The sequence below is a fragment of the Sinohyriopsis cumingii genome, chromosome 18 (genome assembly GCF_028554795.1).
Source record: "Sinohyriopsis cumingii isolate HCF-2022 chromosome 18, ASM2855479v2, whole genome shotgun sequence".
NCBI lineage: Eukaryota > Metazoa > Mollusca > Bivalvia > Unionida > Unionidae > Sinohyriopsis > Sinohyriopsis cumingii.
The window spans coordinates 67,475,349-67,612,042 of record NC_142978.1 but is presented as its reverse complement, the minus strand read 5'-3'; the positions used below and the strand labels follow the sequence as shown (position 1 = coordinate 67,612,042).

At 35.1% G+C, this 136,694-nt stretch overlaps 1 protein-coding gene across 2 annotated transcripts; it reads left to right on the top strand.

Moving 5' to 3' along the window:
* Positions 1–18,376: 18,376 nt before the first annotated feature.
* Positions 18,377–75,546, top strand: LOC149776849 (uncharacterized). Of its 2 annotated transcripts, none has more exons than XM_089942658.1 (10): positions 18,377–18,566; positions 22,204–22,320; positions 28,137–28,175; positions 32,418–32,521; positions 32,944–33,070; positions 34,878–35,024; positions 36,424–36,621; positions 40,304–40,486; positions 44,375–44,468; positions 74,022–75,546. In XM_089942658.1, the coding sequence occupies exons 2-10, from the start codon at positions 22,260–22,262 to the stop codon at positions 74,797–74,799; spliced, it is 1,731 nt and encodes a 576-aa protein (XP_089798784.1). In that variant the 5' UTR covers positions 18,377–18,566; positions 22,204–22,259; the 3' UTR covers positions 74,800–75,546. The 2 variants fall into 2 exon arrangements, with proteins under 2 accessions (XP_089798784.1, XP_089798785.1); XM_089942659.1 differs by lacking the exon at positions 18,377–18,566 and adding an exon at positions 18,805–18,924.
* The last annotated feature ends 61,148 nt before the right edge of the window (positions 75,547–136,694 follow it).

Below are 136,694 nucleotides of genomic sequence, written 5' to 3'. Positions count from 1 at the left end.
ACATGTCTGAGGCATGATGCCCCAATACTAGACATCACTATGAACTGCCACACTGCATGCGTCGTAGCTATATGACTGAAAAATTGTAAAAGCTATATTCAGAAAATCCAAATCACACAAAAGTCCCACATTATATTTGTCGTCATTACAATGTTCGTCAATAAAAGCAGGAATTGAAACGTTACAAGAGCATGTAGTTTACGTGCAATATTAATAAACTTGAGTAAAACGATCCTCAACTGTTCATTAATCGATTTCAAACTGATTCTTTTTAAACCCATGTCTGTCAAATTATTTTCAGTGTGAACCAATTTGAGCCTGATATACCTGTGTTGCGAATTTTTAACTACATTTTTAACCGTAGTGCATAAGCTTACACAACTTGCTGTACTATCATATCCCCAAAAGTGCACAGCTGTGTTAATAAACGTACACTACCTTGTTCAGTTCGTGCGTAAATTGTAGTGCACTTGTAATTTAGACTTAGAGCAAAACGTGCACTGCAGGTAAGGTTTTGGTTAGAAGTAATTGTATATACTCTATTTCTCAATGTGGAGATGATTATCGATAAATATTACTTATTAACAATCGATTAAAGTTAAGATTTTTTTTATTGTGACATTCCGCTGAATACATAATGAAGTTTTCCGCGACATGTATCGGTTGAAAATCACACTTTTTTGAATATTTCTTTTTAATAACGTGTCGATAAGACGATAATATATAAAATCTTCTGTTTTCTTACCATGGGCACATTATTCAGATTGAGCAAATATTTGGCAAATTCGTTAATATTGTTTTACTTGTATTTGCCACAAAAAATAGAAGATGTAGATTTACTTTTTTATGGATGAGGCATAGCGACATTATGCATGCAAGTAATAGTATCGAATCTGATGGGTGAAAAAGGTCTGAGTGTTGTCGCGAGCTTTCATTCAGTTTAAAAGATTGGCAGCAATGCTATGTTTGAAAGATAAATTATCAACATAGTTCAAAAGGATTAAAGCTACGTTTAGATTATATTTGCTCTGCTCTAAATCTTCCTGTAAAGTTTAATCATTTATCCTATCAAAACGAACATTTAATGTGCATTGTAATTGAAATAAACCAAATTTCAATTGCCTAAAATACATTTTACAGCCGTAAAGATGAGGAGAGACATATAGTCATCATATCTGTAAGGCAGCCAGGGACACTATACATATTAACATGCATTCAATGTTTTCTGCGGGCGTATTGTTATGCGTATTTAATTTTTATAGTTTGTTGGCTTTTATCCATATCGTATGTATTTATGTATTTTGTACATGACCTTTATCCAAAAGCAAGTTAATGATGTACCTGAGTAATGTTATTTATTTGTAAAAACATACTATATAAATAATATTTGTCTATCATTGTGGATTAAAAATTCAGATCATCATTACTTGTAAACATCTTTATTTCAGTTTGAAACTAAGCATCAGTCTTGACCCTGAGCTTAGAAACTTCCAGAAAGGAATTTTCACATCAAGTTGACAGAGTATTTCCAGAAAATGGTAATTGCGGTATAAGTCAAGCAGAGGAGTATATAAACATATAAACTTGTTTTTATTATAATTATTAGTTCTTGCCTTAATATCTAAAGCAGAGTCCGTCTTATTACTGTGTTCATGCTTTTACATCAAAATACTGTTGACATATCGCCACATTACATGACATTGGCTCAATGGCATGTTTCGAGGCACATCAACACATTCAATATGAGATTTTATTTGTAACATCACTGGAATTCCTTTAGAACTTCACATATTTGAACTTGCAAAATAACTTTTATGATTATTTTTTATCATTATTTGGGATTTCATTCACAATACAGTAAGTTCTGTTTAAATTTTCACTATGAATTATAGGAAAAAAAATATTTATTGAAGCTTACACAGCTTGTTGGTTTTTGCTCTTTTTTGTTACTTCGTTCAAGACCATATTTTCTTTACACTAAGCTGTAAAATGTAAAGACAGAATACAACTGATATTATTCTGATAATTACCTTTTATTTGTGCAGGAGATTCGATGGCTAAATTTACAAGTCTCAATCTTTTATAAATTTTTTAAATGTGCAAGAAACATTTTTCGACCGTTCTTCATTAACATCGTTTACAAAGAACTTGTTGAAAGTCAATGGACCTTACAGTGTTTATCTCTGATATATGTATATTATTATTAGAAATGCAACTTTGATTACTAGATCACCTCGAGTTCTCGGCATCTGAAAATCCAGATCATCACGAGACACGAAGGGTCTAGTCATGTGCCAGATTTTCTGATGGTGACAAAGGGACTCGATGTATCGAATTAATAAGATAATTAAATTTTTTTTTATATATACCGATAAATTAATAATGTCCCAACATGTAACTGGAAAAAAGAAATTGCTTATGATTTAAGGTTTTTCATTAGGAGCTTCTCTTAATTCAAAAACCGATTCTTATTGTTAATAGATGATATGTACATGCATGTCAGTTTTGTGAATGAAACCTGCATAACATCAGGTACTCAATTTCATTATCAATTTTAATTGCTCGAATTCGTCATCGCAGCAGACTCATGTATGTGATTTGCTGCTATTGTGCAGATGACAAATTTTGCACAACCGAATATATCGTAAGCTAAATAACCATGAAAGTTCATATCTGAGGACTGTTTAGATGGCGGGAGATTGTGAGTGGCTCCATAGCAATTTGGCATGGGAATTACAGAATCATTTACAACGGGACTGAACAAATTATTTGAGCTTGATAATACAGATTCGTTAAAGAAAATACTACTTATTTATATTTTGTATGTCAAGTGAGAATATTCATTGACACTTGTTCAGTTGTTACCAAGAAATAAAAGAAAATATTTAGTTCGTGTGAGAATATTATAAAACGGAATCAGGAAACTCCAGTATGGGTTTCCTACTTATATTTAGGACGACAAAAAATACTTTACTGAATATCGGGTAGAAAACAAATAATAATATAGTGAAATGTACAATCTCGCTTTCATGTGATGCCGGCTGTTTGGATCGTAGGTCACATTAACGTGGGATAATACAGTATGTTTTAAATCGGATTTTATTAAGAAGTGTGTATTTTCACATTTTGCATATACTGTTTCTCTTTCGTCTATGTAGAGTGTCAGTTTTGTTAGAGATGTATGTACAACATGTGTGGAATCAGCACAATATGTAGATTGAATCAACAACCATTTTTCCATAATATATAAAATTAAAATACGGTCAAATGCAAGGCAAGTGCAATTTCTGTTTAAGATGAAGAGATAGTGCTCCAAAAAGAGATATTATTATCATGAATAAGTGTTTTTTAAATGTCTCAAGAAATGAACATTGTATTGACTTTAAAGATCAGTTCATTTAACACAATTTAAGACCGATTTCGTATTGTGGCCCACATTTTTAAATGACATTTCAGAGCGCATGAGTATAATATAAATCGCTTTTTAAATAAATCCAAAACAATCGGTGCTACTCATCTTGCATATCGACCCATGTCTTATGAGAAAAAGCGCCAGGACTAACGAATGGCGCATACATGTTCTGACCTGCATGTGCCGAATCATCTATGTTTGAATACATGCGACTCGGCTCCTTTCATATTTGTCCGCTAAAAACCTATCACGCGTGGCGCAAAATAATATCGACCAGAAATTTCGACCATGTTTAAATTTCAAAATCGAAGTGCCACCAAATGATTAAAAGAAAAAAGTATACTTTAATATGTTATGTTTTATCTTAGTGTGTAGTTCAAAATATAAAGATCTTAAACATTTTGTCTAGAATTATCTTGTATAGTCCCGAGCCAAAATGTGATATGTCTTTCATCTAATAGCCCACATTCGGTCATCTTCTACCATTAAAAACAGTGACTGTAAAGTAAGTAGCATGTAGGCAGAAAGCATGACAAAAATATTTAAAAATGTTAATTCCGTGTATTTCAATTTCAATTTTCAATTCTGTCATATCAGCTTAATAATAATAATAATAATAATAATAATAATAATAATAATAATTTATTTGCATCCATAATGATATCCTTTATTTATATAGCATTAGATAACTAATTCACATGGATGACACATTCTTGTTATAAGATAGCGTTCAGCTTTATCTGTGTAGGTGCCTCATGTCATTAAAATAGTTATATACAGTGGCGTAATTGCAGTATGTCAATCTAGTTGAATTCCAAGTAGTAGTGATAATAGAAATATGTCATTTTAGTGGAATTCCAAGTAGTAGTGATGATAGTAGTATGTCATTTTAGTGGAATTCCAAGTAGTAGTGGTAATATCAGTAAGTCATTCTAGTGGATTTCTAAATACTAAAGAAAGTTTTTTGCACAGGTTTCAATTAAAAATGTATTTCAAGTTTCGATTCAAATGTTTTTAAATGTTGCGAATGTTTTGTGAGAAATGTTATAAAGAGGCACACGAATCATATTTTCAAAACATTTGGGACTTTATCCCTTCCTGTGAATATGGATTAATAGGTTTTCGTATATCTGCTTTCTTTCACATCTGGTGATCCTGTTGGAATGAAGTATAAAACCTAATTGTGTTTCCAGATTTAGAAGATTCAGGGGATTGCCATATATTATTTACTTAATTTCCAGCGACATACTCTCAGTGATGAAGGATAGCATATTTTGCATAATGCTTTTTTGTTTTGTAATTATATCATGTAGCGTATTTTTAAATTCTATTTACCCATCTCGTTAGCAGATATTACCAGTAGGTATCGTTGGAAGTAAAAATATACAACTGAAATGGACTTTGAATGTATCGAAATACTGTTTTGCATGCAATTATTTTCTTGTACAAATCATAGTCATTAAATAAATGTCCTGTCCAGAGGGCAGTCACATTCAGTTCAACTAAGTGTGCAATTGGTCAATGACAAGGAATCTGATATATTCTTTAATCCTGCGACTACATCCCTAAGGAACGAGGTATCGTCACAGTAGCCAGTATAGGTTTAACTCAAGAAAATTAAGTTGAAATGGCTTTGGATACAGTGATTATGCGCATAAATAAGTTAGACACATGGAAATATTAATTATATGTATCTTCCTTGATAGTATGTGAAACCCATCGAAGACTCCAGTATCTAAAACGTCTGCCTTTGAAGTTATATCAAAATTTCAATACTGACCACACACAGGTCTCTTTCTACTATCTGAAATTGAGGCTTGTGCTCCGTTTCCTTGTATCTATTACATTCTCTTTCACATACCTTGTATGTTAACAGCAGAATTATTTTGCTCCATTGTATATCTTTCCTTTCATTTTCAAATATTTTGCGTGCAACAGAGATAGTGTGATCCTTCACTTTAGAACATATTTATTGAAGTAAGTAATATGAAACCAATATTATGCTGATTAAATAGTTTCTCGTTAATCTTTTGTTTTCACTGATCACGTATGCACGAAATCTATATGCATTGTGTGCAAGGTCAGGTGCCTGGGTGGAAAGTCATTAAATATTGGTCTGTCGTTTCATTTGTATTTGAAGTATCTGGTTCAAATTCAATGAGTGGCATTAGACCTGACTTGGACCAAAATACGTACCCAGTATATATCCATGTTGTTATTTAAATCTAAATTATTCTGTGTGCTTCATCTTTGTCAATAGCTGAGGGTTTTGGACGGATGTTTTGCATACCTGACTTTTGTTATGATTTTGTAAGTCGTACACAAGATATATATTATTATTTTGAGTACAAGGCCTAACGTTGGTTAGGAGTAAGCGAAGTTTCCGCTTGAAATGACTAGTTCTCTGAAACATTATATTGTGTCTTATATCAAGTAAAAATATATGCATATGAGACTTGTAAAAAAATGATTCAGTCCTGTAGGGGTCAGTTTGTATGCATCAGAATAAAAAACTATGTTCATATATATTTTCAGAGGTTTTTGTTTAATTGAATTGTTTATTGGAATTACGAAGTACTCAATGACTTTGGATTAAGACATTATTTAAAATTATTGTGAATTCTTTCAGAGATATTCTGAATTGCATAGTTTAAGACCTCGAGTCGTAACAATGTAAACATAAGGTGTAAGGACACTTCAGTACAATCAGATTTTATAGTGTCATTTAAGTATCCTAAGAGAAGCATATTAAGCAAAGATAATACAAAAAAGCCACTGTGAAATGGTTCATAGAAACAAGCTATTTTAATATAACAAAGCCGTTTCCAACTGCGATATGATTACGAGACACATCACAGAAGAAACTGGTGTTCCCGTTAGTTGAGTCGTATGAGATGCAGAAGGGTTCATCGAGACTATTTTCTGTCCCCAAATCTTCCGTCGAATAGATGATCAGTTAACTGTTCGCAATTAATGTTTCACTGTTAACACATTATTTGCTTCATCATACCAAGGAGATGAGCTAGGTGCATAAGTTCGCCGTAGCAAGATATCCATATCAGCTGAGTCCTAATCCTTGATACAACTGCTTTACATCAAATAACACATGACAACTGATGATGTTAGAATACATGCTGGCAGGACCTATTGAAAATACCAATATGTAGCTGGTGCCTCGCAAGAAATCAGATAAAAACGGAAAATAGGAGTAAAAGAGAAACACTACAAAACATTTATTAAAAGTAAGTAAATACCTTAGCTTTGCTATTTGTAAAACTTAGACGGAAACCATTGTTTCAAATTTAGGAGCATTCACCAGCTATATATATATATATAGATCAGTACATAGCGGACAATATGTTACATTTTATAAATTAACAATCCTTTATAATAATACATGATTTTACATCTTAAGTAAACGAATCTTATCTCCAGTCATCAGTATATTTATTTAATCTATCTGCCCAGGCCAGCTGTTTCGATTGCATGTGTTTCACCTTGAGAAAGGCACCCATCTCCCATTTACTGGGAATAAATGGTTACTAATATGCGAATATGGCACAAAGTGCTGCTAAAATCAACAACCCCAAATCATATAAGTCTACACCCATCAGAATCGCTAAAAATTCGCCAGCGTTCTCATTATCTTTAATAGTAAATGTCATACAGGTCATGTAAACGCATTTACTGATATAAATTTAAAAACTAATTTTAGTTTTAAAATGTAATCGTAATATAGTTAGAACAAAATTTATTCAATCGTGATTTCTGAGTGATCTACACATCATTTATCATGACAAAATTTCCAGACAAATATTATCGATCGCTATGGACTTTTACCATGACAGTTCGACATTACCTTGGCTGAAAAAAGTTGATATTTGATAGAACTATTACAAGTGCAGGAGGAATCGAGGTGCGGTGGTGTGAACAAGAAGTCTCGCTCATTTCCATTCATATCCTGTATGAATTTTCGACTTTGAATAATAGAGGACACTAATGTACAATTAGTTTTATTCCTAACTTGTACATATGACATATTTTCAAAATGATAATTAAGCATGATGTAACATTTAACTAAAATAAATCGGAATTGACAGCTGTATTTATACTGTGTTTTACGAGTATGAAAGAACCTATTCTTATGGGAAAAATAGGTGTTATATAAATAAAAGGCATGACACACCATACATTAGTTACCTAATTGTCTCCAATTAATTGGTCTTGTGTACTGTTTTTTTTCCTACAGGTGTTTCCCAAGCTTTGTTTATAAATGAAGACATCAAGTCTCTGTTTATGTTTTTAGTACAACGTTTCCTAGCCACACGCGAGTTCTCTCTTACATTATAGCGCGCAAAAAATGCCTGTTTAACCGGGATCACCCTGGTTGCTCGACTGTGCCAAAACCTGTCGAAGTACGTTATCAGTGAATTTGTCTTCAAGCAATTTTAGAGGAATTTATACAATAATCTTTAACGGAATTTGATGGGCAAGTGAATAAACTTCATTCAAACGTATATGAATTAAAATGCTCCAAAGCAAAACGTCACTCGGAACGAGTATATGACCTATGTGAGTTGTACTATAAAGAAGATTTCTCAAATTCATAAGTATACAGTTGGATCAATGCAACAGTGTAACAAACAATGCGATAGTATTCATTCAAGGAGACAACACGCAGCTATTAGGTTTCATATAATGCAGAAACTCACCAGAACTGGACACCGGACGCTGTTGACATTGAAGTTTAATAGCCTTTAAAACAGATTTATTCGAACTATATTATTGGTCTACTACTTATGCCATCATGTATAAGGTTTAACGGCACATCAGCATATTCTAGGCTATATGTAGCCAAGTAAGTGTTGGCTTCTTAGAAAGGCATATACAACAAAGATAAAGACTACATTGCAACGTAAGAATGTTAATATAAATGCAGTATCATAAATTGGCACAAAATGTTAGAAATAAAAAATGAAAATGGCCATTGACTTTAGAGTAGAAGTTTTAAGAACCGTGATGCAATTTACATTATTCGACCACTTTATAACACAGTCTCTACGCTTATTTTCCATTTAATTGTTTGAAAAAGTTGCCCAAAGAAATCTATCATATTACACTCCGTTGTACTTAACAATTTATTGTATAATGTATGTTTTTTTTAAAATATCTTTTTCTTATCTAGGTTCCTGTTTTAAACTTCCGTGACTCATTGATTGTGTCAATAGGACTTAGTTGTTTGAACATTATAAACCTCTACGGCAGGGTCTCATAATACCACATTTCACTTAATGCTGTTTCAATAAAAATGTAGAACATCCTAGCCTCGTGTACCTAGTGGAACTCTAAAGTTTCACAAAGATATAACTCTCACCAATGAAAGGTGTTTCACTGGGAAGAGAGGCCAAGGTTTGGTTTAATCCGCTAACTCCGATCGAAGTATGATTTCGAGCAAATTTATCATTATGTGATCTTTGACCATCATTTCTCAGATATTTTTCGTTTTCTTTTCAACTAACAATGTGATATGGAATATATATTGGTAAATGTGCATTCTATATTGAAGATGACGAAAATTATTTTCAAAAAGTTTTACACCCAAGAGTTTCTTGATTTCCAAATTTAATAATTAAATCTAACATTATTTCCAGTGGCGTGCTTGTTTTCAGTGCCTAAATCTTTGTTAGAGTGGTGTCAAATAAAACCAATGTTACCACAGTAATGTTTGAAATTCCGCGCCATTTGACCATGTTTTAGTTCCATTACAAGGGGCTGGCAACAAAACCTATATGCTACAATGAGAATGGCTATAATGTATAGGCGATTATTCATAACGGACAATATTTAACTTTCCGTGTGATTAAATATCAATCGGGACAATATGGAACAAAGTTCTCCGGAGACAACAATTGGTTTATACTGGCTACTGAATAAATAGGATATCTCAAATTATCAATTGGCGGTATTGAAAACAATATTGTTCAAATTGATTAGGTCGCTTTAATGACCAATGATGACTATGGCTGGATGCACATTTAGCATATATATTTTTATTAATTGTTCAGACAAACAATTCACACATGTTGAGAATAAGTAGGATGCTATAAAGTCCAAGCATTATATAAGATCTCGTCTTCTTCAAAACGTATTCTTACAAGATTGAACATTAGGTGTTTAAGCAGTTAATACATCACCCTTAAACTAACATCACGTTTTATCGGACACAGCATTGGAATTATAAATGAAGGGTAGAGGGCATCATGAATCAACATACAAAATTGCAATATAAAAATAAAATTTTGCAGACACTGTGTAAGTTCTGCAGCGTTTCTACAAAGATGAATAGTTTTAATAAATCCAGTGTAAAAAAGTAATCGAAATCTGGCTTCCGAAACACCATTCGCAATATTTAACAAGATTCTATATTTGATTATTTAGTTAAATGTTCCAAAATTTAAATGTAATATAAAAATAGGGCGAAAGACTAAAATTGGATATATGTATATATATATATATATATATATATATATATATATATATATATATATATATATATGCCATATTTCGTCAAGATGTATTAAGAAAGGTGAATCAAACTGTTTTCAAAATCTCACCCATGTTTAGGCATAATAAGAAAACAAAAATAATTTTTCTTTCACCAATCAACATTGTTTATAGCTGAAAAGATCAGCTGTCGGCTATATTACATATTTATTTAATGAGAGCAACAGTTTGGTTGTCCAGTCCATTAAAACATGCATAAGACGTAATACATAAAAGGGAGAACAATGTCGTTAAAGGATCATTCCTAAACTAAAGCAGAACATATCAATAATTCATCAAACTTCTGAATTAACTTTCATAAGCTGTTTGCAAATTGTCACTACATTTATTTCTATAGAACCAAATTGGTTCCTGTTAGTACATACTTTCTAAAGAAACCCAGATTGCTGTAGTACCCGCATAATCTGTTGAACATATATGGATATGCATCAGATTATAACACAACATACATAATATGACAAAGTCAATACATGTGTGGAATCAGCACAATATGTAGATAGCATCAACAACCATTTTCCATTATAAAAGGAAGTAAAATACGGTCAAATGCAAGGCAAGTGCAATTTGTCTTTAAGAAGAAAAGAAAGTACTCCAAAAAGAGATATTATTATCATGAATAAGTGTTTTTTAAATGTCTCAAGAAATGAACATTGTTTTGACTTTAAAGATCAGATCATTTAACACAATTTAAGACCGATTTCGTATTGTGGCCCACATTTTTAAATGACATTTCAGAGCGCATGAGTATAATATAAATCGCTTTTTAAATAAATCCAAAACAGTCGGTGTTACTCATCTTGCGTATCGACCCATGTTTTATGAGAAAAAGCGCCAGGACTAACGAATGGCGCATACATGTTCTGACCTGCATGTGCCGAATCATCTATGTTTGAATACATGCGACTCGGCTACATTCATATTTGTCCGCTAAAAACCTATCACGCGTGGCGCAGAATAATATCGACCAGAAATTTCGACCATGTATAAATTTCAAAGTCGAAGTGCCACCAAAAAGTTAAAAGAAAAAAGTATACTTTAATATGTTATGTTTTATCTTTGTGTGTAGTTCAAAATATAAAGATCTTAAACATTTTGTCTAAAATTATCTTGTATAGTCCCGAGCCAAAATGTGATATGTCTTTCATCTAATAGCCCACATTCGGTCATCTTTTGCCACTAAAAACATTGACTGTAAGGTAAGTGGCATGTAGGCAGAAAGCATGACAAAAATGTTTAGAAATGGTAATTCCGTGTATTTCCATTTCAATTTTCAGTTCTGCCATATCAGGTTAATAATAATAATAATAGTAATAATAATAATAATAATTTTATTAACATCCATAATGATATCCTTTATTTACTTAGCATGAGATAAAAATTTCACGTGGATGACACATTCTTGTTATAAGATAGCGTTCAGCTTTACCTGTGTAGGTGTCTCGTGTCATTAAAATAGTTATATACAGTGGCGTAAAGCTTGGCAGCGTGAAGCACTAAGTCATTGAATATTACAAATTAATTCAATGTCTTAAATATAATCTTATATTTGTAGTGAAGCGTCTCGATAATATATTATTATTATTATTATTATTCAATTCATTATTAAAAAAATATCAAATAAATATTCATAGAAGAATTTTTTTTCTCCGTCATTTTCAGTTAATTCGTACTTACACACTGGAAATTAAATATTAACTGACATTTTGACACATGTTTTGCTCTTATACAATTGTTCTCAAAAAATGACTATTTTTGACTTAAATACCATTTTATGAAAATGATTTCCCAATCACAGGATGACAGGGTATTAATTTTCTCCGTAGAGAGTCGCTGGATGCATTTATCTTGTGTTATCAGTTTACCACTTGAAAGGTTTATCCTCTTGGTTACCTGTATCGCATATTGGACGAGCAATTGACACAAAGCGGGATTATCAAAAGGTAATGGTTTTCTTTTTATCTCGACATTGATGTAATGGGGGAGATGGAGTGCTCATATCCTCAACGCAGGTAGATCACGTGGTGTTGAGTTAAGTATAGTAATGTGTCTTACCCAGTCATATAGCAAGGTTGATCCGATAGAAATTGAATCTAAAAAACTTTCTGGACCCGAGTCCGACACCCTAACCAGTACATCATTGCTGATATTTTTCTAATAAAGTGACTCAAATAATTCATTGTGGCATACTTTGAAAACAAAGAATAATGAAATCATGGCTTAAACATTATATATATCTCTATATAATAGGTGAAAACATTTTTGTCTCCTTTCCTTTCCGCAAGATTGCGATGATATCCTCTTCCTATAGTACATTAGTATGATTTCATATGACGAGAAAAAGGCTAGGAATGATTGTTTGAATACTCAATCATTTTGTATACATTAAAGAAAATTAAGAAAACAAAGCAAAATTATTTTTAAAAAATAAACAGGTCAAACAGGACAAAACAAAATATATATATATATATATATATATATATATATATATATATATATATATATATATATATAATTTACAAAGCACGCTCATTTGGAAAGCCAGAGTTGTTTTAAGATGACAATTGTTATTATATGATGTGGAAATCTATTTATGCGATGTGCTTTTGTACTTATATGATGTGCAAACTTCTTTATATGCATCATATAAAGAGGTTTCCACATCATATATGTACAAAAGCAGAGCATATAAAGAAGTTTGCACATCATATAAGGACGAAAGCACCGCATATACAGAAGTTAGCACATCATACAAGTACAAAAGCATGTCATATAAAGAGGTTTCCACATAATATAATAACAATTGTCATCTTAAGACAGGTCTGGCGTTCCATAATGTGACTTAGTATTCAGTCCTTGTCTTTGTTTTGCAAGGCACTTTGGTATGACTATTCATACGTGTCTACACATAGGCAAAAATGTGCAGATGAGAACATCAGAAATACACGTATACATACTGGCCAAATTTTCTGCTTCAAACGAATTAGTCCTAACACTATCTGCCTTCTCGGTGCAGTCCTTAACTCAGTCAGAAATGTTGGTATGTCCTTAGAGGATAAATGTGTGGAGTATTTACGAGCTTAAGGAGCCTTCGGTTGACTTGAATATTGTCTTGAAGTCCTTGGAACTGTGGAACTGATCATACTATAACTGATTTCCAGAAATTGGGATTACATAAAGGGGAGTGGAGAGCGGGTCAAGCACATGCCGCAAAAAGATTATATTTACTTAAACAGTTTGCTCGTTAAGTATCATCTTTAAAGAGATTTGACAAGGACCAGTCACATGTCGTAAGATTATAACATAGACCCTTCTTTGACATTTTATCTGTAGGAGATAGAGGTCGTTCCACAAAAAATGTCCTGACGAATTTCGTCGAGACGAAACAGCGTAATAAAGGACGCCCTATGGGTACCTGGTATTACCTCATCCTTAGAGATCCAACAAAATCAACAACACGCAATGTTAATATACTGTATCGATAGTTTGTACAAATGGAACGCATGCTAAGAGGATTTTAATTTCAACCTTTCATGCATATCATCTAACTAGGTACACGTTCTAACAGTGATCTGTACTGTGCAACGTTCACTTACATAGATTAACTCATGTCAACCGCAAGTCATGACACTATTCCTCTTCCCACCAGATGCCTTCATGTCCTGTGGAACTTGGCTAGTTGCAAAGTAGTCGGCTTTGATACACTGGGAACTAACACACAAGCGGTTCAATGGATAGAGTCACCTTTCACTGGACCAAAGCAGCACCGAACGTCTGCAACCACCCGGTTGACTCGACAAACAGTTTTACTATCACACTGCATATCCTTAAAGAGGATTGCACAATGAAAGGTCCGATATCCTCAAAACTCATGGCTGAGCGATAACTCATATGAGATTAAAACCACGCTGCTCGCTGACAATATTTTCAACATAATGTACAGATCACTTCAGCAACATTGTAAATTAACAGTTATCTATCAGCGACGAGACCACTGACCGACTGCCTGAATTAGAAATCAACACATCACGTCCTGATCATTAAGAGCTGACTGAAACTTTGAGACCAATCCATCTGCTGTCAAATGACAAAACACCCATAGCACATTCTTTACCAGAAGTTTACAAAGCCAGAATCTCGCAGATGGCATAGAATCCATTCTCAAGGAGCGCATGGATGCACCCATCGTTCACGTGTACACGCATACAGGTAACATGCAAACATCGGGGCATCTCCTGGATATCAATAGATGGCTAAATCTTTGCCGGAATCCTGTTTATTCGTCTTTTTATGACATCGATAAATACCTCCTTCCAATGAGTGAATGTTGCTTGAGGAAAGGAAGAGGGGCCACATAAGTGGGTTTTTGAAGCTGGTTAGCTCCAAGAGTAAATGCAGTGAACCGAAATTCAACCTGTACAACCTTTGGAAGATCAAAACATAATTAGGTTGCCCTGGAAAATTCATTGTGATGTTTGGACAATTTCATGACGGCATACTTGCTTCTGTTTTGGATGGAGGTGATTCATATAAACGATTCCTAGTCCCCATTTGAATAAATCAGGACTGTGTTTAGCCCAAATCATCTTCAACAAACAAATGAGAGTTCATTGCAACAAGGTAACTCATATGGATTCTGTTCTTGAAATGATTTGGGGGGATAGTGCATCGTAAAACGTCATGTTAGATAATATTTCGTTATCGCTCTATATGAGGGAATAATAGACATATCAAAGCAAAATCTGAATTTTAAGCTTTTATTGTGCTTTTATAGTAATTATTTATAAAGATATAATTTAATGCACAATCATCCTGACGCATCCTTGCACAAAACACTGTGCTTATAATCCTTTCTGTGTATCACTGGAGTAAAATATTCCCATTCGTGAAAATTGTTTGGTTCGTTTACATGTACATGCCATGCTGGTGTGAAACCTTGAATGGAATAGGTACGAGAGTATCAGCAGTTTCTTGAATTTAGACTTGTATGCTTTTGTAGCCGACATAGCATATTGCAACTTTATTGAACTTTCTAACAATACGTATCAAGCGACACAATGAAAATCGGAATAATACAAATATTTTTCTTCAATATTGACACTTGAAGAAAACGCATACCATGGCCATGTATCATGATTGGTGCCTCTAGAATAATTCCCTAATTATATAAAATCAACTGTATTGGAAAGAAAGTCTCTATCTCATTATCGTTGTTTGTCCGGTTCTTTGCTAAGGGGTCATAACTATGGTAGATTTAGTGGTCATGCACGTGGGCGTACATATTATGTTGTGTTCTTAATACACGTTTGTAAAACGAGTTTTATTGTCATCTGGCTTTATTTTGTTTCAATGTTTTTTCATCCTTTATTTACCTGGGTAAATCAGGATGAAAAGTGCAGCTGTTTTTAAATAATCAGTTAGTCTGCAAATAAATATAGCCACAAAATGGAGCTGCCTAAATGCTTGGAGCAATTTGAAACATTTTGAGTTTGTCATCAGGACTTGGATTACAAATCGCGTCGTTCTTCCCTTGTATTTTTCAATAATAATTGAAAGAGACATATTAAATATCTAGAATATAATGCATATCTTAAATATGTAAATATGTTATTCACCTGTGCTTCATTTGTAGTAAAGATTTGATGTTAATTTTACAGAGTTATTATTAAACATAACGAGGGTAGATTAAATACTGATAAATATAACTTAATGTCAGTCTTACTTAATATTTATGTTTCGCCTAAAAGAAGGTTAAGAGTTGGAGGTCTAATTAATTGCTGCTGTCTGACTGAGCTATAGTACAAAAACTTTTGTTTTGAGGAACCTATATGATAATTAAAAATACTTACATACGCCGTTGATAAGGATTTATTAAAATAGAGAAAATTGTGAGATAAATGCATTATCATTAAAAAATACATTCAGTTGTTTTCGCTCTGACTAAACTGTGTTCAGCTAAACAAAGTTTTTACCTGGGGAAGAAGCAACCTACATGCACAAAACAAACACTAAGCACAAAATCCGCGAAAACGTCCCAATTTGTATGCATGAATGACAGGGAGGGTATGTAGAGAATACATAAATAAAATAAAAGAAGCGAAGAATAAATAACAGAGAAAACACAGTCGTGAAACGAGTAAACGACGGATCTCTTTGTACTTTGTGATTCCAACACTTGTTCATAAAAATCAGAGTAGGGTTTATCGTGTCTATCGCACAGCGGTCAAAGGCATTAGGACCTAAACCAATGCTGAAGACACACAGGAAATTTGCATCCTTTGCTTTCGTAGTTAAGTCTGTCCCTGTATTTGAAGTTCTGAAATCCTTTCTATCATCTTTTGTTATTATAACTTCGGTTAACTAACTGCTGCTATAAAGGTTTAATGTCGTCTTATTTTCTAACAATATGAATATCACGTGTAATCAAAATAAAGATTGTTAGTGATACTTCGCAAAAGAGATCTAAATATAATGCTTGAAATATGGTTCATATCGTTCTTTGTTTTGTAGTTTTAACCATTAATAACATATTTTTAATCGCATAGACGTGAGTTGTGTTTATCGTTTGATTTTTGATTTCGTACAAAAGCCTTTGGCTCTTTCCTGATCTGTATTGTATACTCGTATAATTTCCTTTCTCTCCCGATTTTATCTTTACTTTTCCGTTTATCAAAGGATACCTTTTTATTTCCAGAGTGCAAATACTTTTCGTCGGTCATATCATCCTTATTAAACGTTTGTTATAACTCGACAAGGGCAAATGGTTTTTGCACCGCTGATGAAATGCTTTGCTAACTCATGACTAGATTACAAAATGTAACAACTTAATTACAGCCATATTTTATTGCAATGGTAATACAAACAATACACATACCATGTAAAGCAAATATATGTCAGCGTGTATGATATATTTAAAATTCTGTCTTTAATTATTAGTAAAAGATATATAGTTTATATGATAATACGGGGAAGTCAAAATTAGAACTTAATGCGTCATAAAAAATGTTCATGGTCATTTGTTTAGCATAATCCATTATTTTATGGCTAGAGTTAACAGTCTTATTCTAATTCAATATCATGTGTGGAACTTTCATAACGCACGTGATAATGCAGTGGACAAACCTGGCAGATTATAAAGAACTGAAATATCGTACAAAAATGAACTCTGACTCAGAGGCACCATGATATATGGCATCGTGCATGTAATATTAGTAAAAACTGATAGCTTAAACATCATGCTATTAACATAGAAATTAATTCAAAGAATAACATTTAAAACTGACTGAACAAATTGTGTTATATATCATTTAAAAGAAACCCATGAAAATCCTTAATGTTACGTGAATGGTGTTTAAATCAAAGACACAATGGCCGTGGAACAGTAGCACCTTTTAAAGCGACTTAATCTAACGTTAGGTGTCAGAATTATAAAGCATATTTACAAGTCACTCACATTTTTGCGAGGCTTATCGCATTCGAATGTAACCCATACTTTATGTAAACGACTTTTTATGGTATCTCAACTTTCAGTGCATATATTTGTTAGTCAGAGAAAAACGATTTTCCAGAGCAATATCCATTCTGTCAAAACATATTCATTGTGTAGTATGGCTATAGGATATTTATACATTTTTTGATCATTTCGAATTATAAAATATCTCAATTTTCACATTGCTTCTTACCTCGACTGGAACCGAAATTCACAATCATCTACCTCTACAATAATGACATTTTAGACATTTTACAATACGTTACGTATTACCTAACTCATGTGGAGGTCAGGTAAAATATACAAGCCAAAATATTTAGGTATCCAATCCCTATATTCAAGTGTGTCAAAGTAAATAATTGATTAAACTTAAATAACCATACTGCTTAAAATACTTGCACATATGGTTTGTTTGTCCATTTTTTATTTAATAGACAATGTAAACAATACTAGGTAAAGGTACCAGTAGAACACAACCAATGGAACTGGAGATCAAATTTGGAGTTGGAAGTGAATTGACAGGTGTATCATTACAACGAAGAAAACTTTGTATACGTGATTTTATTTGGATTTGTAAAGAAGCATAAATCATTTCACTAGTCAAGATTTCAGCCGATGGAGGAGCACGTTCTTTTCAGGGATAAACTGTGGAGTCATAGGCAAATAGTTAAACAGTTAAATTATCAAGGGATAAATGCAGGCTATTGAATGTGTCTAAACGAGACAGCAATGCATATTGGTAGCATTTCTCTTGTGTAAATCAATAAACATCTGTATTAAAATCGTACTCGAAATTATGGGCGAGACGAGCGATTTATTGACAGTAGATAAGGGCATTTTAAAATCGACGCATGGGGTGATTCAGCCCCGGGTGAGTTTATTTTAAATATTCACCTATTCAACAGGTTGTCAGTTTTATCAAGACAACAGTCTAAACTAATATTAAAGTAGAATAGGTGATTTCAGTCCATAGCAAAGTTTTGGATTTGGTGCATATTTTGGTGCATAATTTGGAGTCTTTACAAAGGTCATTTTGTTATTAGATTCACTTTGTGTTTCCATAGAATGTGATTTATTCTTCACCATTAAGATGTGGCCGTGAAAGTAAGTATTTGCCACATAGAATAATTCTGCTCACACGTTCTATAATAATAGCTTGTACATCTCTGTATTTGCTTACTTCACGTTTTTTGTTTTAATTTTTCGAGTCAACTAAAGCAAGCTTTGCTATATTTGTCATTAGACATGATTTTTTTTAAAGATTCTTCCTATTTCTTAAAGATTCGTTCTATGTTTTTTTTTTATAGACGCATAGAGTGCGATCTTGTGTGCATAATAAGAAATCATTATTTGCTGAGCAGTTAGTATGGTGCAGCATGGGAGTTAGCAAACCTACCATTTTATGTCAAGATTAATTGATATTCCGCACATCAACTTCGTGGAATTGCTTCCACTCGTGAAAGTAAGTTTTCACATCACGAACCTCTAGTGTACAAGACACTTTCATGTTCTATGCGATTAATTCAGGAACTCTTATGCTCGAAAAAACTTAAATGATAGAGAAACATGCAAATCATAACTAATTGCATCAAGGCTCTTGATAACCTGTCGCACTTTCTTGCTTTAATTGCACTTTCATCACTTGTTATGCATATTTCGAATCTGAAACTTTTAACATGATTTCATTTTCTTAGTATTCGTTTCCAAGGACTTTACAATGATTGTTTTAAAAGCGCTGTTTCCATAGTCTATTTATATCTAAAGTTATAGTACAATGCAGGGTTTTATCAAGCGAATGGGGACGTAGGGGGAGCTGTAACCAGAGGTATTCCAACCCTCTTTAAAAAGAAACAAACATTACGAACAATTGAACCATAAACAACTGACACGTTTCTTCAAGTAAGTTGTCTTTACTGTACGACAGTATAATTATGTATTGGAGCTTCCAAGGCCTATGCCCTCTTTTCCCCCAACCTAATTACCTTCCAACAAATTTTTCGACTACTTGTTTAACCCCTGCGGTAAGAGATTCATAAATAATATGCGTCAGTCAAATGAGGTTTTACTCTCTTGTCCTGCGAATATTTCTACATATACCAGTAAATTTCATGTAACGGATTCTTCAGTAGTTCCAAAACCTCGAACATACAGTAAATAGTTCGGTTTCATTTAATTTTGTCTTATTTTATGCTAAACAAAACCAAATCTCATCAATTATTTTTCTCTTTGTTAATGATACATGAAATTCGATTATAATTGTTTAACATTGAAACATTCACTCCATTCGTTCAATAATACAGCTGCTAATTTCTTAAATTCTCCAGCTGTTTCCCAAATTCACTGTAGTCCATCATTTGGTGTAAAGGTCCTCAAATTCGTAATAAGCATTTTAAAATATAAGGATTCCTTTCAGTGTATGATTTTAATCAATGTATTTGTTCGAATTCTTCAATCTATTCAGCCTTTTTAGTTCCTTAACTAGCCTAAAACCTTCAAACGATGTATGAACTATATATTGCAGGATATACTTGTTAGTCTTCGGACCAACTTCCATAGGTTGGTTGCCTTTTCTTTTCACTGATTGGTTTTTAAAGTGAGAATAAATATGTTGTACTACGCATATTTTCATGTGCTAGTGGACAATCCATTAAGTGATGGTTTAATTGTGTCCAAATCTACAGACAGTTGTTCCGTAGTTGTACAGTGTTTATACATATGTTCAGGTATGTTTGTACCAGGTGACTATCTGTCATTTACGCAGGGATGTTTTAGCACATGACACATTCATGTGAATTACTGTAATTCAGGTAAATCTATAGTGCGATATCTACACTATAACAGTCTTTTATGTTCGGTCAAGATGTCTCTTGTCCTGAAATTATATGGGCATTTGTACGAATATACTTTCAACCTTTGCACATTGTTTTATCTGGTGTGACACTAATCGAGAGAGGGTTTTCATACCAATGTAATTATAGTTATTTCTTTTATGGATTTATCATTCTTGAGTTGCATATTATTTGGAACGTCTTCTTCGTTTTTTAATTAGCAGTAAATAATATACTGTACATGAGATTCCACGAGGATGTTTCATATCAATGGGTTTTCTTAAGGTGTCGATTTTGTTTTGTGAAGATTGTATTAAAGTAATCTGCACAAGCAGTATACTTTTATAGATCACTGGTTAAGTCATCAAATTAACTAAATAGTCTTACCTGTACAACATGTGCAAGCCAAGAGATACATTTGTATTACAAACCGGATATGATGGTTCTGTTTTGGTATGTGACCGATGTAAATTGCAGTACATATCTGCAACGTGATAAAACTTAGTTTTAATTTTTTAAGAATAATGCAATTGAATATGGCATTGGCAAAGCAACCAGTTTCTTACCAATATTATTCCGCGTTCAGTCGCATGTATCGGGATGCTTATTTGTCAGAATTGGTTCATAAAGATCTCTCAGTTTTATCTTAATGCATGCCAGGTTTAGCCCCTGCATTTCCATATGCATTATGAACATTCCACAAAAATATTGAGTTGGGATATAATTGTTCCATCTAGCCATGCATTACTAAAAGCCACTCCTGAAACAAATAACAATAAGCATGTTTATTTTATCGTGTAAGTTGTTTTTATTATTATTCAGTTACGCGCAATGACTGAACAAAACAAACAAACAAATGAACTAAATTCAATGAAGGAACAGCAGATATTACCGTTGTATATTTTTAATTGGTAAACAACCATATTGACGAAGATTTAGCTTTATGTGCAGGATCTCTTTATTGATTACAAATTTAGCCAATATCGTAAAAGCGTTGCATACAAATCAAACCTAATGTCACGAGATTTCGTTTACGAGTTGGATGGAAAAGTAATACATTTCAAGATTTGTCATTATTAAGATACCATTCAAGCCAAGAACAGTATTTATTGGTATATTTCAAACATCATCCTTGAAGCGATTCAGAAAAGATACAGACTAGCATTTTCTTGGATGTATGACATATCGGGCATTTGAAAGTAATTATTCAAGTATTGGTTTGTTTGCTGGGGTGGCTGATGCTATGCAAACACAGCATGAAGGAGCTGGCAATAGTTTCTGCTTAAAGTTTTACCATTTATTTTCTGTTCATGCGTTTTATGTACACCATATTTGGTACGTTTGGACTATATATTCGAGGTCCTCAGGACAATGATACAAGGTCACAGGGATCGAATGAAGGCAACGCGGTTTGCCTGAAAGTACTTATGTTCTAAATCATGTGTCTTGACGAATATATGCAGACAAATTTCTTTTGAGTTCATGTAACATCAAAATGTCATAAACCAAGGTCAGAAGGAGCTGTAAAAAAATGATTTCCACCAAATAAGTCGAGTCTTAGTCCTAGGCTATAAAAAATGATTACATTTTGTTAATAGTTTTTGCTTGATACAACCAAAGACCTCTTTAGACGCTGATCAATCGGCCAGTGTTTAAAATGTAACACAAAACAACATATGGGTACAGTATCTTACCTTCATCAAATATTCTCAAAAATTTCTAAATGGCTTTCGCTTAAAACAAAGTAGTCTCCAGTTGATTTCGGATTCATAATGTTCAAACGCAAGACAGTTGTATATAATAACGGATATAAAACATAATCAGCATATTCTATTCGTTCATCAACTTGTTTTGTGAGAATTATACTCGTCACCGTGGGAATGCTTTAACAGTTTATTTTATTTCCTTTTCAGATCCGTTGAATGTTTCTTCAGAGTTCTACATGCTCATATGCAGACTTTAAACAAAAATGCAAACAGTTTACTTAACGTTGGTTATCATCCTAGCTTGGTTTGGGATGGATATAAATGGTAGGTGAACCGACCTTCTATACTTGTTACTACATAATTATGAACGTTCTCGTGCATAATGTAGCACTGAACTCTACATACAACAAACTTCACCCTTGAATAAAATGTATTGAGATCTAATACTGATAGTACGTGTAGTTTACAAGACAGTTAAAGTCTTATCTATATCATCACTACACTATTATGGTAATAACAGTGGTCGTCAGATTTTCTAGCCTGACTTTAATCTACTGGGTTAATTAACGAGAGTAAACAGCAATTTAAACTTTAGTAAATTGACCGCTTCGATCTATCCAGGACTTCTGCGATGTTACATGAACTTAATAATATATACCTAATATAGTTTTGCAACTGTAGGATTTTAAATTTTCTCGTCAGTTATGAAAAACGTTGAAATGAACCATGTTTGATCTCGTTATATTTTCCCTTTTGCTTTTCTCTCTCTGTGCAAATATTTTATACCTGTTTCCACTTGCTACAATATTGAAACCACTAACAACGATTTCACTTTGTGTTTACATGTTGCCAACCATTTGCATTGGATTGTCCCCAACTCACATGGGACTGTTGGTTCATTAGCTCTGTCTTTCTATGTTGCCTTAAGAGGCACGGTCTCTTTAGAACTGCCTTTATATTTAGCCCTTCCCGAGCTTTCACTATTGCCCTTCATTATTGCGACTGATCTACCATGATCAAGATAAAAAATAAAGATGAGAAAAAGTATTTCAGTGTTGTTTCCTTTGACTGAATTCCTTGAGGGTTCACCAAAAAGTATTGATACTTCAAGGATACCATGTTTTCTAGGTCGTGAAGAATACGAGGTTCTTTGGTTAGTCAGTCAATAAATAAATGAATGAGAAGAAAAAAAAGAATGAATAAATAAATGTTGTAGCTGTTTATACTGACCAAACGGTCACATTGATATGGATTAGTCGTTATGCTATTTCTTATGATGTGAAGATGGTCCCCTATGATGATGATATCACCTTTGAAGTATATTGGTACTGTTTAATAAAGGATAGTCGTATTGACATGGCTGTGTTCATTAAAGGCTTCTCCTCATATTTACTTTTCCTAAATGAAAATATTGCAGATATGCTTCCAGCATTTAAGAAAGCAATAAATGTGGCCTACTTGGTAATTTTTGTATCGCTTATCAAACATAAATTATGTTGTTTGCTGACATTGGTTCTTTAATAGAATATTTCTTATGACATATTAGAATATTCTAAATGAAAATAGTGTTGCCAATCCTATGTTACACACATATGCATTTGTGCCTATACTGATTGTAAGATCGTCTTTGATTTTCATTAGAAGACATATTGCTATATTTTCCGTAAATTACTCCGCCAGCATACATCCAACCCATATGTTTGTCTCACAGAAATGGCAGAGAGTGTCAAAATGAGCGAGATGTCATTTGTCATCACGAAGGCGAGAATAGTTTACTCAGGCTCTCAGTGAAATTGAAGTCGATTTATTCATATTCATGCAGCTGCATGGGGTAAAAGGTTCTTGCCCTTTGGTTGGTGAAGATATTTGGTAGCATGGAATTTACTGAAAAAATATTTTCTGTACGTACCCGAAATGGTATAGTGTGATTAAGACACATGCATTTGGTTTCAATTCGAATTGATAGTGGAACTAGTTCCCTGAACAAAGTAAGACTACTAGATTTCTTGACAATTGTATTTTAGGATGAGTTTGATTTGTTCGTTTAAGAAAACAAAGAGAACTATATATAGCAAGAACGGTGCCTCGGGTTTAGTCAGTTGGACAAAGTATAATAAATATATTGCTAATAATTCTGCAAACTCCAAACGCAACATTCTCGACACTTTTAATATTTTCTGACAATAGGAAATGAGCATATAATGAGCTTAGTGCACTATTTGTTTACTGTAATTCGAGTATACCAGTGTTAAGGCATATACTATGTATGCAGCTTTTATTCTGGACATCATCATTGGCAACTGTCTCGAAAGACCATGCGAATAGCGCCCTTGGGGTGTTGTCTGTCTCTGTTGGCATCGTCTGCTGTGGATGTGCAGGCCTATATGTGAGTGACAGTCCCTATTTCAGCGGGTGCAGACATACCTGGAACTCTGCATTACTGTGGTTGCTGCCGCGTTCTTCTTTCTCTTACGTTTCTCTGCCGCCAACTGGCCTCTCCTCGCATCAGCGACTGATATGCCATTGTTTACCGTTAGTTTCCAGGTGTCTCGGTCCTCGGCCAGCTTTTCCCAGCCATCGGGTGAAACGTTGCATGCCTTCATGTCCCTCTTGCATACATCCTTGAAACGTAGTGAGGGGCGTCTGACTCTTCTCATGCCAGTAGCCAGTTGTCCATATAGTATGTCCTTTGGCAGCCTTCCATCTTCCATGCGTCGGACGTGTCCTAGCCATCAAAGGCGGCGTTTGCTCAGCAGGGAGTACATGCTGGGGGTACTTGCACGCTGCAGGATCTCCCTGTGTGGAACACGGTCTGGCCAGCTGATTTTCAGGATGCGTTTTAGGCACCGTATATGGAAGGAGTTGAGCCGGCGTTCTTGCCTCATGTAGGTGCTCCAGGTCTCACTTCCATATAGAAGGGTGCTGGGAACGCAGACCTGGTAGACTCGGACCTTGGTGTGCTCTGTCAGCGCGTTGTTTTCCCACACCCTCTTCGTTAATTGAGCCATGATGGTGTTTTTCTTTCCAAGCTTTCTGTCCATCTCCATATCAATCGAGAGAGTGTTGCTGATGGTTGACTCTAGGTAGGTAAAGTTGTTGAATGCTTGCAGGGTGACACCGTTGATTTTGATGGAAGGGGCAATGGTGGTATCTTGCACGCTGACATTTGTTTTTTCCAAGCTGATGGTGAGACCAAACTGCATACAGGCATCAGCAAAACGGTCTCCCAGTCTCTGGAGGGCTTCCTAGGTGTGGGTCACAAGAGCTGCGTCATCTGCAAAAGCATCTCCCTGATGAGCACTGCTCTCACTTTGGTCTTTGAGCGCAGTCGTGCCAGGTTGAACAGCCTCCCATCGGACCTGGTGTGTAGATATATGCCATCGGTGGACGTGTCGAAGGCGTAGGACATGAGCAGGGAGAAGAAGATCCCAAAAAGTGTTGGTGCCAGCACGCAGCCCTGCTTCACGCCGCTGTTAATTGGGAAGGAGGTTGAGGAGGATCCATCATACAGGATTGCTCCCTTCATATCTGCATGGAAAGAGATTATCATGCTGAGGAGTTTTGGGGGGCAACCGATCTTACTCAGAAGTTCAAAAAGGCCCTTCCTGCGGACCAAGTCAAATGCCTTGATGAGGTCGATGAACATCATGTAGAGTGGTTGACCTTGCTCTTTGCTCTTCTCTTGGAGTTGTCGTAGGGAGAAGATCATGTCTGTCGTCGACCTGCCTGCTCTGAAGCTGCACTGTGATTCCGGGTACACACGGTCCGCCAGCAACTGCAGCCTATTGAGTATGATGCGGGCGTACACTTTACAAACGATACTCAAGAGCGAGATCCCTCTGTAATTATTAGAGTCACTGCGGTCGCCCTTGTTTTTGTAAAGGGTCACAATGGTGGCATCGCGCATGTCTTGGGGGACTATTCCTTCCTCCCAGCAGAGGCAAAGTAGCTCGTGCAGTGGTTTAATCAATGCTGGTTTTTCACGTTTGATGGCTTCGGGCGGGATTACGTCACTACCTGGTGCTTTGTCGTTTGGAAAGGAGGCGATTGCTTTGCTGAGCTCCTCTAAGGTTGGCACTTTGTCGAGCTCTTCCATGGTGGGCAGATTCTTTATGCTGTTGAGGGCTGCATCGGTGACTGACGTTTCTCGGGAGTATAGCTCTGAGTAGTGCTTCACCCATCTGGCCATCTGTTGCCCACGGTCTGTGATCTTCTCTCCCGTCAGAGATTTCAGGGGAACGACCCCTTTCACTGCAGGGCCCAGAGCCTTCTTGATGCCACTGTACATACCTTGGATGTTTCCTGACTCGGCACTGCGCTGGATCCCTTCACACAGTTGTTGCCAGTACTCGTTCGCACACTGTCTAGCAATGTGTTGGGTGTTACTTCGGGCACTTCTGAGAGCAGCAAGCGTCCGTTCATTAGGGCATTTTTGTAAGCTATGAAGGATTTTCGTTTCTCCTCGATTTGTGGTTCCATCCTTGATAGGTGTGCGTTGAACCAGTCCTGGTTGGGTAGTTCCTTCTTGCCAAACTTTGACATAGATGTACTGTAGATGGCACCCTTCATGGAGTTCCACTTGGCTGTAGCGTCGTGCTCCGGCAGGTCCTGTAGAGCCTCGTCCAGGGCGGACACTCCTCCACCTTGGCAGGGACTGACATCTGCGCAGTGTTTATGCAAGGACGTCCTTTTGATTTTGAGCGGTTTAGCGTGTGTGGCTGTAGTCGCACTCTGCTGCTCACGAGGGCATGGTCGGAGTCGCAGTCTGCACTGTGGTAGGTTCTGGTGGAGAGGACGCTGTTAAGGGCAGAGCGCCTGGTGATGACCAAGTCGAGTTGGTGCCAGTGATGAGATCTGGGGTGTTTCCTTGACACTTTGTGTTGTGGCTTACACTTGAAGATGGCGGGTTAACACCTTATTGACCGGGGGCTGCCTGGCTTGAGGTGGGCGATAGTTGGCAAGTGGGACACGATAATCCCTCCCACCGTCAAAGCTGACCCGTGGCGCCCCTTCCCTACGCCAATCAGGTGGGACTTATAACCCGTAAAGTTTCAGCTTTCGTGTTGTTTCCTCACTCACTAGCGGGACTGGAGTGTCCTCTCCAGAGCGCAAGCCTGGGCGTGGAGTATTGAGAATCGGGGCTGCCCAGAAGTCAGGGTCCCCCTCTCGTCCTTGCTGGTGGGGTCCAAAGGAATGCTGAGCATGACATTTGGCACCAGTTTGGATGCAGAAGCTGCTGGAAGGAGGTCGTAGTCGACCCCCAGCCGCCTTTGGGGCTCCACACCGATTTTCTGTCTGGGTTTACTCCCGTAGCCTTTTCTTCTCCCGAAGATATCCACAAGGCAGTGGAGCCATAATCCAATGGATGGATACTTGACTACAGTTATAACTGTATTTTCATTATGAACGTATCAGAAGAAGGATATATGTTTAGCGCACTCCTCTTGATTCAGTCCATTATGTTTATTAGGTTTTATTGCTCGGACAACGCCCTGAGAGACGGGTACTTGACTATCTTATTAACTGTTTTTGCATCATGAAGTATCAGAAGAAGAGTATGTTTAGCGCACTCCTCTTGGTTCAGTCTATGCCGTGCGTACATCGTGTTGTATTCTATATTGTCCTGCTAAATATATAACATCTCCTTCAGCGAGAAATACACCATCTTTCTGATTAATCGTTTCATAGCCTTGAAGAACGATAGTTAAATTGTTTCAGCAGAGATAATAATTTAATATCATTATAATGCAGCATTGTTCCATAAAATCACTAAAATATTATTTTCTGTGATTATTTATTGTAAGCATTTCTACGATGTACAACAGTTTGAAAACAACAGAAGCGTTAACATTCAGCATGTTTAGAAACATTAGCACCACATATGGCTACGGAAATGATAATTAGATGATCTTTCTAAGGAATGCATTTATATATGCTAAATTGATTTCACTTAATTGCCACGTAATTGTATTAATAAATATTGTAGGTTTGATTTTTCGCTATTTACAACCTTTAATACAGATGGTTTGAAATGTTCATTAAAATGAAATGGCAATGCATGTATGAATTTAAGGAAGCCATATTTTGTCATGTTTATTTGTTGTGTTACAATCTGATGCATATCCATATATTTTCAACAGATTATCCAGGTACTACAGCAATCTGGGTTTCTTTAGAAGGTACGTACTCAAAGGAACCCATTTGGTTCTATATAAATAAGTGTAGTGACACTTTGCAAGCAGTGATGAAGGTTAATTGATAGGTTTGATGAATTATTGATATGTTCCGCTTTAGTTTAAGAATGATCCTTTAACGATATTATTCTCTTTTTTATGTATTACGTCTTATGCATGTTTTAATGGACTAGGCAGCCAAACTGTTACTCTCATTAAATAAATATGTTATATCGTCGACATATGAGCTTTTCGGCTATAAAAAAATGTTGATTGATGAAAGAAAAGGGATTATTTTTGTTTTCTTATTATGCCTAAATATGGGCGAGATTTTGAAAACCTTTTCATTCACCTTTCCAAATACATCTTGACGAAATATGGCATATATATATATATATATATATATATATATATATATATATATATATATATATATATATATATATATATATATATATATATATATATATATATATATATATATATATCCAATTTCAGTCTTTCGCCCTATTTTTTATGTTGCATTAAAATTTTGGGACATTTAACTAAATAATCAAATATATAAACTTGCTAAATATTGGTGTTTCGGAAGCCAGTTTTCGATTGCTATTTTACATTTGATTTATTAAAATTATTCGGCTTTGTAGAAATGCTGCAGGACTTACAAAGTGTCTGCAAAATTGTATTTTTATAATGCAATTTGTTATGTTGATTCATGATGCCCTCTACCCTTCATCTATAATTCCAATGCTGTGTCCGATAAAACGTGATGTTAGTTTAAGGGTGTTATATTAACTGCTTACAAGCCTAATATTCAATCATGTAAGAATACTTTTTGAAGAAGACGCGCTCTTATATACTGTCTGGACTTTATAGCATCCAACTTATTCTTAACATGTGTGAATTGTGTCTGAACAATTACTTAAAAATATATATGCTCAACGTGCATCCCACCGCAGTCACCATCGATCATTAAAGCGACCTAATGAATTTTGAACAATATTGCTTTCAATACCGTCTATTGATAATATAAGATCTATTTATTCAGTAGCCAGCATAAGCATGATTTTGTTTCCGGAGAACTTTGTTCCGTATTGTACCGATTTATATTTTATCACACGGAAAGTTTTATACTGTCCGTTATGAATATTAGCCTATACATTATAGCCATTCTCATTGTACTATATAGGTTATATTGCCATTCCTTTGCATGGGATCTAAAACATGGTCAAATGGCGCGGAATTTCAGACATTAACATGGCAACATTGGTTTTATTGGACACCACACAAACATAGAATTAGGCATTGAAAACAAGCACGCCACTGGAAATAATTAAACTTGTAAATCAAGAAAATCATTGGTGTAAAACTGTTTGAAAATAATTTTAGTTGTCATCAATATGGAATGCACATTTACCAACATATATTCCATGTGGAATTGTTAGTTAAAAAGAAAACGAATAAAATCTGAGAAATGACGGTCGACGATCGCATATTGATAAATCATACTTCTTTAAAATAAATGACAGTTAAATATAAACAGCATTTTATCACCTTTTCGGGTTCACTAATCCAGGGAAATCAAATGTTAAAAGAGACATATACGTCTGTAGAACGAGTGACATATATCTAATAGCATGCAAGCGTTCGCGCATGTCATGTCCTGCTTTAAAGCATACTCAACCCTAACAACGTCTTTCTAAAATAAAATGAAGGTTATAGAATTTCTGAAATTATTACAACAAGCCTTATACTCGCAGCAGACATACACACATATATATTTATGTTTATTTCTCTTACATACTTAAGTGATAACTTTCTTTTTAACACATGCTTAAAGAATGTATGACAAGCTCGACGACACTCGGTCTTAGAAGCTCAAACCTTAAAACCCCAAAAGCATTGCCCTAAAACGTCGTACATAGTTTACAAGCAGTCATCCAAACCATTGAGATAAAGCATTTATGATCTAGTTTAGATATTGACGTTATTTATTATAAAATAATGGGCTTCAAATAGAAAAACAAAATAAAATATTGAAGAAAAAACCCAGATAAACACAAAGTTTTAAAATTTGAAACAATCTTTCTTATCGTTGTAATGCATCATATTTTAAGGCAACAATTAATAAATACACGACACATATTTAGACGGATCGATCAGTCCTGCTACACATAAGATAATTAGTTTGCACTTACACCGTTTAACATGTTTACAAAGACGCTTTAAAATTCTATCCCAACTTAAAGGATTTATTGTTAACCTGAAACAAAATATGTAACAATAAATCGTATCCCATACCAATCTAAAACACCAAAAAGACTCTGACCAAAATCACAGAGAACAATATATGACATAAGTTACAGGAAACCATAAACCCCAGCAAAGATAGCTGTCATTAAACCATTTGTCAAAGTCTCTATGGTCGTTGTTGATGGCCAGAGAAAAACCCGTAATGTGCGACAGCGTAACACTTAGGTAATCAAATATCACATACCATTGGACCATAAGACAAACATAGACCACCTAATCCTTTTGAAGATGGGCACCTATGTAGAAAGTTCAAAGGAATACCTCATCAATAATAAGCCTAGGGCAAGCAATTTACCTCCTAAACAAGATAACTATACCTGTGAATACTGGAAGTGCAGTAATGTATTGATAATGGTTACCCTACGGATAAAATCTCCCAAGCCAGAATACATTCTATAATGCTACCAGGTACAGTCGATTTACATGTTAAAAGTTGAAACAAGAAGCCATTACCATCCGTTAGCCTGCTTCTCTCCATTGCTGTAAATGCGTTGCGCACTAGTATCCCATGTTGATGAAATGAAAGCATGCAAGGAAACATGGCAAACATACTCTAGAAAAGTAAAAGAACAATTGCCATCCTGGAAAACAAGCACTAAAACTAATTCAGTGGAACAAGAATGGAATGGAATACACTAATTCAAACATTTTATTGTAGCGGGCATTTTATTGTAGCGGGCAAAGTTAAATGCTAATGGTATCCTTAGTTTTTACAATCTACTCATGTTGCTGTGTTTGTTTCAATGAAGGAACTGGAATAAAGTGGCAAGAGGGCAAGACGACGATTGACAATTATATTAGCTATGCTAATGAATTACATCATATAATACTGTTGATGGTAAACAACAAAAAGCATTGTAAACATCATCCACACGGATGCATACAATGTACCAATAGAGAAACAGCAATTTTTGCTAACATTTATCTACCATACAAAACATTGCTTTTAAATATCTCCATTATCTAGGAATTATGGAACGGACATAATCCACTTTGAAAACTACTGGCGTTCGGGGGTATACTTTTAGACATGAATGTAGTACAGGCATTTTAAATCCCTACAGACAAAATTATATTGAAAAATAAGAAATTGGTTGGCACTAGTCAACCAGAATCACACTAGGTGAATATGGCTCTCTCAAGGATGGATAATCCATCTGATATTCTGAAAAGGATTGACCTTACATCTCTGGAACTACGCCGAACAAATAACAGACTGATGACTAGTTTTCATATACGTATGGTTTAGCAGCATGTTTTTGTTTTTATATAAGTTAAATGAAGACACCTATTTTAAGACCAGAAATTTTGTTCATTGATGCATTTTAAAATATTCATGAACGAAACGTTTCAAACAACGATTAGTACATACAATTTGTATCATAAATCTGAAAAGCTGAGAAAATATTTTTTTTTTTAAATGTTAGAAGAGAAACATCAAGAAATATGCAATACATTCAAAAGATATACAGGCAATCACAGAAATAGTAGTCGTTTAACAACTTGCTGACTCTGTGTGTTCATGAACAAAATTATCTTTGCCCTACCAACTACCGATATAAATCAGTTGAACCAGTATGTAAATACATATTGTGCGTACGTCTTACTTTGTATATGTATATATTCCTGAATTGTTCACCTTGTAAAAGATACACCTAGTTCTAGAACAACTGTTGCGCAAACTCATTGTACTTGTAACATCATGTCTTTTTGTATCATTGTTCCTAAATTGCTGTAAATGCCAATCGTTGGATTGCCAAATCTGTTTGCAGCATCAAGGCTCACACTAGCGCTTAGTATGTATCCATTTTCAACGTCATTATCTTTGGTAGTTTTTGTGATATAAGCAATCTAGACCAGAACACACTGACCTTTAAGCAATTCTCTTTTACATGCACCTTGCTGAGTAATTTGTAATGTTGTATTTCTCCCAAGGTTGTTACAGAAATCTTAGTCAAAGTTCGTCGCACAATCTGACAAAGAATGGTCCTAGACATTGTTTTGATGCATGTCCAAATTCAACATACATAGGTTTGCAGGTAATATCCACTATCATATATATATAACATATATATATATTTGTTCTATCTCTATTCTCTTTATATCCTTTGTTCTATCTCTATTCATTGCTGTTGCAATTTTGTACAATTACGTCAACTTTTTCCTAGTTTTACTGAGACTGGTGTATCTATTTACTTTACTATTAGTGAGACATGCTTGAACGTATTAACATAGTCATTAGCTGACAACAAAACGTCAATGAAGACACTCATTTTCTTGTACATTTGAAATTAAACGGAATATATTCGTACGTTAAGTATCCAAAACTGTTGATCTTATTGGGACAAAAGTTGAACAACGACGCAAATTCAAGTATCAGATATTTCTACCAAATTTATTGAACGTTGTAAATTAACAATTCAGCATTTAGTGTGCATTTGCATCCTTTCTTTATGCTTAGGATTCATGGTGTATGTGCGATACAAGTGGGAACTATTTCACTTTATCACAATACTGCAATTCTCGATGCTCAGGGGAATTGGATATGCTATGTGGATCAGGTCCAGGAATCGCCGTCTATTCCAAAGGTAATTTAAACAAGCGATAATAGCAATATTTACATAGAAGTTGTGGATTATATTCCATATAATCCTCCAAATCAACTGATGTGATGAATTTCAATTAGCATGACAGACAGGACAACAATATACGAAGAATTTCAATTTAGCTAAGACGAAGAGATTAATAAAACGACGATAATGATAAATGCCTGTAACGATACAAATTAAAGAATGAATTAGTGTATATCATACTAAACGAAAATAAAATACCACAATTTGAATAGCCGTTTAATTTATTTCAGTAAAAGAGAATGAATGTACTGTCCAAAGTATATCATGTTTGATGGATCTTGACACTCCATAGCTTTTTGTATTTTGAGTAAATTGCATCTCAAAAGAAACAAAAATATCATACGTACATTTGTATAATTTTTCACTGTATTGTAAAGCTTGGTTTACATTTTTGCCTAATTTGTCATTAGCTTATACGGATCATATTCCAAACGCTGGGAAGATCTAAGTGATGTCAGATTACCGTTATAAGAAGCATACACGTTTTCGGATCACCGCGACTACTTCAAAGATTGGAATGGCTGTACGATTGACCGATGGATTGCGAACACAATGAATAGATAACTAAGATACATTTGCAACTACTCACACCAGCCTCCTTCTATAATATCCAAGGTGTTTTGAATGGGAACTATCGGTATACATTGATGTTATGATCCAAGGAATTCACATTGAATATGCAAGAATACAATGCCCGACCTTTTGTTTGTCTTTTTTTGCTGTCAAATTCAATAGCAAAGACGAAATTGTATTTGTCCGGTCACAATACTAAACTGCACATCTCACTATTGGATTATGATTATTATGTACCGTTAAATCTAACACATTTATAATTTATCCATCATGAATATTTTGAGTTTGATCGATCCTGAAATCGCTAAAACAACCAATCTGTATGATGAATTTCCACAAAACGGATAACTGATATAGAGATTAGCAACACCCATTTTAACTTTTATTTGCTATATTTCTCATTATAAACCAGTCAGTGCTCGGTATTTCCATTAAAACTATCTATGTCAAAAATATAATTTGTCAGCACATAATATTCAGAATTGTCCATTGTTCGTGTTTATCAATCAGTAACTCTTCTTTATCAACGTGCTATAAAAATACAACAGGTTGTCAACAATCGCTGCAGGGAGGGACAAATTTTCAGGAAATATGAGGGTTATAAGGCAAATGGCACGCACCTGAGTCAGGAGGATTACTTATTCTGTAACTTTGAGTAAACTAATATAGCTACTTCCATGAGAACCTATAATCATGGGTTAGGGATCAAATGGTGAGGATGTATATGTATTGGTTGATACGAGTGTTAAAGCCACGATGGGTTAACTGAACAGGAACATGATACCATATTTCATTCATCGTCTGCTACTTGTATATTACACAAAATATGGATTTAATTCTTGGAGTAATACAAATTGTTTAATATGTTAATATGTGATTCCTAAATACAGCTAAGTTCTCTTTTTGACAATGTCCTTAGATAGATAAAGTGTAAAACTTGATTATGCACGGCTAAAAAAGAGAAAACAAAGAATCCAATATGTCAGTAAAGATACGAATGTGAGGGCAAAATTATTATTAAATAGATTTTCAGACAAATTAAAATTAATTTAATCTCCGAATAGATAAAATGCATACACACCCTGAGGCATACTCTTGATAGAAATATAATTAAGACAATTCATAGAACTAATTATTTTAGCATTACATTTTACTGAAGCAAAATTGTTTCCTAATTGTACATTCACAGCTAATCCGGCACAGAGTATCAACGTCAGTGGTGACTTCGGATGTGTCTACGTGGATGTATCTGTGCCGTCTAATGGGATAGGTCACATTTTCAAGTTATATGCGACTAACAATTGCTCCGAAGAATATGGTTCTGCCTCCTTTGAAGGTAACGTTCCTTCAAATCTTCATGTATGGTATTTTCACTCATTCTATACAAAATTCAATTGGTTCTACATATAAGTCATCACTCCGATGGGTTGTGTTTTCGATGACAAAAGTATTAATCAACATCCGATGCATTGGAGAAGAATTACAGCAATCGTGTCACGTGAAAAATAGTTTCAAATACAATACAATTGATTGCTGATACATTCTTAATTGTTGAGTCCTTAAACTTTTGTTTGCTTATAAATTTTCAATGCAAAGAGATTTACTTTTTCACTACCCTTGATACACATATAGATAGTACAAATGTATAGAGAATTAATATGTTTGGTTTTAAAGCTATTAATAAAGCAGGAAACAATATATTTACCAAAAAAGTGCGGGAGATTGTGCTATACCTGTATATGCTTGTTTTGTTTGTTTTTCAACAACATATTTCATTTGTAACAGTATTTAGTACTATCAATTCGTGCTGCAATGTTATATATGCTTTTAGAAAGTTTAATAAAAACAGATTTTAGCCATCTATTCGCATATTAATATTTCGTCAGTAAACTTTACGGGTCTAAAAAGTTTCAATTGCAAAAGAAGAGGTACCTTCTACATAGTCAAAGAAAAGAATGCATCCATTATATGCTTAATACATGGAAAAGTACTGGTGTACAACTGGCATCCTCTTGTTGGAATAAGTTTGATTCTTTGTTGTGTACATAAAAATAATGTGTCTGCAAATAATACTGACAAAACCTCTTCCATATCAAACGTCACTGAGTACACGACGCTTGCAGTGAAATGGAGGCTATAAAAGTAATATGTTAAATTTAATTGACATTTAACATCACCCAGTTACCCTGATTTGTATATTTTGCACACATTTCCTATTCGAACCATTTTAGTAAACGAAGATGGTTAATGACGAAAGTTGCCTTTTGAAATAATATTTAGAAACTATGCAGGCACACGGTTATTTAATTAGAGAAAAACCATTGATTTTTTAAAATCAATACTAATACTGATTGGCGTGATGTTATTCATGCTTTGCCATTATGCACAATTTAACCTTTACTGTTCAAGAATATTTTGTTCTCAAGATATTCTTAATATAGTAACATGAAAACCGTATGCTACAGATTAGATTAGATTTTGATTTAATTGTGTGCCTAATGCATATAAATAAGCGATCATAAATAAAATTCATACTACAAAACACATTAGGATATTGCCCCGTTCACCATGTCAAGAAGTGACGCAGAAATAAAACAATCCTGAAAACTTATGTTTAGTAGGAAGTATTGAAACAATAAAGCTAATGCAAGTTTTAAAGTAAACAAACACATACAGGAATGACATATGCGACTATAATGATGTCAGGTGATCATTCAGATTTTATTACTTTGCAGGTTTGTACACAAAATGCATATATGAACGTCTATTAGTAACCTGGTTTAAAGCTCGAGACAACTATTCATCATTGCCTTTAAACAAATTCTTTCTTCCGGAACAATATGTGAGAGATGATAGATGTCCACCACAGACAGATCAGGGCAAAAACATACTTGACGGAAAATTCTGGATAGGAATGATATGGATTGCAAAAGGTAAATACATATCTACCTTTTAGTATCATCCATATCCCTATTTAAGAATGGATCTCCAAATCCGACCATTTCGCACACTTAGGCGATATACAACAAGTCGATAAATTATGGAAAAAGCAATGCAAGCAAGTAGGCGTATGCAACAAGACCCTTTCATCGTCGTAAATAGACTTTACAAATATTGACTATTATATCTTCTGATTTTAGGACACATCATTATGTTGTACAGTGAATATGAATATCTGCATAGAGAAATATCGGAATCTATATAATGTGTTGACATTTAGCAGGAGTAAAACATTATTGGGGTTGTGACACACTCCTCAGTGAACAGTTTATTTTCAACCTTTGATGTAAATGTTAGTAGACAGATCACGATGAGATCTTTTCATCCAGACTGGAGATATACGACATTTACATTCTTTACAGTTTCCAGTTCAAAATATCCCTTTAGGATTATGTGTTAGCACAGAAAAATTTCAAAGTAGCTAAGCTTCGAATAGTTTTAATCGTATCACAAGCGGAATATGCTGAAGACCCGTAGTTTTCAGCAAGACGTTTTACCAGTCCAATTTCAATTTCCTACATTTTTTAAATTATGTCTCAGGCAATGAGCAATATTACGGTACATTTTGCAGATTTTGGGATATATATATATATATATATATATATATATATATATATATATATATATCGTTGTTGCCAAATAACGTAAAAGAGAACATAACCGTCTTTGAATAAATTCGTAACGATACATTTTTATCATACAATGTTTCAAAAAACGGTTTGAAATATATATGGTATATTCTATTATGATAAAACCGATATAAGTGGCATTTCAAGATGATTACCTCGGCACAGTTGAACTTAATATTTGTATTTGATATAAATAAATACGTAGATCACAAAGTATGATGGTGTGCTGCTAATTGTCAGTTAATATGGAATATCTAAACATTTTCCACTTTTTTTTATATAATGCTTGAAAGTTGTTAGATTTACAAAAGCAAAGTGATCTTATTAATAAAGTATCTGTGCCAGATAACATGATTCAGACGCATACATAATTTAATACATTAAATTATAAAATATCTAATGATACAACTAGAAAAAAAACCACAAAATTAGATACAAAAGAATCACAGGTATGTAATAAAACATTGCTCGTGAAAAAGATATTAAGGTGACTATTGTCAAATAAAGAATAACAAAGCGGGATAAAATAGCAATTAACTTTCAAAACTGAACAATTTTAAATGCGAATATGTAACTTTGAACCATGTGAAGAAAACTTAAAATGTACGCCAGTAAAATATACGGAAAATTTTGTAATTCTGATACAGTTGTGAAACCAATCATAAATTCCCTACCAAAGATGTTTGTGGCTAATATGTTTGCATTATTCCTCCTTTGATAATGTACAATCTCAGTACATCCATATAACTTAATAAATGAAAAATCATTCACAAACTTAATAATGACAATTGAAAGGAAAATAAGTTTGAAAACATTTAGATGAAACAACATAAAGTACACCGATAACAGTCGAAGAAAACACTTGTGCAATATTTCTACTATGATCACAGAGTGTGAATGTAGTCTGATATAGGCTCTGCGGGCGTTTCGTTTGATAATTAAAATGAATCTATACATTACATGGACCAATTCATTTTTTAGATATAAATTCAACAATTCAAAGATTGTCATAAAAACAACTTTTATGTATACCAATATTGTGTTTTGTATATTTCATTTGTTGTGTGATTGACCTCTGAACATAATTGAGAGCAATAGTTTGGACCTATAGAAATAATGTCAATTGTTTTCTAAGCACCTTTACTTGTTCTCGATGTCTACAATACAGCCTTGATTATAAACCTAGAAAATTCCAGAAATAATCTTGTGTACAGCTGTTTAGTTTATGTTACTGGTTTTTCATTGAATCCATTCAAGAATATGTTAGTTTCTATCGTTGTTATAACTTAAGATTTTAAGCAGAGCAACACTATTCCATGCTACTAGCACAACAGCGCATTCAATATCGGAATTCATTCAGAACAAAGTTGGATTTGATTTGTAATACTCTTTACCCTTGAATTTGTAATGTAACTTTTAGGATACTTTTGGATTTATGTCACAATACTGTACGTTCTTTTCAACCTTTCACTATGTATTTTAGGGAAATAAAAATGATGTTTACAAAACGTGATAGTTCTCACTCTTTTCAGTAAAAATAATGACGGATTCGTAATACAATAAAGATAAAACACATACTTTGAGCGGAAAATAAAACCACAAAATATAAAGGATTTTAGCAACGTATAAACGCCATTTGACAACTGTTGTAGCGGTGAAAAATAACAATTAATACAACAACAAAAAAAATTGAATATGAATTTATACAAATACTAAAGACATGATCTTTGAAATTAAATTTGTTTCTGATTTTATAGAATGGACAACGGTTCATAAAACTATCAAGCGCCACTCCTTTCTTCAACTTAATTTAATACACACATTGCAAACGTTTCAAAAGAGATACAAACTAGAAAGATTTTTGAGATTCTGATCGTTGTGCATTCGACCATTTGGTTCTTGTTCGCATTTTTGAAAAGATTTTTAAATGCATAACGCTCGTTTCAACATTAAAATTAATTACAGATTTGGTTTTATGGGGGCACTGTATTTCCTTTAGAATTGTTAACAAACGTTAGTACCCATTTTTATAATTATGCTACTCGTAAATAAAAACATATAACATCGTCTGTTACAACATAATCTAATTTAATTTTTGTAAAAAAGAAATATTATTCCAGCTATGATAATTTTAAACTTGTGTGGTGTGGGTCCAAATCCTTTCATTTTTAAATGTTATTATTGTCCACATTTATATTCTATTAAAACGAAGGTTGAAGACAAAAAAAGGATCTAACAAATGATATTGCATTTAGAAGTGTACACTAAAGGTTCAGAATTATTTTCAAACACATTAATGTATATTCTCATAAGTGTGGCATGCACATCAATGCAAACTTGTATATATACAACTTTCTTCCTTACCTCAATCGCATTCTAAAATATATTGAAAAAATAACAAAATACTATACCATTTCATTTCATCGTTTTGAAAGGATAATCAATAGATTGTAAGGATAAGTGTTTGTTTTGAAAGAGGTCGGTTTTCCCATACCACCTAGATATTCATTTGCATCAAACATATTATGAATACACACCAATATAAAGAAAAATTCAAAACACTGTTTTATACACAGAACAATGGGGATTTCCAGCAGGGTTTCTCCAAGCTCTAAATTTAGGTTCCACGATCGATTCTGGATAAGAATGGAAATTTCCAAAGTGGTTCAAATTATAATGCTAGATTCTAAAATGAAATATGTACATGTGTGTATTTGCTAGCCACACAATGTATGCTTGTCTGTTTACAGACGTATATATCTTGTTCCCAAACATTGGTCTATACGAGAGATTGTTTGATTGTTAATAAGAATTGCTTACATACCAGGCTTCTTGTTTGATTAATATTTAACTGCAAGAGTGCTAGCTTTTATGTATTTGTATGGTATAGTGCATGTAAGTCATCAAAACCATCCGTTTTTGTATGCAATTACAAAGTATGATTTTAATAGCCAATGCTTTATTTAATTCATGTTACCGAACACAGATATGACTACCACGAGTATGACTACAATGGCTATGACATCTACACGTCTAATAACTACAACAACAACAAGAACAGAAATAACAACAAAAGATCAATCAACAAAAAGATTAACCGCATCATCGTCAACAATTGTTTCTACCACTCAGGGCTTATCACCATCCATCGATCTGACTGCAGTTTACAGTGAGTATGGTCTTTATATCTTCAAGCTTTTTACTGGTGAAATTAAAAATGTTAAAACCTCCTAATTCTTTAAATAGGTTTAGAACATAACGATTATGCGAATCGTTTTCTTAAAATTTGTATTCCCACAAGACAGAAATGAAGAATAGCAGGATTATGTAAATCTGACGTAATTGTCTTACAATTCATAAATTGATTTGTTATGCTATATATGTAGCCATCTGGAAAGTACTTAAAACATTTCATGAACTTTTAGTATAAATGTTAACCTCTCTCTGAAAATATCATTACAATTTTAAGCCTGTTAAAGGACGACATAAGATATGCTGGTCTGAACAATTTATGGTTTTCTACTTAAACAGTGTGCTAGCCAAATTTGACCTAAAACAATAAAGAGACTTGTCACAGATACAACATTTGTTGTTGCAAATTAAATGTATTGAACAGGCAAGATTTACATCTAAAATTGAATAGAAAAGAGTGTACAACTAGTAAGAAGCTGTCTTAATATCGTATGCAGAATTTTGAAATTAGAGAGATGAATATTGTTCTAAATCCGATTTAAATTAAACTTGTGTGTCATTAACGCCTTAACAATCAAACGAAATTCATTCATGATTCTCTAATATATAGGTAATTGTTTTTTTTGTCAACTTCATTTAATCCCAGTCTCAGCAACACATACTTATTTTATGCTCCTGTTCGGCAGTCTTGTGTACTGTACATCTGTACATGTGTAATCGCAAGGATGGGTTCATTATAAGAGAGAGAGAGAGAGAGAGAGAGAGAGAGAGAGAGATTGCAAACAATTCCCCGCACACTGATTGCTGAATTTAAAAAAAAACGCCCCAAGAAAAAAATGATTTAAGCAATAACAAATGTAGATTGCAATCAGTGTATTGAAGAACCTCGGGAATTACAGAAATCTTTATAACCATTTTCGCATTTCTAATCTGAACTGCTAAAATCAATAAATAGATGCATACGGAACAAAACATTTCGGAAGAACAAATGCTTCATTACTTTCAGAATGAATATGATAATACATCTAGTTAAACCAAAGCATGACAAATCCTGGGGTTGTACATAGATACATTATTTAGAAATATTTAATGCAAAACAAATCCATGTTCAGCCATGAGCCTTTCTGTTCTATCTGATTGCTCTGGACTGTAGTTTTGATGTTGTTGATAATTGCTTTCTTAGATCATGATCTGCTGCATTCCAAACGAGACTATTGAAGGGGCTGGTCCGTAGCGTCTTTATGACATCATCCTCATTAAAGCAGTCGTGATGTTCATTTTTGTTCGAGATAAGGGTTTTGGATACCGATGAGTACACAAACTTTCTTGAAGAATTAATACTGATGATACAAAATATCTTGAAGGAGAAAAGGTTGAACATATTATCATATTGTTAAATCCACCCCACCCACACGCACACACATACAACATACACACATACATACATACATAACCAGGTGGGATTTTTCGGACTCACAACATAACACTTTTGACAATGATATAAATACAATGTTTAATAAAGGATGACTTGCATGAGTAATTAATTATGAATATGTACGTGTATATATCATCCAAATATTGGGTTTAAGTAAGATAAGAACGCACAGACTTAATGAAGAAAAATACAAATACATTAATTTAGCAAATACAAAGACAAGGGTTGAATAGCTCACAACGATTTGACAATGAAACGATGGATATAGTTTACTCAGGTAGTAAAGATGTCAACGTTTACTCATGTAAAATGCATTCACTCCGGTAGCGAAATTATGGTGATAAAAAAAGATGGAAAGATACACGACTTATCTTTACAGTCCCGAAAGATAAACGTGTTTTTACGAACCCCAAAATGAGCCCACGGCTAACAAATTACATGTACGAAGATAGACTTCGTCATCAGTACATTGTTTCAGCTCCACGGCTGCTATAATTCAGCTTAACAGCTGCTACAGACTCCGGACACTCGGATCATTTCGAAACACTCGGAACACTCAGAACATTAGACCCTCCGGACACACCGTACATTAGACACTCCGGACATTGGACACACTGGTCACTCCAGACACAGACACTGACACTCCGGTCACAGATACAGACACTCTGGTCACTCCGGACACAGATACAGACAACTCTACAGCTGAAGATGTGCAAGTCCTTGAAGCAGGCTGCCCGCTGACAAGACTATTCCGTATTGTAAAGAAATTTACGTTCGCTGAGGTATTTATACACAGAGAGTCTGTGCATTATAAGCATTCGGTTCATCCCATCTAGAGTACTTCGCACGTGCGGCATGGGATAAACCGAACTCACTATTTCGAAATACGACACAATATACATAAATCACCATCGGTTATCGTTGTACAAAAAAAAAAAAAAAAAAAAAAAAAAAAGAAACCCGAGTACATATATTTAATAAATAAAAGATTTTAATTCCGTGACGCATACATACAGACTACATACATACTAAGCAAAATGTTCATAGCAAGATCCCTAGATAGCATGCATGACCCGCTCTGACACTCTAGCCAAGAGTACTACATACATATCAGCCACTCTTTGCTAACGAAGACGGGGCTATGTATTCTATCGCCGTGAAGAGGCTAATGAAGGAAAATATTTTCGAGCTGCCAAAAGGGCAACACTTTTGTAGTTAAGTCTGGATTTTATTGATCATGGTTGGATATTTATTGATGTGTACATTTTACCTAATTGCTCACAAAGTTAAAGTAAAGTCGATGTATTCTATCGGATCTGTATTATTTTCATCATAAGAGTTTCTTTGGACAGTTTAGTTAAAAACATTGTAAATACTAATTTCTAAATGGGCTTAGACTTGAACTGTAAAGAATTCTTGAATTATGTGCGTAGAATCAATCCGTGCGTTATCAAAGTAAACATTACGTGATTGATCTGACTTCAGGATCAGGACATGAATTCTAGTGACAGGTCAGGCTGACTTAATTCCTGATAGGTTAATGTAAAGCCCCTGACTTCGTTAACGAGATATGATCGTTCTTTCATTCAAAAGGGATAGTATTTATCGCTATGAGATTTGTTTTCTTGAAACTTAAATGTTCTTAATAATTATTTGTTTCAGAGGAGTTATATTCATACATGGAAATATTTTTATACATAGAATAATAGCTGATTTATATTTTGGAACTACTGTTAATTCAATTAAAAACATCTTTAGATTTTATTAGCGTGCTTAGTCAGCACTGTTGTTACATCAGTACAATAGGGACATTCGTAAAACCAGTGCAACTCGTTTGGATTACCTGAGACGTTTGAATTTGATAAAACATTTAGAACAATTTTTTAAAATTGTTTTATTCACTTTTGTGTAAGCTATTTTTATGTTTAGGGAAATACATTTACTTTATAAAATTTACAAAAACTTAACTTACCGGTATCTCCTCTGTTCTATTAGTTAGAGTAAGAGCGTATATCAATCAATCAATCAATCAATCAATCAATCAATCAATCAATCAATCAATCAATCAGTCAGTCAGTCAGTCAGTCAGTCTGTCTGTCTGTCCGTCCGTCCGTCTGTCCTACCTTCCATCCATCCATCCATCGTATGTATGTATGTACGTACGTACGTACGTACGTATGCATGTATGTATGTATGTATGGATGGATGGATGGATGGATGGATGGATATATGTATACATGCATGCATTTATCTATCTATCTATCCCAATTAAAACCTATTTTAATTTAGGTTTGCTTTTTCCTCTCGTTGTATCAACTGCGCTATATGTTTGAAGTATAGTGATCTATCTCTTGTTGTGGAGAGATTTATTTGTAGTTTAATTATATGTTATTATGCTGCACTAATCATATGTTTAAAAAATACTTTTAGTTGCAGTTCCTGTTGGTGTGTGTGTTGTTTCTGTCGTAGTCGTTATTATATGCTGGTGTCGAAAATGTTGCTGCTTCAGAGCCTGCCGAGAAGGGTAAGGAATTGAATTTTGTTCGTGTGAGATACCATTGGAGCTAACACATATCTTGACATGATATTTAATATTGACATTTGACAAACTTGTCAAATGTTAATTCAAACAGCGTTCAAATAGCGTTAGTAACGTTTGTGAAGACAATATCGCTTCATCATCAATAATTGCAAGAATGGTTAATTTAAACTACGTTGCTTGTTGCCTGCGATTGGATATTAATCCTTACATAATGATATGAGGCACGTTGTATAACTGCATATAATTTTTGTTCCAAATAGCATTACTTGGAGATTAGATGTCACAAATAGCAGGATTTAAAAAATACTTTCCTGTATTAAACACCATCACGAACACAATCTTCATACATTTTAATATTAATATACTGGTAATACTAATACTCCTACTAATATTAGTACTAATACTAATAAGAATACTACTACTACTACTACTACTACTACTAATAATAATAATAATAAGGATGATGATGATAGTAATAATATAGTAATAATAATAATATCAAATAAAAAATCTGTTTTGAAAATTGACATCAATCTAAATCTGAATGCAATCAATAAATTAGAAAAAATACACACAAATTAAAAAAAAATAGAATACAATTTCTTACAGTATATTAATCAACTAACTGTTCTTCAACTGCATCAGTTGCAAGTTTCAGTACCTTATGTGCAGAAGTTATCTGCACACTGCATGACAAAGTATGCTGCATTAAGGACGAATAGCTTGGAGTTTTCGTTATCGATTATACCTGCTGGTGCCTAGAAGATAGTGTAGTTGCTACTCATCTTCTGCATTAAATAACGTAATGTGCGGGCTCAGTGGAAATTGATCAGTAAGTATATCCCAGAAAGAGATTCTGACATTCGAAATATGAGGAAAAGTAGCACAAAAATGAAGTATCAAGTCTGTATAAACATTCCCACATCTAATACATATATCGAGCTGTGTTTGAGAAACAGCGGCACATAGTTTAGCTACATATGTAAATACCTTAGTGTGCTGTCTGGTTTTAGCCAACTGTCACACTGAGACAGGTCGTAAGTATTCGTGTATCGAAGAGAATCTATCAAAGTCTGCTTGATTTGACATACGAACTCTCCAGAGGCTATTTTCAAGACAAGCAATTTTCGACCTTACAATTTCTTTCCAATTTTGTTTATCTGGAATTTCAGAATGATGCCAATAATCAGTTAGATACCCGAGCAAGTCACACTTCTTTGACGTATAATATATATTTTAAATTAACCCGTAGCTTGACATGCATTCGCTCAAAATGAAGTGAAATAACGCAACGTTAAACATGCGTTTCGTATGTACGTTATTAGGCATCAAACACAGTCTGTGTAAAAACATCAATTTTCTTCTATCAATTTCGGTCCGCACTTATGTCCATCATATCATTTCAAGGGCGATATCTGATCTTGTATGTGTTGGGAAGCCTTGTAAATGTTTGGTAAAATACATCAGAGTTTTATCCAATGAAGGGAGATCACTTTTTGAAATGTTACACCATAATTCATTTCCATAAAACATAGAAGAAAAAATCGCATTTTTGATTACATTTGCAGCCACTAAAGGATTTAAACCATTCGGTTTAATGCCAATACCGAACAGACCGTGAAAATATATTGTTCCTTTCTTGCATGCATCGAGTATTGCGTCATGCCACGTCAGCTTTGAGTTAATCCAGTGACCCAGGTATGTTGCCGAATCAGTAACCGGCAAACATGACGGGCCATGATACCATTTCATATTGACACAATTCTAGCAATGGGATCCGAAAATGATAATGCATGACTTTGTGACACTAAGCTCGAATCGCCACTTATTACTGTTGTTGTATGCTATATCTAACAGCTTTTGTAGATTGCTAGGATATATAGCCAAAAGTGAAATGCCATTAGCTAGCGTTGGATTTGCTACAGCTAAGGATCCAATCTTTGATGCAAATACACTATTTTCTAACTGTAGCAGGAAGTCATTTATAAATATTGTGTACATCAAGGTTGACAAAACTCCCTCTTGTCTCACTCCTTGGCCAATCGAGAATCAATCCAAAAATTGCCCACTGACAAGTACTTTACTCTGTAAATTTGTATACATGTTAAAAGATATCAAAAGAGATTTACCCGTAATTCCCAACATGAATAATTTAAGATATAGTCTTTTGTGCCACACGATATCAAATGCGATTTTGTATCAAGAAAAGCAGCAAAAACCCGTGAACCCATGTTTACAGTATATTGTACTCAATGCAAGAGAAAAACATTCGCTCTTGTGCAGCCTAAACCTTTTTGGTAACCACGTTTTTGTAAACTGGGTATATTAGAATTAGTATCTTTGAGTCAAGTTACTAAACGTTCATGAATAATTTTCTCAAACGTTTTGTAGATAAGTCAGTAAATTAACACACCTTTAACTTTCGATTGAGTTCTTTGATTTTCGGTTCCCTTTGTACAGTGGTGTCACTAAACCTTTTTGCAATCTACAGGTATGTAAGATTGATCGATCATCTGAGTAAATAAAAATGTCATATACTCGATGAGGTAGTCGCTGCCATATATCAAATGTTCATTGCAAATTTGATCTTGGCCCGATGCTTTTGATTTCTTTAGACGTTTACTGATTTCTCTTACTTAGTTTACACTGATACTTGTCTTTATGCCTATAAATGGCTTACTCCGTCATGTAGATCCCATTTAATTCTCTTTCTATAAATTCTTAAAATATTCCGTCAAAACTATGGCTAACATTTGGCGTGTGATGTCTTCATAGTATCTGGCAAAGCCATTTGCAATGGAATCAAGGACACAAACTCCATCAGTTGATAGTTCCTGACAAATATTTATATTGTTCCCTCTCTTTACATTGATCATTTTCCAAACGTGTCTTACATCGCATGAAAGTGCTTTTTCAATTTCTTCATATAACTCCCCCCATATATTTTTCCACAGCCAGTTTTTGGAAGTTCGAAAGTGTCTCTTCTTATCTTTATATTCTCTGTAATAATTATATTGACTACCACTCGGTATTCCCTCATTTATCCAAATATACCTAGCTTGTCTTTGAAGTTTATGTGCTTCTTTGAGTTCATTTGACCAGTATGGTTTGGCATGATAATTGAATTTAGACTTTGGAAGGGCGATGTCGCTTGACTGCTGTATTGCATTAACAATGTGCCCGTAAAATCTATCAACATTGTCCGAAATAGTTTCTATATCAGAAGTTTTCAGGCGATGGTCCAGCTCAGTTTGATAGTTTTTCAAGATATCAGCGTCTAATTTATTCCAAGCTATGTTATTTCTCTTCATAGACTGTCTGAAGTCTCTCCCACAGGTCACTGTACGAAGGGCAGTAAGGACAGTCGTCAGATATCATGTGCTGTTCTTGATCTGAAACAATATGCACACTCCGTAATCTACCTATGTATTGATCCGACAGTACAAAATGATGAATCATCGTTCTTGCTGGGATGAATGTATAACGGGAACCAGTGTATAATATTAAATGTCCAGCACTCACTAGATTATTATATCGCAAGAACTCATGAAATACCCTATCTTTGTAATCTCTGAAAGTGTCTGGTTCAGCTACTGCATTGACTTCACCAGTACAATACACGTCCCCCAGCTGAGTACCTATCATACAGATTATGAATCAACTCAATTTGTGCTTTGTAACAATCTATGCCATACAATAGGGTCGACATATATACACAACAGTTTGGATATTTGGAAATTTGAATTCTATGCCAACAACTCTGTCACTATTAACGACATCTATGAAGTTAGCATATCTCATGAGAAAAGTTTTGCAGAAGACTGCAACTCCTCCTTTACTACATTTTATTAACGTGCTATTAGAGGAAATATCATCGGCTTTAGCAGTGCATTTATAATCAGAACGAATAAAATCGGAAAATGGAAGTATGTGCTGTAATAGTTTTTGTTCAGTTATGCAAGCTACGTCATCATTATATTTATCCAGCATTGCACTAAAGTTAAGAGCAGAGGACATAATGCATCTAACTTTCCAGCTCAGTATATTAAGATTCATATTAATTTGCAATAGATGCATATTAATACTTATACTTTGTTAAAGCAGGACTAAAATGACAATACGACAAAACACATTAACTTACGACAGTACATGATGGAAATTTATGAACAATTGACTCCGTCACTCTAGTCATGGAATATCGCATCCTGCACCTTCATTTTCCTCCTGATCGGTATTGTTAAACTTGTTTCGCCAGGATTGCTTACCATCCCACCTTCTTGCATAAACACCTTTTGGCCATGTTACATCATTTTCAACAGTGTTGCATTATGAGTTATATACAGTCAGCTTGGCCGATAGAAAATTACGTCTACTGTGGATACACTTTTAGGATAACGGCTCTGTATCTTATTCTTTCAAGAATTTAACGATGCCTTCAACAATAGATTTGACGCCAATGCCACCCACATAAAATCGTCTTGTCATACGTCTAACCACACCTTCAAATACAACATTCTCATCAATATCATCAACATCCTCAGCAGCAGGGGGGGGGGGCGAATCGGACATTTTGTCCAATCGTTATTTGGCTTAATTATTACTTTCTGCACTCAACGATCTAGTGTCGTCAGCGCCTGGTAAAAAAAAAACGACGACGTCGTTGGGGGATCGTCGCGTCGTCATTTGGTTTAATTAACACCTTCTGCGCGCCGATCCCCAGCGTCGTCAGCGTCCGGTAAGCACATCGACGACCGCGTCGATGTCATCGCCCCCTCTGCTGCTAAGTGGCTATTTACAATGAAAATTATTTACAACTAACCGAATATTTGGTCAAGTCCGATACGATATCGTGTCCGAGGATCATGTAAATTTATCGTTACGAATCCATGTGGGGTCGACTGAGCATGACTAAAAAAGTTTCGAAAAGTATTAAAGTCCATGTCACCGCCGCACCATGTCTGCCAAATATTTCGTAGCGTGTGTGTATCAACGCCGTTGAACACAGCAAGAATATTACAGTTGTCTCTAATTACTTTTGGAATCTGAGTGTATCGTTGAGTGACATATATCACGTCAGTGTTTTTATGCCTGCCTCTGGAAAATATTCTAGCTGGGTTTTTTTGATTGTCTAACATAACATCATCGTACACGACTAGATTGTTAACGTCGCCATCAATATCATCAATACCCGGTGCATCATTGATATCCGTAATAAACTCAATAACATTTTTTTTAGCGATCGCTGATGCATTCTCGTTGAAATCTTTCAACACCTCGTAGCATCGTTGATCATCTACGCTAGGAGCAACCAAATACAACTTATCCCACTTCATCCATCTCATTATTAAATTGAGTAACAATTGCGTCTTGCCGGATCCAGATGGTCCGATGATAATCATCCGGATCGAGTTTGGTAACGCTGCAACATGCTTAACTGGTTCTCTTGTTTTAGTCGCCGAAAAATCAATTATATTCATATCTCTATACATAAATTATGGATCTATATTGTGTGAAGTGCAGAGTGCGTACTGGCACAAATGATATGACAACCGTTACAACAAGAAATAACAGATCGGCGCTTACTGGTAAGTGCGTACAATGCGGTACAAAGAAATTTAGATTTATTTCTATTAAACCCGGGGATGTTTTAAAAAAAGCGAGGAGGTGACATCGCAGCCAAATTGGCAAAACTCCCCGGAACACCGTGGGCAAAGTATCCAGGAGAAAAACACCTCCCAGGATATAACTACTGTGGCCCCGGAACACGATTAGATATTAGACTCGATGATCAAAATCAGCCCAAACCCGGTGAGTATCCAATAAACGCTATCGATAAGGCGTGTCATGCTCATGATGTTGCTTACAAAAGTAGCGATCTTCAACAGCGTCATATCGCGGATGTAAAATTAATTCACGCGCTAAATGCTATTCCTGATAAATCCGTCAAAGAAAAATTGGCCTCATGGTTGGTAAAATCGGCTATGAAAGGTAAATTAATGATTGGCGCTGGTAATTAATAACAATCATCCAAGAAAAACGATGGATTCCATCTATTATTCTCCGAGAGGATACTGGAAGGGGAAGGCCGCAATTGGTAAGCTTGCAAGCGCTGCAAAAGTAACAAAGGCCACTGCGGCTAATTGGTTATCCAAACAGGCTATATGGCAAATCTATCTACCACCGCCTAAACAAATCAACTTCTCTCGCTTTGATGTCGGCGTGCCTAATGAAGTTCATCAGGCTGATATACTATTTCTGCCGCATGACAACGGTTACAAATACGCGCTAACCGTAGTTGATGTTGCGAGTCGATACAAACAAGCGGAGCCGTTAAAAACAAAGTCGGCAACTGAAGTAGCCGCTGCGTTTGAAAGAATTTATCGAAGAGGCCCTCTGCGCTGGCCAAATCTATTACAAGTTGATCCTGGTAGTGAATTTCGCGGCGCTGTTTTATCAACGCTGAAACATCATAGCGTCGCGATACGACGAGGTCATACTGCGCTACATCGTGATCAGGCAATTGTTGAACGATTCAATCGGACTCTCGCTGAACGGTTATTTGGATATCAATACGCGAAGGAATTCATCCAAGAAAAACGATCTCGTGAATGGGTTAAAAGGTTGCCAGGCGTAATTGCAGCGTTAAATAACGAGATTACCCGAGCAATTAACATGAAGCCCAGCGACGCGATTAAATACGAGTATATACCCGGAAAATCAAAAATAAATAGCGTTTTCAAGCCGATTCTCGGTAATGTCACCGTGAGATATCTGTATGAACCAGGAGAGCTTGAAGGCGGTAAAAAAAGAGCTACTGATCCTATTTGGAGTGTTACCACACATAACATATCAACGATAACACGATCAACTGGTAGACCACCGATCTATAGGCTGGATTCAACTGCTCCTCAGCGCGGATTTACACGCGAGCAACTACAAGTGATACCTAACGATACTCAATTACCCCCACGTGGTCTTAACTAGCGCCGTTGCGTCTATTGCACTCAAGACAGGTCAACCTCACATTGTTTTTGACATGACCGAGACTGTTATCGATCCTATCCACGGTAAATTGGCGAGTGTCTTTATCCGAATAACGCCAACTCATTATACAATTGCAACTTGCGCAGTGATTATTCTGTTGTTGTCGTAGCGAGATTATTAATTCGGCATCAATATCAAAACGCCGCTGTTTTTTTTTATCCTGTTGGCGGTAACCCGAGAGTTTTCTATCAATGACGCTTGCATCGATGGTGACCTTGTCGCCGGCTTCGTCACCGGCTCCGTCAATAACAATTCTTCGAAGCTGATTTATCCTTCGTACTCTGGACACTGCAAGATAGACTAGATTCGACCATTCGATGCGATTATCAACTATCCAAACAATTGTGTCCGTGATGGTTAGTCCCTGCGAGGAATGTATTGTTGTTGCGTATCCTAGCGTCCACGGGGATTTATCAGCACGTAGCGCGTCCTCGACGACACCGATATCAACGAGCACGATATCATTCAGCACGAGAATTTGTTTTTTTGTCCCCGACGCTGTCGGGGCTGGAATTTCAACTTCAATGTTCTGCCGCCGTGTGTCCGCGGGTCTATAACATAACGGCACTGGACGCGTTGGAAACTTTTCCTTATGCAACGTAAACAACTTCCGCTGAAGTGTGTCTCTGACTATCTTTCTACTCGCTACAATCAAATCGTTTGGCCTCCATGTTTCCCAGAATTCATTCAACGGCGTTTCCGGAATTACCTCGCGAATTATTTCACACTGAACTCTATCCGGCTGTAATCTGATTAGTTTTTTAACCTCGCGCAGTTGTTCATCAAGTGCTCGGTAATCAGTATCGGTTTCTTCATAATAGTCCACAAAACCCTTTAACCAATCATGTGGACCCTCGCCGACAAATGGTGGTGGTTGGCCATGGTCGCCACACATGATCACCGCTGTATTCGCGCGCAGCAACCAATCAAGAAACATTTGCAAAACATCTAACGAAACAGTACATATTTCATCCCAGATGATAACTTCAGGAATAAATTTTTCACCCATTCGATCAGGAGTCCACTCACCGCCGCTGTATCGAAAAAAGCTGTGATAAGTAACGGCGTCAACATTTCGTTGTTTTATCTCTCGCGCTAGTCTATGGGTCGGTGTAAGCACGATTATACTTGCCCGCGTTCGAAATAATTCAATTGCCCGAGTCGTCTTTCCTGACCCGCCACAGCCGCTTAAATAAACCGTTTTGTGTCTACAAATTGGATCAGAACACGGTGGTGCATTAGACCATTCTGACAATTTATCGCCGCGTAGGTAATTGTTCTCAACGGCGACATCCGCTGACGGGGAATAATCGCGTCGTATTTCATTTTTAATTCTCCATGTACCCCAACTCTCGTCCGGACTAGTAAACCCGGCTACGTTTTCCTTGTACGCTACGTCTATATAAAATGAATCAACGGCTACTCTAACCGCGGTGTCGGGGAATCTATTTATCATCGAGAATAAATTGATAGCGGCGTAACCCAGCATAGACGCCCTCAAATGCGGGTATGCCGGGCTGTCTCCATCGCTGTAGGTAACAACTGTACCCAACTTTGTTCCATTGGACAAGAAAGCCGTTTCGCAGTTCACGTATCTATTTTTCGCCACTGCGTCCTTGATTACGAAATCATATTCTGCGTCATCTATAATCAGCCGTGAGCAATATCGTTTGTAATCGCAGTTTTTTCCACCTTGTGTGAACTTACCGATTATTCTTCTACCGAGATCTTTTGCCTCGTGGTTTCGTTGGTTGAATATCCTCCTGGACCATTCGACGATATATTCCTCGTCGGCATCGATGTTTTTTCTGGACTCGTCAATTATGCTATCTAGACGCTCCGGTTCTGGTAACCAGACTTCAGTCTGCGCTCGGTATGATATAATCGCGTCACTGACAATCAACGATACAAGCATGCTACAATCAATCATGTACCGTAGCAGCGCTATTGGCAGCCACTTCTTTTCATTCATGTGTCTACCGATCCAAATATAGCAACAGCGATGAAGTCCTGCCGCGAACTCAAATGATACTATGCGAGCGAATCCGGTTAAATCAAAATCAGGCAGTGGTCCATTAATAGCAACACGAGTCATTTCATGACTGGGGTGTCCAAATCGTTTGAAATACTCAGCGGCGGATCCATACCCGAGAAAACTCGCTGGATAACAGGCAACCATATCAACCGAGATCATAGCGTCGCGGTTGTATTCAGTGTTCCATAGTCCACCGTGATAGTATTCCAAACAACTGGATTGTACATCCGGTAGAAATTCCCTGCGCGTTGGTCTCCACGCATTTTTCCTTGCTGCAACATGAGCTACAACCGATGGAATCGTAAAACAATTTGTTAGCAGTTGTTCATCATGCTCCTCAAATTCTATGGCGGTTTTTTTCATCCTGTTGTGAAATGCTTCAGTGCGATATAATTCACCGTTTGGTCTTACAAACTGATCAAAGGTATCCGCGTCGTTTTCAGCGCTGCGAAGTAACCACATTGATACAGGGTCGTTTTTACACAAGTAGGCAATAGCATCAAATAGTTTCCTCTCCGCGAGAAAACCGTTCTCTTCCAGGAATTCCCCCGGGATATACTTTACTGTTCTATCCCGTGGAAATATTGTGATCACGGGCGTCCATGCGTGTTCGTTATGATCGATAATTTTGATTGGGGCTCCCTTTGATTTGTACTTTGATTCGTGTAATACTTCACCGGTTATCGTTGTAACGGTTATTGGAAATCTCAGCGATGTTTCTAATCTCGCTATGTCGCTGATGGTCGCTCCACGCTCTTTTACGGTTAGTTCCCACTGGTTGATTTTGCTACGTCGTAAATCAGTCAATTTGTTTCCTCGACATGCATTTGTAAAATGCTCTATTATTCGTTCTGCTACACAATTTATCCCCGTTGACTGTTTCATCGGTTTCAGTTTTCCGATATCAGGTTTCTTATTTAACGGGTATATTCCATAAACAACTGCTGTTTCAGGATACGCTCGTTCATAGTATGGTCTGTCAATTCCGGTTAACAACCCCGGCTTGGAGTCGCGGCTGACAGTGACTGTTTTCTTGTCGCTGAAAACTGGTTCAAATTTATCACGTATGATCCAATCGCCTGATTCCACCCGGACAATGAATTTTACTCTGAAGAAATACCTTTTACTGTCAAGTTGTGATATTATCATTGCTGCGCGGTTGTCGTTCATGGTAGCATCAACAACACCATCAATTCGAAATGTTGACCAACTATGAGATGCACCATCACGTTTGAATTCATTGATACAATCGCGTATTTTATTCAACAGGGTTTTATCGTTTATTAACGCTTTTGGTGTGTCCTTGAGGACTCTATCGAGATTGAACTTAATATTTTTCCAGGGCTTAATTACTGCTAATCTCTCAAACTCATCCATATAATTAAAACAAGTATTTAAATGAAAGAATATAGTATAATGAATCACTGCAAATGGTTGATGATTGGGTCGACAACCCCGTGCAATAAATCATGTAGAGGTGAATTCTGCGGGTATCATTTACAAAGCGTTCGTAATGGTTCTCTTGGCCCCCTCCCGTGCTTGGTTTGTCACGTCGGTGTAAGAGGAAAATCGCAGTTGTGTATTAATTGTGGCGGAAAGCGATACAGGGAACTAAAACGCTATTATGACAAGCGAATTAAAAACGCCGTCATTGACCCCACCGCCGATTTCGTCATTAAAACCCCCCAAGACTACGTTGAAAGATTCATAATTAAACCAAATAATAAATTAGACAAGTAGTATTATTATACAAATGGACCAAGAATTTCAGCCGCATCCCCTGGTCGTCAATTACGAGGCATCTCGCGACGGCATTGTTAGAAATCGTAGACTGAAGAAGCCGGTTGGATGGAAAAATAATCAGGGGTATTTGATGTTTGGTGCCGGAAAAAAGAAGTATTATGTTCACAGGATTGTATTTGAAGCATTCAACGGATTAATCGAAAATGGGCTTGTGATTGATCATATTAATAATAATAAGACTGATAATTCTCTTACAAACTTGCAAGCTATCTCGCAAAGTCAGAATACCAAAAAAGGCCAAACCGGTAAATACCCAAAGAAAGCAAAACCCGTAAAGTCATTTGATACAACAACTCACGAGGAAAAAATATTTCAGTCGATGAATGAGGCAGGAAAATATTTTGACATTTATATCGCCTCAATACGATTTGTTGCAGAAGGAATACAGAATTCAGCGATCTCAAAAAAGACCGGGCATAGAATTCGATTTTCATATATAACAGAAATCAGCGAGTGATGAAGTCACCGGCGCCTATGGCGCTGACGAGGTCACGTCTAACGAATTATTAAACACCTTCGGAATTGATACACGGGGTTTCATTTTTCTTTTTATTTAAAAACAAGATGTTTTATAAGAATAATGAATATCGAAGACATCAATAATATATTAGCCGAGATTTCAAAATTAAAAAATCAAGGAATTGAATTATCTGATGGTCTCGACAGTGAAAAAATATTATCCGATTATGAGATTATTAACGAACAGTCGAAACGGGGGCGTTTTACCCTGGCCCGCGAGTATTTTTTTATAAAACGATTACAACATACGATTAATGAGAACCTGTACCACAATGACGCAAATGCATTCATTGGACTATTCACTGCCGTTGAAATAATACGAAAAAAACTCGGACGTGTTTATGAACGACGCCGGGAGATTTCTAGTAAGATCAAAAACATTAGAAGGATTATAGACGAAAACTCCGTGGAGCCCCCGATGGTACACTCGGCGGAAAATTAGAAAATTGCGGATCAATTTACAATAATGGTAGGTGAATCACTTACTACTCGGCTAGCCAGAGAGCGGCTAGCAGCGCTTAGAAAGTTTATACCGTTACGAGACAGAGTGAGAGAGAAACTTCAAACGCGACAACAAATGCAAACTGATTTTGCTGTTGGAAGTGAACAGTTATTTGCCCCGGTAACTAAAGCGACTAAGGATGTTACGGCGGTAACTGTACCCGTTCTTGGTGCGCTTGAAAAGATAGCGGCAGAGACAAAACAAACAAAAAGGTCTTTAGAAACACTCCCTGCAAAAATAGCGGCTGCTACAACACGGAGGCCACCACCACTCGCTATAACCGAACCACAAGAACCTTATGTTACAATGGCCGACGAGGAAGAATTAGGTGCTACTGCGAAAGAACCAGAAGAAGAAATACCCGAAGAAACACCAGAAGAAGAAATACCGGAAGAAAAAGAGGGGAATATACCCCGTATTGTACTCAAGAAGAGCACAATAGATGAAATTAGAGGCTTCAGCAACAGGGAAGAATTAATTAATTTTGCTGCCAACAATTTTGCTAAGAGCATACGAGATAAGAAGCATATCAATAGCGGTTACGAGAAAAATATAAAGTCGTTAAAGGACTGGGCAAGAATAGTGTATTTAGCGAGTAAACATAAAGATGCATTACCACATCGTAGTAAATCCGATTACGACGCATTCCACAAGGAAGTTAAGAGTATAACACCAAAAAAAGGAAAAGGATACTCTGTTGGTAAAGAATCCTACGGCGTTACCTGTCCTAATAGTGTTCTCAGTGATATATCACGGCTGGAAGTACTAATCGGAGGAAAACGAGCCGGAAATAACTCTCCGGAAATAATCAATGAGGCCGCTGATATTTGCAAGCGGTTATTTGCAGGCGGTATTATGGACATTAATGCATATCGAACGCTCATAGACGAGCTCGTGGATGATTAATTGGAAAACTGGTGTTTTTAATAAGGATGATCATACACTACAACCACGATAAACCAGTACTCGTCTACGTGGTAAACTCGCGATTGCCTGTTTACCGCGCGTACTATGGAGATGGTCTCGGTAGCACCATTGCGGGGTTATTTACAAGAATGGCTCCAAAAGTAGCGCCGTTAGCCAAACAATTAGGAATGAAGGCTATTGATGTTATTCGTGATAAGGGAATCAACGCTATTGGAGATGTTGCCGGAAAGGCGCTTTCAGCCGCGCGGGACAAACTAATGTCGTTGGTGAAATCCAAGAGATTTTCAAAAAGAAAACAGAAACCACCGGTAATGCCATCAACGACAGTGATGCCTGCAAATGTCAGTAAAGTAATAAATAACGCCGTGGAAGAAAAACTAGAGTCGTTGGCGACGACTCAGTCGTTGGCGACTTCGCCATCCGCCGATGCGGCAACCAACGCGCTCATGAACGCGATAGCGGGGAGTGGTTTAAATTCAAAGAATTTACGACGAAAACGACGTTGATGGATTTCAATTGAAAACATCAACATGATAAATAATAGAATGTTTGCGCGAACCGCTGATCCCGCGTTTGATATGGACGCCCCAGTGCGCAGGGATGATTCTGTCCGTGATTATCAATTTTATTCTTATTATGCAGCGCAACCCGACCTACGATCGCGAATTGAACTTCAAGTCCAAGATACCAGTAAATATTTTTTGCCGTGTGAAGCGTTTATCGAAATCGAGGGAGAACTCGTGACAAATGCCGCCGATAATGCACCATACGCAGATGACCATCGTGTTCGAGTTGGCTTCGTCAACAACGGTATCATGGCGTTATTTGAGAGCGCCAGATATCTTATTGACGGGCGAGAAATTGAATCAATAGAACGCGAGGTTGATGTTGCAACAACGATAATTGGGTTGGCGAGATACTCGGATGATTATACAAGATCGGCGGGCCCATCTATGATGTTTTCGAAGGACACCACCAATAACGCTGACCATCTTCAGTACGTTAACGTGCTGGCGGAAAGAGATACCGCAGTTGACCCACAGGCTGAAGCAGCCAATCCAGACCGCAGAGCAAGACCAGGCGCTAATTTCAATATTATAAAAAGCACCAACAATGATTACAATCTAGGATTCGCAGCACGAGTAGGAATGTTGCAAGGACCACGCCGACAGTTTTCATGCGCGATTCCACTCCATCACATATTTGGATTCTGCAGAAATGTCAGAAAAGTTGTCTATGGGGCTAAGCATACAATCGCGCTGAATCGAAGGGGCGATGATAACAATGCAATATGGCGTGCTGCTGGCGTCGCTGCCGGTAAAGTCGTTTTAACTAAAATGGCATTGTGGATGCCGGTGCTGACTCCATCAGTTACCACGGAAGCACGATTGTTAGCATTTATGGAACAGGGAGGGAAATCGTTGTTGAGTTGGCTAGCGGTAACAACTGATGCTAAAGAGGATAACGTCGCCGATACGTTTACATGGCACCTGGCGTCAAAACAGGGTGTTTCAGCCCCGCGTCATATATTCATAGCGCTGCAGAATAGGGAACGATTGGGTAGTCAAGAACGCAGCCATATGATATTTGATCAATTAGGAGTCAGGGATGTTTCGCTGAGAATAAACGGACAACAGGAACCATCCGAGGATATACAGCTTAATTACGGCGACAACCATATCGCACGTGTGTATCATCGATTGCTGTCGTATATGGGTCGTGATCAAAACGTCGACACTGGTTTGCAAATATCACAACTTGATTTTAAAAACCTGTATCCGATTTATTATTTTTCGCTGGAACATCTTGATTTAACGAGACAATCCGTCGTTGATATACACTTCCGAGCTCGTATAGCCCCGGGTGGTGTTAATTATAGAGCGGTTGCTGTCATTCTCAGCGATAAATCAATGCTGCTAGAAGGCGTTGGTGGACGAATGAGAATCGTTGATGCGCCAGTGGAAAACATGTAATTGAAAGCACAAAACGCGTTTACAATAAATGTCGTATAGTGTCGTCAGTGTAGAGTTGACTGATGGTCAAGTCAAGAAATTACGATCAAAGTCGGCTAAACAATGCGGAACCACAATAACGCTGAAGCCGTCACAGATGGCAGGTGGTAATCATAAGATATCGTTGACGGCGCGTCAAATAAAACATTTCAATGATGCGATGAAGAATAAAAAGGGTGTTCAAATAGATTTTTCAGCCGCAGCAATTAAAAACATGGAAAGGACCGGTGGGATATTTCCACTGTTAGCTGCGATTCCAGCGTTGATTGCCGCGGCCGCACCAGCAGTGGCTAAGGCGGCGGCGTTAGGAGCCGTTGGTACCGCGGCGGGGATGGCATTGAAGAAGGCAACCGGGAAAGGCTACAAAAAAAAAACGACCCGTGGCCGGAAAGGGTCTAAGACTACCGGGAACCCCGTATTCATGGTACTCGGGAAAGGGTCTAAGACTACCAGGAACCGTTTATTGACTCGGGAGTCTATGACTCCCATGTCTAATTTTGATTTAATAGGCGCCGCAAACGCGCTAGCGATAAAAAACTTCAGAGGTGTTTTTATGAGGGATCAATTACCGGCGGCCCCAAGGAATACTGAAACAGGCATAATTAACCTCGATGGGTCCTCCGGAGCGGGAACTCATTGGGTTGCGTACGCGATTGATCCGCGTGCAATCGTCTATTTTGATTCATACGGGTTAGCCCCGCCGAAAGAGTTCATGCGGTATGTCCGGGCGTGTTCAGCCCGGGCGTGTTCAGCCCGGGCGTGTTCAGCCCGGGCGTGTTCAGCCCGGGTTTTTTATTCCACGCTGCCAACACAGCGATTAAGTGACCCACCGATATGTGGCCGTGAGGTATTGAACGTACTCGCGGCGATTTCATCATCGCGGAAACCACCTCATGTGGTTGTAAACGAGTACACTAGTGGGGTTGTAGAAGCTCAACGGATTTTAGAGAATAACATTTACAATAATAATGATTGATATCTGGGGGCGACCGGTTTCGGCGCTGAAACAATCCGCGGAAACGACCGCCGCCGACATAAAAAAACTAATTGAGGATGAAATCGCTGATATGTTGAATCTAACAAGTGTTGACCCGGGCGAAATAGTTGTATTTCAAGACCGCCAGGGTAAATTGAAATCCGGTAATGTGTCACTGAATGACGTTTTAATACGACAGCGTGATGCCGCCGAGAACGCTATCGCGCTGTATACCAGCGACGGACGACTCAGACCAGGTAAACATATAGTGGAGATAGAGAGAATAATAGAATTAATCCGAGACGGTACTATAAGGTTGAATGAATCCGTGATCGAACTTGACGCGCATGTGAAAAAATCTGCCACCGAGGTGAAAAAATCTGTCACCGATATACAACTCACTACCGCTAGTTTTTTTGGAACCCCGACGGTAACCGAACCGAATCTTGCAACAATAAAAAATACTATTTTGGAGTTTACGACGCTGTCGGGCCAATTTACCTCGTTACGAAAAAATGTTAACAGGATCGATGACAACTTTGATAAATTCCTTGGTAAAAAAAATGCCAAACCGGATGAAATCACAATAACTATAAATGATATCACTGCGTATGGACAGGAAATAGAAACAATCAAAACTGATGTTGCAACGAACAAAAGGAGTGTAGACGCGCATGAACGGGAAATAGAAATAATCGGCACTAATATTGCAACGATCATAAATAATGTAGACTCGCATGGACGGAAAATAGAAACAATCAAAACTGATGTTACAACGATCATAAATAATATGGACACGCATACACAGGAAATAGGAACAATCAAAACTGATATTGAAGCGAACAAAAAAAATGTAGACGCATATTGGCGGGGAATAGGATTAATTAAAACTGATGTTGCAGCGAACAAAAAAGGCATAGACGTGCATACATATGAAATAGAAACAATCAAACTTGATGTTGCAGCGAACAAAAAAAGTATAACCGAGAATACACGGGAAATAGAAACAATCAAAACTAATGTTGCAGCGAACAAAAAAGATGTGGACACGCATATACAGGAAATAGGAACGATTAAAACTGATGTTGAAGCGATTAAAGACGGACTACCGAGAGTAGCAGAGCAATTCGAAAAAATAAAAATCCCTCATGAGAACATCATCAACACAGTATACACAATTCGGCATGGATCATTCGATTGGACTCCTACACAGAATACAGTAAATATCACCGCAACTGTTAAGGGCATTTATCGATTGACACTGGTTTCAATGATGCAGTTTAATATATTATCGTCGAGTTCATCCGGGTTTAACAATACAATATCAACAATTATAGACAAGAACGCAACTGAACAGTTTACAATTTATGCCGTTGATAGAAATCTAACCCGGGCAAACATTACATGGTATGTGGAATTTGCAGCGAATCTAAGTAATTAAAAACACTAGCTCTTTTAAAATAAAAATGACCACCAAGGAAGTTGAATCAGAGGTATCACCGACGTCACATCAATATCGATTCGATACCGCAAAAGAATTTTCCGCGAACTTGAAAACGCTTTCCGAACAATACCGTGTAAAAATAAAAAAATACCGTCGTAAAATAACCGCCATCGACGCGGTCGTGTACTCGGTGTCGGGTATAGTAGCTGGCGCCGGTGTTATTTTATCCACGGTGACCACGATAACCCCGATCGCTGTTCCAATCGCTGTCTCCGCAATGACAACAGTTGCTGGAGTTGCCAACGCAATCACTAGGAAGATATCATCGTGTTTTCAGAAAAAACTCAACGAGTATACAGTAAAACATCAAATAGTATCCGACGCATACTCGAAATTATCCGGGTTGATCTCGTTATCGATTGATAATTTGTTCGTATCCGATGTTGAATTCTCCACGATGGTCCAGTTATATAGCTCCGCGATGTCAAAAATCGAGGATTTTCAACTGGAAGCCGAAACCACCTGGTTGTTAAAATTAGACACTAAAAACAACGAATAATAATAATGTCGCTGAACCCCGAAGGGTCTCAATTACTTCAGCGGATCGCGGAGAACACCACTCCGGTACAAACAAGTATGATATCGATAACATCAACGAAACCCGAATTCAGTGTGAACTTCCCATCACCGGTTCCAGTAAAGGAAATAGCGCTGGCAAAATTGCGAGTATATCACAGTTGGCCTAATATCCGAGCGGACGCATTTAACGGACAACAACCTAATAACTCGCTGGTTTTTGCACGGACAAATAAACCCGATGGGACCCCAAACTGGGAGGAGGTTACAATACCAACTGGGTCATACCAAATAGAGCAAATCAATAAAGAATTTCAACGCAGGATAAAATCGATCACAGGAAAGGAATCAAAAATCGCTATTACGGTTCATGAACCGACGTTATCGTCGACGATTGAAATAAGCACACCGGGGTATATGGTTGATATTTATAACAGTTCAATAAGAACCATACTAGGATGGCCTGAGAATCCACCCGCGGACACCCCCCCATCAACTATCCTCAGACACGATAACGGAGATGGTGGTAGGCATATTGCTCCATACAACGTAAATATCGCATCAGTGATAGCGATCAATCTAGTGTGTGATGTTATCGAAGGGAGTTATCAGGTGGATACCAAGCAATCAAATCAAGCTCAACAGGGGTATATCCTTTATTCGTTTTCACCAACAGCCCCTCCGGGATTTTTAATCGTTGAGAGTCCGATTAATCCGGTCTATATGAGATGCCATAATCGGTTTTTAACGAGAATTAATTTTAGACTTACCGATCAGTCAAATAACCTAATTGATCTACAAGAGGAGGAGTTAGTGATCACTCTGTTTGTAAGATCATAAAGATCTTCATTGTAAATAGCCACTTAGCAGCAGAGGGGGCGATGACATCGACGCGGTCGTCGATGTGCTTACCGGACGCTGACGACGCTGGGGATCGGCGCGCAGAAGGTGTTAATTAAACCAAATGACGACGCGACGATCCCCCAACGACGTCGTCGTTTTTTTTTTACCAGGCGCTGACGACACTAGATCGTTGAGTGCAGAAAGTAATAATTAAGCCAAATAACGATTGGACAAAATGTCCGATTCGCCCCCCCCCTGCTGCTTCCTCATGTCCAACAAAACTCTCTGAGCCGATTTCTAAACTTGATTTACCAAACGAGCTAGGCCTTTCTACCTGACCCCAATTACAGTAGGTATTTTGCTATGAGGGGTTTTCAAGTCAATACCTTTCTCATTACTGTTGCTAGCCATCGGATTTCTAACCTGCTTTATCCTGTTCAGAAAGCCGTTCGTTGTGGGCTAACGGTTTATTTTGATTCAGAATGGGTGTGCGCACGACATTTGTCACATCAGGATGAACATTGGCTTAAAAATTTTTTGTGATATTTCCATCGAAGGATTCGATATATCTTCTATCGACAGTCTGCGAAATTATGTCCGAGCCTTTTGAAACCAGAGTGCAGAACACTGATCCCCCCTTTTTTCCAAATCCTGGTTGGGCCTTTACACCGGTTTGCGATTCAGCTGCCGTTGTACATGGGGTAGTTTCGTCAGCCTCAACCGACACAGGAGATTCACTTGATAGTCAGCAGTGTGTATCAAAACCAGGTTTGTTAGAGTCAATAAACAGTTAGACACAAAAATCGTGTTCTGAGCTGCAATTGATAGAGAGCGTTGATCACCACATCCATTAGGACTAAATTCTAGTTTACTTACACCTGGACTAAGCTTGCTAACGACATCCGCATAAGACATAGGTTTACTCAAATATTTATTCAGCTCAACTCTTAAGTTGCTCGATGATAGTGTGTAGAGTTTCATTTTCTTTCATCAACAAGCTTTGAGTAGTTTTCAGTGACTTAAGCTCATTACGGAGCAGTTCAATTGTTTGAGATTATGCCTGTACCTTAAAGTTTACATCAGCACGGAATGCACTAAGGTCATTCATTGTCACCAATGTGATTTGGGTTGCCTTCCGAGATCTAATATCTTCTGTGAGCGAAACAACAGTTTGTTGTAGATGACCGCAATCACCCTTGATTTCAGCTTAATATAGTCCTGATTGGGAACCTGAGATATGACATCTTGATATGTTGGATTGTTTCAACGGTGACATGAATCGTGGGCATCACTTTCAAAACATGTATTGTCGACATTCTTTGTACTCATGTACTGAGGTTGTGAGCATACATCGTGCTGAATTAATCATTTGTTCTGCTTGTCCTGAGCTATGTTGATCGTCCTGTTCACAATGTTCAGCTTGTACATTAGGGTTTGATTTCTTCTTGCTAAAATAGAATCTATCTCGCAAGGATCCCCTTTTATAAACACAGCTAAAGACCAAAATATCATTCCCTTGCATATTTTATTAAGCTACTTACACCATTTCTGTTCTTTCAAACAACCAAAGATCCAGAATGACATCCAGGAAAATCTCATGCTCTACTAAATAAGACTGACCTATACCAGGTTACAATATCTTCATTATCGTGTGCAACCTCTAGCAATTTCTCAATATACATGTCTCTGGGTAGATTATCTAATTCCTGATCAAGTCTTCTAATATAGTCCTGATTGGGAACCTGATATATGACATCTTGATATGTTGGAGCGTTTCAGCGGTGACAGGAATCTTGGGCATCTCTGTCAAAACATGTATTGTCGACATTCTGTGTACTCATGTACTGAGGTTGTGAGCATAGATCTGCCTTACTTGAATTGTCAGGGTTATCATTCGCCAAATCTGCATCATAAAATGAATTTAAACTGAAATTAACATGTACAGTACAATCACCTTCGTTTGCTGTTTCCAATTCAGTATATTTCTTCCCGGAGCCAGTCTCACAAACATAATTATCCATGATTTGCACTTGAGCATAATTTTTAATAATGTTATAATAGTAATAACAATACTAATATTAATACTACTACTACTACTACTAATCATAATAACAATAAGGATGATGATGATGGTAATACTAATAATAATATCAACTCAAACATCTGTTTTTAACATTGATATCAATCTAAATTGGTTGATAATACCGCTATGTGTTTCGCGCATGTTTCACATGTTAATTGCTTAAGGCTCGAGATACAAATGCGTACCAAATTTAAACATTTTGTTTTAATGTTAAAACTATCAGACGTAATTATAATAATCACACATTAAGACCCTTATACAATTATTTCACTGCTCTACATTTTCATAAACTCACAGAGCATTACACTGAAGTTCAAATCCACGAACCTACCTTAGTTTTCAGAGGCATAGAGTTAGACATCACCTGTAAAAATCATCATATATAATGCCTTTCCTGGAAATGGATGAATTTTAATCTAAAGTTTATCGTACAACTGTTTACCTGGCCATTAAACCCTTGCTTTAGTCCTGACAGTGATACGGGCACTGTGTAATTGCAATAAACAATTAAATAAACGATTCCATTCAAACTAAGTCCAAATATAACATTAAAAACATATGCAGACTGACATATATATATATATATATATATATATATATATATATATATATATATATATATATATATATATATATATATATATAAAGCTTGAGCTAGATAAGAACTTGGATTTTCTATTTTCTAAAGATTACAACATAACCTATCAAGAAAAAAGACTGTTCCTCGTATGTGATCTGACCGAATGACAGACTCCTAGAAAATATATATATTTATATATTGAAATCCTGTAGCGAATAACATGTTAAAGATAAAGGGAGAGAAGACTAAAGGGATGTTTGGCGAGTAAGAACTATATATGCGACAATGAACATAACATACTCAGTACTGGAAATTATTGCATTTAACAACTGTATACCCAAAAATCATGACGTGCTGAAGATTGTGAAACAACTGAAAACCGAACGAAATACCGAAAACACATTTCGTAGTAAACTTGATGACTTTGTAGCAGTATATATCTCACTAAGAATATTGCGCTATTAAACATAAAACATAACATTCTAATCAAATTGTAAACGAGTCTGTTTCTGGAATATTTTAAACTCAAAAAGCTATGTGAACATACAATTAACAACTATTAATCATGGACACAAGTTATACATTTCAACAATGTTAATTGTTAACTTCAACTTTCAATCGTGGACAGAACATACCATATTTCTGCTGATTTACGTTTTAAAAGTTAATCAGCTTTAATTATTCTGGTTTCATAACTGAGACAAAGTATTAATGTAAGCTATCACATTATCTTCCAAGTTTTTAAAAATATTTTGTTCTCTTGATCGTTTTGTGTTTGTTTGCTTGTTTTGCATTATTTTAATATGTCAAGTAATGTGTAAATGATTCTAACTGACTGTATCTTTCCCGTACTTTTTCGTAATTTCTATCTATCTCTGTGATAAACGTTTGATTAGGCTGTAGAAGATATTGTTGCATGTCATCTGTCACACTTCTTTGCTTTTACACAGATTGCATGGTTCGATGTATATATATTAGGTATTTTAATATTTATTATTATACATTTTAAAGGACATTTTGAAACACATTAACTAGCTAACTGTGCTCATTGTGTGTTTGTTCCTTGGGATGAGTTCATTTGTTTGAGTAAACATGCTATAAGGGTCTTTTGTCACTGGAAATGGGTAGAGAAAATCGACCTCATTTTTATGCTGTATCTTTCTACCATACATGTATAGAACAAAAACGTTTCATCATCATTGGCTGTCGAGAGTTCACTCGCACCTTTTGGTTCATGTTTGCAGTTGCTGGCATATGTGATAAGAAGTGATGCATTTGTTTGTCTGTTTTCTCTCGTCCCTCAAAACTATTGTATTGTATCATTTACATTTACTTCTTATACTAAATTTACAAAATTCTTTGTATCATAAATATTAGAAAATTTCGCCTATGGTTGTCGCTCACCCTCCATGAAGGAACATGTATAAAGTAGGTGGGTAACGGACGTTAACAATGGAAGATTATACTGAGAAACAAATGGACGCACTTGCTATAGTCATCAAGAATGAAGCTTCTTTGACATGTTTGGTCTACTTAGAATACAAGTCAATTCATAAATCATTCGTTTAGTTGTAACTACCCACATTGTGCTCATTTGTGGGAAAATGAAAATTGGCGCAATTGCAAATGCTAAATTATCCTTATACGTTGTTGTTTTGGAAACAGGATCTCATCAAAATGTTTTAAATGTTTCGGATAATGCCTGAATAAATTGATCTGGTAAAAGTAAACACTTATATCGACCTAAGGTGAAATATCTGAGTGATGCATGAGGGGTTGAGATCGGAGGAAAGTTTCCAGAAATACAACATTGCATAGATACGTGTTACCTGCAACTTGAAAGACTCACTTTAAACTTAGAAAGAGTATCATGAGCCAGTTTTATATTGATGTATATAATATTAAAAATGTCCAGATTGCTAAAGTTTAAAATGTGATGCTCTCGAAACCAAATGTTTAGTTTATAAATCACACAATGCCATAAACGGTTTTGTCAATACCACTGTCAATGAATACAATTACTAAAAGGTGTGTCAAAGTGGCTTTTCCGCTCAGTGCTGGTCATAGTTATTAATCATTAATTACATACGTCCTTCATTATGATACATTTTCATTAAATCTAGTGCATCAAGTTCGGACTCAAACAATAAAAAGCAAACACAATAAACATTTTATTAAATACCAATTCAATCTTATATTATAAAACTGTAATCTGATACGGATGTTCAGTTAAGTATTCCGTATCTCACAAACAAAATTTCTGTATGGCACACCCAGCCTGGAAAAAGTTTTACAACTTGAAATATTAAATAATAGTCCGCTTATAAAATATCCAGATTCATTCACTGCCAAAAAAGCATCCAACACAAGTCAAATGAATATGTAATTGTAAGAAATGCACTCATATGCAATGAAAATAGTCGGTGGGAGAGTAGCGTGGGTAGCGGTAGACGGTTTATGTTCATTTCACGGTAACTTGGCCTTGATGGACAGCATTACGTGTAATGTGCCTGAAGTATGTAACAAGAGAAGGTAAAACACAATAAGCATTCACTTTTCCAAAATATAAATATGAAGTGAAAAAATAAAAGACAACTTACAGCATGTATGAATTCCCATCTTTTCTAACTGTACTATTAATTTCACATTAATCACAAATCAATCCATAGGTATTCCTAATGAATGTTATTATGTGCTTAACTGCTAATGTGTTTATTATGTTCTTAAGTGCCATTGCTAAATCAATGTTCTAATATTCAAAAGTATATTCTTTACGGTAGTGTTTGGAAATTTGAATGTCACTCATTGAATATTTCACGTATTCTATCGAAATTAATTAAATATTAAAGTCCTTGAATAGTTCACAACAGTTAAGCAAGATACAGTTAATTAAAATTTAAAATTTCCAATCTGCGTTTTCTACGTTCACAGCCGATAGAAATCACAGTTCGCTTGAAATGACTCTCACTTTGGAACTGATAAAGACCGAATCTTTTATTTCTTAAAAATAGGTGCTAAAATTATCCTTTAAGGTTAAATGCATCAATAATTATTTTGTATTAAACGAACATATAGAATTCAGGAGTTTTAAAGAAATGTAAATTAAAGAGCTTTTCTTATAAAATATATTGATTTCATTGTTGTTAGCATGTGTAATTTGCCCTTAAATTTACTTGGAATTAGAGCATCTATTGAGTAACTAGAGTGTAAAAAAGGGCGGCATACTGGTCCAAAGCCTATCTCCCATTTGAAACGTACAAAAAATCCACTTTTCTGCTACTGCAGATTAAATCCACTGTTATGTATCATACAACATTTATTGAAGCACAAAATTAAATCTCAATATGTAATGCAGACAGACAGATATCGCAACTGGACCGACTATAGTCTGACCCAGCTCTTGTTGCGTACATGGAAATATTCCCGAGGATTGCATTAAATCTTTTATAAAACACCACTAATTAGGACATTTTGAAACACATTAACTAGCTAACTGTGCTCATTGTGTGTTTGTTCCAATGTATGAGTTCATTTTGTTTGAGTAAACATGCTATAAGGGTCTTTTGTCCTTGCAAAAGAGTAGATAAAATCGTGTTGAGGAATTTATTTTCAAGCCACTGTTTCCCTCTAGGACAACCATGTAACCTAATTTCTGATTGGTTGACTGGTAAAATATCTGATCTTGTTGACAATTTAAAGAGATTGAGAACTTATTATTCGACCTCATTTTTATACTGTATCTTTTTATATACATGTATAGAAAAAAGAAACGTAAAAATAAAGTAAGCCACATATTTTATTTGTTACAAGTTGTGGAAGAAACTCGCTCCGCATGATGTCCTCGACATTCCTTCTCCGTTCGTTTCATCCTATCGGAACAAAGCGCATCTATATTTTGTGAATGTATTTTCTGTTTAAGTTTTATACTGATGTCCACATGTGATTGAAAACATTCCTGATTGCTTTGAAACGTTCCAGGTAATAACATGGAAATATTGTTAATTAGTACCACGGGACTTATAAACATTTGATTGCTTCAATTATTGTACAATTAGTTTATCATTCGTGTCAGACTATATGAAATGATTTTCTGCTCCCGTTCTAGCCTCGAACACATCCGATTATGCCAATAATTGTGTCTCATCTTTAAATGCCACCTTCCACATTGCATTCAGTTTAAATTTAATACTTGAGTACTTTATTTTCATGATGTCTAAAACTTCATAAGCACAAATTTGTATACACATTATGCTTGACAGCCACAGGAGCAACTAAAATGCAAATTATCTTTCTTGACGTCCAAGTTATGTATCCGGAAAATATCCAGTCATGAAACATACTTGCAAAGGGAGCCTAAGGTCTTCAGCATAGACTTTGCTGTGGGGAGCGCAAGAAGAAAACGAATGGTTGGCAGCGCAGCATAACATCCAGTTCTCACGAGACGGGAGAGTACGCTCCGTGATTTGAACAGTTTGGACAGGCTATTGGAGGGATGGGAAACGTATATATACCGGTGTTCATACATAGTCACGAGACTGCCATGGGACATTTCTCGGTAGGTTCCATCGACGCGTCATCAAGCCAAGGATACAAAGGGCGTTCCGCAATTACCGTGACTAGTCCCCCATTAAGCTATTGCAGTTCTTGATCCAGACAGGATTGCTTTATTATCTTAAAATGTTCAGAGACCGTATTCTCCTACAAGAAGCAGACAAAGTCTGGATGAAAGATGACGATGAAATAGGTATTGTGAGATGCACTGCTGCCACATCAAGCTATTTGAGGCATATAGTGCTCTGGCCAGTAAACGACCGGGGATGCTGAAATATCTAGTTTGTTAAGTGCCAACTGGGTGGAAGTAAGGATTTCTCCGCAAAGAGACTAGAAAAACGACTAGCCTAGTTTGATGTATATCGCGAACATTTGGGATTTCCCCAAGATGTTCGTTGCATTTCCTCAAAAGCGCGCTATTTCATGAGTTTATCGGAAAGCATACCTACCCAATTGTAGTAAAGTACGATCGATAATGGAGTCAGCTGACAAGGAAACTCGACTCAATATATTCTTTTCACATCCACTTTATAACAATAGGAGGTGTCTGAGTTATTCCAGATAGTGCGCATGAAGAAGATAGACCCTTTGCTGAAACACGAGTAAATCTCCTTGAGGTTGAAAAAGAAATACCAAAATAATAATAATTCCAGACAATTAGCTTCTTTTCGCAGTATGATCAGATTTACACAGTGCTGAAAGAAGAGGCAATGTAGGAACATCTGAACGCCTACCAATACGAGAAAACCTAAACCCAAAGGAGGCGTATCGTACGGAGATCTCGATTTAAATCTGATATGCAGATTATCGGTAGAAGTTTCAGGAAGATTAACTGGCTTAGCACAAACATCCCCAGCAATACAATAGTAACCTAGATGACGTAATCTAGGTTGGTTCTAGCTTGTTTGAACGTGTCATATTTAAAGCTATCGATTATTGAATCTGTTCGGCGCCTAGGTTTATAAGTTTATAAGCTTGAGACGTTTATTTTCCGCATCATGTTTCATACTACCCAGTTTTATTGTTACGTCATTGACATGCACGAAGTATGTGACTTGTTGTTTTCTGCATGTCGATTTTCAAACGCCTCATTTATGGTTTCACATATAACGGGGTCTGATACATGGGTAGTGAGGACATTCCATGTGCCCTGGTCGATCTTTATGTCATGCTTAATCAGTCCATCGTCCTCCCATTAGCGAGAAGGTTATGACAGATGCTCATATAATTGCATGTTAATGACGTTTGTGAATGGGTCACACCCGTTTGCACCCGAAATATGGAATTCTATCTGACTGAAAATCTTCACCTGGAAGTAGACTCGAAAGGTGTAGAAGCTTCACGCCAACAATGATAACTCTGATGTTCTGACAGGCAACAGGTGGTCGCGAAAGCTAGCTTCGCAACCGTAAGTCGCGCATCAATCGGCCAAATTTACTAGATCTTTACAGAACTTCATTTCATTGCTTGCATGTCCTGAGCACCAGGGGTTAAATCACGCCTCTTTATCTGGATGTGGGCCAGCGCATGCGTTTGGAACACGTCCAGATCTATAGTACCTCAAGCATACGTCATGCTGCAAGTACACCGGATAATTCAGTAACAGTTCGAAATGCGGAGGTGTCTTTGCATCGCTATAACTAAAGACTCTGCTGATATTTCGCTCTGCTATTACAGATAATTATATGTGGCAAGTATGTGATATATATCAATATAAGTACATGAAAGGCACTATGGATCATATATTTATAGTGCACTATATACTTACAGGTTTGCTCTGGTTTGCTCTGGTAGTTTCAATCCTCTGTCCTGATTATTATAACATCATAGCAATTTCTAATGGGTATGACAGCATACATAAGTTCTAAGAAATAGCACATACAGTCATTCCTGGATTTATTGTCTGTAACAATGTAACCAGGATGCTCAGCATCACAATGCATGTTGTCAGGAACAACTTATCTTGGAATTACCACTAGCCAGCATCTTTTCCTTTCGACTAACGCAATACTTACCGTTCAATATACATGGAGGTGGCACCAATGTGATTTTAGAGACAGGGCATATATAGGTAGAACATACCCTACATCAACAGCCCTCATCATTGGATAGGAGCAGCAGTTTACTAGACTTTATTCCACTGGGTGGCGACTAGTACGGGACTATGCGTAACTTTTTCAAAATCACATGGGAACAGATTATGTAAAGGCGGCATCCATTAACTCTCGAAACGTATTTTAGAAAAATATCAGATTAGTTAATATACTGTAGTTCACCTCAGCACTGCTTGCCGGGCGACAAGAATACCACCTCCGTAACACTTCAGCTTTCATATAACACTACATGGAGGAATTATAATGTTGCTATGCTCAAAATTCAAAGATCCATAAGCCTTTTGGCCTGAAAGGTATGCGAGACTGAATTTTCCTTACTTTGAGGAGCTGGTCAGCTGCGCACTTTGTACCAAAAATATGGCATTGTGACCACATTACCGGATGTCTCTCTAAGCACCGGTATGGCGGGGATTTAAATGTTGTCTTTGAATCGCCTATATGAAGTCTCTGTAGAAACGCTAGAACCGTTGGAACGACATATAATTTACTCAAAAATGTCTCCATCATACGGTGCGGACTTTCAGTTGCAGGATAAGAAAACGATCAAACGTTTAATTGAAGACTTAGTATATCATAATCCGTTGCAAGTAATTAATGTTTTTAAAAATATTATAAAATATATTATTGTATACAAACACTAAAGCGACAGTAGAAAGAGCGGTGTTTTGATATTGTTAAAATAGTGCTTAATTAGGAACTTATCATAATAAAGTGATACTAATTTATTATTTCTCCAAGGTAATGCAGTTTACATGTTTTGATCGTGGTCTCCTATATGCCAGCACAAACTCCTATAAGAATATTTATTGGCTCATAGTATGAATGGTGAATTTTGCAATTGACAATATGGCGATATATGTTTAATATGCAAATAAAAAAGGACAAACAGTTGCAAAATATTTAAACGAAACCTTTCAGTTACTCTTTGGTAAATAATGTATTAAGTTATACATGTAGTTCATATTTTCCTTTCTTCCGTCTTAAGTTTGTTTCAGAGATTAGGAAGAAGCGAATATTACAATATAACAGAGCTGAACTGGATCAGAAGACGTTATTAGCACACCAGTTACTGTCATCCGTTCAAAGACTCGAATTGCTAATATGCTGGATAAAATCACACATCTGGCCAAACGTACTATACCGAATATTAATATTCCCTTCCATTAATCTTAAGTTTTAATCATTTTAAAGTATTTATTAGAAAGCATTGAGAATACGCATCAAAACACTTGGCACATTCTTTTACGATTAAATGTGAAACAAAACAAAAGCAAAAAATCGAAATCCATACATCCAGTTGTTTAATATAGAAATATAATAATAGCAGGGGTGTACAAAAAGTTATTTATTTTTTTCTTCAGAAATAAATTATCAATATAATTTTTAGAAATGGACGATGTGCGTGGAAATGTCTGTGAATTTGATGTTTTATCTGAGCTTATTTGTACCAATGCTATTTCTGTTAATAATTTAATAATGTATTCTTATTTAGTTGCGATATTTAGTGCATATTCGCTTCTTTGCAGTGTTGAAACGGCTAATTTGAACAAGGCTCAAGATGCGAATCCTTTGAAAGATATTAATACCTCATCAAGTGGTCAACTCGGTTCAACACGATCTGCTTTTCAAGAACATCCGGATAATGGCAGACCAATAATAGCAAGACAAACACACATTCAGGAAGGTCAATATGAGGGATCCAACAGAAACAGTTCTGACCAAGAGATGGGTAGCATTACCCCAAACCGTCTTGAAGATCCAAGTGCGAAGCCAGGAACTTCTTATATCGAGCTACACGAGATAAGAAAATCATCTATGTCAAAAGAGGGAAAAGGGAAAGTAAAACCAAAAAAGAAAAAGAAAAAAAACAAGAAAAAGAAAAAGAAGGAAAAACATCAGGTAAATGCTGCAAACAAAAGCGGAGAAATAGACTGCAATGTCGACAATCACGCTGGGATGGATATAAATGAAAATGATGTTCTTAGTGTCGTTAATGAAATGACAGAAAACCCGAATAATGAGAGCAAAGAATATGGAAAAAAGAAGAAAAAGAAGAAAAAGAAACAGAGAGAATACAGTTGCTCGAACGAAGAAAGTAACACCTCAGCTGTAACATATGAAACAAACCGCCCTGGTACAGCCTCCGGAGGTACAATTAGAGTTTCGGCTGATGAAGATATAAAATGGAATGACCAAAACAGTGACAGCATAAACAAGGAAAAGAAAAAACATAAAAGATCACGAAAAGGAGAAGAAAGAGCTAGTAACCGAGTAGTTCCTGCTGACCACGCGGTGCTAGAATAGCATACTGATCTAAGCAATACAGCGTTAAACCTAAAATGAAAGGAAAACAGAACGAAGAATAAGAAAAGGGTTGAATTGAATGGTGTGAACAAGAAAGTCAAGGTTTATAGAAAGAAGAAAACTATTATAAAGAAACTCATATATTTATTTTAGATATGTTTATCCAAAAAGATAAATGCACAATTTGTCCATAAAATATTAAAACTAACAGTAGCACATTGAAAGCACATATCATAATACAATACATATTCCTCAACCAATAGGCTTATTTTACATATTGTATAATGAAATACACGGAGTTATGATATTCAATTCGGCGAACATCGCTAGCCATGTAAATGATAATAATTACAGACTTCATTAAAACGTGTTTGCATCGTTTGAACCTTCAGTTGGCAAAGATATGATTTCTACTGTACCAGCTATTATCCTATTAAAATGTAATACATGTAAATAACATTAGATGGCATATAAAGACCATCACATTAGTGTAAGTAAAACTGAGGTAACGTTTCATTACATGAAGTTTTGATTGGTTTTTGCTTCTTTTGCATATTAGTTCTAATACCATGCTGCTTACATAATTCAAGAGAAAAATAGTGATGTGTATTTATTCCATGGAGTGAAAACAGGGTTGTGGTTTTTAAATATTTGTAGGACAAATGGATGCGTCATATTAATTTTTTTCTTTCAGTTTATGTTTGAAGATTTGTATATGGTTATTAATGCTTACACTTGTTAAGCTATATTTTAAGATAGTATATATATCCAGCCATGACATAGGCCAGAATTAAAATATATTATATGCGATTATTTCTGTTTTCTGTTGTAATTTAAAGTTTGCTTGAATGTATAATGTTTGGCGGCATAAGAGATGCTTTACCATATATGTACGTTTGTGTGTACGTATGCATGTATGTATGCATGTATGTATGTATGTATGTATGTATGTATGTATGTATGTATGTATGTATGTATGTATGTATGTATGTATGTGTGTGTGTCTGTATGCATGCATGTATGCATGCATGTATGTATGTATGTATGTATGTATGTATGTGTGTGTGTATGTATGTATGTATGTGTGTGTGTACGTGCGTTCGTGTATGTATGTATGTATGTATGTGTATGTATGTATGTATGTATGTATGCACGCATGCACGCACGCACGCACGCACGCTCGCACGCACGCACGCACGCACGTACGTACGTACGTATGTATGTATGTATGTATGTATGTATGTATGTATGTATGTATGTATGTATGTATGTAATTTATTTCTTTGAGCAGATTATTAGTTTTAAACTGTTTTAGAAAAATACTATTTTTTGGCATATAAATAATAATTTCTGCTGTAGCTCTTTTGTGTAGATAGCATTGGGCAATATCACTGCCGTCTTTGATAACTTAACATGCGAATATGCCACTATGGTCCTTTAAAGATGATTTCATAGAAAAAGGGCCACGAATCGCATTATGAATCACTGTGTGATCTTCTTGAAACTGACGAGGCAGGTCCGGGTAAAGTTATTTATCTCATTTTAACAACGGGGTTAACATTGGCGTCAACTGAATTTTAGTGTTTGAGACCAGTAGAGATTTTATGGACAATCCAACTTCCATGTATACAACCAAACGGATGATTGAAAAGAGAGAATATATAAGATCACTAACATACAATCATAATGACAAATATCCATATATAGAAATATAGATTAATATATAATGGAATGTTGGGAATGGACAAAGTTTACTAACAAACAAATTCATATTGACCAGAGTATCGTCTTACTGACCAACACACATCTTTATTAACTAATTATTGCTCATGCTTGTAAAATCTAAGCAAAATACAAATGTCTGCCTAAGGTATATTTTAATAGTTGGTTAAAGGTCCGAGGACTAACACCTATGCATACGATTCACATATATTCTTAAAGACAAACAACACTCCTGTAAACAAAGGGACATGAAAAAATGCAATTTTTGACAGAGTGACTAAAATTACAGTAATCTTACACAATCTTTAATCATCAAACCGTTAACTATTAGAAGCAAAATAAAATAGGCAATTCCGTTTTCCGTGCCTGTTTTGTTTAAAAGAATGACGTTTGTACGCCAATGGTATAATTACGTCAAACAAAATAATCACACATTGCCAAACGTACTAACACACGCACACATCATTTTGGTATGAGTGTTCTTTTCAATAAGTTTTCGCTATGAGCCAGATTGCGTGGGTAATAGGGTAATAGGGCGCACATAGTATCAATAACTTTGTTAATATCTCTTCTAACGCTATCCAACGTCAAGCCGCGCCAATAAAAAAATATGCAGTTATGAGTTCGTTTGTATTATAAGCAGACAAGAACATATTTTGTTTTACCTGATTCAACACTTTTGTCACAATGAAAACCCAAGGCCGAACGGATGATTTACCTAGTTCCAAACATTCCTCAAAAGAAAATGCTTTATTTCATGAAATAGCTGACAGGTACTGCATTAACTGAAGGATCTTTCTCAAGCCTTGCCGAAATAAAACCCACACAATAAATAAATGAATGTTATAAAAAATGTAATCCACGTATAAATACGAAATGTATAAATATAGTTTGTGTAACTAGGGTGATGTAATCCCCAAAGGTACAAAATATTTATAAACAATATTGCATTGATTGTTCATTAACATTCATTTTTCTCGACAAATCAAGGAAGGGCAAATCCATCTTTATTATAAACAGTCATGTACTTAATACCTGAATCTGAATACATGAAGGACCTTTCCCGACACGATCTGTGTCTGTGTTTTGCAACAGGTAGTAAGTAAATCTGGAAATATACTTTACCTGCATCATTTGGATTGGTGTGGAAATTTGGTAAGCACCATTTTTAGGCTGGCAAGTTTTTGATATCTTACAATGATAGTATTGTTATTTGCGACAGGTATGCATTTACATCTTCGTATCCTAACAACCAATAGACTGGTGTGCATTTCACAATATTCTAAATTTTAAATATTCGGGACAATTTAAAAAGAAGGTAGATGAGCTGTGCAATATTTCGTGTCATACGATTACGTATATAATAATTACCCCTGTGTACAAGACGTCTAGTCCATTCCTGCTGTTTTGCAACATTCAAAGTATGTTGCTACTTTTAAACAAAGTTGAAATGAAAGGAAATATGAATTCTTCACTGCGGCATAGTTAAAAATGTTGATATTCCGGCAAAGGTCTGCCAAGTGTTTCACAAAAGCATTTCTTTTCCGTCATACTTGGAAAGTGAATATTAAAACAAGACAAACTCCGCGTCATACATTCAGGCTAAAATGCTACAATTCATATGCGTATCAAATGAATGTAGTCTAAGCCTGCAGATGAAGAAGAATACAGTGACTTCGAAAATGGAATGTCCAAGAGGAAATATAAGAGAGAGAGAGAGAGAGAGAGAGAGAGAGAGAGAGAGAGAGAAAGAAAAATGAAAACGGGGTGTTGAGTATGTGGTCAATGATCAGGACTAACAAATGATTGTCTTAAACATTAATCAGGCAGCTACATTAAAACAACGTACCTCCTACCATACTCCACAGTTCTTTGGTGAAAACATAACTGTCTAATATTGTTATTTATGTTTGATGATGTTCTCTTCAATAGCAAACGCAAACAGTATAGAGAAAGCTAACCCGAAGCTTGCGTCCTCGTAGTAAAGTTTTCATCAACGTCATTATGTACTACTTGTAAACTCGTTGGTAAACTTCATTTGTTGTGTTATTTCTGTGCAGTACCATTTCGCATCACATCTATATTCTGAAAATTTATTTCCTGCTTTAAAGTCGTCTTTAACAATCATTGTTGTTTAAGTGGGGCAAGACATCGTTTCAAATTCTAATTCTGTATTGCTCTAAACGGTTTTCTGTCACGCACTGTTTCGTAGTGTTTCGAACCGTTTCCGTCCCGTTTACGTACTGCAACACCTTCGTAGTATTTCTAGTGTTGTCAGAAACGTTTATATGTATAAAAAAGTATTGTTAGGTATATTTCATTTAATTTAAATTTGATTTCATTTAATTGTTTGTGTGTTAGCTTTATTTTTTAAATTCTATTACACGATATTGTTATTTTGTCTAGAATAGAGTTCAGAGTCTGTTTATCATTGACATATACCCATTTATAGAGACATTGTATCTAAAACTTACCTAGTTCCCGACCCTGATTCAATGCCAGCAAAGGGTTCTGGTAAAGGATTCTTATTCTTTCCCAAAGTAACACCATTGGTTTGAGTCAAGACCATCCTGGGATTACGTGATGTTAGATATGTACAAAGCTTCTATCTTGTTCTAGAAACATGACCATGTCACCATCATCCGGGCATCTATTTTGCGTCTTCATTGTACTTAATATTGTTGTTTTGAGAAAGAATAGTCATTCTGTGCCTTAACACTTGTGCAGTTCAAGTGTTTTATGTTGTGACCAGATTTTTGGGCTAATTATTTTGCTTTCTTTAATTTATTTGGATTCCAAGAGATTATTTCCCCCAGGAAATACTTGTGCCCGAAATTAATTCTTGGACAAGGACAGGTATCAAATTTACAAAGCATTAAAACACTGGGACTTCTAATTTTTAATTCTAGGATTACTCTTAGCTTATTTTTGGATTTGATTCGTAAAGTCCTTTTTATCTCATTTTTACCTTGTTTTCCTAGGGAAATAAATTCTTTGTTAACTTTCACAAAGCATGTTGTCTTCACTCCTTTCTTGCTGCGTTTTTTAAGAGTCTAAACGTAACCATATAGATGAGATGAGTGATCATTTAAAGGATTGATTTTATCTACATTATATATAACATCGCTAATAATAGCAATGACTGAATGGTCACGACTCATTAGACCGATTTTGAATGTTTGTGATAAAGTCTCTAAATGTTTAGCCTAAAGATCATCCAGTGGAAGGTAATTATACTCTATTACATGAAACCAATTTACTTTTGCATGGATATTTTGTTTTAAAGGTTTAAAATTCTCTAAAGGTTTGTCTTTTTGTTCAAATTTTGAACTACAATTTTAAGTGTAATAAGCACAATCGTTTGGACATTGCCATTAGAAATGACATTCATGCTCCGTGAGGAGGTTTTAGGAACCACAGATAAGTCAAATACCTTTCTCAGAAGTTAATCTTAAACTTAGATTATGTTACCTCATTAGAGAATAGCATCTTTCAGGGAAAAAGTCAGTACTTGTATTTGTTCTTGTTTTTACTAAATACTGATATTGATTCTAAGTTACGCAATATAGAAAAGCAAATAACAGTAAAAACTTTGATTGCCTTATCACATGCACGTTCAAATATGTTAATAAATTCCTGTGGGTACGGAAGTCATTGCATTGCTTGAAGCTAGGTGAAAATAGGTCTACGTCAAATTATCTACACAAAGAAATAGTCCATACATTGTCATATATTATAAGCACTGATTCTAATGCAGGATAAAAAACAATCTATCTGCCTCAGTTAGCAAACAATTATAAATAAAATCTAAACATTTCATGTTTTCAAGATGTATTTCGGTTTCAAAATATTGATACTATAGCTAGTTAAACTATCAAGAGAAAAAACATTAATGAACTAATTCTAATATTTTCTCTTCATATAATATCTTGCTCTTACATGTAATCATGATATAACATGAACATATTAAACCTTGCACGAGTTCGATTTCTTTTTCTGATAATGACTGGAATAACATGTACATATTCGAACAACTGCGTATGTTATAGTATTATGTTGTTGGTTCCATGAAAACATTAGCGAGATACACTTAAATTAGTGTTTCTGAAAAGAAAGCAATGATGATTTGTATGAATGTTTGCATGTAAAGCAATTGTCTTGTTTATTATAGCGATATATAGAATACAAATAAAAGCTTTAAGACACATTAAATTATCATCTGAGAGAGTAAGAGAGAGAGAGAGAGAGAGAGAGAGAGAGAGAGGGAGAGAGGGAGGGAGAGAGAGGTTTTCTTGACATGCTATAGTTATAAGATATTGACGTATAACACTTTGGATTTGTTTACATTAGGCTTTTGCAAGCGATATAGAAAATACTTAGAAACCTTCATAATTACTTTCATATATCCAATACACTGGATGAGAAGATGTTATCTTAACTAACGCAACATTTATTGGCCAAATATTGTAACAATTTAACATTGAGTTCAATGTTCAGGAGATTCACCCAGAAGCATGACAAGTTAAGTTAGATTAATGTCACACCGTCGATGAAGCATTAGTCACTTATAAATATGACGGAATCAAACGTTGAATCTCATAAATGCATGTACGTTCCCCAATCAGCATTATCCACATTTAATTATGTTCTTACATTATGGCCATTATTTTAAGTTGCACTTTAGATAATGTAAACATATTGTTTGCATCGTATTTGAGTTCGGAACATTCTAGTTCGAGTCTTCTATAAATTAGACAGAAGTGGTAATTTAATGTTTTTCATGGAGGACAAGTTAAAGTGTGCAGCATTCGATATTTGATAAAAACATATTTAAGTTCTTTATTAGGTCAGTCTCTATAAATCCATGTGTGATCATAGTTTGCAGTAGTGTTCGGTAGGATTTATTTATTTAAAATATTTATGGGAATTATTCAAGTGCTCATTTACATGTGGATATATGCGTACTATTATAGTCTATTGTGGATTTATTAAAATACATTCTGGATTACATTACTGAGGTATATCATTGAAGACAATTGAGAAATGTTTAGTAAAACTAGCCATCAAAACGCGGGTGTTGGATTGTATATGGCGTGTGTTTGGGTAGTATATTTGATGTACTGTAAAGGCTTGTGTGAGTGTTGGGCTGTAGATTCATAACTTTGTCCCTAGAAACATTTTTCACCCCATAACCAATTTTGACCACATAAACACAATCGACCCTATAATCCCATCCTTCGTGTTAAACCTAAGACCACATTAAGAAAATATTTCCCCTTGACCCCCAAGTAGCATCTCCATGTACGTATACTGACCATTATAACATATGAATTTCCATAAGCCTCCAAGTATGATATCCATATACGTATATGGGTTAATATTCGACCCCATATGACCTTTAATAGATTCTTGCTCTTTCCAACGATATCAAAGTTACTCGTTATGCATTCAATGCAATGAAATGGGCATAACAAAACCACGATCGTATGGAGTGATAAGTGTGGCTCTGTTGTGTTTTTGGCATCCTTTCATTTGTATTCTAAATTTATCTGGTAAACCATCATTGGGCTGTAGATTGTAATTCTTCATGGCATCCGTCTGTAGCATAAGGTTTCGATACATTATGAACTTATTGATAAATAACTACGTATTTACACAACTATCTTTTGCAAATGACGAAATGAACAGCCACATTTGAATTCGACAGACTCAAGGATGATATTTAAAACATGTGCATGACTTAAAATGGACGAAACGTTTCTTAATCGTATCGTAGACATAAGATAACTGAAGATTAGCAATCACCAAGAAGATATTTATACTTAACTATACTTTGAAGGCTTGTTTAAAATGAACTTAACGTTCACCAACGTTTTACAGGTAGGACTGTGCGAATTTGATTATAAAAGTATTTAAAAGGAAAAGGAAAAAATCAATGTTTCGAATATATTTTCCTTGCTCGTAAAGAAGAGTGTATCCTACTGATTTGGAATCACTAAATACATATATGAATACCATAATATAAAATTATTTCAATAATTAGTGCAATATGTGTTTTAAATTATTTTTTCACGATTGAGGGAAAGCGATCTTCAGGTTGGGACAACTCTTTAGTTTGGATTGATAAAATGCGAGTTGGTGTGTCTTAATTACATAACTTAATTAACAATTAGTTAAAGAAAGCTAAATTTTGACACGACATTGTCGAACTTATAAACGGTCATAATTAGTTAATACACAGATCTGACGTGGTCTCAATCATTTTCTTTGGGGTCGGGTTTTGATTGAAGAGATATAGAGTTAATTGAAATTGAAAACCAAGGAAAATAAGACCCACAAAAATGCAACAATGTGTTAGGTTGGATTAAGGCGCTGCACAAGAAGATGGTTGATAATATATTTAGAGATTTAGGCAATAGCTTTGCAAAGCTAGAATATGTAGCTATAGCACCACTTACGATTGAATTAGCAGGTAAAATATTTTATAGATCAGTGAAGAGAATGAAAATTAGCGTGGGAGAATTGGTAAAGATAATATGTACCATTTGGTCTCTGATGTTATACAAGACATATCTGAAATATATAATCAATGAGAAACGAATGATTATTTAACAGTCAATGAATAGTTTACGATGGATGAATCCTAGATGAAAGGTTTAGTTTTCTGTACAATTGATAATGATACTATTAATGGGTATAGGATATACTGGTGAATATGATATTGCAGATTATAAATATATCAAAAGTTTATACTACAGTTAACATCAATAGGTATTAATAAACAGATTGGTACACATATGTTTACACAAGAGACTAACATCCATATTTGTAAATCCTAAAGCTAGAGAATGTGGCATTGCAAGCTTAGAAGGAACGCTTGAGAGATATAAGAAGTATTAAATTTGTTACATATAAACTGATATATTATTTTAAGGAAAAAACTTTAATAAACTTAGTTTCGCGCGACCAATAGAAAACTGCTTACAAAACCAATACTCTATATGTTTTTAGTATGCAACAAGACTAGGCCAATATGGGTTTTGTTATTTATTGGCCAACGATATTAGACATTAAATAGTGTGCAAAACATCGTACAACCTCACTTGCAATATTAATGAAGATCCAAACACATGTAACATAGTGGTATTAATGTTAAAGTCACAACGTCCACGAAGCGATAACCACTTTAAAAAAGCGACGTCATCAAACGTAGAAACTCAGAGGTGCAAATTCCTGAATCAGCTCACCTAACAGCAGAGACTATTGAATTCAAACTGATGGTTAAAATCGTATTCAGAGTGTAACTGATGGTCAAAAGCGTATACGGAGTGTAACTGATGGTTAAAAATGGATACATGGTGTAAGTGATAGTCAAAAGTAGACACATGTGTATCTGTTGGCGTATTTATTTTGGTGGAACGCAACTAATCATAGTATGCATAAGTGGACAACAAATGACCCGAATAAACACTGAAGTCGTTCAACTTTGAGAATAACGATACGGAATTGCATCAATAACCAGGTTTATACATGAATAGGTATACAACAATAGCATCATATGGACTAGAACCATTATCATATTTTGCTGAAAACAAGAGGCATAATTCAAACCAGCTTATCAGTTCAGATTTAACTACAACTGTAACAGGAAACTAACTATAATAAATATTACAGTAATACCAGAGCCCAGCAACGTGAAATGAATTGCCCACTGAACTTAGACACAAAAACACAGTGATAACATTCAAGGGGGCTCTCAAAACTCACTTATTTCGACTGCAAAAACAAACGTAAAGACCTAATAATCTTTCCTACCTTAAATACTCTCAGCATGTTTTTATTTTTAATCTTTTCTCATTTCATGTTGTTTGTTTTTGTAATCATATCATTATATGTTTTGTTTTATCTTATAGGTGTTGTTTAATGTTTTAAAGCGCTTAGAGCTTCTGAAGATTCGGCGCTATACCAAGTCCTCATTATTATTATTATTATTATTATTATTATTATTATTATTATGTTTATTCAAATGGAAATGTAGGACAAAAACAGAGAACTACTCTATCAAACAGAGATGACAGAAAGCAATCGAGCAATATAATATAAAAAAATATAACTGTATATTATAGTACCTGGAACTGTTTATGCTAGTAAGTAAAACTTGTATATACCAGACACAAGAGGGGAAGATATGAAATAAGTACGCTCGTCTTTCCAGCTCTTTGCATGTGCCATTGCATTGAGATAAAGCAATTTGAGCATGCTGGTAAAATCAATTATTGTGCTGTTGTTTTGGGTTTATCGACATTTGGTAGCGCAAGATAGGCTATACATTGACATAACTGGTGGAGGAAGAACCCTGGAATACCTCTGTAAGAACCACATAATCACCGGAAGCTACAAGCAGCTTTCTCACTTATACACACACTGACCGACCCCGAGAATAGAACCCACGTGGGCAGAGGCGAGAATGCAGTGATTTATAAGTCGAGCTCTGTCAGAACATTCGGCTGTGTATACGTTTACTTGGAACTGTATATACTGATGGGTGGAATTTTATATATATATATATATATATATATATATATATATATATATATATATATATATATATATATATATATATATTGAGAGAGAGAGAGAATCACGGAGGGAAAACATCAGATAAGTAAGTTCCTGCCGCCAGCCCTTTGCATGTGCCACGTCTAGTCGGTCGACAGAGTGAGTGAAACTAAACATATCACAATCATCATAAAGAACTAAAAGATATACCATGGGTGACCATTTACATGGCAGTAGGACTCACGCTATATATACATTAAAATACAATCTAATTTAAAATATGTCCATACGATTCCATGAAACCAAGAAAAAGAGTAACATGCAGACCGAAATGGTTTTATATATAATTCAGTCAATTTTATCATCAACAGTTAGTTTCATTTTTTCTGGTGCCCCTGTTTAGTTGGTGCCCGAAGCACGTGTTTAGTAAGCGTAATTGGCAATCTGGCCCTGAATAAAATACACTATTTGGCCCGTTAATTACAATTGTCATAATTGTTGTTTGATCATTCGTCTCAAATTCAGCATACAGGAAATATTGCAAATGATGTCAGTTTTGAAATGAACAACGTTTAATAAAACAAAATGTATAAACAGCGACATAAATCAAGCTTGACGTATTCTCGCGTCAAAGTAATCGCTGTAAGGAGGCCCAAACGGGATACAAATGATCATGATATCAGGAAGAACACATCATATCGTTGTACGTAGCCGTAACCTTAAAATGAATAGTTTTGAAATATTAAATGTTTAGAAGCATTATTAGTGACTAGAATTATATACTGAGTTATTCTCTTAAGTGGTAGTACATACATCTGAAAATACGTTCTATCACAAATACTGGAGTTTTATACATAGTGAGTCCAACACGTTTTCTCTAATTTGCAATCATCAACTGTTTGGATAACTAGTATTATTTATAACTAGTATTATTTAATTTACATCTGTTTACATATCAGTTATATCAATAGTAAGATTCATGGACAAGTGGAGCATTTTGGGAAGCTAACAAGGTTTCATTACAACGATTTTCATTCCTACATGCTGCTGTGCTTGTATCAGTGTAAACCATCGTGAAGCCGATGATTGGGGAGTTAAGATGAAATAGCATATGAAGGTTTAATGATTCATTTGAGCGGATTAACGGATGCACTAAATTCGACACGTCGAGATATGTGGACGACAAAGACCCATAATGAGTAAATAAGGTTGATTTCTCTTTTAGATATATTATTCTGTGGCCCGACAAGCTCCCATGTGGGAAACGTTTAGCAAAACATTGGTTGCCAAAGAATGGTTTATTCTGTGACAAGAAGATTAATGGCATTCGTACGTTGCTAAACGTTTAGGTTCAGACCATCACAGTAAAGATTAAATATTGACTAAAAATTAAGCAGGTACATGTTTTTCAATAGACCTACTGTGCGATCATGAAAGCTAGTCTGGATTGTGGTGTAATTTACATACCTAAAATGCCACTGCTACTATACGGTATCCAGTTAATTTATACCTACATATTGGCATGCCTCAGATTCACATTAATTCAAATACTGTGGATAGACTCTCGTATCGAAGTTGTTACACGAACGTAACTAACCAGTGTTTGGACTCCTGTATGACAACGAAATTGGTTGAATCCTTAACACAAGAGTTGATCATCTTTGAGGTGTAGTGTTTACTTTCTTATATTATTCACTCCTGTGCTTTATGACCAGGTCTCCAAAAAGCACATACATGTTGTGATACAGTATGTTCGCATGTTAGAGCTACAGATGTAGAGCGATGAAACAAAACTCGGCTACAGAATTACAATTAAAAACATCACAGATCAGTCACTGCTAGTACTTGTTTGTGTACGTTCTACCAAAAAGAGAATTTAATGCACTTCAACACATGAATGAAGATTCGGAGAATATAGCTTATTGCCTCAGTACTTACGCAACCTAAATTATGCGTTCCTTTAAATCCGTCTGCTCACAAAGAAATTGACCTAAAGCTAGCATTCTAGGTACATGATTTTATCTCCTCCTTCGCGAGTCATTACTTCTTGTCAAATTTTCTGAATAACAATTGTTTTAAAGCAAATAGCAATGTAATGAAAACATGTCGTACAAACCATGATTTGTGCCATTGTAAAATCTGTACTCATTTTCATTTATCTTCAAACAATCTGTGTCACACCTACATTTGAATAGGTTTATCGGGTATCGGAAGTTTTATCATTGATATTTTACAAAACCAACAAGATTATATGATACATTTCATGACTAATTGATTCAACAAACGGTGAAGAAATACCAATGAAAATATATTAATATATCATGCATTTTCAGTAAGGAGAGATTTGAGGACGGCAAGAAGCCACCAGAAAACTGTAGATCCTTCTACGGACAATCAGTTCAATTTTCCTATTTGAATATATATTATTGGAAACTCGATGAAGCACCTAACCTTCTCTCGGTGGCATTGTGTGTTTTCGCACTCGGTTTTGGTATAGAGTTGGAACGATAAGTTACATCGGGTTTCATTTGTGATGGTTAAGCAACAGAATATTTTATATAGAAAATCCACTTAGTTTGACAACAAAAGATATGTTCATTTGTATTGTTATAGGTAACACACATAAATATCATTGCAGTATATATAAAAAAACTCTTCACCGTGCTTCGAGGAGCTATGTTGTCCTCAGTCTACTGCTTGTTTCTATTTTAAATGTCAACTTCATTACCAACATTTCAAATAATTAGGCACATTCCAATACAATATTATATTTGGCTTTCGCCGCTTAGTTCTGGCTAGTAAATTCCTCACTTTCATCTCTCAAGATGATTTGCATTAGATGCAACTATCATCACACATATCAAATTCGTTTGCTAATTTATATCAGTCACACATTTTAGATGCAATTAGGCATTATTTTATAAAATGGTTTCCTCAAAACTAAATTCAAGTCCGTGCTCTGCACATGTTGTCTGCGCACACCTTCATCACCAGCCACATTTATTGGTCAAAAGTTTCTTCTGTTAGAAATAGAACCTAACAAAAATAGCTTTTGGCAACAAGATTTGCATATCGAACATTATGTAGTAGTCTCTGATACTTAAATTTCACGCTAAAATAATATGACACCAAAACAGTGCTTATGTTGCCGACATAAACTGAGGGACACATATGGGCTTGGAATGCCATGTGAAGAGTTAGTATCCTGACAAATGATAAGGTTAACTATTTATGTAGCGCTATTGAAGTTATTAAAACCTGCGAATAAAGCACTGAATAGCTACCATGAAAGAATATCGATACAGAAAGTTGATTCAGGGTAAAACAAATATATAACACAAAATTAGTGCACATTTAACCATATGTGACTTACGTGAATGCATTAAACTAGTATTGGTATTAGAGGGTAATGAGATTGCTGAAGGGCATGAAATTGAGTACATGAATGAGGATAAATATCGTGGGTGCACTAACACACATTATTTTGTTATAATGTGCGGAATACAATAATTTAAAACAATATTTCAAAAGGAATACAAAATTACACGGTAACAAATAAAAATAAATGTTCTACCTACCGAATCATGTTTACATAAGGTGCTGTGAAAATCTTCCATTTTTCCTAGCTAAATATTTACAAGCCACAAACAATCATGCAAAGTCATGTGTATTCTGCACCTGATAAAGTTTCACTGTGTAGTTATAGGTATTGAATTTAATATGATTGATTACGGAACTGTTTCTGTCCCACGTTCTGATTCCAGACAACGTTTGCAATAGCTAAGATCGAATTTATTTAAAGTTTTTGACGTTTTGTCATTTTGTTTCTTCTCTGTCATTAATATATTGAGCCATACAGTATATGCTATTTATCTGATCCCGCATTACCTGAATATTAAGACACTGACCTTGCACATTGTAAAAACTTAAAATATTGTACATTGCTTGGACCAGCAGTGTATCAGAAAGTGCCTGTTGTATACAACACTTTACTATAACAGCAGGCTACAGTATATTTCTCTAGTGATTATATATCGTGGTGTTCAATTTTAGGACACACAAATACTGTTTAACACCTGTACAAGCAATACCCAGGAGCGAAAAAGTCTTGAATGTAGTATAAAGTTATATAGATTGTGTTTATATAGACATTTATGCAATCTGCTTAAGGTAATTACATTGTATGTAAGTCCAGAATAAACACAGAATGCCCTATTTACATTTGGTTCTTGCGGATCTAGGTAAAATCATAAAATCTGCGGCAATGGTCGTAACACGTTTCGTCAACCTCGAAATGCCTAGTTGCCATCCCGAACACTAATCCTGGCGAAACTGCAGCTTTATTGATAATCGAAGAGCCTGTTATCATAAATTTGTACATGTATTCAATTTCACAGTCATAAAATCATGTTGAACTATAATGCGGGTTGCTAAGCGATAAGAGACTAGTTTAGGATATTTCGTGCATAGCTGCGATTGATCCTAGTGGTATCTTGCAAGATAATATAAAGGTCCGAGTGTCCTGTAAGGGAATACTGTTATCGAAACAAGCACAACAAAAAATCAAAATGTATGAAAACAAAACTATACATTGTTACAGTCTTTAACAGAAACCAGCTTGATGTTATTAAACAAAATATAGTTCTATTACAACGAAAACAAATAAAAAATTTATATTATCATTACAACTTACAAATGCGTATCAAGAATAACCAGCAATTTGAAGTTTCAAAGATTTGTTTTGGATGAATACTTTGGTCAAACACATATAGAAAGGCTTTATGTAGAAGACTGACTACTGTCTCATATAATATGGAATTAAAATGTAGAAATACAGATATGTCTACGATAGTGAATGCAGAAGAATGCAATAATAGACAATATTTTCATTGAATCATATACATAACTGGAGTATAACTAATGTTTAAAGATAGTAAAATGGTCGAATTTATTCAGAGAAAAACTTGAATTAGAACCATTTTTAATGTACCATTATTGATTATTATTTATTGCAAACGTATGGCTGTTTAACGCCCGAAATGTCGCTATCATAGATTCATAAATCTTGCAATATATAAATCCATGTGCATGATTATCGATACACTAGCTCAATGAATTTTCGATTACATCCAGTCTCTCTCCTTCCCTCTCTCCCTCTCTCTCTCTCTCTCTGCTTCAACATTCCGAACTTGATTTACTTCTGTAGCATACATTATGCGTGTCTTAAATTAGGACATATAATATAAAGCATTACCCGTGTTGACACACTTAGTCTACTGTAGATTAGCATATAAAAAGGTAATCAAACAATTTACTTTTCTGAGGGTGTCTTAATCTCTGTCAGCCTGCCAGTAGTTTACCATTCCTGATCACAAATGTATTCACATTTCATATTGACATGATATTTATACCATTTTTGGCTCACGTTATCGTTAATTCGACACTAATAATACTGCGTCTAAACTGTTCACTTTCCAAGTGGGACTTTCGTTTAGCAACTACCCAACAAACCACTATGGTATTTAACAACATTTCGGAGTGGTCTTAAGATTTAAATATGCCATATTCATTTATCTAAAGTCGGCAACAATAAACAACTGTAACATACTCAACAACAAGGTCAGTGCAATAGACAATGAGAAAGCATATTATAAGTGTTTTAGCATTCGCTGTGACAGAAAAAGATGAAAGTCACCACATATTAGGGTGCTGAATAAAAACAAACCAAATCGCTAAGATTGTTTCTTTAAGGGTTAATCGTGATATACTGATAGTATGACTTGTGATTATTTAATTATTCAAATGTGGATTTGTGTGGGCAGTAATCGATTAGATTTTCTCCAATCAGTGAACTGCGGACTTATATTTATATAATTCTGATACCCTGCTCAATGTAATCAAGTGATGTTTTAATGTTCAAATGCGTGTCGCAGTGAAATATTGTTATCTCTTTTGAGAAGCTCCACAATTTGATTCATGTGAGTTATGCATGCAATTCGCAGTACATAAATATTGATAGTATATTATATCCTCGTTCACACATTATTGCTCTATAGCCTGTATTTTATCTTAAATTCCCTTCCACCTCTAGTAATTCATTATTCTCGAACTATCCAATACACAACCAGTTGCTGTTATACTACTAATTTGAAGTCAGCTGTCAAGAGCTCGTGACAGATAGAAACTGATATGCAATTGGTTATAAAAGAAACTGATATAAACATAGTTGCATTAGATTAAAAGACAATAACTGATATATCTGTGTTTCATAGTCTTGTTTTATGAATTAATATTATTATAAGGAAGTCTGTTAGACCGTTTATTTGATAACCGCATCAAGAGAAGAAACTAATCACATTACGCCAATCACAATTTCAGCCCCCTTTCTCGAGATATGCTATAGCTGCATTGACAAATATTCAAGTGTTTCACATTCGAATTCTCAATGGATCAATGTGGATTATTGCTCATGTCTGAACCGCAGACAACAGTACGCACCAGTCCCAACGCATATCTCTATTTCCACATGTTTTTCATTCACATGATGTGCGTTACCCTTGGACAGAAGAGTGTTTTGGTAATAATAGACTGGGTTGCCACTAAGTTGACGTACCCTAGAAGGCATCCCTAACTTTTTCGTCAGTCATTTATTAGCCCCAAGTTTACTTTTATGAAGCATACACGTTCATTAGGAATACAGTACGTTAAACAAAGCTACATGTTAAAAGCAAGTGTTCATTTGGTGACAAATTTCTGCGGTATGTCTTGCCGTTATGAAAAAGACATATGTTTTTCTTTTGCGATTCCTTCCCGGAATAGAGGAACGAATTTAACGGCGAAATCGTAGCAGATATAGATATTAGTTATAAGTACAAATCGCTAATTATTTTCCATCAAAAAATGGTCCATACATTCCATCTATATGAAACAAGGCAATCTAGATTAAAATTGAGTACATTCCAGTTAATATGCTTAACTGTCTATACACAGTTGCTAACATATTGTCATTGTATATTGCAAATTTGGGGATGAGTGAAATATTCTGAACTTGTAAGTGATATGATATCTGCTGGTCCTTGTGCGCATTGAATTTAATTATATCGTTATTGCAAGATCAATGTTCATTCCATTACAGTGAATATACGACACTTTCTGTGAATTTACACTGGAATATAAATGCAAAAAATTCATTAAATCACAAAATTGTTAATATTTCTGTGTTATCGTCTAAGAAAACTGTACGTACAAAGTCTTATACTGCACGTATAAACTGTTTATATCTTTGTTTATTGATTATGTGTTAAAGAAACTTAAATTATTCTGCTCCCAGTAAGGTGAAGCATGGTCAAATTTGACTTAAAATATTTTCATCTTGTTAGACTCTATTCCATTCTTCTATTCTAATTCTGAAAAGATTTGATGCTTATGTTTCATAGATTTTTTAAGTATTCACATATTCAATGAAACATATATGCACGGCTTCTGATAAAATATGTGGTACATCAAAAGCAGTTATAATATTTATACTTAGAGTGCAGTTCAGACAAACCTATCCATAAATATAACAATCCATCGAATTTTCATTCTTTTATCGTCAGCATCTAATGGCGACTTTTCTCAAATAAGAAAGTAGATTACAATATAGGTATCGCTAGCTTTAAGTTGAAACATTTGAAAAAAATATAATTTTAAAAAATGACAAGGACATTTATACTTATTTTATGACTAAATGCAAAAGATGCAACCACTTGTTCATTAAATATAATACAACATCTACAGTGCATGGAATCTAAACAGTCGAAACTCGTTTAATATTTTAAAGACTTAGATTTAAGTCTAATATTTCAAACAACCTTCGCAGAAAATAACCACGATACTAGCTGCGTTCCTGTGACTTGTCGAGGATAAAAAAGAATGTTAACATAAAAAACAAATAATGTTAGTCATTTAATCGATTATCACTGCTTAGACAATTATTTATATGACACATATTTCGTTGCTTTGTAGAAGTACAGTCTAGCTGATATTGAGCATCATCCACAATATTCCATTTCATCCCAAGTTATTTTAAATTCTGTCTAGATTCATTTCTTTGGAAGTCATCTTGTGTTATCTAACGTAATATCGTAGCTATAATTTCAGGCCAAATATATGCATATGTTTAGAAAATATGCCTAGCAATCCACGTATACATTACCTCAGATGCCAGATGAAGTTCCAATCTGGTCAGCATTTGTTAGTCTATTCAAAAAGCATAGTTGAAAGTCTGAAACAGTTTGAAAACATGGAATCAATAATGCAACGACACCAGTGACGAACATTGATGCTGACACAACAACAATGGCGACTGTGACATCGATTATTCCCTCTTTTGAAAAGAGGATTTAGTTGTATTTAAATTGATAGTCCAGATAAATACGTTCCTCTTACCAAACTAAAGACACTGGCCTTGCCAACGAGAGAAGTGTATATTAAAGCTGAAAATATTGCTTAATAATAAAGATATTGAAGACATAGCTTATGACAAAAACATATTCTCATCACCTTTTACTGCCGACGTACTAAATACATTTGTATGAGGTTTTACTATGACCCTACTAAGTGGGCGTAAATAAATGTCAATTAATGTAATGTCAGAAACCCGTACGTTCAAACGATTTCATTTTCATGAATGCCGCGCATGTTGTCCCAACTACGAGGACATTGTTAAACTTTTATCACTGAAGCAAGTATCACTCAAAGGATGCTAATTGATATGAGAGTATCTGGATTATGCGTATACGTACACGATAATTAGACGTGTATATCCAGTTCATTCGATGTGCTTCTCAAGCATTACGATCAATTGAAGGCTAAAGGATAATTATCGAAGTAAATACTATATTAGAGACATATTAAAATGCTAATAAAGTTAACACTATCATAGACTATTATTCATTTGCAACCAGTGAGTGTACTACCCACTACGATCAGCCAAGCGGACTATTGACATGGGTATGTGCCCATCTTGTCAACGTTGGGCATCTAATTTCATGCAGCCAATCGTCCCTCGGAAGCTCACATTGTGTGCTATGTATGTGAACTTTATTTCATTAAATTCTCTAATTCATTACTAGAACGTTAATGTACGTATAGATGTACCATACTGGATTACAGGCATATACTATTGTGACTAAAAAGTTAAAAGAAACGATTTTCAACATGTACATAATACGCCTATTAAACCTGATACGATGTCCATCACATCACTATTGTGTTACAGTTTTGGGTTTAGGCACATATTCAGCGGATTATGGGTAATGTCCCGTCAGACTTGGGAAACAGACCCTTACACGTATACAAACGTGCAAAACATACATAGCACATTTTATGCAAATAGTAATCGCAACAACTGTAGGTGTTCAAATGTATTCACCTCAGGATACACACGCGCAGAATTACTAGCAAAATATAAATACACATACTTTGATACGAAATTGAAATTCAAACAGTGCGTTACACTTGTGTAAATTAAACTGTCCATGTTCTTGCATATAGATGCCATAAACAGACCAGGGTCCGTCACCACCTTTCATTTCTTAAATTCTTAGTTCCTCAGCAAATCCGAAAAGGGGCTTTACAAAACTCTATATGCGTTGGTTGTATTTGTTGGCGGGCTACTGCTGATATCTGTGCACAATGGTTGCAGTCTTCCTTTCTTAGCGCTAAAGAGCCAAAATAATGTCGAGCCACGTTTTTCTGCCGCCTTTAGTTATCCCAGAGAGTTTTCGTTTTGAAACCGAATCTCTGCCTTGTTATAAACGGTGGACATTGCAAGGAGAGTCCTTGCAAAATCATCGAAAAAATAAAATACGGATGAATTATGCGAAATATATCGTACTCAGAGAAAAGATTGGTTAAGTAAAATATGAGAGAGGCAAAGGAGAAAGAAAATAATTAAATAAAAGACTCTTCTAAAGAAAAACTTTTACTGCATTTATATGTACCACCTTTTTATCCAAAACATATTTGCATTGTTCCACCTAGTTGAGACAAATCCTATGTTCAATTAAACAATTTATAAACATACTATTAATGCACTAATCAGCAAGCACGATATAACGTACCCTATATAGTACAAATCGACAAAGGCATATTAAACAAATTAACCCCCAAACAGCTAATTTTCAACATCAACTACCCTTTATATAAATATAGAAATAACATTTACACAACAGACAAGCCATGGCTAATGTCAAAGGTTTTGTTCTCTGCTGTCTAAAAGCAAAATACATAAATAATATCCTATTAAAATATATATGCCACTTATCTTATACGTAGGATAAAAAACACATTTTCATTTCCCTGACCATTTTGTAGCAGCACGGTACACTTTAGACTCCTTGAAAAAAACGAATGCATAGTCGATGAAAATACTGTAATATTTAAAAAAAACAGAAATGTAGTGAAACATTCGATAATTCGAAGACAATTCTCTGAATTTAGATTATAGTAACTCGATGTTATAGTACATAATCAATTACATTATCTGGGAATCTTCCTAGAAAATCCAACATATCTAATTAGGACAATAATAGAGATAACGAGAACTCCTTGATGTATTTAACTTTCACAGTGGGATAAGGCGAGATGTCTTCTATTTATGAAAATTGTATTACACTGTTATGATATATGATAATGTCTTCCATAACAGAAACTAGATATTTTGGACAGTAACTAGATGCGCGCATTTCTAGGAAGCGCGCAGATTTTGTTAAGGAGGGAACCAACCTGACCGTATAACATATTGTAGAGGGATATGTGTATAACGCATCATAATTTCCAGTATTATGTTCATGGTGTGGTTATCGGCAAAGTTTTCTAATTTTTTATCATATCTATGGGCGGAGATACTAGAGTGACAAACAATGAGGTATATCTGTTAAACTATTGACATCCCCATCCAAAAAATATTTTTGTTGTTTCAGGGCAGAAAGTTACATGCTTGCACAGCATCTTCTTCAGGCAATTACGTACATATGAATTAGTTCATCGATAGTAACGCTCTTTCCGGGAGATAATTAATTGGTTCTATTTTGACACTTTCCTGGAGGTGATTTCTTTGTCATCTTCTTGATTTCCCTGCGTTCCAGAAGGTGATTCCATTTTCCTTTGTCATCTTCCTGATTTTCACACGTAACAAGAGTTGATTCTTTGGTTATCTTCTTGATACTAAAATTAAACCTACGTGATAACCATATATGCATTTGCATTGGTTCAACAGTTGAATTCATCGGCGAGACTACAATATCCCCATAAAATGTTTTCCAGCATTGATAATAAATTTAGCGCCCTTTATAGATGGCATGTATTTACGTTGTGGTACGATATCCAATATGAATCATAAAGTGTGACAAATATTTTTGCCAAGGAGCTTTGTTCGACAGATGTAACGTAGCTTCGATATTAAAGAGTTTCTACCCAACACATGTTTGCTATGTATGAAATCACAAATGCACATATGCAATTGCTTGTTGGTCAATGGATATAGTCATGCCTTTAGAAAACTAGCCATTACGATCTTGGTTTATTTCTGCTAAACAGACTTTTAGGAGGTATCATTTGCAAATACGGAAGAAAAAAAGTTGATGAGATAAGCAAAACGAACATGAAAACGATATCGAAAGCTATATATATATATATATATATATATATATATATATATATATATATATATATATATATATATATATTAATGTTCAGATGGCCTAATGAAATACAAATGTGTCACTGCCACAGAAAATGGAGAAATTACAAGACGAAAAGACCTTATATCTTACAATGATTTTGAAAATGCATGCCTAACGGTCCCATGTAGCTATTGTATAGAGATGTTCAGAGAGAGCCCAGGTAAGATTAACTTTAACGACGTAAACCTGGCGATACATTTATGATATGTATATGTATTCCAGCATAATTAATTATAAAGTAAAGTACACACGCAAATGAAAATGTGGAATATAATATTTTCATACAAATGCGGTATTTAATTATACAAAGAAATCAGCGATTTATAAATTACATGATATTTTATTTCTGCATAAAAGTTTGAATCTTTTGAACGAAAATATAATGTGAATATAATGATGGCCCAAAACGTTGACAATTTTGTTTAGATTTTAAAATAACTTCTAATCAGACGTCACTGTGTAAAATGAATTTGCATAGAAGTGGTAGCACTTTGAATTTTATACTGTATTGTAATTTGTATTTTTAAAAATGCATAACATGTTCATTGAATTTGTTTTTGGGAGAACAATGACATTGTATCAATCTATACCGTTTCTATTGTAATTACAGAAAAAAAAAATTACTTTTTTTCTATGGAAACTTTCTCTAGCAGTTCCGATACACAGAGGACATCACTTCTGAATTTAATTATATGTTTTCTTATATCTATTCATCTTGCATATTAGTACTTACTGTAAAAACATGAATAACTCCACATTTTATCCCTGTATAAATATTATATTTTGTGAACAAAGCTATTTCATTCAACTATAAATTGACCTTTTTTTGTATTATCTGACTTTACCTGAATCTGGTATTAAATACCCCCTTTATTGTTATAACGAGGATTTTCATTGATTCATAATGTTATACAGCAAGAACCATATAAGTTGGAAGAAATTATTTTAGAAGAAAAGTGCATTTGTCAATGCCTTGAACAGTGCTTAATTCGTTTAAAAGTCCATGAATATAGCATAGGAAAACCGTCTTTGTTGAATTTTATGATCCCAAAATATATTCTAGTATACTTTTTATTTGTATACTTTTTGACGTCGAATAAATTTACTGAATATTCTTAAGGTCCGAGGATGATTCAAAAGTTGAATCTTTAGATTTATTTGTTAATTTAATTGCCAAATGTGGATAAAAGGAACAGTTTTATTTTACTTGATATGAGCTACTGACGGTTTTCAGCTCCACTGCATTTGACGAGAGCTTCAAATAGTACCTCTCCACTTCTATCGTCGTGATCCCGTCAGAGATTTCAGTCTTCATACAAAATATCGTCCGACATCAAAATGGCGATGTGATTATTGGACAGGTCGGCCAACGTCTACATATAAAGTGTTTTTCACTTGTCATACGTCTTGTTGCCATGTTTGAAAACACAGGTATATAATTTCAATCATCGGATACGGATTTGATATTCATTGTAAGATTTTCAAAACTCTAAATGACTTGGCTATCAATATTTCATTCAGTATTTGCACTGTGCGTGGGGTGGAGGCGTATCCGCGTCCTCAGAAAAGACATTTGTATACGTATCCGTTACCGTCCTAATTCAGGTTCTTAAATTATGTTAGATAATTTAAGTACGTATATAACTATTCTCAATATTGATACTCTCTCTCAGTTTTGAGTAATGGGAATAGAACATTGCTTGCACAGAGCTTAACAACCTGCGAATGCACGTGTATAATAAAAATTATATGTTTGATGTCAAACTCTTCAAAGGATATTCTAGATTTGAATGTAAAATCTTTCTGCTATGTTTTCATCTCTCATAGTCATGATTGACTGGATGCCAAGAGTAATTGTACATCATTAAATTCTTAGTAAATGTATTAATAAGCAATGACAACAATTACAATAGAATCTCCCGTCATGATAGGAACGGATGATATAGTGCTACCATAGGGTAATGGTTTAAAGGTTGGCAGGTTGACATTTGTTTGTTGTTATTTATTGCTTTTATTTGTAGTCAAGTTAGTTTTATTTACTTGAAAACATTCAGATTTGTTACTATATTGTTCTCTTGCAAAAAGTACTTAATTCAGTTCTAAGTGCTTACTTGCCTTACAGAGCACAAAGACACAAATTTAAAATGTAAAACATAATACAGATGTAAATATATCACACTTTTTCAGTTATCAAGTTACAAAAATGTAGAAAATGATGTAACCAAGTATGACAAACAAATGGTCGGTACATCATCATGCTTTATATCAACACCTGATACATACTTTTTGCATTATGAAAGAGAAAGAAAATATCTTGAGTATCTGAAGTGTCAATGTTGAAGATCTGACAGCTTACTCTTACGGGTAACCTTCTGGTATCCTATGTTTTTTTCGATAATCGCTCATTTGATCAGATTTACACTGGTCGCTGTCAAATCTTCACGTAGGACAATGATAATCCAGTTTTAAAAGAGTGTCTGAGGTTTCGGTCATTGAGTCAGGAAGGTAATAATTAAAAACTTGATGCTACTTTTTAAATTTTTTTGTGAGTTTCTACAATAATCTGTACACTGAAACAGAAGTAAAGTAACATATGCAATGCTGACAAAGTGTATTTTCTTAAAATGGGTAAGTATGTAATCACCACGATATACATTTCTTTACCAAGAAGTTATCTGAAGTGGGGTGTTGATTCAACTGATCCGTCTGATGCACGGAGAAAGGTAGAATATTTACAACTTTTGTTTACGTTAGACTAGTAAGTTCCAATATGCCATGCTGGCGGAACCGGTAAACACAACTCTTTTCCGAACCATCTACTTCCAAACATGTCTCACTACTGGTAACTCATTACTGAGAGAACCAGTTTATGGCTATATTTTGAAAGTATGTTTCATGTCCCCATATGCCTTCTCCACTCCGTTGCTATTTCCCAACTCCATCTTAATAACCTCCTCCCATCTATTCACTCAGATGATGATGAATTAACATATGAAAAATTAACTTTGTCTTAAAACATAAGGATGCACCATCTAGTTGCCATGGTAATATATATCATATTGATTGTATTTATACCAAAAGAATGTCTTGTACGCCTGCAATGAGCCACATGTCTCCGGTGTAGAAATGATGGAAATTAATAGTAATTTAGATGGCTATCGATAAGTATAAATTATTGCACATTTTAATATCGTCTTAAAATCATGTAATCCATTGCAAAGAACTTAATTAAATGAATGTCATTGTAAATGTTATGTTTCATTGTTATGAGTGTCATTATTCATATATGTTCTGTTCTCAAAATGAATATGTGTCCATTATACATAGACTTTATTGTATGTATTTTGATTATTTAGGTTACAGTGTAAACTTGTGCATGTTACTAATGTAAACAATCAAGTCATTCAAGATTCCTTCAGATAAAATAAATTTAACACATGTCTGAGGGACTCCTGGGTCATCTGCCTTGGTGATTCTTTGTGAAAAGCAATTAGATTTCCTCATACTGTGTTGAAAGCACCAAGCAAGCTATGGACAAGGAAATGAAACAAGATACTTTTTTCAAACACTTTACTTGAAATCGAAAAAGTCAACGCCTGAACGTTCTTTAAGCCTGATGTCATGAATGAGACAAGTGTTGTTGTTGTTGTTGTTGGTATTGTTGTTGTTGTTGTCGGGTTTAACGCCAGTTTTCAGCACACGATATGCTATGCATGGCGGCCAGTATTAATGGTGGTGGAATAACACGGGAAAACCCCGAAAAGAACCACCGCCCCACGAGAAGCTGCTGGGAAACTTTCTCACATATCCACATTGGCCGAATATTAGACTCGACCCCACGTAGACAGATGTGAGATGGCAGTGATCCGTAACGGAGAGCTCTTTCGACCACTCGGCCACTCGGGGCCCCCAAGACAATTCAATTACAGTGGCAAGTTATTTTTGCATCTTCAACGTTTGACAGAATTGGTCTTGATCACAGTCTTATTAAATAATTTCGATGTTAGCATAATCATAATTAGCATAATCATAATTAGCATAATCATAATTAGCATAATAATATACTTTATTTGGTAAGTAGTCTCTGTACAAGTTCTTGAAAATTCTCACGTGAAATACCTTATTCAGCATAGTATGAATAACCCATTAAGAGACATTACAAAATCCACATAAAACTGTTATATTTGCAGTGGCAGAAGTGGTATGCAGTTCTATGTCTCACAACACACTTTTTTTTTATGCCTGTGGACGTCGTTCTACATTTTAACAAACACACACACACACACAGACACACACACACTAGTCTGGTAATACTATGTCTGGGACTGGGGATTAACAAACAAAATTCCTTGGACCTGGCTCCTTCGCATCAAAGACAAGGCTGGGGTGGAATTTCAACATCTGTAGAAAACATTCACTTAGCCTGCCTGGCTCCACATTTCGCATGCTCTCATGGAATTTGATTTAAATATTACGCATGCAATGTCCAAACTGTATGTGGGACAAAAGGCTTAAAGCTAAGTTCACAAAATAACATGGAATTTTCAAAATATATCACGTCATGTAATTAAATCATGTATCAATCTTTGTGAAAATGTTGTATTGTAATTTTAATTATCAAGGCTTTAATTCTGAGTGTAAAAGCATTTAGCATTTAGTTGTTATTTTTAAAAAAGTGAAGGTGTTAAATTCATATCCAGCTATTACATATATCCTGTTTACAAAAAACTTTGTGTAATGTAGTTCATGTACCTTTCAGGTTATCTCAGTACTTCTTTATACAAGCCGTATAATTAGTCTCTAACATGCTAAAGAAAACCAAAAACGCTCTTGTGAGAATTAAAGAGGTTTCAAAATTGTCATTGCATCAAGTAAAATTCAGAAATAATCTGCAGCACTCATATATCAAGAGGTGGATATATAAAACATGCTAGCATCCAAAATTGTTATTTAAAATATGAAAGAAATTCCTTTTCCTTGCAAGCCTTCATGCCATTTTAAATTCTGCAAAAGTAAGACATGTTAAGCCCTGATAATTACCAGGACAGTGTATATATATATATATATATATATATATATATATATATATATATATATATATATATATATATATATATATATATATATATATATATATACAGAGAGAGAAAGAGAGAGAGAGAGTATTTTATTGACATATGTTTGGGGTTTTCTAATACGCCCTAAGGCATGAATGAAGTTTAAAACAGACGAATAAAAGTATAGTCATTATTTTGCAAGCTTAAATAGATATTTTAATTTTGTAAGGATGTATTTATTTATTTTTTTTAAATTAAATAATTGTAATTATTCCGGTCTAATCTATAAACTCCAAAAGTTAGATTGCGTGGATTTTTGTTATCGTGTTATACTGTTTATAAAATAACAACTATTTTACTTATATTGTAAAGTTGCTAAGCTGACCGTAACAAATATTTATTTGAATAGTGCTTGCATACACCATTTCTAACTCTATATGAAATGAATTTAGGGTGTTGATATTCAGATGGTTACATGAATTTTAAATTCTACCACAAGCATTTATTTCATCATTGAAAACATTTTGCTTTAGAGTCGAATGCGCTCGCTAGTTAGAAATTAGTTTTGCATTGTTCGTTGTCAGATTATTGCATATAAAAAATGTGCAAATTTATTTTGGTAGCTGAAATGCCATTTGAATCTCTAAAAATTAGAATAGCAGTGGATTTTTGCATTTCTTTACAAAGTGCGTTGATTTAAATTATTCGCGTACCACACAAATTATTTAAATGTTAGTAAACAAGTAGGTCGAAATAAATTTAAATGTTGACGTGTTGCTTGGCTGAGTAGCGTTGTTTTGTTCTACGTAATCAATTTCGGTGCAGAGAATCTAGTATATAATTATGCACATATAGGTCACAGTACTAATGTCTGGAATACTTTCCAGCTTTAAGGATCACTGCCGAGCGCGAGTTTGAAGATGGAGACGGTAGATTCAATAATCAGTCTACGAAGATATCTGAGGGCTCGCAGTTCAAAATGAGAAACTCGACGTTCTTGACATAATTCTAAAATTGCCTTTACGAAGTATTTAATCATTTAATATACATGAATGTCCCAATATGGTCGAAAGAAATTTCAATCTCAGCTGCACAATTGTGTCATTAAAGGAATATGACTATAGACGATGTAAAAGATTACTTGTATAAATGCATACAAAATTTTATATTTTCAAGGGAGATATAACAATGTCTGTTTTGTACAAACTGAACAGGTCATCAGATTTGTATAATTGCATCGTGACTGAATTTGATTCCCTATCAGAACATTTGATGCAATCCATATTGAAAATTAGATTTCTTAAAACCATAATCTCAGAAGAATGAATACGTTGATAAACTGCAGAAATGTCAGGTTATGAGAATAGAATAGCCTGCGTTACTGAAATGAACACTTCCTCTGTCAGAGTTCACAAAAGCGTCCGATCAAGCATCTTAATCAATTTATTTACTTGTGTGGTAAATAAAATATATTATTATGGAAACGTATTGAATTGTTTTTTCTGGTTTCTTTCAAAAGCAAAATTGTATGATAACACCATTTTAGGTAGGGAATTTATATGAAGATGACGTTTGATTATAAGATAAATATCATATTCATACACGGGTGATGTAACATAATATATCAGATTCTTTTTCTAGGAAATCCTGACATCACATGGAAGATAAATGCTGCATATATATATATATATATATATATATATATATATATATATATATATATATATATATATATATCTGTGTGTGTGTATAAATATATATCACATAATCGGTATAGTTTTCCATATAGTATGTGAAGTCTCATATTTTTTATATCACAACCTGCTCAATAACACGATATGTTATTCTAATTGGTCCAAATAATCTCATAAAATGAATGTGAAGTATTCTCGTTATTAAGTGGTATTAAGTGGTTGCGGTCGTGGGAAAACCTTTTAAACCACGCCTACAGTAATGTGTTGTTTTCAATGAACATGTTGGTGGCTATTTTTTAACATGACTGGCGAGAGGAAACAGAGGAAAAATCATCTCGGTTGTCTGAATATAGAAATGTTCCCGCACGTGGGTTTGTTATGTCATGTATAACAATATCAACATAGGAAATATGACGTAAAATTTCAAGATAAGTACAACAACAAGATGTAAAACTAAGGGTATTGCTCATTTGATAGAGATTGTGTTCGGTGGGGGGTGGAGGGGTGGGGGTATATATGTAAGACAGAATCCACCCTATATACAAGCGTGGTTTTAACGTTACCTTGAAGAAGTAAATAAACTCATCTGTTCATTGAAGAATGTGGACAAAAATCGGTTTCCCAACTGAGAGAACTTTATCCATCCACAGCATATTTACTTCGTAAATATATGATGCAAATTTAACTAGAAAGAAATTTGTTTACGTTTTCTGTACAGTATTCTGTTTCGAATCAAATACTGCTATTATCCGGTCATAACCACATTACAGTAAATATGGGAAGTTCTGCATCCATTAATCATATTTAACATGAAAATCACAACAATGTTATGTTTAGTTGTGAAAGTGGCATTTTAGGACAAACATGTTCTCTGGGACTACAGTGTACCGTATTAGACAATTTGATCATTCCGTTTTGAAAAATGATTTTGTCGTTATCAAATATTTTGTTTATTTGGATGGACGAATGTTCTTTGATTTATAGTTTGCAAAATTGTACAACCTACTTTTACTGTTCAGATTTGTTTGAGACCATATTTTTTGCACAACAAATGAAATGTGCACCGTCTGTCAGTATGACTGAAATGATTCATTCTTCTTTCTATCTAAATAATTTCCACTGTTCTGTTATATTTAGTGCACATTCAACAGATATGGTTAGGCCTAGCATTTAAAGAGTGGTGGTTGTAATCTAGAATTGTACACTATTACTGCACAAACGTAAGGATATATTGCAAAGCAATGGCATCATACCCGTGCATTGCTTGATTTTGAAATGTACATGCTAAAGTGTTGTAGAGACTGCTTAAACCAGTTGGTCACCCTCCTTACTTCATGGGTAAAAAAATTGACACATGGTGCTTAAGTATAACCAGTTTGAATTTCTTAGCGTAGTGTCTTAATATGTCACAATTATGCCAACATTGCAATGCACAGTAAACTTATACTTTAATGCCAGCGAATGCTATTTGCGAATGGCGGGCATACAAATTTCAGGATGTTAAGGCTCAATAAGGTCGCAAAGATAGGATTATACTCATAATGATCCACTAGTATCAAACATGGAATATGCAACACTTGTTCAAAGGAAAGCATGACTGAACTACATTTAAACATTGAAAGTGGCTGTTGTGGTGTCTGAAATGCTGGAAACTCGTTTTAGCATTTCGAAATAATTGGATTCACTATTCTCAACAGTTCGATGATAAGTCATTGTTTTTGGTTGGATTTTATCGGCAGTTTTTAAGTTAGTTTGGCAATATCATGCAGAGAAACTGTATCCATTTCGAAATGACGTACTTAGGTAACTGGATCCACAATCCCTTGATTACTTGTTTCTTTTCCCATAATAAAAGCAACATGGGCGCTTTCACGCATATATTATCATATTACTTGTAATTATCGTTCAAACAAATAATTACGAAAAATATACACAATAAAAACAACATTCGAAGTTCCTAACGGACGCTAAAAAAAACGCGAAAAATGCCTGTTTAACCGGGATCACCCTGCTTCTCTGACTGTGCCAAACGATGTCAACGTACGTTATTATTGAATTTGCCGTCAAGCAATTTTACAGGAATTTATACAGTACTCTTCAATGACGTTTGTTGGACAAGGTGTGAAATAAAGTGAATAAACTTCTTTTAAAGGTATATGTATTCAAATGCTACAAAGGGACACCTATATCTGCAAAACATGACTTGGAGCGGGTATATAACCTATGGGAGTTATACTATAAAGGTAGGGATTAGTAAGTCTCAAAACATGTAGCAAACATCACAAATGTTTTTTAGTGTGTCACTCTCTAATGACTAAATTATTCTGTTCTATAATAAGTGTTTGAATGATTCCATTTGAACAACAACCTAAATGGTATAACCGATTGAAGTTGCCTATCCCCACCCCCAACACACACATACATTTAAAAGAAAATCTGCTTGCAAGGAAATATCTTAGTTATAAAAGTGCAATGCAAAACAAACTTGATTTATTATAGGCATGAACATATATGTTATCATAAATGCAAAATAAATGACAGATATTTCATGAATTGGCTTAAAAAGCTAGAAATAAAAAATGGAAACTGCAATTGACTTTAGATTAGAAGTTTTAAGAACAGTGATGTAATTTACATTATTGGACCACTTAATGTTCACAACACAGTCTCCACGCTTATTTTGCATTAAATTGGTTGAAAAAGTTGCCCAAAGCTATCTATCATATTACACTCCGTTTACCGTATCAATTTATTGTATGATGTAAGTTCCTTTAATCTTTTTCTTATCAAGATTCTTGTTTTAGACTTCCGTAACTGGTGTCGATATGACGTAGTTGTTTGAACATTATAAACCTCTAAGGCAGGGTCTCATAATGTCACATTTCGCTTAATGCTATTTAAATAAAGATGTAGAACATCATAACCACGTGTACCTACTGGAACTCTAAAGTTTCACCTAGATATAATTCTCATCGATGAAAGTGTTTCACTGGGAAGACAGGCCAAGGTTTGTTTTAATCCACTAACTCCAGGACATGGATACCAACAAGAGCTCTCTTATTTCATTGTTTCGAAAGACACACATAGACACACCAGATTGTTGGGTAGTTATCGTGTGATAGATCTTGAAAAAATCAAATCATGTATTTGTCCTTAAGCTGAGCTTAAATTAAACCGCGTTCATAACATATTTAAATCTCGTTTGATGAGATGAAATTTATGTCGGACCAGTCGGGGAGGTACAAAGGTAAAACAATAAATAAATACGTACAGATTTAAAATGTGTACTTAAGTAACTTCCATTATGCATTAGAAATGATAGAGGCTACCACTGAAACTAAGCGATTATATTATGAGAGAGAAGGAACTCTCAGTGGGCATATAAGCATACATGTTAATAGTAAATGAAAACATATTTGTTTCTATAAGAACATATCATTACCTGCAAATATTGGAAAATATGAGATGTGAGAGAATTTTACATTCTGACTTTGACTTAACGGCAAATATGGTGTTCTACGGGGTATATGAAAATGTATTATTAATGTTTCGAATGGAATATAATCTATTGGAATTCAACATTTGCGCTTTAGGCGGTAAAGTCTTGGTAATTTGACATTAACATTTGGAAGGGTATGGGAGTAATGAACACATGACATAAAGTGACATTATTGAAATTATAACATTACATGTGACAATGTGGCCATTTATTTGAAATTATCATTATTTTTGGAATTGTATAGTATTATGTACCAATAAGGATGCTGATATGGTTCTAGCCAGAGAACATTTTTTTCCTTAATAAAATAAACGTATAAATCTAATGGCAGACAAAATATACAATCTATACAGTATCCTCTGTCCAGTTGTACATTTTGAGAAACTCGATGTTAGAATATCTACAATTTCGTTAAAACAAGGGTTGAATTTAATAGTTCTCACATTCCTGCTCCCTGAGAAAGATTTGTATTGCAGTTGTTACCACTTTCACATTGAAATACAAAAAGCTGTGATTCAGATCTAGTGAAACTGAGTCGTAGCCTATGAATACAAATTTGAGGAGAGCCTTGGTCGAAACCGACAGCAAATTGTGATTTTGCATAGTGGACGTTTTGTTCATGGCTAAAAAATCAAAAACGTCCAAATCAGTTTTATTTTCCTCTAATTATTGCTGTCTGTTTCGTATCATCTTTTGCCTGTGCCGTTTATATAGTCTTTGTTTCTGCGTGGATGATAAATCGACTACTTGGACTTGTGTGTAATGCGAAATTATAGCGTTTCTCCGGTTTTGACCAAAAATCTCAGAGCAACATTGTTACCAGCAGAGGATAACATTCTTCCGTCGGGACTATCACATGTTTTGGTGCTGGACAATTTAATTTAATTTTCACGATCTGACAAAGCTCTATGTTTACATGTCTTCACGAACAGAACAGTTGTCCTCAAGTATCTCCATCAAGATTCCCATAGAGTATTGCTTATTTCTTTAAGAGCTTTGATCAGATCTGTTTTTCAATCGGTACGATCACTTTTGCTAACTCCGATAACGTATCCCTATGTATTTCTTAAGGAGTAGGCGTGGGCTTTCTCCTGTTTTATCAATGTGTCTTTGACAATGCACGATTCCCACATGTCAAAATGTCTTTTAATATATTAGGTATCTCTTGTCTAAACCTAGTAGGAGCTTGGCTTGTTGAGCACTGAACGAATATAAGGCAGCCTTTTAAACGAACTAAACTGAGTGAGTTTTGTCCGGATAGATCCACTAAAATTTGTAAGACACCTAATCTAGTGTTGTTATTTTTACAATTGCTTCCAAATTCGGAGAATATAGTAGAGACAACGATAAAATCACTTCTACAAGAAATTCATTTCCACTGGGTCTGAATGTAATTGTTTTATTTTGTAATGGACATGCCATCTAGTAAACCATAACAAACACCTCTCATAATCAAATGCAAATACACATATGCAAATTATTATAACTGAATAACAATATGTTTTCGGGAGGATGATGGATGCTTGTCTTCGAACAAGTGTTAAAATAGTCTTGCCATAAACATCTTTAAAAATTGGAATGTTATGTTGTGATAACACGATAATAATTCGAATCGTAACTAATGTTAAATTTTATTTTGATGCATTTTTGCATTTCAATTTAATATGAGTAAAAAATATGAAGGTTAATTTTTACATCAAAAAACCATTAGAGAATTCATGATTACTAAACTCAGTTTTTGTTTGCGTAAAGGAAGAGTTATATATATATATATATATATATATATATATATATATATATATATATATATATATATATATATATATATATTCTCTACGTTTAGGCTAGTACCAACATTGGTGGGTAGTACCACTTCTATATCAGTAATACAAGCAATTCCAGTGTTTTTGTTATTAATGGAGTATTATTCCGTTGATAACAGCATAAACAAATATTGGATTGATATCGGACTATACAATATCAAAATTATGATCAAATCTCCCATTTTGTGGAATTATTGATGCTGGTAACATTCAAATTCGATAGTGATGAAAAAACAAAATTTAAAATATGTGTTTGAAGAAATACAAACAAAGAATTCCAAATGAGTGAAACTATTTAGGACCTTCAGAAAAATATTATTATTAGGAAAATCAGACTTAGTATTTATATAAATATTTTAAATGGAATAATATAATTTTGCTGCTGATTAAGTTGTGAAATATGCCAAACACCATATTTCTTCCTGACTGGCATTATTTGTTGGCTGGAACAAACGTGAACAGTAAAACAGTTTTATTACTGAGCCTATTATTAAACCAATTTAAATAGAACACACTATTTATAAACTCGGTGGTGCCCAACTACAACACAGTGTTATGAGAAAATTATTTGATATATTAGCAAAAGAAATTTGTAGCAACTTTAAGATCTCATTTTTCCTCAACACTGTTTTTTAGATGAGGAATTCCATAATGATACGAATGCAATAATTGTACTTGATAATATAAACATTTATAACAATAACATGAATAAACTAAAATAATATATTTCACTACTGTAGATTAAGACTCTAAGTGTATATGCTTAACTCAACAATATGCCAAAATAAATTGGACGAAATAAAAATGCTCTGTTTTATACAAAAGGGATGAATATTAAGGATATTACTAATATTGTCTTCGATCTTAGCTCAGGTGATATTATCTAAACATTTAAATGTACACTAATGGGTTACAAGGGTTGTCATCGCCGGGAGTGGATGTGGGAGACAAGCACCCACTTCCCTTGGAAATCTCTCAATGGCTTGCGTCTGATAGAGCCTCTGATAACTAAATCCAAGCACCAAGATATAACAAAAGAAAACCATCAAGGAAACTTTCAATCCTCAAGCTAGGTACCTGGAATGTCTAGACCATGCTTACTGGGGTTTCATATGATATCCAGACAATCAGTGATGTTCAAAAGACTTCAGTCATCACCTACGAACTTGCAAGACTCGAGGTCGACATCGCCTAGCTACAGGAGACACGACTACCTGATTCCGGCTCCCTCAGAGAAAAGAATTGCACATTCTTCTGGCAAGGAAAGAGCGCCGACGAAGCCAGAGAGTTTCGTGTTGGATTCGCTGTCAGGAACACTCTTCTCGGGATGATAGAACCCTGCCAACAAGGAAATGGAAGACTGCTATCTCTCCGCCTTCACACCACAAACTGTCCTATGAACCTGATCAGCGTTTAAGCTCCCACACTAAGCTCCCCCACAGCTACCAAGGATGAGCTTTACGATGAGTTAAACTCGCTCATCGACAAAATTCCCAAGGAAGAGAACTTGATTTTGATGGGCGACTTCAATGCAATGGTGGGTGCCGACCATGACTCTTGGCCCTCCTGTCTTGCCACGTTTTGCGTTGGGAATATGACTGAGAATGGGCAGCGCCTTCTAGAGATGTGCTCGTAACACGACTTCCGCATCACCAATTCATTCTTTCAGACAAAGCCACAGTACAAAGTGTCTTGGAGGCATTCCCGGTCTAAACGCTTTCACCAGCTGAACTTGATCATTAGAAGCCGGTCAGCCATGAAGGGTGTGCTTCTTACTCGTACCTTCCACAGCGACACCGACCGCAGGAAAAATGTAGAGAACACAGACCCCTCTTCCTGGCGTTTATAGACCTCACCAAGGCATTCGATCTGGTCAGCAGAGACTGACTCTCCAAAATCCTGGCGAAAAGTGGTTGCCATCCAAAGCTGCTAAGCATGACCCAGTCCTTCCAAGATGACATGAAAGGCACAGTGCAGTGCGATGGCTCAACATCCGACCGCTTTGACATCCGCAGTGGAGTTAAACAGGGCTGGGTCCTTGCCCCCATGCCGTTCAGTATCTTCTTCGCAGAAGGGATTTACCTGCACACGCGATCAGACGGCAGACTGTTCAACCTGGCACAACTGAAGGCAAAGAGCAAAGCGCTTGAAGTAACCATCAGGGACATGCTCTTTGCAGACGATGCTGCGCTAGCCGCCACCCACATAGAAGCTGAGCTTCAGCGCCTGATGGCCCGCTTTGCTAAAGCATGCATTGAGTTTGGGATAACCATAAGCCTAAAGAAAACAAACGTGATGGTTCAGGACACGGACCCGCCAAGCATCATCATCAACAACTACGAACTTGAGGTGGTGAGTCAGTTCATGTACCTCGGCTCTACCATCACCAACAATCTTTCGCTCGATGCTGAGCTCAACAAGCGGATCAGAAAGGCATCGACAACTCTCTCCAGGCTGTAGCAGATAGTGTGGAACAACAGCATGCTGACCCTGAACACTAAGATCACCGTGTACCGTGCCTGCGTGCTAAGTACTCTCATGTACGCCAGTGAAACCTAGACTATGTACGCATCACAAGAGCAAAGACTGAGCGCCTTTCACATGCGATGCCTCCAACGCATACTCGGGATCACCTGGAGCGATCGAGTAACAAACAACGAGGTGCTCGAGCGTGCCAAGATTCCCAGCATGGTCACACTCCTCCGCCAACGTCGCATCAGATGGCTGGGCCATGTACGTCGGATGGATGACGGACGGATCCCCAAAGACATTCTTTATTCGGAATTCTTCTCTGGCAAAAGACCGATCGGACGGCCACATCTCCGCTTCAAGGATGTCAGCAAGCACGACATGAAAGCCCTTGATATCGATGTTAACACCTGGGAAGAGCTCGCTCTAGACAGACCAAGCTTTCGACATGCTCTCATTACTGGTCTGAAAGCCGGAGAGGACAAGGACCACTTGCTTGCTGATGAAAGACGATCGCAGAGGAAGAAAAAGCAGCTCCAACCAACACTAGACGCAACCTTCAAGTGCAGCAGGGCCTGCCACTCCCGCATTGGACTACATAGCCACAGCAGACTCTGCACAACCACCAAACGGGACATCACTCATGGGCGCAGTTCCATCGTCTCTCGAGACTAACAAACAGTACCCTAATAGGCTTATTTAGTTTTATTGTTTGCCGTAACATATATATGCACACACCACAACAATATATGTTGATTTTGTGCACTTTTTTGCCATATTTGCAAAAACGTTATCTGCAAGCCTTTGTCAGTCCCTAAGAGTGTTGACATATGAGCAATGTAATTGGGATGCCGATTCAAGAATTCAGACATCTTCGTATTGTCAATTGAGTCTTTTGTTGCCTCCATTGATTACACTCACGAGTTTGTATTCAATCATCCGTGGAGTTCATATTGACAAAATGCTAGGGATTCCAGAGGTCATTCAGACAATTAATTAGCAGTAACTCTGAAGAGAATTAAGTGGACGGGTAGCTGCTTGTGTGTATAGGTTTCGACTACTCATGACCGGCATCACAATCAACATTCGTACTTCGGAATAAATTAATAACATCCAACCGGTGTTTTCAATTCAATTCAAAAATACTTCAGTCTAGATGTGTGCTAGATGACAAAGTAGATCGCGTGCCTTATAGCTGCTTAGTAATTTGAACGCATTATCTATCACAGTTAGCAAGCAACTTGCTATTTAGAGATGTCATGTTTTGGCACAATCTGTCTGTCCGAATCATGTATCATCTGCTCTGTCAAACAAAAATGCAATTTGAAATCTTATGTTCTCCACGCCCTCGAGAAGGTCTTATTTCTTACAATAAATTTTGAAGTACACTACAACCACATCGATATGATCGATGTACCTTTTCATTATATGCTACGTAAACCGTTTTACGTCAGTAAGATAAAGTCAATCCTGGTATTAACATTTCATATAAAAGGATTACAGTGAAACGTTTTGTGTGAAGTGTGGCATCCGCCCTGTGATTTCATCAAAATATTTTTAAAGACTACTTGTTGTTTTTAACCTTAATACGGACGTGTTCAAATAGTTATCATTGCTTTTATGACTATATACAATATTCAAATACGTATGCCACCGGTAGGTCAGCTCAGATGTGTAGTCAATTTATCACCCCTTATAATAAACACGTTTACACCTAACAGTCAATATTTTTATTTAATTCAGCCGTGTGATGCCATTTTCGACTTAATTTTGGTATGGTGTATATTCCTAAGCATCTCATTATGTCGAAATACACATGAGACAGATATTGCTCAGTTTTAATATCCAGTAATATAATTAACACCACTGATAATTCAGACATCGTGAACCAAGAATTTTATATGCGGGTGTTAAGTTATTACTTTTATAATCCAGGATATTCATTCCAAAGATGCGATTTATCTGGTTTCATCTTATTTTAATATAGGCCATACTACATACAACCTGTGTAGCAGATACACACCGGAAAAAGAATCATAATGATTATTAAATACATTTATTGTCCTGTGACAATCAACACAAATCAATCAACGCTAATGCGAAAATTAATATGTATTATAATTTGGCAATATTTCGATATTTGTTATGTGTTTTAATATGAATTTCGCTATCTTTGTTACTTTTTCATTTGCTAAATTTCTCAGGAACATGTTCAATGCCATCCTATAAATATATATTATTGTTTGCATGTAGCCATGGGTTTGAGTTCAGGACATTGGTCTTGTCCTCGGGAATTCTTGGTATACCTGTTGTTTGCTATGTTCCTTACTAAACATTTAGTAATAGATCAGATCTTGATGACAACTTAAAATATTCTAAAAATGCAATTTTAAACCTCACCCTGGTCTTCTTATTTTGTCTTCGGGATTTAGATTCAGATTGTTTTATTAGAATTGCTCATTGCTTCTTTATTACATGACTAGTCGTATTATATTTAGCTGTGTTAACTTTTAATTTTAGAGGGTTGATCCTTTACATTATTTATTTGATATACAATGTTCTCACTGAACATTTTCCTACTAAATAATTATTTTTAAATTCTTTCACTAGAATTCATTCGGAATACTCTATTATTTTGGGCTATTAAAATAACTTCTAGAACTGTTTGAGATTGGATTCACATTAATGTACGGTCTGTTTAATGTTTCACTTTTTATTCTTGGGAAATATATTATTTGTTGACTTTTAATAAGAATGTTGGCTTTCGTTCTTTCCTGTTGCATAGTTTAAGACCGTAGAGTGGAGACATAAATTTGGGGCCACTCATCCGTTTCTTGAAAATGTTTCAGATAGCTTCAGTATATTTTTTAAAGTTCTATTCACTTTGATTCTGAACTATATAGTCCCTGGTATTTCGATTTCATATATTTGAGAAAGTTTTAGCGAAATCAGCAGTCTTTCTTGATGTCATCTAAAATGAAGAACGTGATTTTTGATCCTTCCTGGAAATTGTTTAAGTCCTGACAATTGACAAATTACCCTAGCCTGATCTTGAAGCAAAGTCTTCTTGAAGAAAACAGGAAATAACAAATAGTTTGGTCCAATATTGTGGAATAGAAATGTTCGGGATAAACTTTCTTTGGGATCGTTAAGTAAGTCTCAATCTGGCTCTGAAGTCAGGTCGAAAGTGAAACTAAAACAGACAACGCAACAAAGTTACGAAAGATTTAACTTCAAAACCAAATAATGGAAATGCAAAATCATGAACAAATTCCATGAAAGAAGAGGGAAATGCCTATGCACATATGATAGGGAGAGATGCAGAACAAAGAAATAACAATTCAACTGAAGTTAAATTAATTAGAACTGGCAGGCGGAAAGCATCCCACCCCACCCCTCTTGCAAACAATTTTATATTTTTATATTACCAGAAATATTAAGTTATTAAACCATTTTAAGGGAATGAAGCTGTTCTCTAGTTTCATCATTTGAGAAAATAGTTGAAAATTTGACATGACCAAGAGTTTCATGGATTTAAAATTATTATTTCATTGTCGGTGTAACTTTGTGCTAATTGTGATTTAGTTAAAGAATTTATCCTGAAGGGTTACGGTGTCAGTATGCGAGACAAGATTTAGAACAATCCCGAACAAACCCATGTTGATTGTGCATGGAAACGCTTACAATTATTTATAGGTGGGGTTCAGCCAAGAATGTTGATTAAGATCACGATAACCTCAGACAAGACCTATAAGGTGAAGAGTTCAAGAATAGCGTATATCAACTCAACACTTACCTTGATGAGCAAAAGGTCGATACGTTAGAACATGCTGCTTGCTCAAATTGGTGAATATTCCTTGATTCAAACGTTTCACTGGTCAAAATGTCTTCGTCTCAGCAGATTGATGGTAGAAACTATCTCAACTCATATGAGAACTTCGAAATCTCAATGTGGCACAATTTTTAAGAATCAAATAGCTGATATGATTGATCTGAAATCCTGATCTCTTTGAACGTACACTGATTACAAGATGAAAGGCACGTTATATCGGATTGCTACAAATTGAACATAAACAACATAATCAAAACTGAGTTATTACAAATTCTCGACAAGGTAATGAAAGCAATACATTTGTTGGTTCCAGAAAACCTCTGATTTGATAATGATAATTTGAAACCATTCTTGACAAAACGTTATATATCACTTATTAGTAATTCTACCAATTCATCGGACTTAGGACACTTGACAGTCGGAAAAGTGTTATGTGTTACCCATCAAAAGTATTCAGTTATTACTACATTATAGCCTAGCTACAGAGATCTGTTTGTTTCAGGAGGTTACTAGCGAACCTGGATCCATATAGATACCAGTGTGTTAGTTTGTAAATAATTGTAACCTTATGAGAACATGGAGACTACGTGAGGTACCCGGTGGTTACGAGTAGTCAGTGATATATCAATTTGTTGTTCCTTACTGATATCAACAGAACAATCTTAGTCCAGAAATGAACCTCCTTTGCTTCGTCATTTAGGGATTAATACGACCTAACCCAAGAACTGGAATCAATTTTCTTTGCTGGGAATTACAATTGATGTAAGTATATATTGTAAATCTTGTCAAACGCGTCATACAATCAGAACACACAATCTAAAGATAGCTAAGGCTACATTGCAGCCTATTTCTACAATTGACTAGTTATTTAGCAAATTACAGGTAGATTGTATCGGTGCGTTACCTAAACATAAATCCGGCTACGAATATTTGTTGACTATACTTTGTTCGTGCACAAGACTCTCAGCGGCAATTTCTTTGAGGAATATTAAAGGTGAAACCATAATAAAAACCTTGATAAAGTTATTTTTAATGTTGTCCTTCCCGAATTTATCCAAACAAGGTACACATTTTCCGGCTGAAATTTTCTAGCCAATTATACATGAGTTCGGCATCTAACAGTTTAAACATATGTCCATCTCCTTGAAAGTCAACAGGTTTTGCACATGTCTCACTGAACGTTGAAGAATATGATACATGAAAGGATTGGAGCGAGTATGGTCATTTGATGGTGTTTGATGCTAGAGAATCAGTTCAAGAATTATTTAGTCTTTTTGAACTAGCTTTCAGACATACTGTCCGTGGACCGCTGAAGTTGATAAAAAATTTCAAATCTAAGATTCATGATTAATCTGGCTCTCTTGACAATGTATCAACATCCGCTTCAGGAAAAACACATACAAACGAATAAAACGCATAGACACTTTCAAGCGCATGTCCTAAAATCATGTAATATTCAGATGAGCTGTACAATTTAATTGTTATCGTTTTAAAGACATCTTCGAATAGCCTCAGAAAACAACAAAACACCAGCAAATATATATCATAGAAAACAATGCTTTAAAGGTTTACGTTTACATTTCCATATGACGAAATCTCGCTAAATATAGAATCCTAGAAACTTTTGTTTCGTTTTGGGAGGTAACAAATCAATATCAAACCAGATTATGTTTTGAAAGTTTGAAATGAAATATTTTTCGTCTCTTTAATAAAATCTAAGATTATGATCAGCTAGTACATTTTATAGGATGACAAATATTCATTTAATTCATAAACTCCTAAAAGTCACTATAATGTCAGCATATATTTATAGGATAAGTATCACCAGTTTCATCATTTCAACTTTAACCAGTACCACCAGCACCAATACTGCAACAACAACCGTATGCGTAATAGACAAAGACACTATTTCCCTCAAAACAACAGCACAAACAATAACAACAATCCTAAGCACAAAACTGCTATTAAGGATGTAACAAACTAAAAGTGAGATTATTGTAATACATCATCGTCGTCAACGTTCTGGTGGCCTAGTGGTTAGAGGATAATATTCGGATGCTGGAGGTTGTGGGTTCGATCCCTGGCCGTGTCATACCAAAGACTTATAAAACTTGTACTAACAGCTGCCTCGCTAGGCGTTCAACATTTAGAGGTTAGTGTTATGACTGGTCGGCCTGATGTCAGAATAATGTGACTGAGTCTGCGGCATGATGACCCCAATGCTAGACCATGAACTGCCATACTGCAGACGTAGTAGCTATATGATTGAAACATTGTAAAAGCTACATTCAGAAAATCCAAATCACACACAAATCACACATCATCGTTGTCATCGTCGTCATTACAATCTTCGTCAGTAACAGCTCGAATTGAAAAGTTACCAGGGCAAAGTAGTTTACGTGCAATATTACTTAACTTGACTAAATCGATCCTCAGCTGTTTATTAATTGATTTCAAACTCGTTCTTTTTAAACCCATGTCTGTCAAATTATTTTCAATGTGAACCAATTTAAGCCTGAAATATCTTTGTGGCTATTTTTAACTACATTGTTAATCGCTATCATATCCCCAAAAGTGCACTGCTGTTTTAATAAATGTACACTACATTGTTCAGGTCGTGCGTAAATTGCAGTGCACTTGTAATTTAGACTTAAGAGTCAAACGTGCACTTCAGGTAAGGTTTCGTTTAGAAGTAATTGTATATACTCGGTTTCTCAGTGTGGAGATAATTTTCGGTAAATACTGCTTATAAACAATCGATTAAAGGTAAGAGATTATTTTATTTTTTAATGTGATATTCCGCTTAACGCTTAATGAAGTTGTCCGCGACAAATATCGGCTGAAAATCACACCTTATTGAATATTTGTTTTTAATAACGCGTCGATAAGACGATAATATATAAAATCTTGTGTTTTCTTGCCATAGACAAATTATTTAGACTGAGTAAAAGTTTGTAAATTCGTTATTATTGTTTTACTTGCATTTGCCACAAAATAGATGTAATTATGCGTTTTTTATAGATGAGACACAAAGACAGTATGAATGAAAGTAATATTATCGAATCTGACGGGTGAAAAACTAATCGTATGAATATAAAGTCTGACTATTTTCGCGAGCTTTCATTCACTTTAAAAGCTTGGCAGCAATGCTATTTTTGAAAGATAAATTATCAATTTTGTTCAAAAGGATTAAAGCTACTGTTAGATTATATTTGCTCTGCTCTAAATCTTCCTGTAAATTTTAATCTTTTATGCTATCAAAACGAACATTTAATCTGCATTGTAATTGAAATGAACCAAATTTCAATTGCCCAAAATACATGGAACAACCGTATAGATCAGGAGAGACATATGGTCATCAAATCTGTAAGGCAGTCAGGGACACTAGACATATTAACATGCATACCATTGTTTCTGCGGGCGTATTGTTATGCATATTTAATTTTGTATTTTTTGTTGGCTTTTATCCATATCGTATGTATTTATGTATCTTGTACATGACTTTTATCCAAAAGTAAGTTTATGATGTACCTGAGTAGTATTATTTATTTTATAAAAACATAACTAATATTTCTCTATCATTGTAGATTAAATATTCACATCATCATAAATTGTAAGCATCTTTATTTCAGTTTGAAATAAAGCTACAGTCTTGACCCTGAGGCTAGAAACTTCCAGAAAGGAATTTTCCCAACAAGTTCACAGAGTATTTCCAGAAAATGTTGTTGTTGTTGTTGTAGGGTTTAACACCATTTTTCAGCACAAGGTAGGATATACATGGCGGCCAGTATAATTGGTGGAGGAAGAACCCTGGAAATGCCCGGGAAGAACCACAGACCCACGAAAAGCTACTGGCAGGCTTTCTCACGTACCAACGTTAGCCGAGGCTGAGACTCGAACCCACGCAGACAGAGATGAGATGGCAGTGATCCGTAACGGTGAGCGCTTTAGACCACTCGGCCACTCGGGACCCCCCAGGAAATGCTAATTGTGATCTAAGTCAATCATAGGAGTATATAAGCATTTAAAATTGTTTTTATTATAATTAAAATCTAAAGCAGAGTTAGCCGTATTGCTGTGTTCAGGCTTTTAAGTTTGGTGAATTTTTTTTTACAATTATTCACTAGAAATACAAAGTGCTTAATAATATTCTATGTTCATGGACTAAAGAATCAAGTTAGAATCATAGTGATACAACCAATAATATTTTGGATTATATCATTCTGATACATCAACATACTGTTGACATATCGCCCCATTACATGACATTTGCTCAATGGCATGTTTGGAGGCACATCAACACATTCGATATCAGATTTGATTTGCAACATCACTGGAATTCCTTTAGAGCTTCACATATTTGAACTTGCAAAATAACTTTTATAATTATTTTTTTATCATTATTTGGCATTCTATTCACAATACAGTAAGTTCTGTTTAAATTTTCGCTATGTATTCTAGGAATAAATTATTTATTGAAGTTTACAAAACTTGTTGATTTTCGCTCTTTTCTGTTCAATTTGTAAGTTTCTGTTCAGGACCATATATTCGTTACACTAGGCTGTAAAATGTAAAGACAGAATACAACTGATATTATTCTGATAATTACCTTTTTGTTTGTGCAGGAGATTCGATGGCTAAATTTAAAAGTCTCAATCTTTTATAAATTTATTTAAATGTGCAAGAAACATATTTTTTGACCGTACCTCATTAGCCTTGTTTACAAAGAACTTGAAACGCAATGTGTACTATTATTAGGAATGCAACGTTGAGTTCTCAGCATCAGAAAATCCGGAGATATAGCAACCAAGATCTATCGAATTACTCTGATAGTTAAATATTTTATAGATACCGATAAATTAATAATCTCCCAACACGGAACTTAAATTAAAAATTGCTTAATATTTGAGATTTATCAAAAGGAACTTATCTTAAACCGAATTCCATTGTTAACAGCTAATATGCGCATGGATGTCAGTTTTGTGAATGAAACCTGCATAACAGCAGGTACTCAATTTCATTATCAATTTTAATTGCTCGAATTCGTCATCGCAGCAGACTCATGTAAGTGATTTGCTGCTATTATCCACATGACAAATTTTGCACAACCGGATATATAATAAGCTAAATAATAATGAAAGTTCATATCTGAAGACTGTTTCTGGTTGGACATTGTGAGTGGTTCCACAGCAATTTGGCATGAGAATTGCAGCATCATTTACAGCGGGACTGAACAAATTATTTGAACTTCATAATACAACTTTATTAAAGAGAACGCTACATATTTATAATTTGTATGTCAAGTGAGAATATACATATTTATGACACTTGTTCAGTTGTATCCAATAAATTAAAGAAAAAAAAATTAATTCAAACTTCGTGTGAGAATATAACACGGAATCAGAAAACTACTGTATCGGTTTCTTATATTTTGGACGACAACATACATTACTCAATCTTGGGTAGAAAACAAATATTAATATAATGAAATGTTGAATATCGCTTTCATGTGATGGCGGCTGTTTGGATTCTATGTCACATTAACGTGGGATAATACAGTATGTTTTAAATCGGATTTTATTAAGAAGTGTGAATTTTCACATTTTGCTTTACTGTTTCATTTTCGTCTATGAAGAGTGTTATTGTTAGAAATGTATGTACGACATGTGTGGAATCAGCAACCATTTTCCCATTATAATAGAAAGTAAAATACGGTCAAATGTAAGGCAAGTGCAATTTCTCTTTAAGAAGAAAAATAAGTGCTGCAAATAGAGATAGTATTTGATGAATAAGTATTTAACATTGTTTTAATTTTAAGGATGAGTTCATTTAACACATTTTAGGACCGACTTGGTATTGTGGCCCAAATTTTTAAATGACATTTCAGAGCGCATGAGTATAATATAAATCGCTTTTTAAATAAATCTAAAAACAGTCGGTGCTACTCATCTTGCGTATCGACACTTGTTTTATGAGAAAACGTGACAGGATTCGCGAATGGCGCATACAAGTTTTGACCTGCATATATCGAACCAATTTGTAAGTAACTGTGTTTGAATACATGCGACTCGGCTACATTCATAGATGTCCGGTAACAGACCTATCACACGTGTCACATAATAATATCGATCCGAAAGTTCGACCATGTATAAAGTTGAAAATCGAAGTGCCACCAAATGGTTAAAAGAAAAGAGTAGAATTTACTGTATTCTGTTTTATCTTAGTGTCTAGCTCACCGTATAAAGATCTTAAACATTTTGTCTAAAACTATCTTGTATAGCCCCAAACCGAAATGTGATATGTCTTTAATTTAATCGCCTATATTCAGACATCTTTTACCACTAAAAGCACTGATTGATTAATTTGTAAATTAAGTGGCATGTAGGCAGATAATATGTTTAGAAATGGTAATTCCGCGCATTTCCATTTCAATTTTCAATTCTGCAGTATCAGGATAATAATAATAATAATAATACTAATAATAATAATTTAATTAACACCCATAATGATATCCTTTATTTATTTAGCAATAGACAACGAGTTCACGTGGATGACACATTATTGTTATAAAATAACTTTCAGCTTTATCTGTGTCGTAGTCTCGTGTCATTGAAATAGTTAGATACAGTGGCGTAAAGCTTGGCATCATCAAGCACTAAGTCATTAAATATTACAAATGAATTCAATGTCTTAAATATAATCTTATACTTGTACTCAAGCGTCTCTATAATATATTGTTATTCAATTTATTATTTAAAAACTTTAAAATAAATACTCGTAGAAGAACCTCTATTTCTTCTGGCGTTTTCAATTAATTCATACTTACACACTGGAAATTAAATATTAACCGACATTTTCACACATATTTTGCTCTTATAATAATGTTCTCACATGATGGCTATTTTCGGCTTAATTAACACTTCAAGATAAAGATTTTCAAACCACAGGATAACGGGTTATTAATGTTCTCAGTAGAGAGTCGCTGGATGCATTTATCTTGTGTTATCAGTTTACCACTTGAAAGGTTTATCCACTTGGTTACCTGTATCGCATATTGGACGAGCAATCGAATCAAAGCGAGATTATCAAAAGCTAACGGTTTTCTTTTTATCTCAACATTGACGTAATGGGGAGATATAGTGCTCAGATCCTCAACGCAAGTAGATCACGTGGTGTTAAGTATATTAATGCGTCGTACCCAGTCATATAGCAAGGCTGATCCGATAGCATTATTGAATCTAGAAACTTTCTGGACCCGAGTCCGACACCCTAACCAGTACGTCATTGCTGACCTATTTCTAATGAAGTGACTCAAATAATTCACTATGGCATACTTTGAAAACAAGGATAATGAAATCATGGATAAAACATTAGATATAGGTCTCTTTATTTTAGGTGAAAACATTTTAGTCTTCTTTCCTTTCCTCAAGGTTGCGATGGTATCCTCTTCCTACAGTACATTATTATGATTTCATTTCGCGAGAAAAAGGCACGGGATATACTCTTGAAAATAATCAATCTTTTTGTATACATTAAGGTAAATTAAGAAAATTAAGAAAACAAAGCAGAATTATTTTTAAAACAATAAACAGGACAAACAGAACAAAACGATGCCACACCAAGAGTCTAATTGTAATACAAAATTTCTCTCTCTCTCTCTCTCTCTCTCTCTCTCTCTCTCTCTCTCTCTCTATATATATATATATATATATATATATATATATATATATATATATATAGTGAAGGGTCAGAAACTCCGAGCTTTCGGCAGTTTTATGCTTCTGGGCAGCAGCCTTTCAAGAATAGTTAATATTGACATTGAGATTAATAGTAGAATTTCCGAAACACGCTGACCCTTCGGGACGCTACGTGGAAGTATATGGGACCACAGAGGAATCCCTGTAAAGGCCATGGACCTGTTAACATAATGTTATTATATAAAAAGTTTGGCTTAGTATTCAGTCGTTGTCTTTGTTTCGCAAGCCACTTTGAGATGACTATTCATACGTGGTTACACATAGGCAAGATTGTGCAGATGAGAACATCAGAAATACACTCATACATACTGGCCCCATTTTCTGGTTCTAATGAACTAGTCCTTACACTATCTGCTTTCTCAATGCAGTCCTTAACTCAATTAGAAATGTTGGTATCAATAACTCTTAGGAGAGTTTGAATGTACAATGGAATGTCATGTTTAACAGCCGACGTAAAAACCTACTGGTACATATTTAAAGATTGTTTCATTGACCCAGCTTGTAGTGTTCAATTTGAGGTAGCTGCCTTAAAATACAGAGTAGAAAGATCAGTGCCTGATCAATGTTCACCCTTGATGTGGATTATCACCTTTTCATTTCGATGGACGCAGATTTACCGGCTGTTGTAAGGTTATTTTAACAGCACGTTCAACACATCGGTAGTATTGCATAACCGTCCAAATGGAAGACGAATACCTTACCAGTGACTCACCGACGCAGACAACCAAGGATGGCCTGAGTTGAAAGTCTGAAAAATAAAATGAAGAATGCGGATAAGAATTATTTGTTCAAGATGTTAATTCAATAATGACTAATAATGATAGTTCGTTTATGAAGAGTAACTTATTGTCAACAGGAGACACGTATGAGAAACATGTCACAATGATTTTAATTCGACAAGTATCTTAACACCAACAGCAAAATCAAGTTGGTTACTTATTCTTTATTCCTTATTCCCGATTCAAGTATTTTCACATACATTTGAATACTTATTCCATATTCACACCGATTTTTTATTATTTATTCATTATTCCCAATTCCGTATGTAATTTGTTAATGTATATATATATATATATATATATATATATATATATATATATATATATATATATATGTATTCTTGCCATTCATATCATTATTTACACTGTGATAATTGTTATACAAACGCAACGCGTGAAAACAATTAACTAGCAACGGGTAAGGAAAATATGGTCAAGATTTAAAAAAAACACCAAACTGTTCTAGAAAGCGGGAAGCATGAAATAAAAAACCAGTTCCGTAATTACTCAGTCATGTGAGTAAAATTAGCATATACGTTATGTGACAGAACAGACTGTAGTGGGCTTGTAACATAAATCTACTTGATAGAAGTAGATATACATGGACGGCATCGATAACGGTCTGTCTTTTTTCAGTATGATTTTAACTCAAACATTTTTGATATCATATCATTTTTTAAATTAGTAAGAACGTAATGTGACGAATAATATGTTTAAAGTATCCCACTTTTTCAACACATATTTGTTTAATTTGTATTTTATTAATGTTTCTGTTTCCCTGCGCATACATGCAATTGCATTGGTTGGTAAATGTAACGAAGATGTCATTCGGCCGAGCTGTGTTTATTTCCATATGCACTGATCGCTGAACTAGTATTACCTAAATATTACCTAACTATTAATTATACACTTAATAATCGAGATTATGACAATTATATCATTCCTTGAGCCCACAAAGATAAAGTACAGGCACTGTTTTCGAACTAATACATTTTACCTGAAGACTGCTCTGGTGGCCTAAGTGGTCTGAGTATCCGACTCGGATACGGGAGGTCGCGGGTTCGAATCCCGGCCAAGTCATGCCAAAGATTTATCAAAATGGAACTAACAGCTACCCGGCCTGGCTCTCAACATTAAGAGGTTTGTGCTAGGACCGGTCAGCTTGGTGTCAGTGTAATGTGACTGAATGGGACATGATGTTACGTGCCTGCGGCATGAGTCCCAATGTTAGAAATCATTATAAATTGCCACATTGCAGATATCGTAGCAATATGACTTAAAAATGGTGGAAATTATGTTAAAAATTCGAATCACACCCACATTACTTCTAACATGTGATTTCGCATCATAAAAAACAATACATTTTACTGTCACCGATACGAAAGGCACTCAAAGTTTACTCTGATTTGTTCAACATGCTTTATCTTTTGAGTCCAGCTATAATGTTGTAGGATATTTCATGTATGTGTGCTGTGTACACTCATAAGGTAAAATAGAGGAATATCTAGGTTTTTTATGACCATAAATTTGTGCCAGAAATATTAATTAATCAAGCACATTTTATAATGCTTTACACATGACTGAGGATAATAGCTGATCTCCTGTTATCAAGTTATTTTTAAAAAAATAATAATTTAGGAGCTAGATATTGACGTATAATTCTTTAATTGGTTAGGTGAGTGCAAGTTCGAAGGGTGCCTAAGGAACGGTAAAAACTGCCAATACATTTATTTCATTTAGATATTTATGAAGTCTGATAGTATTTGCTTTATTGATGGTTAACGCAAATGATTTATATTAAATTGAAATAAATGCGAGAATACTAGAGAGATGTAAGATAAAATAAATAATATTTATTCTATACCACACGAATGAAATAATATTTAAAGGTTAAGACATGTTGATAATGAATATTTGTTAAACCAATACCTAACATAATTGCTTTGTATAATTGGATTTCCATTTCTTCATTTACTTTTATATAGTACTTTCAAGACATTAGAAGACGTAGTTTCAAGGTGATTTCATGATGAATTTTAGACTATTTTCCAAGTCGATATAATCCTTTCAATGCATGTAGAGTTTTAGGACTAAATGTTGCAAATAAGTTACTTCGTAGATTTATTTGTAGAAACATACAAAACATATTAGCATTAGACTTGAATGTTTTAAAGCATATGGGTTCACGTTTGGTGTGATTAAGTTTGTCACTTATTGCATATCTGGTCTGCCTAGCCCTAATTCCTATGTACTCTTGCCATTCATATCATTACTTATACTGTGATAGTTAAAACCAGACAATGTACTAAGGTATTTACATATGTAGCTAAACTATGTGCTGCTGTTCCTCAAACACAACTCTGTATGTGTATTAGATGTGGGATTGTTTATACAGACTTGATACTTCATTGTTGTGTTAGTTGTCCTTATATGTGGAAATTTAGAAATTCTTTCTGGGATTTCCTTACTGATAAATTTCCACTGAGCCTGCACATTACGTTATTTAATGCAGAAGATGAGCTGCTACTACAATATCTTCTAGGTAAAAGGTTACCATCAGGTGTAATCGACAAAGAAAACTCCAAGCTATTCGTCCTGTATGCAGCATACTTTGTAATGCAGTGTGCAACTATCTTCTGCAAATAACATACTGAAACTTGCAACTTATGCAGTTGACGATGACTTTGTTGACATATATAGTGTAAGAATTTGTATTCTGTAATTGTTATTTTTTAAACAAAATTCTTTTAATATAATACTTATTTATTGACTGTATACAGATGATGTATTACTATATCATGTAATCTTCCATGGAAGGTAATAACGATGGTGATGCTATCCAAACACAACGCTTCAAAACAATTAGCTAGCAGAAGAAGATAGAAGTAGATATACATGGACGACATCGATAATGGACTGTCTTTGTCCAACATTTGTGATATCATATCATTTTTTAAATTAATAACAACGTAGTATGACGAATAATAGGCTTAAAGTATCCCACTTTTTCGACACATATTTGTTTAATTTGTTTTTTTTAATTAATATTTCTGTTTCCCTGCGCAAACATGCAATTGCCTTGACTGGTAAATGTAGCGAAGATGTCATTCGGCCGGGCTGTGTTTATTTCCATATGCACTGATCGATGAACTAGTATTACCTAAATATTACCTAACTATTAATATTACATTTATTGCCGCCCCCTCACCAAAGATATTGCTTTTTAAAATAAGTACATCGAAAAAAACGTAAAATATTAATGAATACATTACTAAACACGTATTACTTTTGGCGGTTAATATTTCATAACTTTTAGTTGTTTCTATATCGGGTTATAAACTGTTAGTTGCCGCATCACACAGTACATACAGCTGAAGACATCTGACACTATGTACCATGATTTTGTAATCATTTCTACACATATGGATCCTCTATTAAATCGGTCCCCCGTGGTACCAACATTTCTGGACGATTTAAGGACCGCATACCGAAGTTTAAATATCATTAGACAGGATTTGTTTTGATCAGGATCCCAGACTTATTTGCATGAATGTATTTATAAGGTTTAACGGCACATCATCATAATAATATAGTAGTATTCCAACACAGGCTTAGAAGACGCAAAGACAAATACCAAATTATACTGCCAAAATGTGTACATAAACTCAAAACATTCTCTAAGGGAATATCACTATTGGAAATATGCCAAGATAACACGGGTGTCAACGTTATGAACGTCTTACTACGTGCAGCAGGGCCAATTGTGTTTTATCTCCAAGATATCTTGGGCAAATGTGACAAGTTAAAGTTTCGTGCACTTAATGACACTGATTGATTAATTGAAATGCCTACGTATGTTTTGCAATAAAATATACGCTGCTAGAGTTAAATAGTTTGAGATATGTATTAGGTTTTTATTTGTTTTAGCTCAGATGCTATTCAATTGATTGATCTGTATTGAAAATCAACTGTAAAAATCATAATCCTTTCCAAGCAATATCTTCCCATGAGAATAAATATGACGTTTCCTACGCCCAAAATAAAACATTACCGTAGTAGAATTTTTGTAAGGTATCATTGCAGAGAGAGGGGGAGAAAAGGGGGTTGGTTAGTATTGTGGAATTTAATGAGATTTATAACATATTGGCTTTATCAAGATGAGGAAATAATTATAAACCAGAGAGTGAGAGAGAGAGAGAGATTGAGAGAGAGTGGCTTGCATGTGCAAAGTTCCATACATGCGTAACTCCTTCAAACTAACCTGCATGTTGAAAACGGCAACTATTGGAGATAGATATTTAAAGTACTGTTTAACTTTTCTGAACTGGCGCCTCTATAACCCTTCCACCTTCTGTAGATTGGTTCCATATTTCCTGACGTAGAATAGGTCTGGCAATCACTCCAGTATGTTGTAAGACGTGACTAATCGAGATGGACATGTAAAGCACAGTTGAACTTCCTTATACTGTCCCTATTTAACTCTGCCATCGTCTGCACACTGATAACAAATTCCACTAAAGGTAGTGGGATGTAGAACATGCCACATACATCCTCCTGAATGTCGCACAACGCGTCTATTTGATGTACAAATTTCGTCCTGGGATGTGTCCCATGATGATATTAAAGTTGATAAGGTCTTTGACCTGTTAACATGGTGTGATTACAGAAACAATTTGCCCTAGTGTGCAGTCGTTATCTTTGTTCAGACCACTTTTGGGATGGCTATTTATATATGGCTACACATAGGCAGATGTGAACATCATAAATGCACGCATACATACTGGCCACACATTCTGGTTCAAATGAATTAGCCCTGACACTATCTGCTTTTCCAGTGCAGTCCTTAAATCGATCAGAAATGATCTTACAATAAGGGTTAGGAGAGTTTCAATGTACTATGTAATATTATGCTTAGCAGCCGAATTAAAAACCTAGTTGTACAGCTGCGGCCATCGAGTCTAAAACACTGCTGCATTATTTATAAAATACTCAGAAGACTGACCAGTGCCTACTGAATGACCACCCTTGATGAAGATTACCACCTCTAGATTTCGTAGAATGTAGATCAACAGGCTGCAGGGTTTTAAGTACATTTAAGACAACAGTGGTTATATAATACCTGCAAAATGGGATATAAATACCTTTCCAATGCATCACCAATGCAGACGACCAAGGAAAGCCTGGGCTGGAAATCTGAAAAATACAATGAAGAATGGGGATAAGAATTATTTATTGAAGATATTCAGTCATAAGTAACAAGGATTGTTCGTTTATGAAAAGTAACACATTGCCAACAGGAGACATATCCATAACAATATGAATTCTCATAAACATAACACAAAAATTTTCGTTCGACAATTATCTTACAACTAACCGGCAATGTAAGATTTATTTAACCACTTTAGCGTTTGGTTTTGTATTGGTTTTTCGAAACTCATAAAAATTAGACGGAATTGAAATGTATTCTCTGGATATTCGGTAACATGGCTGATATAAACATATAATGAGGAATTAGGGAGAAAACAACACACTAAATAAAGGTATTATTTCAAATTGTACTTTTAGTATGAATTTTTTTTATTGACTATATTCAGATATTATACTGAGATTGTCAATATGCAGGAAAGTATCTCGACATTCCATATTAACTGTTTAAAATGCCAATTCAGTATGGAGTATATGAAATGCATTGAAATTACTCTTTATTGTCTTGATGTTTTAAGCATGACGTTTACCATTAATGATCAGGAGAAATTTGAATTTTTTGGTAATTCTAACTGGAGGTGTAAAATGCAAAGTCGTTTAGAGCGAGCGAAATAATAATTTTGTACATCAAGAATATGGAAAGCGTGTATCATACTTAGTCTAGTACACCAAATTGTTAAAAGAAAGTCTACATGCCCTATATCCGATTTAAAGACTGAGCAATACAGGCGATGTTTGTACTATAATTACTGCTCAACTTTAAAGCATGCAACATAGGCAGGCAATTATGCTGATAAGTCACGAGTACCTATATCATTACCTCATGTAATTTACTTGTGGGGTACAGAGCTTATGAGAAACATATAATCACACTAATCTTTATCACAGTTAAAGAAATTTTAAAGTTGATGAAACTGTGTGGAAACGAATATGCCATAACGGCAAAAGTATGAACGAACCATCACGTCATAAACCGTTAAAATCTCTATGACATAATAAAAGCATTTGTAAAGACCTGGACGTCTGTGACATAATACGATATTATAAGCATGCATAAGGATGTCGCGTCCTGTGACATAATACGATATAGTATAAGCATTTATCACATAGTCGGTGTAGTTTTCCTATAGTATGTGCAGTTTCTTATTTTTGATATCGTTACATGTTAACATAGCACGTTATGTGATCCTGATTGCTTAAAATTGGATCATGAAATTATTGTATTATATCCTCTTTACTGACTGACTGCGATTGTGGGAATTTTGCTTTAACCCCGCCTCCTGGAATTCGTTGTTTTCAATGAAAATGTTCGGTCGCCATTTTTCGATTCGACTCGCGAAAGGAAATTGGGCAAAATGGTCTCGTCTATATCAATATGGCCAAGTTACCCCACAGAGGCTTTTTATGTCATGTAAAACATCTCATAACATCAAAAAGGGCTAAAACTCCAAGACAAGAACAATAACAATAAGTAAAACAACGGGTATTTATCAGTTGATAGCGGTAGTAGGGGTGAGGGAGTATATATGCAGCATGGAATCCACCCTGTGTATAAGCGTGGTTAAAATGTGAATACACAGAAGTAAATATATTAACCTTTGTTCACAGAATGTCTACACATACCGGTTTTCTCAACTGAGAGAACTTTATTCAACCACATCATATTTTCGCGTTAGATATGCGATTCAAGTCTGACTGAAAAGGATACTTGTTTATGGTCTTTTGTACAGTCTTATGTTTAAAATTAAACAGTGCAAATATTTGGTCACAAATGCACCACATTAAATGTGTATTTCTGCATCCAATAATCATCTTTTCACAAAAATGTCCAGCAATGTAATGTCTAGTTTTGACGTAGAATTTCAAGGTAAACACTGGTACTGTGTTGTGTAGGCGAACACAAAGTGGTAAAGTGCGCTCACATGCAATAGACATTTTGTGTTGAAATATGATTTTGTGTTTTGTAAAATGTTTTTTTTATTGGCATGGACACTTATTCTTTGATTTATTGTTAGCATATAGTCTACATTTACTATTTTAACTTTGTTTAAGTCTATTTTTATAACTAGGAATGTTCAATAATAAACAACTTTTTCAACACAGCTTTTGAGATATACGTTATAATTTTAAGTGTTATTTTATTAGCGTGAAAATAAATATCAATACATTCTCGACTTAATATTGTCCCTTAAGGAATAACAGAGAGAAGGATACCAACTATTTGTGAGTAAAATCATGAAACGCTCTATTTTTCAGCAGGTCGTAAATGACTTCTTTGAACAAAGAATGCAAATCTGACCAGTTTTTAATGAATAATTTAAATATTTATCATTGCGTTTTTTATATGGAATCCGAGACTTGTACTATGTATTTCCTCCCTAGCGACATACCTTGTTATTCGATCCCATCCTTGATATAGAAAATTAGTAAGCCGAATACAAACTGATATCCATCACTAGTGAAATATACTTCCGTTCACTGTAAGATATAATGGGAACTTCGAATGTGAACGTGCGATATTAGGCACGTATAACTGAAAACGTATATCATTTGAATTAGCCTTGGACAACTTTAATGCTTGAAGTTTCACACTAGAGACACCTACACTTATCATAGTTATGAAATAAGATTTGAGAATTGTTTACATGTCGATCTTCCGTTTATGTCATATATTCTACCGAAAGGACGAAATGAAGTAATAAAGACAAGCTTCTTTGTTTCATGCATTTTTTACAGAGAAAAAGTCTTAAATACTCTCGCAAACATAGACATATAAAACTGATTCCATGCCCCGATTAGTTCTAACGCCACCATGTCGGAAAAGGCGACAAATGGAGACAGACTCGGTGGTTAGGTGATGGGACCGCTAGGACAGCACTTTTGGTTACATTACCAGAAACGCGACACTTTCTGATGACTATATATATATATATATATATATATATATATATATATATATATATATATATATATATATATATATATATATATATATATATATGGTACATAATTCAACTAGCCAGTATTCCCCATTAGACAATCACTCCCACACATGGCATGGAATGTTAACCAATAAGTAATATCACTCATAGTTTTTATGCTCATATCCATGTTGAGGTTTGATAATCCATACAGTTCATTTATTTATGAACATGTGCTTCGATACACTTACGAGGTAGCATGAGTATGGCGAAAAATAATATTTTGCTATGATAAGAGGATTGAGATGTTTTATAAATTTGCAAACATTCACGCTCACGCCTACATATTAAAGATGAAATATTGACTAGAATTAAAGTAGATTCAAGTTTGCAATGAGCAAAGATGAACGCCCGTCATGATATTTATGCTGTTTAAGCAATGGCCATGCCAATAATACAAAACGGTATCCTGTTAATTTATACGATATGTCGTTATTGCTCATGCAGGTTGACGTCCGTACATTCAAATCCTGTGGAATGAAGTAGATTATTTTTCGGTAACATCACAATAATCATCGATATTTAGACGTAGCCCTGTAATTGTTTTCAGTTTAATGCCAAAACTATTTTATTCCAACGAAACTGATCGAAACCAAAGTGTTCCAATAATTACGGACACAACATGTTTGCATATTGGTATATCGCACTTATAGACTCTTAAACAATTACAGCTGTAAGGATTACAAATTAGTTTAGTGGCAGTACGTTTGGTGTAAATTTAGCCACCGGGAGAATTCAGTGTAAGTATATGCAATACAGGTAAATACATGAATTAAATACAATTAAAAGAATGAAAGAATATATAAAAAATAAGGCTTGGCGCTTCTATATTTAAGCATGATAACTGGACGAATTTCTTTTTTTGCATCTCCTTACACAGAACATGATGTAAAATGTAAGATTCTCTGTATTTAATTTTTCATTCTCTCTTGGCGGATCTCTTTAGAAGAGAAATCTTCAAGTCCCACCACAACTGAATAGAACCAAAGTGTCGAAACATCTCAATGATAGTTTTCTTAAGGTACCTTTTGAATTATTGTGGAAAAGGTCATACACATTATTTCTGGTGCCACCTTAAGATTTGTATTCATTTATGTTTCTATTAAATGCATAGGTAGGCCTTTCTGATAAGGTTCTGTTTATTATTTTGCTTATTGATACATCAAAATGTTTTCGTGTTGAACGTCTTTCTTAACGTACCTTCGATATTTGTCGCTGTAAATGAAGTATTGAAGTTTTCATCATTGATTTGCTTACACAAAATATTCCAATTTAAATTGTACCATTAATATTTTAAGATGTGTTGGAGGGATGCAGATATAATTATTTCAAATCAATACTGTACTGTTTGTTTGGAAATATTTCAAGAACATGATGCCATATATGAGGTAATAACTCTTATGAAGTTTCGTCAAGATATAATCAAGGTTGGTGTTTGGCAAACTTCATATTCTACAATTGTGTTGCCTTTGATTCATGGAAATCATCATATTTCTGCAAAACACATTCCTAGTGGTGAAGGAATCATTGAATTGATTGTGAATATTTTCAATGTGAAAGTAGCCAAGTAGTGAGCATGTAAATCGCATTATTGTGTAATTTTTTATTGATCAATAATCCTTGCAAATATCCTTTTATCGTGCTTTAATTATTCTCAAGAGAACCTTGATTTCAGTGTAATAATGAAGTTTATTATATTTATGTCCTTTATTTATACTTAAGCTGTATCGTCAAAGTAAGCATTGATTAGAATGTTAAGGTGATAGTATATCCCTCTCTGGTATTGACATCTTACGATGTAATCAATAAGGTGTGTTTTCCTCAGCCCGGCGTATTGCGTACACAGTAACATATATGTCAGGTACGTGTTCAAATCTGCACATATCGGTCCTGTGATAGGATTTCGTTGAAACAATCTGTATGCTCTACTTTGTTGGTCTTTGAGGAATTATTAGTATCTAATATTGATTCATCAGCATAGAACACAATTGCCTGTATGTATGCATTCATGTTCTTTCAGGTTTAAAGGGGCTTTTAAACCAAAGTCACAATCTTTCATAGAAGATTAAATCGATAAGAAAGGACAGTGTTATTACGAACGGTGTTAAGAGCTCCAATAAGACCCCGTAAAAAAGATTGTCTTACTGCCTGGTTTAAAAATGAATTGACCTGACCATAATAGTGTTAGGATTTTAAAAGGAATTGTCGTCTCTTTAGTTTATCATCTTAATTTAGAAACTTACACTATGCACAAGAAATCTGTTGGACATTTCATCTGAATTAGTCATTCAAGAGAAGAAGTTAAAATTACGTCAATCAAGATTTAGGACTCTAAATGGTTAGTGACAACGGGCGTCTTAGTTCAATCGACAATCTCTAGCTGCACGGGAAAATAATCTTAAACACTCCTGGTATAAAAGAATCAATGTGGATTATTGCTAATGTCTGAGTGACAAATAACACAACGCACTGGTGACCTATATCTAATTCAACATGCTAACTTTTTAAACTGGATGTCGTCTGCCATTTGGTAGACGCGTGTTTTAATAACAATACATATTATTGGTTACGCGATCGACAGGTCTCGAAAACGATCGCGGTTGAATGTATTTTACATTATTCTGCTTGTCACTGTTGATTTAAGTTACACGTACGCATGATAAGAATACGATTATTGCAACAACGTTTAAAGTTGAAGGCACGTTGTCCATCAGATGGAGTTGTATTTGAAACATAACGAGCAGCCTTTACCAGGAAGTCATGAGTTATTCTATTATGTGTTCTTACCCTAAAAGACGGATCTAAGAAAACGGTGAATATTTTGTCAATCAATGGAAGTATTTTACACGCAAAATTTTCTAAAAAATTGCACTCAAATAGTCTATACATCCTAGCACATAAATAGAGGTACGTTAGGCTGAAATAGCTAGTTTTATCTCGTTTATTTTTATAAGATATTCTTTGTTCTAATCAATATATTGCTTAATGTTTTGTGGACTCATAAATGTTTTACGGAATCATAAAATACACGTTTTGCTTCATCAGCCGTTAGATTTTTCAATTTAAACTGCAGTTCACGCAAGCAAATATGAAATTAACAAAGTCTTTCCTGAACTGACACTATCAACTTTCCGTCTTTGTTAACGTATCCATCTATTAAGTATCATGCTAATATAGTAAGTATCTCACGTATTCTTCTTTCATAAAGATGTAGCGGTTGTCCCCAAATAAGACATCAAATTAACACTAATAAAGACAAGAAAAAAAAACAACCCTCAATGACTGCGAGGAGCCATTCATATTTTTCCCTGTTTATTTGTGGTAAAATCCGGTATGAAAATGTTGCAATATATTTCCTTTATTCTATAAAGATCTGGCATTATCATCACACGCGAATAATTGTACTTGACGCAACAGAACTTAACTCAAATTTTAATCTAGCACTTATATATCTAGCTAAATGTATATCAGAATTGTAGCAGACTGCATAGACTATCTATTGAAAACCGCTTTTGACATGTTTAAATGCATCACCACGAAATAAGTTAGAGTATGCAAGGTCACCACGGATGGAGATTGCACAAGGGAAGTCACCACAAGAATCAGCAAGGCCAACCAGACCTTCGCAATGCTGAAGCCCATCTGGAGGACAACAAACCTCAGCGCCCACACAAAGATCCGTATCTTCAAGAGCAACGTGCTGAGCGTCCTTTTGTACGGGTCAGAGTGTTGGAAGACCACTGCTAACATAGAATGCAAGCTCGAAGTCTTCAAGACCAAATGCCTGCGACGGATCATGAGGATCTTCTGGCCAAACATGATCTCGAATGAGGAAGTCCGGTACAGAGCGGGCGCAAACACTATCGCTGAGACCATTGCAACTCGTCGATGGAGATGGCTCGGCCACCTCTGCAGAATGCCCCCTGACTCACTACCAAGGGTGGCACTGAAATGGACTCCACAGGGGAAAAGGAGCCGTGGCAGAGCCAAAGAGACCTGGCGCCGTACCGTGGAGCGAGAACTCAAGACCAGAGGCCTCACCCTGTAGACCGCCCCCATAACAGCAGCCGACAGACCAAAATGGTGCTCCCTTGCTGTCGCCTCAAGCACCAGACGGCGCAGAGAGGATTGATTGATTGATTGATTTAAACGTTGTATCATGTGAAAGGGAAAAACAATAAAAAGTATGACGCTACTATTCATTGACAACTGAGTACGACATATAACTGTTTAATTATCAGATTAGTTATGTTACACTGGCAATCTAAATATCGTAAGAGCCAAGTTAACGAGGCGAAAGGAAAAGTAGTGCTTCTTTTGAACGAAAAATTGAATCATAACTTTCAATAGGTACTACATTTTGATAACCGAATTTACAGGGCTTATCCCAGTCAGAAATGTTGTTAACTAGCGTATAAAATCAGCTATTGGTACCTGCCAATATGCGTTGGTAAGGTCTAACTTGGAAATATATTTGTGACTTGCCAACTTTGACAAAAAGCTTTCTGTCTGGCATTGGTTCTTCGTTGAATACGGATATTTTATTCAGTTGCCGAAAGTCAATCCAAAAACGATTTGTCGCATCTTTTTTCTGACCAACACAAAGGAAGACGAGTACGGGGAACTGGTTGGTTCGAATAATTCCTGGGCTAACATTTCCCCCACTTCCTTGATTTTCTTCAGCGCATTAAACGGTATTGGATCTCCTTCAATCCTGATCGGCTCTGATTTATTGAACTTGATATCGTGTTGAACCAATTCAGTACGGCCTGGTTTGTCCGTGACACGT

Excerpts from the sequence above, each read along its gene's own strand:
- LOC149776849 (XM_089942658.1), top strand. The coding sequence starts at position 22,260 with ATGCAAACAGTTTACTTAACGTTGGTTATCATCCTAGCTTGGTTTGGG. Across the intron at positions 35,025-36,423 it reads TGGTTCTGCCTCCTTTGAAG|GTTTGTACACAAAATGCATA; the intron begins GTAACGTTCCTT and ends ATTACTTTGCAG. Across the intron at positions 36,622-40,303 it reads AATGATATGGATTGCAAAAG|ATATGACTACCACGAGTATG; the intron begins GTAAATACATAT and ends TACCGAACACAG.